General features: G+C 58.2%; 4 protein-coding genes across 6 annotated transcripts; 2 read left to right on the top strand and 2 right to left on the bottom strand.

Annotated features, from left to right (window-relative positions):
• Positions 1–35,941: 35,941 nt before the first annotated feature.
• On the top strand, positions 35,942–43,661 carry ZFAND2A (zinc finger AN1-type containing 2A). 3 transcript variants are annotated; one of them, XR_004956550.1, is made up of 6 exons: positions 35,942–36,099; positions 37,312–37,410; positions 37,758–37,852; positions 39,745–39,873; positions 41,019–41,180; positions 43,341–43,446. XR_004956550.1 is itself a non-coding variant. In XM_036241960.1 (5 exons), the coding sequence occupies exons 2-5, from the start codon at positions 37,356–37,358 to the stop codon at positions 43,494–43,496; spliced, it is 441 nt and encodes a 146-aa protein (XP_036097853.1). In that variant the 5' UTR covers positions 35,959–36,099; positions 37,312–37,355; the 3' UTR covers positions 43,497–43,661. The 3 variants fall into 3 exon arrangements, 2 of the variants coding, with proteins under 2 accessions (XP_036097853.1, XP_036097854.1); XM_036241960.1 differs by lacking the exon at positions 41,019–41,180 and having other exon boundaries at positions 35,959–36,099; positions 39,745–39,879; positions 43,341–43,661; XM_036241961.1 differs by lacking the exon at positions 41,019–41,180 and having other exon boundaries at positions 35,963–36,099; positions 43,341–43,661.
• An 8,056-nt stretch (positions 43,662–51,717) lies between these two features.
• CUNH7orf50 (chromosome unknown C7orf50 homolog) lies at positions 51,718–137,717 on the top strand. Its single transcript, XM_036242079.1, has 5 exons — positions 51,718–51,800; positions 57,251–57,377; positions 133,351–133,532; positions 135,070–135,151; positions 137,131–137,717. The coding sequence occupies exons 1-5, from the start codon at positions 51,718–51,720 to the stop codon at positions 137,317–137,319; spliced, it is 663 nt and encodes a 220-aa protein (XP_036097972.1). The 3' UTR covers positions 137,320–137,717.
• On the bottom strand, positions 82,584–83,672 carry GPER1 (G protein-coupled estrogen receptor 1). Its single transcript, XM_036241957.1, has one exon. The coding sequence runs from the start codon at positions 83,670–83,672 to the stop codon at positions 82,584–82,586; it is 1,089 nt and encodes a 362-aa protein (XP_036097850.1).
• On the bottom strand, positions 107,274–118,117 carry GPR146 (G protein-coupled receptor 146). The gene is made up of 2 exons (XM_036241958.1): positions 118,077–118,117; positions 107,274–109,288 (listed from the first exon to the last, which is right to left on the bottom strand). Exon 2 carries the CDS (start codon positions 109,268–109,270, stop codon positions 108,269–108,271), a length of 1,002 nt encoding a protein of 333 aa, XP_036097851.1. The 5' UTR covers positions 109,271–109,288; positions 118,077–118,117; the 3' UTR covers positions 107,274–108,268.
• Positions 137,718–138,153: the final 436 nt, after the last annotated feature.

The following is a 138,153-nucleotide window of genomic DNA, read 5'->3' as shown; positions in this document are numbered from 1 at the left end:
GTGCAGAACCGATTCGTGATGACCCTCTTCAAATTCAGGGCACACGTCTGAGCAGGCCCAGGTCTGCACACAGCGAACTGGAACCCACAGGCTCCCAAAGACAAAGAGACCACCTTGCAAGCTGTCGCAAGAAGAAACTCGGTGATGTTCAATGACAGTGACAGCCGACTTCTCGATGGCAGAACAGAGCCTGAGACACGATGGAACGACACCTTTAACAGGCGAGCGAGGGCGTGTTCCCAGGCAGCGCTGTCCACACCTCACCGGACCGTCTGCGGCAAAACAAAGACACAGACATGTTCAAACAGGAGCCCCGGCCACTAGCAGGCCTTTGTGAGAGAATTACCAAGGAAATCAGGACATGCCAGGTGTTTTTTAGTTCTCACCTGAGGGTATGTGGTTGTTTTTTGTTGTTTTTTTTTATCCTCACCCAAGGACATTTTTTGATGTTTTGTTCAGATAAAGTGGGAGGGAGAGAGAGAGAAACATCGACGTGAAAGGGACACATCGAGTGGCTGCCACCCACACGACCCAACCAGGGCCGGGGACAAACTGCAACCTGGGTACGTGCCCTTAGCGGGAACCGAACCCGGGTCTCTCCAGACCGCAGGCCGATGCTCTAACCGCCGAGCCAAACCGGCCAGGGCTAAAATTGATTTTTAGAGAGAAGGCGGCAGAGAGAAACACCGATATGTGCCCTGACGGAGAGCAAGCCTGTACCTTTTGGTGTACCAGAGACGTTCCAACCGGCGGAGCCCGCAGCGAGCTGAAGTCAGGACATTTTATAAGGAAGAAGTGACATGCGACAGGCATTAGTGACATTTTTTAAAAAGGGAAACGTGTTTAAACCCGGATGGGCACCGACTCTGCAGCGTGACAACGGAAGGGCTCCCGCGGGGTCAGACACGATGGACGCAGAGCTCTGGGCAACAGCGACCGGCCGGCGGCGGGCGCTGCAGGGGGAGCACCCCCGGGCCCTGTCTCAGTCAGGAGGGGAGAGCCTGGGGGTTCAGACTTTTAAAGTCCAAGCCTGTGAGTTAAAACTCAGGACTCCCGAAAGACGACAAGGCAGGTTTCACGGCGGTGACCTGCGGCTTCGTTTGCAGCGCGCACCTGCGTGGGGAGCTACGGGGTTACAGGCGGCAGGTGCGCAGGTGGCCGGAGGGCGTGGCCGCAGCGGTGGGCGGGGCATGCGGCTGAGGTTTGGACACGTGGCTTCACGTTGGAGAAAGACAGTGAAAATATGTGTTCAAGCATTTGGGATTTTTTTTTTTTTTTTTTAATCCTCAACCGAGGACATTTTTCCATTTTTTGTTCAGATAGAGTGGGAGGGAGAGAGAGGAAGAGAGAGAGAGAAACATCGACGTGAAAGGGACACATCGAGTGGCTGCCACCCGCACGACCAACCAGGGCCGGGGACAAACTGCAACCGAGGTACGTGCCCTTAGCGGGAACCGAACCCGGGTCTCTCTGTACCACAGGCCGACGCTCCAACCGCTGAGCCAGACCGGCCAGGGCGGGATTTTTTTTCTATGCAACCTTGAACCCCAGATCAGTGAATGCTGCAAACACCCCAAATTTTCTTTCAGCCCTGGCCAGTTTTGCTCAGTGGTTAGAGCGTCGGCCCGCGGACCAATGATTCCCGGATTTGATTCCTGTCAAGGGCATGTACCTCAGTTGCGGTTTGTCCCCGGCCCTGGTCGGGGTCGTGCGGGAGGCAACCAGTCGATGTGTCCCTCTCACATCGATGTTTCTCTCTCTCCCTCCCTCCCACTCTATCTGAAGATAAATGGAAAAATATCCTCGGGTGAGGATTAAAAAAAAAGAGAGAATTGCCCTGGCCGGTTTGGCTCAGCGGTTAGAGCGTCGGCCTGCGGTCCAGAGAGACCCGGGTTCGGTTCCCGCTAAGGGCACGTACGTCGGTTGCAGTTTGTCCCCGGCCCTGGTTGGTCGTGCGGGTGGCAGCCACTCGATGTGTCCCTTTCACATCGATGTCTCTCTCTCTCTCTCTCTCTCTCTTCCTCTGTCTCGCTCTCTCTTCCTGTGTCTCCCTCCCACTCTACCTGAACAAAAAAATAAAAAAAATGTCCTCGGGCGAGGATAAAAAAAAAAGAATTTTCTGTCACATATTTATTCAAGTAACCCACCCTCCACGGACCATCTTTACAGTGAGGCTCCTGTTGCGTGTCCTGGAGACCGTCCTGCTTCCGTCAGCCCAGTGCACAGCACGTGTTTCTGCTGGGGCCTCCTCCTACTGAGGCCGCAAACCGTCTCTGTAAATGAGCTCAGGCCACGAGGGCCTGGGACCCGGGCTCCCGCCAGCCCAGCTGAGCTCACAGGACCCAGGGGTCCGTGGGACACAGTGCACTTGAACTTGCTGAGACAGAGACTGAGCTGGTCACGCAGCCCAGAAAACCCTGCGCCCTGACGCCAAGCGGCTGGCCTCTCTCCTGAGTGGACGCAGTGTCCCGACGCGCTTGGCCAGGGGCGTCTCACACACAGCTCGGCAGGGCCCGAGGCTGCAGGCTGGGGTGGACCTGCACACATGTTGTCTGGGTTGTCTGTTCAGCACCCCTGCCCCGAAGCTGGCGAGTCCCCACTCAGGTCGGCATGCCCCTCTGCCCTGGACCTCTGGCCAGCCGATGTCCTTTTTTTCACACTTGTATCCATCATGTGGGCGTGCAGAGCAAATCACTTGATGAGTCTGAATGTGAAAGCGTATCTGTTAGCGTGGGTCCAGCCTAAACCGCACAGGAATTTACCCACCGCTCTCTGCCCTGCAGTCCTCAGAGGAGCCCACGGACGCCCGCCTGGCAGCCGCCCAGGTATCGGCTCTCTGCTGCGGTAACGGCCGGACGCGGCCCCAGGGGTCTACAGAACCCACCTTCCACGCGTGGAGAGGACGGACTGCGCCCTCAGGTCAGACACGATCTGCTTCTTTCTGCACAGACACATGTGATTTATTTATTGACTTATTTTTATCCTCACCTGAGAACCTTTTTGCATTTATCTCCAGATAGAGCGGGAGGGAGAGAGAGAGGAAGAGAGAGAAACATCAATATGAGACACATGGAGTGGCTGCCACCCACACGACCCCAACTGGGGCCGGGGACAAACTGCAACCGAGGCACATGCCCTTAGCGAGAACCGAACCCGGGTCTCTCTGGTCTGCAGGCTGATGCTCTAACCGCTGAGCCACACCGGCCAGGGCGACACGTGTGATTTAAATGCCCAATCGCAGTGGCCATGGAGTCAGCACTCAGGGACCGCAGGCCGCTTCACCCGGACATGGGCACAGCACAGACACCCCATCCCACTGCAGCCTGTCCTTGCCCCGCCACGGCCAGGAGCGAGGACGAGGGGACCCGTTCTGACAGCATCCACACGACGCCACGGGGAACCCTCACACCACCCCGCACGCACGCCTGTGCGGTGGGAGGCCAGCGTGGCTTGATGGCAGCAGGTGGCAAATCCCAGTTGCTGAGAGAGTGTGTGGAGGCCCCGTGCCACGTCGCGTGGACTCCAGGTGGACTAACCCCAGTGACACAGGAACAGGGGAAGGCGGTGCCTAGGGCCTCCCCGCCCTGGCTCCCGGGGCCCGGCGCGCACCACGCGGTTTCCGGGGCTTCAGACGGAGATGCAGCTGTGGCTGTGACCTGTGTGGCCGGAAGGCCACGTGCGGGTGCCTGCCGGTGGCAGTTTCTAATCTTCCTCTCTGCACAGAGGGCTTCTGGTTTTGTCGGCTGAGAGTAAAATCCCACCTTCCAGCCACGACAACTGCCCTGGAGACCGCGCTGTCCCCCGCGGGTCCTGTGTGCGCCTCGCGCCACCAGGTCCGCTGAGTGGCCTCCCTGGGATGGGAGATCGCAGGCCGGGAGCCTGGGGGACGGGCCCACTTCACACCTGCACAGAGCTGCTTCCATGTGCCGGGTGTGTCTGAGCCCTGTGCGCACAGCAGCCCCACCGCAGGCGGGAGGCTGCACATCTTACGGGGGGGTCGCCGGCGAGTGGGAGAGCGGCCCGCGCTCAGCCCCCTGGCCAAGGCCGAGCAGAAGCGGGGGTGCAGTGGGCAGGCGCCCCTCCTCTGCTCACGCCTCTTCCTGAGCGTCACCACCCCGGCTGCTGGGCAGGCACAGGGGTCACCCCTTCGGGGCAGACAACAAGGTATGAGAAGTCAGTGGGAAAAGGGGGTATATCTGTAATACTTTGAACAATAAAGATTAAATAAGAAGTCAGTGGGGGGGAGCATTCTCTGAGATCTTCAAGGCAGACGGTTTTGGTGGGTGAGGAATTTGGAGGAAAATAAGCCTTTTGGCCCAAACTTCACTGCAGAAACATGACTTTGCTCCGGGAAGAACACACACCTTCCGGCGCTCTGTGTTCCTGCCCCTGCAGCAGGTGCCCTGGGCCTGCGTCCGGCCGCAGCAGCTGCTGGTGGGTGGCCCCCACCCTCCCCTGACGAGGACCCCCGTGCTGGCCTCACCGCCCTTTGCGGCGCTGAGTTGGGTTAGAAGCCACGTCCCCGAAGTGCATTTCTTTCTTTTTTTTTTTTTTTTAATCCTCACCCGAGGACATTTCTCCATTTTTTGTTCAGATAGAGTGGGAGGGAGAGAGAGGAAGAGAGAGAGAGAGAAACATCGACGTGAAAGGGACACATCGAGTGGCTGCCACCCGCACGACCAACCAGGGCCGGGGACAAACTGCAACCGAGGTACGTGCCCTTAGCGGGAACTGAACCCGGGTCTCTCCCGACCGCAGGCCGACGCTCTAACCGCTGAGCCAAACCGGCCAGGGCCCGAAGTGCATTTCTACCACAGGCCTGCTCCTTACTCGGTGAGGAACAGGCTGCGGGGGTTTCGCCACAAAGGGCTGCACCCCGGAAACACCTGGCAGAGGGCCGCCAGCCTGGCCCAGCCCCCGGGCTGCCCTGGTGCCCGGTCCAGAGGCGCCCGGGAGCCTTTCTTTGTTGCTGAGGTTTTGTAAGCAAGGCTGGGGTTTCTGACTCCACCCAAAGCGGCGCAGAGCTATGGCTGCGGGGGAAGCCCAGCTGCTTCCCGGCTCACCATCCCCGAGGGGTTCCGGTTCGCGCTCAGACTGGCCACCTCTTCCAGTCGCCAGCGCGGTCGCTGCTGCCGGCGGCGAGGGCTTTCCAACATTTTCCACTGACGGACTTGAAAACCACCCATCGAAGAGTTCACTTGGCAGCTCTCTGTTGGCTAGAGGCAAAGGGCCAGGTTTCCGAACTACCCGAACCGACATTTCAGGGGAGAGACCACGTACACAGTCACGTAAGTAGAAGGAGGATATCAAACAGTCCCCGGTGAAGAACACTAAGAGGGGCGTGGGGGCTGAAGACGGAGAGGTGGCACCCGCAGCCTCCCTGGGGGGTGAACTGAACCCTGAATCCGCCGACGAGCTCCCACTCCTGGCAGAGGGTAAGGTGGGCAGGGGCCAGAGCTCAGGGCTGGACTAGTAGACACGAGAGCGCCGGGAAACTGTCCGTGTCCTCCAGGCCCTGCCCCAGCCTCTGGCGCAGGTGCAGCCTTGGGCGAAGGCGGGTCAGGGAAGCTCAGTCCAAGCCCCTTGGAGCCTGTGGATTCAGAAGGAGACAGGGCTGGCCCGGATCCAGCTGAGAGCTTGGGAGAGGCGGCTTCTGGGGCAGAGAGGGCAGGTGCTGCAGGGCGGGCCCTCTGGTTGGTCAGTGCCCACTGACACGGCTTTGGGGCTCTCACCCCAAGCTCCGCCTCCTCCTGGACAGCCAGGTGGGCAAGTCGCCGGGCTCCCTCACCGTGCGGTCCCAGACCCCGGACGCGCTGTTCTTGGGAAGGCTGGGCGGGTAGGGCGCTTGGAACCCGGCAGGCCAGACAGTGTCTGGATGTTTAACAAAGGGTAGAAATTATGGCTGTTAGAAATCACAGAGTTCTCCCCCCAAACTCATTTCATGTAAAACTACCTATCTAGGCGGAAGACCCCGCTCCGGGAGCTGGTCAACCCCACGATCCACACTCCTGAGCTGGTCCACAGGCTCCCAGGAGACGTGGGGAGCCAGGCCCCCCGCGGCGGGCAGGACGGAGGCGCAGCTGCTTCTCCTCGGGAGCCCGCCCGACGCACTGAGAACAGACTCCGGGAGTCCCGTCTGCTCTGTGGCAGTCGCTGCATCTCCAAAGCACAGGCTACCGAAACCGACTGATGAGACGGGACTTCAGAATGATCTCTTCCACATCCCGTCCAGTTCCTGGAAGAACTTTCTAAATTGTAAGGTCACCCATAACAATGTCATTTTTAAATTTAAAAGTGGCCGGCACACGGGTCACTTGGATCCACCAGCTGGAGGAGGGCTGGCAGCCAGAGCCTGGGAGGCGGAGGCCAACGGCTGGCAAACAGCGCCACCCCATGGCACCAGGTCCACACACTTGACAGTGGGCTCCGCAGAGCCGGCTGCCCTGAGCTGGAGGAAAGAGACTCCAGAGCTTCCGTGGTTCACACAAAAGTGGCCACAGTGCTCGTCAGACACACTGCTCCCAGACACAAGCTGGCTGCCCAGCTTCTAGTTATTTTGTGCCCGCAGCACGGTGCCATGCTGAGACAGGACACGGGCACCTCGGGGACCCCGCAGCACGGTGCCATGCTGAGACAGGACACCGGCACCTCGGGGACCCCGCAGCACGGTGCCATGCTGAGACAGGACACGGGCACCTCGGGGACCCCGCAGCACGGTGCCATGCTGAGACAGGACACCGGGCACCTCGGGGACCCCGCAGCACGGTGCCATGCTGAGACAGGACACCGGCACCTCGGGGACCCCGCAGCACGGTGCCATGCTGAGACAGGACACCGGCACCTCGGGGACCCCGCAGCACGGTGCCATGCTGAGACAGGACACCGGCACCTCGGGGACCCCGCAGCACGGTGCCATGCTGAGACAGGACACCGGCACCTCGGGGACCCCGCAGCACGGTGCCATGCTGAGACAGGACACCGGCACCTCGGGGACCCCGCAGCACGGTGCCATGCTGAGACAGGACACCGGCACCTCGGGGACCCCGCAGCACGGTGCCATGCTGAGACAGGACACCGGCACCTCGGGGACCCCGCAGCACGGTGCCATGCTGAGACAGGACACGGGCACCTCGGGGACCCCGCAGCACGGTGCCATGCTGAGACAGGACACGGGCACCTCGGGGACCCCGCAGCACGGTGCCATGCTGAGACAGGACACCGGCACCTCGGGGACCCCGCAGCACGGTGCCATGCTGAGACAGGACACCGGCACCTCGGGGACCCCGCAGCACGGTGCCATGCTGAGACAGGACACCGGCACCTCGGGGACCCCGCAGCACGGTGCCATGCTGAGACAGGACACCGGCACCTCGGGGGGTTCTCCCATCAACCCTGCGAAGCATCTGTGCACACGGAGGAGGCTGAGGCACAGGTCCAGCCCCACCAGCGCATCCGGAGCAGAACCTGAAGGACTCACCCTCCTCCTCTCTTCTCACTTGGACACTGATCAACTTGAGTGCCCAAGAGGCTGGAGGAGAGTTTTGTTCCTGTTTTTCTAAATTAAACTTGTTATTGTGAGATAATTATGGACACGCTCAATTCTAAGAAATAACACAGAGATCCCATGTGCCCTTTTCTCGGTTTCCCCCAGGAGAAATGCCTTGCCACACACGACCTGGACACTGACGCGTCGACGTGGACAAAATCCACCCTCTTCTGCAGGCTCCCCACTTTACGTCTGCTTGTTTGTGCGTGTGTGCGCGTGTCTGTGGACCTGGGCACGTGGGTCAGGATGCAGAAGACCCAAGACAAGGACCCCTCTGTGTAACCACACCCAGCCTCCCAGCCCTCCAACCCCTCACCCTGGCAACCTCTGTGTCCACTTCCCTGAATTTCCACTTCAAGAACACAATGTAAATAGAATCATATACTATGTAACCTTTTGAGAGTGATTCCCCCCCCATCAGTATAACTGCAGATTCATCCAAGTTGTCACATGTATCTATAGTTTGTTACTTTTTATTGCTAAATAGTGTTTTTTTATTATTAATTTTTGTTACAGATGTTTCTCCTTTTTCCCCCATTGACACCCTCCTCCCTTTCTAAATAGTGTTTTGTTTGGTGAGACTTTAAAAGTTTGTAAATTTTAAAAGATCACTTACAACTTTCCAGATGAAGGGAGATTCACCCTATTGAATTCTGTGGCACTCAAATGAAAAGAAAATTTTGCATATGTCCAGAATCTTAAAAACCCTATGAAATGATACTTGCTCATTGTGCCTTTCTTAAGACATTAACTTAATCTTGATCATGCAAAACTTCCGTGAAACGTATCACCTATTTTACTGCCATTAAATAATCTCTCCCCAAATATACGAAAAGTTACAGAAGGCATCTTTATTATTTCTCTTTAAAGTTATTTACGCACAGAATAGAACCTGCAACTTACTTCCTTTTATTTTCCCCTTCCCTTGGCTGGCGTGCTGTTCATCTGTCTCTTCTGTGGGCTTGTTTTTATTGTGCTACTGCTATAACATAGGGTCTTTGGTTTATTAGTTTATCCTCGTATTAAATCAGATTCATAAAAGGTAAGAAAGACGGCTTTTCCGCTCACTTGGTGGTTTGGCGGCTCACGTGGGAGGCTGGTTCACAAGGAAGAAATGACAGCCTGAAAGGCGGAGGCTCTTTGAGGGTGCCAGCCAGACTCCCCAGGAACACGTGGCCCCACTCGCTCTCTGAGGGTTACAGGCACCTGAAGACGTTGTCGTCGAAGAATGGGGTGAGCTCACGAAGCTCCCCAGGAGGGCTGCCGGTTGTCGGGACCCCCAGGGGGGAGCAGGCCTGGACCCAAGGTCCCTGGGCTCTCTGCATCTCTCTGGGGACTGTGAGCTCCCTCCTGGGGGCCTCTGACACTCTTCCAACGGCCACTCACTCGCCTGCTCTCTCTTTTTTTAATCCTCACCTGAGGATATTTTTCTATTTATCTTCAGACAGAGTGGGAGGGGGAGAGAGAGAGAGAGAAATATCCATGTGAGAGGGATCATCAACCGGTTGTCTCCTGCATGACCCCGACCAGGGCTGGGACAAACTGCAACCGAGGTACGTGCCCTTGACTGGAATTGAGCCAGTGACTCATTGGTCCGCAGCCAATGTTCCAACCACTGAGCCAAACCAGCCAGGACCCGCCCTCCCTCCCTCCCTCCCTCCCTCCCTCCCTCCTTCCCTCCCTCCCTTCCTCTCTTTCTCTTTCATCCTCACCCAAGTTTATGTTCATTGATCTTAGAGAGAGAGAGGCATTGATGTGAAAGAGAAACATTGATTGGCTGCCTCCTGTACGCGCCCCAACTGGGGATCAAACCCAAAACCTTTTGGTGTGCAGGCGACACCCCAACCAACTGAGCCACCAGGCTGGGCTCAGTCTGTTCACTACAGGACTCAGCTTGTCCCTGCCCCACCTCCTGAGGACATGTGTTCAGATTTCGCTCACGGAGAAGTTAATTCCTCTGTCCCTTCCGCGGAGCCCCGGAGATCCGCCCACACGGCCACGAGGCTCCCGCACTCCGCGAAGGGCCCTCCCGTGTGGTGCCCGTCCAGGCCGGCAGCCCTGCCAACACAGTGTCGCCTCGGTTAAGGTCGCCACACTGAGGCGTTTGCAGTGTCCGGGGCAGGTAGGGAGACTGAGGCGGAGGAGTGGGCACAGTGAGGTGACAGCCCGAGGCCGCAGCCTCACCTGCTACTCCAACAACTGCCTGGTGAGTCCCCCAGAGCAGGAAACCCCATTCACACGGGCCCCGAGGGCAGGGACGCGTGGCAGGACAGCGCGGTGAGTGCCGAGCGAGGACGCAGAGGAGCCTGCGCTGGGTCTTGTGCCACAGAGGGAGCGCCCACGTGCCCACGCGCCCACGTGCCCACGTGCCCACGCGCCCACGCGCCCACAGGCAGTGGAAATGAGCAGGTGCGCGTCGGCAGAAGGGTGGCAGGTGGCCTGAGCTGGGCACACGGTGGCCGGGTGGGGTACGCTGGGCCCTGCACCGCCACCTGGATGAACCGAAAGCCCGTGAGAGCAGAAGTCAGGTCACCGCGCGGACCGTCCACTGTGTGAGTCCAGGGCAGGCCGCCTGGACGGGACGGGGGAGCCTTTTGGGGGCTCCAGATGCTGGATAAGATGTGGGTGGAGTACCTGGCTGTACACATGTTAAAATTCACGAAGCTGTCCGTTTGCAATCGGTGTACTTCACCGAAGACGATGTGCACCTGAATCTCAAGTACACGTGGTTCAGGGGCGTCACACCCACAGGCATCCTGGACAGGAGGGGATGCGGGCAGAGTTTTCTTTATCCCACGGAAGGGTCCCGGGTCTCGGAACACCTCCCTCAGGGTTCCGGTGATGGTCTTATTTAAAGGGCCCTGGACAGTTTGCTCAGCGGTTAGAGCGTTGGCCTGCAGACCAAAGGGTCGCAGGTTCGATTCCAGTCAAAGGCACGTGCCTGGGTTGCAGGTTTGATCCCTGGCCCCTGTTGGGGCCGTACAGGAGGCAACCAGCTGATGTGTTTCTCTTACATCGGTGTCTCTCTGACCCTCCTTTCCATTCTATCTAAAAATCAATGGAAAAATATCCTCGGGTGAAGATAAAAAATAAAAGGAAATAAAGAAATAAACAAAAGACCCTGGTGTGTGGGCCTGTATGCAGTGCCCTGCGGGGTCCCCTTCCTCCCCGGCTTGGGGGCAGGCGGTGACCGTGACCTGAGGGTCCTGCAGGGTTCGCCCAGAAGACCGACCCACATCTCCAAGGCCTGCCAGGGTGCAGGGTCTCGGCCACAGAGAGGTGGCTGGGGGCACTGGCCACGCCTGCCGGGCATGTGGTGCCCGGCCCTCCAGAGGAGCATCTCGGGCAAGAGCAGTTTTTAGGCTAAAATCAAAGCAACTGGAAAGCTTCCAAAAAACAGAGCTTTTGGGAGAGTGTGTGAGGCTCCCTCGGGCCACGTGCCTGCGGCAAGCCCCTTGCTGCCCCACCTGTCACGGAAGGTGGTCGCGCTCCCACCTGTCACGAGAAAAGCCACCTGCAGGCGAGACCCAAGGACCCGGATGAGCAGTTTGGTTACATCCGGCTCAGGAGAGACAGGTGGGGTGGCCCTGCTTGCGAATCCTGCCAGCCGACCTTACAGAAGGGTCCGTGTGGGGACTCACCCACGGCCATCCACAGAGGCAGGGTCAGGCACGGCCCGCCCACCACAGAGGGGGCGCTGCCCACTACGCCACCTTGGGTGCCGACACTGCCGCGACAGCGAGGAGCCGGGAAGGTGAGCCCAGTGAGAGGAGCAGGTACAGAGTGCACATGGCATGTGGTTCCATGGACAGGAACACCCAACAGCACGCCCACGGGGTTGCCGTGGCTGCAGAGGGGCAGTGGGAGCGGCTGCTTAACGGGTGCTGGTCTCCTGTTGGGGCGATGGGAGAGTCTGGGTGGTGGGCGCCCGACCTTGTGAAGGTACCAGATGCCTCTGAATTGTTCACTTTGTTTATTTGTTTATTTGAGAGAGAGAAACATCGACTTGCTGTCCCATGGATTCAGGCCGCCTTTGTATTGCGTGTGCCTGACCAGGGACTGAACCCGCAACCTTGGTGTGTCGGGATGATGCTCTAGCCAACTGAACTACCTGGCCGGGGCGCAACTGTTCACTTTATTTATTTACATATTTTTCATCCTCACCCAGGGACATTTTGCATTCACCTTCAGATTGAGTAGGAGGAAGAGAGAGAAACATCAATGTGAGAGAGACACATTGACTGAATGCCACCGACTCGACCCCAACCAGGGCTGGGGACAAACTGCCACCAAGGCACATGCCCTTAGTGGGAACCAAACCCGGGACTCTCTGGTCCGCGGTCCAATGCTCTAACCGCTGCGCCAAACCGGCCAGGGCTCAACTGTTCACTTTAAATGGTGAGTTTTATGTGATGTGAATTTCATCTCAATTGTAAAGATCTTTACAGCAACCATTCCCTCATTCGCTCCTTCACCGAATCCGTTCACTCATTCCCTCCTCATGGTGCGAAGCCGGTGCCAGGAGCAGGCCCTCGGGGCACAGCAACGACTCCCCAGCCCTTACCGCAGGGTCTCCCAGGTGAGCACCTGGTTCTCAGCCCGAGACTTAAAATACAAGGCCTGGGGCCCTGGCTCGTTTGGCTCAGAGGTTAAAGAGTTGGCTTGCAGTCCAGAGAGACCCGGGTTCAATTCCCGCTAAGGGCATGTACCTTGGTTGCAGTTTGTCCCCGGCCCTGGTTGGGTCATGTGGGTGGTAGCCACTTGATGTGTCCCTTTCACGTCGATGTTTCTCTCTCTCTCCTCCCTCCCACTCTATCTGAACAGAATATCGAAAAATGTCCTCATTTTTCAAGGCCTGGGATTCTGATTCAGTCGACTGACATTAGGCCCTGGTGTGAACACTGTGACACGCCAGCCGGGTCTGCACAAGTGGCTGAGACCACCTCTAACCAAGTCCACACAGAGCCTCCTCTGGGCCCTGAAGCGCCCGAGTGCAAGTGTGCACACCGCCCTGCAGGGAAGGTGTTGGGTCACAGCCGCCACCCAGCGGAGGGCAGAGCGGGCATCCTGTGTGAACTGGCGTCATGCCTGCCTCTCACCACTTGGTGGCAGGAGTGAACTGGGTCCGCTTCCAGACCTGTGACAGAAGGGTCTCCCGCCCCAGTGTGTTCCAGGAGCCCGTCTGAAGGGGAAATCCACCCGCGTGCAAGAGAACTAGGGATGCTGGTCCCAGGACGAGCAGGTTAGTCCTTAGGTTCACTGAGGAGTCGGCATTAACAGAGGCAAGAGGTCCCCCTGAGAGAGCCCTGGGGTCCTGCGCAGCCCCCTGGGGGGCAGGGGCTCTCCGCTGGGCAGATCCACACAGAAGGTGGAGTCCGAGCCGAATCTGAGCAAAGGTGCTGCGCAGACCCAAATGGTGAGGAGAAAAGAGTTAAAAAGACAAGCCCTGGCCGGTTTGGCTCAGCGGTTAGAGAGTCAGCCTGTGGTCCGGAGAGACCCGGGTTCGGTTCCCGCTAAGGGCACGTACTTCGGTTGCAGTTTGTCCCCGGCCCTGGTTGGTCGTGCGGGTGGCAGCCACTCGATGTGTCCCTTTCACACTGATGTTTCTCTCTCTCTCTCCCTCCCACTCTATCTGTACAAAAAATGGAAAAATATCCTTGGGTGAGGATAAAAAAAAAAAGACACGACGTACTGATACATAGCACATGAATCAACTTTGAAGCTATTACGCCTGGTAAAAGAAGCCAGTCACACCCAGCCACTGTGGCTCAGTGGTTGAGTATTGACCCAGCGACAACAGGTCGCCGGTTCGATTTCCGGTCAGGGCACCTGCCCAGGTTGTGGGCCAAATCCCCAGTGGGGGGCGTGAGGAGGCAGCCAGTCGATGTTCTCTCTCATCGATGTTTCTCTCTCTCTCTCCCTCTCCCTTCCTCTCTCTCTAAAATCAAAAAGACTACATACCGTATGATTCCATGTATATGGGGAACTAGACAGAAAGCAGGAGGGATGGGAGCGAGGCTAGTGGAAATTGTTTTCCTTCTGAGTTAAGATGTCCTGGCCCAGAGCTGATGGCTGCAGCCTTGTGAATATAACGAAACCCCGGAATTCTGCACCGTGAGTGGGTGGATTGCATGGATGTGGTGTCTCCCAGTGAACTCTTATAAACAAATATTTCCCGGGTCTTTCCCCACGCCAGGGTGCTCAGCAGTCTGGGGACACAGCCATGAACGGACGAACCACACCTTGCCCATTCTGGTGGGACACACACCCTGTACGCCAGGCGGACAAGGGAGGGAGACGGTGTGTTGAATGGTGACAAGTGCTGGAGATAAAAATAAAGGGACACAGAGACCGTGTGAGACGGGGAAGTCTGCACGGGGAGGTCGAGCAAGGGTGGCCTCACTGTGAACACAGGTTTTTAAAATTGTGGTAACATAGCCCGGCCTGTGTGGCTCAGTAGTTGAGCGTCGACCCCTGCACCAAGAGGTCACCAGTTCAATTCCCAGTCAAGGCGCGTGCCCAGGTTGTGGGCTCGATCCCCAGTAGGGGGCGTGCAAGAGGCAGCCGATTGGGTGTTTCTCTCTCTTTCTCCTTCTCCCTTCCTCTCTAAAAATCAATAAAAATATGTATTTAAATAAATAAATAAAAATAAATGGTGGTAAAATACACATGACATAAAACTTCCTGTCTTAACCATCGTAAGTGCCCAGTTTAGTGGTGTTGTGTACATTTAGAACTTCCATCTCCAGAACTCCTTTCGTCTTGTGAAACTGAAACTCTGCCCCCGCGAGGCCACACTCCCCGCCCCCACCCCAGCCCCCGGCAACCATTCCACGTCCGGTCTCCACGGATCTGACTTCTCTAGGTCCTCACATGAGTGGAATCATTCAGTGTGTGTCCTTCATGTCTGGCTCATCTCAGCAAGTCCTCGAGGTCCGTCCACTCTGTAGCCTGCGTCAGAACTTCCTTCCTGTTTAAGGCTGCGTGATATTCCACTGTGTGGGTGGACATTTTGTTTATCCATTCATGGGCACTTGGGTTGCTTGTAAATAGTGCCATTTTTTCCCTTTAATACTGAATATACCATCCTTCTGGCCTCCTGCGCGTCTGACGGGAAGTCGGCCTTTACTCTTAGTGACGACCCTCATGTGTGACGAGTTGCTTCTCTCTTGCTGCTTTCGTGACCCTTCATCATGGGCTTTAAGTTTGGTTATGTGTCTCGGCGTGGGTCTCTTGGAGTTCATCTGACTTGGAGTTCATCGAGCTTCCTGGATGTTTATTTTCATGTATTTCATCAAATTTGGGAAGTTTCCAGCTATTATTCCTTCAAATATTGTCCTTTCTCTTTCTCGTCTCCTCCTGGGACTCCCATAATCATATGCTGGTCTGCTTGCTGGGGTCCCCCACAGGCCCCTCAGGCTCCACCGGGTCTCCAATCTTTTTACTTTCTGATCTTCCATTTTCTTGACTCTTCTGCCTGATTAATCTTGCCTTTGAACTCCTCCAACAAATTTTTCCTTTCAGCTACAGTGCGTTTCCGGTCCAGAAGTTCTGTTTGTTTCTTTTTAGACTTTCTGTCTCTTTATTGATATTTCCATTTTGTTCCTACATCACTTTCTGGACTCTTTCAACATCTTCCTTTAGTTCTTTGAGCATCTTTAACGTTGTTTTAAAGTCTTCGTCTAGTAGATCTTTCACCAGGTCTTTTTTAGGGACAGCTTCTGTTGATTTTTTTTTTTCCTTAGAAGAGACCATATTCCTGTTACTTCATATGTTTTGTGATTTTTTTTGTTGCTGAAAGCTGGACATTTGAATCTAGTAACATGGTAACGCTGGGAATTAGAGTCTCCCCCTTCCCCACTGTTTGCTGTTTTTTGGTTATTGTTTTTATTTTTATTTTTTTAATTGTTGTAGCCTGTCTCTGTGCCAAGGAGAAGCCTGGGGTATAAATTCAAGGTCTTCTCAGGTCTCCCCTGAGCCTGTGCCTTGCCCTGGGCTTGCACAGTCATTTTCTCATTTTCCCCGTATATAAAGTTGCTTTTATTTATTTATTTTTATCATCTTCACCTGAGGACATTTTTCCTTTTTTTGTTTTGTTTTGTTCAGGTAGAGTGGGAGGGAGAGAGAGGAACATCGATGTGAAAGGGACACATCGAGTGGTTGCCACCCGCACGACCAACCAGGGCCGGGGACAAACTGCAACCCAGGTACGTGCCCTTAGCGGGAACTGAACCCTGGTCTCTCCGGACCGCAGGCTGATGCTCTAACCATTGAGCCAAACCGGCCAGGGCTAAAGTTGCTTTTAAATGTCCCAGTCTAGCCTTGGCTGGTTTGGCTCAGCGGTTAGAGCATCAGCCCACAGTCCAGAGAGACCCGGGTTCGGTTCCCGCTAAGGGCACGTACCTCGGTTGCAGTTTGTCCCCGGCCTAGTTGGGGTTGTGTGGGTGGCAGCCGCTTGATGTGTCTCTCTTGCATCGATGTTTCTCTCTTCCTCTTCTTCCCTCTCTCCTTCCCACTCTATCTGAAGATAAATGCAAAAATAAATGTCCTCAGGTGAGGATAAAAAAAAAAAAATGTCCCAGTCTTTAATGCCTGGCTTCCCAACAGGATAAAAAGATAAAAAATTAAGGGGGAGTAAGTATGCCAGCTCTTTAAATCCCCTGGAAGTCATATCAGCTGGGTCAGGAGAGACCGCAGCCCTCCCCCCTGCCCCCTGCACCTCGGGCATCAGAAGCAGCAGCTAGCACTCAGAGGACAGACCTTCGAGGCTCCTGGCTCCCTGAGCTGCATGCGGGCTGATCCAGAAACCCACACACGGGTGCTTGCCACTGAGCTGGGGTGAGGGTGGGGAGCTGCCGCTGTGCGGAGAGCGGAAGCTGAGCAGAATTAACTTCAGGTTCCTGTCTAAGCTGCAAGACTTCAGTAGACTCCACAACAGCCACACCAGACAGATCCTGCCAGGGCAGCGGTTGCCCAGGTGGGGAGACGGGCTCTTGGTGCTTCCTGTGCCTTTGTCCACTGGCTTTTGGGAGAAGAGCTGAAGAACGTGGACAGCTGGGAGAAAAGTCTTGTGGGCAGAGCAGATGCAGAGGCTCCAGGAGGGGCTCCAGATTCACCTGCGTGGTTCACTGTGACCCGTGCTGCGCTTTGAGGTTCACACGTTTGGTACTCGTTGCCGGTCTATAGCAAAGCAGTTAATGCTTGTATATTAACCCTGTGTCCTGCAACCTTGCTATACTCGCGTATCGGTTTTGGAAGTCTTGTTTTGTTTTGTTTTGCTTCTTCGGGATTTCTACAACCCCGTCATCGGCTAATGTAGACAGTTTTATTTCTTCCTTTTAAAACCGTTTGCTGTGTGTTCCTTTCCCTGCCTTGTCACTTCAGCTAGAACTTCCAGTCCGATGCTACGTGGACGTTGCGAAGGGGCCTTCTGGTCTTGTTTCTCATCGTGGCTCACTGGGTGATACTCATTTCTCCCGTGGCTGCCGTCCTGACGGCTGGGGCGTCTGGGTCTGCTCCTGGGCCGCCTGTTTCCCTAACAGGAGCCACAGGTACCGGACTTCAGGTCAGAGCACCGCCTACCACTCCTGTCTCCCTGGCAGCCCCGCCCAGACGCCCTGACGTAGGGACTCCTGACCACCTGCTGAGTGTCCTCCCTCCCGAGAACCCAGGTCCCGAGTGGCCATCCCCCTTTGCCCACAGGACCACAGTCCTGCCTCCTTCCACCAGGGGACACTCACCTCATGTCTCTCCAAAGGACCTGATCCTTGAGCTAAGGCTCCAACAAGGACTTTGAGAAGCTGTTATCCGCCGTGGAAAGAAGTCCTATCTCTTTCCAGTTAAAACGAAGGGTAAGGCCCGGCTGGTGTCGCTCAGCAGTTGAGCGACTACCCTGCACCAAGAGGTCACCGGTTCAATTCCCAGTCAGGGCACACGCCCAGGTTGTGGGGGCCTGCAGGGGGTGGCTAGTCGATGTTCTCTCTCATCGATGTTTCTATCTCTCTCTCCCTCTCCCTGCCTCTAAAATCACAAAAAAAATTTTTTTTAAAAAAGGGAACGGTAAGGGGAGTCATTTTAGCAACATGTCGGGAGTCACTCCTCACTGCACAGACTTCCTGTGTAAGAGGGTATCCGTGAGACAAGAGTCACCCCTCTGCCCAGGCACATTCACAGCCAACAGCAGCCCCTCGGGGCCGGGCTCCTGCCCGGGGGGGCCGGAGGCCATCTGCGGCGCATCCTTCCTTCACGCGTCTCCCCACTCCTACCTGCAGAGCACATCTTACCCGGAGCATTATCAAACCCCGCACAGCTGGAGGCCGCACAAAGCACCCTCAGTGTCTGCCGCGGACAGAGCACCTTCTAGTCTCCCGCTCGGCTCTCAGGCCCACCTCCTCTCCTAAACCCGGGCTGCCCGGCTCAGCAAGATTCCGCGGCCCCAACAATTTCACAGCTAAACCCTCCCACACCATTTGTGACGGTTTCCTCGCGAAGAACGCACAGCTCACTGTGACCCTCTGCTGACTTACAGAGCGTTCGCCACTTTCCGGCTTGCAGAACCCTCATCCCTTTCGAGTGGAGTTCTAAAAATACCCGTTAAGCCGCCAACTAATTTCTAATCCTTGCTTCTATTAATACGGACAGCTGAGCAGTTCATCCCCCAGCCTTTGTCCTTGCTTGACTAAGCAGTTCTAACCCTTTCCCGGCAAAGTGACTGTTGACAATGTGACCGCGTCTGGCTGGAACATCGCGAGGCGGTGTCTGACATCCGGAGGTCCAGAGGCCAGCTCAGCCGTGGAAAGCCCTGCAGGTAACTCCTCTACCCCACCCCCCACCCTCTGCCACAATTCTCTCTTCCAACAAGAAGACAGAATTCCTGTCGCAAGTGCGGGGTTAATATTTTTAAGTACAGGTTAACGTAAACAGCTCTGCGGTCTGCGTGGCTGAAGAAAGGCCTCTGGGTGTTGTTATTAAGCTTAAACAGTCTTCCAGCGGCAAGGTGGCCTGGGCACCCCGGAACCTTGGGCCTCACCTGCGAATGGAGATGAGTGATGTTTTTGCGAAGGGCAGAAGGGCAGTGTAGGGGAGGCCATGGTGCTCTGCCCAGAACCCCAGCTGCGTCCCTCTCCACGGGCACTGCCCTGGGCTGGAGGGGTCCTCCTCACTCAGGGACTTGCTCCTCCTTGAGGAAGCTGCATGGATGACGAGCTGATGAGGCCCCGATGGCCCAGCCCCTTGTCCTCGCTGGGGACACGGTGAGGGGCTCCCAGCTCCAGAACTCCAGAGTGTTCTGCTGCCACCACACGGCGCATCCTCACCTCTGCCCTCCAACGCCCCTCCTGTCCTCACAGCTGCCCTTCTGAGCAGACCCCAACAAGCCCCTGCACAGCTCTCCATCTGAGTGCTTCCCGGAATGGCAGTCGGTATGCAGGGTGACGAGAGTGAATCTAAGGAGTAAACTCTGAAATGGGGCCTCTGAGCTGGTCCCCCACCAGTGGAGGGAGGCAGGGACAGGGGGCCGTCCCTGCAGGCTGGAGGCTGAGCTCTGATTGTCCCTGATGCGTGTTCTCTGATGTGAGGACTCACTATACAGCTACAGAAATCACGCCCAGCCCGTGTGGCTCGCTGGTTGAGTGTGGACCCCTGCACCAGGAGGTCCCAGTTCAATTCCCCGTCAGGGCACATGCTCAGGTTGTGGGCCACATCCCCAGTGGGGGGCGTGCAGGAGGCGGCAGTTGATGCGCTCTCTCATCGATGTTTCTATCACTGTTTCCCTCTCCCTTCCTCTCTCAAATTCAATAAAGAAAAATAAAATAAAAAGTTACAGGATGCCCTGGCCAGTTTGGCTCAGTGGTTAGAGCGTCGGTCTGCGGTCCAGAGAGACCTGGGTTCGATTCCCGCTAAGGGCATGTACCTCAGTTGCAGTTTGTCCCCGGCCCTGGTTGGTAATGAGGATGGCAGCCACTCGATGTGTCCCTTTCACATCGATGTGTCTCTCTCTCTCTCTCTTCCTCCCTTTCCCTCGTACTCTACCAAAAACAGAAAAATGTCCTGGGGTGAGGATTAAAAAAAAAAAAAAAAGCTACAGGAATCACAGAAGCACAGTATTAGCAAAAAAAAAAAAAAGACAAACAGATCAACAGGACAAAAGAGAGAGCCCAGAAATAGACCTATACAGACATAACCAACTGATCTTTGATAAAGGGACAAAGGCAGTTCAGTAGAGGAAGAATAATTTTTCCAACAAACGGTGATGGAGCAACTGGGCAGCCACATGCACACACACACACACACACAAATCTAGATAGACTTTACATCTTTTACAAAAATTAACACAAAATGGATCATGACTTAAATCACTTAACCGTAAAATGCAAAGCATAAAACTTTTAGAGGATAACATAGAAAATCTAAGTGACGTTGGGTTTGGCGATGAATTTTTAAATACGATTCCAAAGCCCTGGCCAGTTTGCTCAATGGTTAGAACGTTGGCCCACAGAGCAAAGGATCATGGGTTTGATTCCCAGTCAAGGCCACATGCCCAGGTTGCAGGTCTGAACCACGGAAGGCAACGAATCGATGTGTCTCTCTCACATCAATATTTCTCTCTCTCTCTCCCCCTCCCTTTCACTCTCTCTAAAAATTAATGGAGACTTCCGGTCAGGATGGCGGGTAGGTAAACGCGGTATCGCGTCCTCCCACAACCACATCAAAGTTACAACTAAACTACAGAACAACCATCATTCAGGACTGCCTGACACCTAGCTGAATGGAAGTCCTACAACTACGGAATTAAAGCAGCAGCCACATCCAGACTGGTAGAAGGGGCGGAGGGGATGGGCTGGTCCCACACCCACGTGTGTCGGATAAAAATCAGGAGGACACCTCTGCTGGGAGGGTCCTCCCTGAGGACTAAGGGGTCCCCGTCTCACAACAGGCACCCTGCTCAGGGTTCCAGTGCCCGAAAGAGAATTCCTATCACTTCTGGCTGTAAAAACAGTGGGAACTGAGGCTCAGGGAGGCTGAGGCAGCTGGAGTCCCAGGCAGCTCCTCTTAAAGGGCCTGCACACGGACTTACTCTCTCCCTCTAAGCTTGGAGGGGAGGCAGCTCGAGGGGCACCAGAGACATACAGGGAAGAACTGAGCTGTTTGGGATTGGAGCGAGGGCTGGAGAGGGGGCTTTCTCTGGGACAGATGTGCTGTCAAAGGCCTTCGTTCCTTTGGTGAGCCCTGCTCTGGGATGGCAGACAGAAGCCATATCTGGGACTCCAGCAACCTGGCTCACACTGGTAGCCCCGCCCTGGTGACTCCCTAAGGCCCCGCCCCAACCAACTTTCAGGCCCACCCGAGCTGTTGCCAGTTGCTTAACCGTAGGATTGGCCTGTCTTGGATCCTGCTTCAGGTTTTCCTAAATCCTTTCAAATAAGCAGCATCTGGTCTCAGCTAGCCCCATACCACTCATTAAGTAATACACAGAAACAAACACAGGGAGGCAGCCAAAATGAGGAGACAAAGAAACAGGTCCCAAATGAAAGAACAGAACAAAACCCCAGGAAAAGAACTAAGCGAAATGGAGATAAGCAACCTAACAGATGCTGACTTCAAAATACTGCTTATAAGGATGCTCAATGGACTTAGTGAGAACCTCAGTGAACTTAGTGAGGGCCTCAAGAGCATAAAAAGGGACCAGTCAGAAATGAAGGAGGCACTAACTGAAATAAAGAATAATTTACACAGATTCAACAGTAGAGTAGGTAAAGCCAAGAAGCAAACCATCGATTTGGAATATAAGGAAGCAAAAAACACCCAATCAGAACAGCAAAAAGAAAAAAAGAATCCAAAAAAGTGAGGATGGTGTAAGCCCCTGGGACAACTTCAAGCGTGCCAACATTCGCATCCTTGGGGTGCCAGAAGGAGAAGAGAGAGAACAAGAAATCAAAAACCTATTTGAAACAATAATGGCAGAAAACTTCCCTAACTTGGTGAAGGAAACAGACATACACGTCCAGGAAGCACAGAGAGTCCCAAACAAGATGAACCCCAAGAGGCCCACACCAAGACACATCATCATCAAAATGCAGAAGGTTCAAGACAAAGAGAGAATCTTAAAAGCTGCAAGAGAAAAGCAGTTAGTTACCTACAAGGGAGTTCCCATCAGACTGTCAGCTGATTTCTCAAAAGAAACTTTGCAGGCCCGAAGGGAGTGGCAAGAAATATTCAGTGATGAAAAGCAAGAACCTACAACCAAGATTACTCTATCCTGCAAAGCCGTCATTTAGAATCGATGGCCATATAAAGTTTCCCAGACAAGGAAAAGCTAAAGGAGTTCATCACCACCAAACCGTTATTATATGAAATGTTGAAGGGTCTTCTTGAAGAAAAAGATAAAATATATGAACAAACAAAGTGGCAATGAATACATATCTATCGGCAATGGAATCTACAAACGAGATGAACAGGCAGAACAGAAACATTCTCATAGATACAGAGAACATTTTGTTGGTTGCCAGATGGGAGGGGGGTTGGAGGAATGGGTGAAAAGGGTGAAGGGATTAACAAGTACAAATTGGTTGCTAGACTAACAAACCTCAAAGAGAAGGGGGTTGGGGGATAGGAAGAAATAAACCAAAGAACTTATATGCATAACCAATGGACACAGACAATAGTGTGGGAAAAGGCAGGAGAGGGCAGAAGCGGGGAGGAGGAGATCAATGGGGGAAAAATGAAGAACATCTGTAATACATTCAACAATAAAGATAAAAAAAATTTAATGGAAAAATATCCTCAGGTGAGGAGTAACAACAACAACAACAAAACAACAACAACATAAATAAATGTTTAAAATAAATAAATAAATAAATAAATAAATAAATATGGTTCCAGAAACATGATGTGTGAAAGAAAACATCGACAGATTTTATTAAAATGAAAAACTGCTGGTGAAGCCACAGAGCGACAGGCGCTCCCTTCCTGGCTGGTGAGAACCGTCTGCGTTTCCCATGGAGCTAAACATACCTGCTCTGCAAGTGTGCCATATGACACATAGCGTGTCATGTACACACAGCGTGCCATGTACACGCAGCGTGCCATGTACGTGCAGCGTGCCATGCACGTGCAGCATGCCATGTACGTGCAGTGTGCCATGTACATGCAATGTGCCACGTACATGCAGTGTGCCACATGACAAGCAGTGTGCCACATGACAAGCAGCGTGCCATGTACACGCAGCGTGCCATGTACATGCAGTGTGCCACATGACAAGCAGTGTGCCACATGACAAGCAGCGTGCCATGTGAACACAGCGTGCCATGTACGTGCAGCATGCCATGTACGTGCAGTGTGCCACGTACATGCAGTGTGCCACGTACATGCAGTGTGCCACATGACAAGCAGTGTGCCACATGACAAGCAGCATGCCATGTGAACACAGTGTGCCATGTACGTGCAGCATGCCATGTACATGCAATGTGCCACGTACATGCAGTGTGCCACATGACAAGCAGCGTGCCATGTACACGCAGCGTGTCATGTGACACGCAGCCACGGTCCAGCAATTGTCCTCCTAGGTATTCACCCAGTGGGACGGAAAGCGTTTGTCCACACCAGAACCTGTACGTGGGTGTTTACACTAACTATTCACAACTGCCAAGACGTGGAAGCACCCCGGCGCCCTTCAGCAGGGGATGGGGAAACAAACAGCGGTCCATCCAGACGGCGGGGCGTTACTGGGCGGTAAAGAGAAATGAGCGACAGGACATGGAGGAACTGTAAACACATACGCCTCAGTGAAAGCAGCCGGTCTGACGAGGCTGCGTGCTGATGATTCCAACTCTGTGACATTCTGGAAAAGGCAAAACTGTGGGGACAGGGACAGACAGACCCGTCGTTTCCTGGGGCTGGGGGCAGGGAGACGGATGACGAGGTGAAGCCTCAGGGGTGTCAGGGCAGTAAAACCACTCTGACATTATACATTTGTCACAAACCATAGAACTGGACAACACAGAGAGAACTTTAATATCAACTGTAGGGAATCATATGTATCAATATCGGTTCATCCGTTGTAACAAATGTATCACAGTACTGCAGGTGGCAGACCGCTGGCAGTTGTGAAAGGAGAGTGGGGACCGGTCTGCAAACCTGAAACTGTTTCAGAAAATGAAACCTGTTGATTGAAAAGAACTCTCACCTGTAAACTGGGATGGGCGCGAATTCATCGAATTCCTCGGCTGCGCCATGCTCCGGGCCTGTGGAGGTGTGGGGCGCTGTCAGCACAGGACACCGGGCTGGGGCAGCTGCCAGCTGCTATTGCTGCACTGGAATAGTGGGGCGAGGCTGAGGTTCACGACCCACTTGTGGGGAAGGGCGAACACCCCTGGGTGTCTCTGGAAGTGCGCAAACAGGCCCCACAGGAAGGACTGAGGTCAGGCTTAGGACTTAGTGAAAAGGACAGCAGAGGAAGTCTGGATACCCAACCCCGGCAAGTCTCGGACACCAAGATCTGGGCCCCAACTAGAAGGAGTGGGACCCCGAAACTCAGGATTGAAACAGCGAGGTTGATGCACTCAAAAGCCTTTGAACCCCAGTCCCTCAGGTGCCTGGACTTGTGGTCCACTCACCCTGCGGGAGGCCAGCTGTCCCACGTTCCCTCCCGGCCTTCGGCTAATCAGTAGAGCTGGGCCTGGCGAGGGGAGGAGGCCGCACCCTGAAACCGCTGCGGGTTAGCCAGGGTGTGCCACCAAGATGCTGGGTAAGGGGCAGGACATCAGGTGGGTGAGGGAGGTTTATCAACATGGACACACGTTCCCAGGACACAGGACTTGACAGTCGGGCAGACAGTGCTAATTGGCTTCCAGGACGGTTCTTGGTGGTCTGGAGAGACTGATGGCCCACACCAGCTGACACGTACGTGTCCAGGTTGACATGAATGCTTGCAGATTAAAGCCTCATTGTGCCCAGTGGGTCATCTGGTCCCAGCCAGTAGTCATTTCCCAAATATGTCATTGGAGGGACGTACCTGGGCCCTGGAAGAACCCTCGTTGGTTCCTTGGCATGTAGGGAGCTGTCCCAGGGGAAGAGGCCTTGTAGAACCTCTGGAACTGGAGCAGCCTTGTGGAGGGCAGACGACTTCAGGGGCGCACCGGTGGCCTGTCGGAGTCACCCCTTTGAGTGCGCAGAAACACACGCACCACTGGCCTGGTCAGGAGAAAATCCAGCCTCTCCACAGTGTGGCAACAATCAGGGTACAGGGTGGGGTGTGTACCGGGGGCACACGGTCAAATCTACTAGCTGACACCAGCTCAGTGCCGCTGGAGCCGGTGCTTCCCAATGAGGGCGACTTGGTCTCCTCGAACACCCCTTTTCTACAGTGCCCTTGGGAGCGGAGTAATGGCCAATTACTATCGTGGGAGGAAGGTAAAGCACCTCAGATGTGTTTTATACCTTTACCCTGAAGGAGAGTATCAGGCACCATGGAGAGGAGCGGCCTGGGAGCAGACACCCCACTTCGGCGCTCTGCCCGCAGGGCACGGGCACCTCCTCCCTTGCCCCGGCTGACGGGTGGGGAAGACTGGCGGCGGCTGAGTCCCCCTGGAGCCCAGTGGGCGCACAGCACTGGCTTCAGGTTTCACCCTCCTCCATCCTCTTGCGGGGCCTGCTGCCTTGGTTCTTTGTGCCCTGTCCTGCTCGGACTAACGGGACTGGATGTCAGTCTCGGCAGTTTGCAGGTGTGCCTGGGCGAGCTACAGTCAGAGACAACAGGTGTGATGCCCACCGAGGGGCCCAAGGCCCCTGGCAGGCTCGCTGTTCTCAGGCAGACGGCGGAAAGCTCCTCGCTCCAGGGCCAGGGCAGACAAGTGCAGGAAGGCCGCTGGGCAGCTGAGGACAGGTGTCACCGTGTGCGCCCAAGGGACCGATCTCCCACTGCCAGCCCGGCACCCACGGCAGGGCTGCAAGCATCATCTCACGCCAGAAAGGATTCGGTGGCGGGGAAACCCTCAGGGGGGCTGCGGGGTGTGTGTGCGGAGGCTGGACCCAGCTCCCTCCGTTCTGCTCCACCTCCATGGCAGCAGTGACTTGGTGCCCTGCCCCTGTCGGGGGACTCAGGAAATTGCATCCCCCTGCTGGCTCTGTGGGCTGTCCAGGTGCACCCCAAAGTGTCAGGGACATGGCAGGTCTCCCACCCAACACTGCCTCACACCCTAAACTCGAGTCCAGGCACAAGCTAGGGGAGGGACTCCTGCTAGGAGCTGGCTCTCAGAACGGCCCGAGTGAATGGGAGGAGCCATGCCCACCGGAACTCTCCTGCTGGGCGGACCCCTTGCCTCCCAGGACTGGGACCGAGCTTGTGGGCAGAGCCAGGTACTTGATCACTGCGATTTGTGTCTGTTTCACAGTTTCATTTGCTGGCAGCAAAGGACACAGGAGGCCTTTCCAGAAGGATCCAGGGGGTTGCTGGTGCGCGGGCCCTGAGGGCTGACAGGGCTGCTGCCTAGGAGGCTCCATCTGCGGCCTCACCCTCCTCATTCACCCCTTCGTGCCTCCTTTCCCTTCAGGCAGAAGTCTAGCTCTGACACAGTGCTGTTGGAAGGCCCGTGGGACGGGGGGACGGCATGGTTCCAGGTCTAAGAGGAACAAGTCTGGATGAATGACTTGGCCAGTGAGTGAAGCCTCGGGGAAGTGTGTGGGTCAGACCCTCCCCGAGCGCCCAGAGCGCACAGGCCAGGGCTCCCGAAGGAGTCCTGCCCAAGAGGAGCAGGTGGGAAAGTGTTTCCCTCTCCATTTCAAAGAGTATCTGTGGGGAAGGAAACAATGTTGCAGTCCTGGCCCTCGCGCCCCGATTAAAGTGATGAACACACCCAGCAGCCTGCCAGCAGGAGCCACTGCACAAACACTGCTGCCACTGGGCTGAATGTTTAATGCAGGGTCTCCAGGGGGTAGCAGAGGGGCCTGGCCGGGAACATCGAGTCACTGGGAAATCAGGATGATTATTTATTCAACACCCACTCCGGAACCCGCTCGGCACTGAACACAAATCGGTGACTGTGCACTGTTGTGATTCCAAACTGAACCGGTCTCACCGCAGCAAGACGGGGACTCCCGGGCAGGGAGTGGTGGTGCTCAGATCAGAAGAGCATTTTAAAATCCACCACCACATTTCTGATGTGGGAATACCGTAAATGACAGACTGAGTACAACCGCTGCTCCTTGAAATGGACACATAGCTCTCTGAGCCAAAGCAAGATGAACGGCCCACCTTGGACAGACAGTGAGTGGCCACATGGGTCCCCAGGTTGATTCAGAGCAACTTTCCTATTTCTCCTGTGAAAGAAAAGGGAGCCCATACTAAACCCGACCAGCTCAGGGGGCCCACACGGCAGGCCTTACAAATGCCGTGACCAAACGTAACCACGCAGGACGGTCTGGTCACAAATTCCCACCTGGGCAGGCAGGCATGGACCCGGCCTGTAGCTCCCTGAGCAGGGCGTCCTGAGCAGGGCGTCCTTCCCTAACTTTGTATTTGCATTTCCCTAAGGAAGCCCTGTCCACTGTCCTTATGCCTCCAGGTGACACACCTTCGACATGTCAGTAGCTTCTGTTCTCGACCCTGGAAGGCACGACCACTGGCACCAGAGTAGAACCCCTCACTGTGACCCCGCTGCCCACACACCTCTGCCCATCAGTGTGAGAGAAGTGTGTCTGCCTCCCGCTTTCCATCCAGCCCTAGAGGGTTTCTCCTGGCCCCTTCATCTGTCACCCCTGCATCTCAGCACCCTCCTTATGGGCTCTACTTTGATTCTAAATACACGAAGAAAAAAAAACCCGGCAGAACTACCGTCTCGGGAACATTTTCTCGATCCCCTGAGACCTTGCTTCCAGGCACGTCCTCCACAATTTGGCTCAAATAAACTCTTACTAAACTTTTCATTGACGCTCCCAATTAGCACAATATGAAGATTTTTTTTTATCCTCACCCGAGGACATTGTTTCTATTTTTTGTTCAAATAGAGTGGGAGGGAGAGAGAGAGAAAGAAACATCGACGTGAAAGGGACACATTGAGTGGCTGCCACCTGCACGACCCAACTAGGGTCGGGGACAAACTGCAACCGAGGCACATGTCCTTAGCAGGAATCGGACCCCGGTCTCTCTGGACCACAGGCCGATGCTCTAACTGCTGAGCCAAACCGGGCCGGGACATGAAGATTTAAATTCGAAACGAAGCGCTCTCCTACCTTCCCGCGTCTGTGCCTCCGTCCGCCTCAGACTGCCTGACGCCGTGAGGGACCGTCTCCTGGATGGCGGGTCCCTTGTGAAGGAAGACGTTCAGCTGTAGCTACAAGAGTTGCTAAATGTTTCCATTCCAGGGTAATGTACCCAGCTCACAAGCTGCCTTGGTGTCTCCGCGGGCCTGAGGGAAGCAGAGCGAGGCTCAGCCTCAGCTCCCGTGGAGGGAAGAGGGCGCCGGGCCGGCTGCCTGCCCCACGCCCAGCGGCTGCGAGCGTCCCACCAGGCCAGCTGCAGAGACACTGCCAACCCCACCTGGCACACCGCGGCAGCTCGCTGCACACTGATATTGCGATCATTTCATATCGACAGAGAGCTGTGTTCAGAGAGCTGTGCTCAGAGGGCCTCGTGTCCCTCCCCCAGCTTCCCCAACCGCTAACCTTTTGAAAGCTAAGAAGCAAGCGTCAGTCAAGTCCGTCTTGCACAGATGCACATTCCCCCAAGCCTGGCCCCACGCCCCTGCTCTTCCACGGCCTCCAGCCCCAGGGACACACGCAGTCCATGTCACAGGCTGCAGGTGGTGGAGCATCTTTTCTCGAAGCTTCCCACTTTGACCGCCCACCAGGCAGAGACTCCTCCCCATGCGAAGGGGAGCTTCTGGGTTTACGTCACGTCAGTGAATGAGCGACACAGGCCAGAACGTGATGCCCACGGTTAGAGGAGTTAAGGCACAGCCTGGTCGCTCAGCGTGACAGAGTTGGGAAAGTCCGAACGAGGGTGAGTGCTCTCAGCACGTTCTCTCACCTGAGGATATTTTTCCATTTTTTGTTCAGGTAGAGTGGGAGGGAGAGAGAGGAAGAGAGAGAGAGAGAGAAACATCGATGTGAAGGGACACATCGAGAGGCTGCCACCCGCATGACCAACCAGGGCCGGGGACAAACTGCAACCGAAGTACGTGCCCTTAGCGGGAACCGAACCCGGGTCTCTCCGGACCGCAGGCCGACGCTCTAACCGCTGAGCCAAACTGGCCAGGGCTCTCAGCACGTTCTCAAAGTGATTTCATCTCCTCCTTTCCTAACTTTTTTTTTTTTTTTATCAGACAGAGCGGGAGGGAGAGCGAGGAAGAGAGAGAGAGAAACATGGATGTGAAAGGGACACATTGAGCGGCTGCCACCCATGCGACCCCAATCGGGGCTGGGGACAAACTGCAACTGACGTACATGCCCTTAGTGGGACCCAAATGCGAGTCTCTCTGGACCGCAGGCTGATACTCTAACTGCTGAGCCAAACCGGCCAGGGCGTCCTTTCCTAACTTTGTATTTGCATTTCCAGTCGTCTGCGAAACTCCGCCCGGACAAATTCCCAAGGAGCAGCACTGAGCAAAGGGCCCTCCAAGGTCGTGCTCTCTGACAACGTTTAGGAGGACACTGAAACACAAGCCCTCGTGCTGGTCTATCATCAAAGGATGGAGTGAGCGAGTCGTGTGCCCCAGACCCTGTGAAGAAAAGGCTCTGCGTGCTCGGTCGTGTCACGTTGCCAGTGAAGAGATGAGCCGAGGAAACGCGAGGCCATGTCTGCCGGGCGCCCGAGGTGGTGTCTCCTTCGCGTCCCGGCTCTGGCTGACTCAAGCGTGTCGTGGGCAGATCCCCGTGCTTCATCTCCCCTCGCTCATCTCAGATCACGTTCCGGGATTAAACTCTGTCCAGCTGACTCGGTGCCTAGGAAATGAACATTCATACTCGCGTCACACGTCCAGGGAACACAAGCTGATCTCCGCAGCAGTTCCTGCTCCAGGTGTCTCGTCCCCGTCTGTGCCTCTCAGTCCACGCCGCCAGCGCCTGCGGCAGACCTGGAGGACCTCACAGGCGAGTGCTCCCACTGCCCTGGGCCAGGCTCGGGTCCCACCCGGCAGCCTCTGTTCCTCTGGGCACCAGTGCTCCCTGCAGGAAACTAGCCTGACAAGTTTATGGCCACGACCTTCGCTATGAGGCTGTAACAGGCAGACGGATGTGTGGCCACTCAGAATTTATTTAAAAAATTTTTTTTCTTTTTTTTTTTTTTACTGACTTTAGAGAGAGAGAGGAAGGGGGAGGAAGAGAGATACAAACATCGATGAGAGAGAACATCAATCCGCCACCTCCTGCACGCCCCCCACTGGGGTTTTGGCCCACAACCCGGGCATGTGCTCTGACCGGAATGGAACTTGTGAGCTCTCGGTGCATGGGTCAACGCTCAACCACTGAGCCACACTGGCTGGGTGACCACTCACAATTTAAAGAGACACACTCCTGCCCTGGCCGGTTTGGCCCAGTGGTTGGAGCGTCGGCCCACGGACCAGAGAGTCCCGGGTTCAGTTTTCGCCAAGGACACGTACCTCAGTTGCAGTTTGTCCCCGGCCCCGATTGGGGTCACGTGGGTGGCAGCCAGTTGATGTGTCTCTCTCTTCCACCTTCTCTCCCTCCCGCTCTATCTGAAGATAAATGCAAAAATGTCCTCGGGTGAGGATAAAAAATAAAATAAAAAATAAAAGAGCCACACTCCTTCCCGGTCAGGCTGCCTGGGACACTTTCCTGGGAGTCCTGTGATCGAGTCCTGACGTCAACTGGGCAACCCTCTCTGGTTCGCCAGCACCGGAGCCCAGTCCACGCGATGAGGTGTGTGGCATCACCCACCCAGGTCTACGGGCAGTCCTCATCCTCGGGGGCTGATGGTCGAACACCAAGGACGATGTCACCACCGCCCGGCATCCTTTTTCCTGTCTGGCCCTCTTTCCGTCCTCTGCCTCCCCGGCGCCTGTGGGGCCGTCCTTCCAGCCCGTGGTTGGCGCAGGCCTGGCAGTGGCCAATGAGCTGTGAGACGCACAGGCAGCACCTTTTTCTTTCTGCCAAAGCGATGGGCAAGGCTTCCAGCGGTGACCGCTGTCATCCCGGTCTCCTGCAGGGGGCGCCCTGGAGTGGAGCGTGTCCGCACCTCCCGATGGGAAGTGTGGGCAAGCAGCAAACCTCTGTGGTTGTCGCTGGGCTGGGCTGGGCTGGGCTGGGCTGGGCTGACGCTGGGCTGTCTGTTACACAGTGTGACCCAGCCCACCCCTGAGTGCTGCACCAGGACATTACTTTCCCAGTCACACTCTCCTCCCAGCCCAACGCCCTGCGGATCGCCAGGGCTCCCCGTCCCCGCACTGCCCCCGCACCCACTCCTACCTCGAGGAACGCTCCTTTTCTGCCCCCTCCTCCTCCCACTGCTTCTGCAGCGGCCCCTCGGACTCCTTCTGGCCGTTTCTTAACTCTCTTTTGGAGCCGTTATCCATTGTCTTGGGTTTAAACAGGATTCCAATTCAAGTTTTGTTGTTTCCTCTGTTCCTACACCGTCTCCAAACTCAACATGACCCCGAACAGACTTATCTTCAAACCCCTTCCCTTGGTAACCTCCTGCCGGTTCTGCTTCCGCAGACTCAAAACTTCGCGAACCTGCTCTCCGTCCTTCGCCCGTTCAGCTAAGACGTTCCACCGACTCCTCTTCCTTCCGACTACTTCCCGAATCTGTTCCTTTCTTCCCACCTCCTCCGCACCAGCACCCTCACCAGCTCAGGACTCTCCTAGCATGATCTCAGCCCCTCTCTGAACCTTCCCCATATACCTGCCTAGACAGCTGTGACAGCCTCCCACCCGCTACCCACTTCTGCTCCTGCCTCTCCGCCCTCTGTCTTCCCCGTCCTGCCGCTGAGCAAATGTCACGGCGTGCGTGGCGGACACCGCCTCAGTGTGCCTCCTGCTCTCTGTAACTAGCCAGCTTCCACCACCCAGATGAGGTTGTGGAGAGGCACTCAGCTGCGCGGGGGAGAGCAGAGGGCCTGCCGAGACCCAAGAAGTCGTTGCTGAGTTTTGAGTGTTAAACCTAAACTTTTCATTGCTCATAGCAAGCCACAGTCTCAAAGCAAAGCTTCAGGAGAGAGCAAGGAGAACCACGAGCCCAAGCTGGGGAGATTCACCCCAGAGCAAGAAACCCAAAATAGGACATGAGAGACATTTCCTGACAAAAGTACTGCCAGGGCTGGGAGGGGCTTGAAGAGCTTTCAAAGGGAAGGCGCCTGGGTTATCATGATGCCTGCATCCCTGAGAAAGGGCCGATGCTCACCCTACAACCCTCAGGTCGGACTTGAGGTGATAAACGCCTCCGATGAGTGCAGGGACGACCTGCAAGCAGAGGGGTCCGCGCCTGGTTTCCTACCTGCACCTCCAGGACAGGTACATGGCTTCTCTGTGCCAACACTGGCAGAGTGCAGACACCTGGGGTGTGCTCAGGTAGGGAGGGACCTGAGGTGGCACCTCCAGAGTCACACTCCCTACACAGAAGCTCTAGGAGCCGACCCCCCCCCCCCAAGGGTCCTGGCATGGAAGGCTGAGAGGGTCACTCACACACGTAACCTGCGTCGGGACAGGCTTGCACTGCGTGCAATGAGCTCACAGTCAGAGGCCATGACGGAAAGCCCGGCACGAGCCCTGGCCGCTTTGGCTTAGCAGTTAGAGCGTAGGCTTGCGGACCAAAGAGTCACAGGCTCGATTCCTGGTCAGGGGCATGTACCTGGCTGCAGGTTCGATTCCTGGCCCCGGTTGGGGTTGTGCGGGAGGCAACCAATCCATGTGTCTCTCTCACATTGATGTTTCTCTCTCTCTTTCTCCCTTCCTCCCTCCCACTCTATCTGGAAAACCGGACATGCGGTGATGGGACAGAGCAAGTTGTCTGCCTGTGGCAGTCTGAGGGCTACAAAGGGAAGCTGAGTTGACGTTTAGAAAATGCAGAAAGTTATCATTTTTTGTACAGCTATGTGGAGTATATCTAGAATATGAATTTTGTTTTCTGCCCACCTTCAAGGTCATGCTTAAAACATTTCAACGTTATCCTTTTGTACTCTATGAAGTCCAAAGTCTTCTCATGACCTTCCAGGTCCTGCGTGATCTGGTCCCTGCCTGCCTCTCCACCTGCACCCCTGGCCAGCAGAGGAAGAGTTAAGAGGGTGGGCGCAGGACCGTGAGTTTGACTATCCTCGTGGGCATGTTTTTTTTTTATCCTCACTTGAGGACATCCTTTCATTTTTTGTTCAGATAGAGTGGGAGGGAGAGAGAGAGAAACATCGATGTGAAAGGGACACATCGAGTGGCTGTCTCCCACACGACCCAACGAGGCCTGGGGACAAACTGCAACCGAGGTATGTGCCCCCAGCGGGAACTGAACCCTGATCTCTCTGGACCACAGGCCGACGCTCTAACCGCTGAGTCGAACCGGCCAGGGCATGGACATGTTCCTTAACACCTATGTGCCTCAGTTTCCTCCTGCATAAAATAAGGATCATAAAAGTGACCTATTATTGAAAAACGCTGTGGTCCCTAGAAAGGGACTCAGAGTGTTACAGACACGCTGTGGCCTCTTCCTTTCAAGTAGACTTCTGGAGGTTTGCCAAGGAAGGCTCTGAGGTCTGCCTCACTTTCCCTGTGGAGTCATGAGTACTACAAGGTCTTTCCTCCCCTGCCAACCCGAGGCAGTTCTCAGAGGACATCCAAGGAAGCCCTTACTCTTGATGTGATAAGAAACTCAAGTGGACGGTGGCCTCCTAACTTATGCTGGGTGGCACCTCTCTGTATGAATGCAGATGTTCAGTGAACGGCAAAAAGTTGCATTTAAGAATTCTAACTTGAGCCCAGCTGCTGTGGCTCACTGGCTGAGCACTGACCCATGCACCAAGAGGTCACCGGTTCGATTCCTGATCAGGAGACATGTCCAGGTTGTGGGCCTGATCCCCAGTGTGGGGCATGCAGGAGGCAGCCAATCAATGTTCTCTCTCATCAATGTTTCTCTCTCTCTCTAAAATCAGTAAAGGAAAAAAAAAAAAAAAGATTTCTAAGTTCCCACAACTTGGTGTGTCCTTGGCCAGATCAGGACCAAGAATAGTAGAGGTGGGCCAAGTGCCCACCTGAGTATATTTTCTATTGATTTTTAGATAGAGTGGGAAGGAAAGAGAAACACTGATTGGCCGCCTCCATAACAACCCCAACCGGGGCGGGGATTGAACATGCAAATGAACTACATGCCCTTGACTGGAATCAATGCTGTGTTGAGCCAAACTGGCCAGGGCGAGATGATGGACGTTTTAAAAAGTAGCATTTAGCAATGAGCAAGTAGTTCAGGCAGAAGTCATTGGCAGAGGTTAGGGAAGTCAGGCAGATGTTGATGAAAAACAAGCAAATGGTGGAATCTCAGAACATCTCCCTACAAAATACTCATCAATTGACGAATGAAAAAATGGAGAAGCCTAGCAGATGTCGATGTGACTGGGACTCAAGATTAGTGTCACCCATGGCAGGACGAGTTGCAATTTTGTGCCCCTGACGAGCACACCATCTCTGTGGTATTCCTACCGAGGAAACAGGACCTGTCCTGTCCTGATGAAACATCGATGGACCCTGAGTGAGTCGTCTTGTGTGTTATGTGCCACTGAGTCCACTCAGACTCCTGGCGACCCTGTGAATGAGTGATGTCCAGTGTCCTATCCTCAACAGCCTTGTTCAGCTCCTGGAGACTCAGCAGGTGGCTTCTTTTATGGAGTCAATCCATCTCCTATTTGGTCTTTCTCTTTCCCTGCTGCTTACCGTTGTTTTCCCCGCATTGTCTTTTCCAAAGAACCCTGCTTTCTTACATGTATGAAAAGTCTCTGTGTGTTTTTTAATGTTTTTACTGATTTTTAGCGAGGAAGAGAGAGAAACATTGATGCAAAGGTGAGCTGCCTCCTGCACACCCCCTACTGGGGATGGAGCCTGCAACCCGGGCATGTGCCCTGATGGGAATGAAACTGGGACCTCTTAGTCCATGGGACAGCGTTCAATGAGTCACACAGCCTGGGCCAAAGCCTGTGGTTTTTCATAAAAGCCGAAAAACGGTCAGGGACAGGAATGACAGAGGACCTGCCCTCGCTTGGAGGGGACTACACATGTGATTGTGGATGGGATGCTGGGGCAGAAAGAGACATCGTGGACACAGCTGTCAAAATCCAAATGGGGTCTGTGGATTGAACCTTAATATTGTTTGTATAGTGGTTTCCTCCGTGGGCGGCTGGAATGCTGTGACGGAGAAGTGTCAGCTTCGGGGAAATACACAGGGCACTACCCGGGCACCGTGTCACGTGTACAGCATGCTTTCACGCGTGTATAAATGCGCGTGAGCACACACACCCCGATCTTCGCTATGTTGGGCTCCGCGTCTGTGCACCTGCCCACTCGCTAAGGTCTGCCGCTCCAGAAGCGATGCTCGCGGGGCTTCGGCGGTCATTCGGCCACGGGCAGGGCGATGGACAGGGTCCGGCTCGGGTCCGGCGTCGGGCTGGCGCATGCTTGTGCCTGGGGCGGCCACTGGCTGTTGCAAAGGGCCGCGAGCTGGCGTCCGGGGCGTCCGGTGTTGCGCCCGAGCAGGCTGCGGCGCGCGGACAGCCGGGGCGGGCGTGGGTGGCGGGGCCGTCGCCGGCTCGGTGTCCCTGAGTCGACCCCCAGCACACGGGCCGGGCGCCGGCCGGGACCCACGCGTGGCCCGCTGCCCGGCCGCGTCCGCGCCCACCGCTCTCCGCACTGCGGCCCCCGCACTGGCGCGAGGCTCTGGGACACAGACACAGGCCTCTCCGGAGCGGCTGCAGTTCCCACGGGAGTCTGCGACCACGCCGCGTCTTCCTGGCAGGAGGGCGGCTTTCCCACCGGCCCTCGCTGGCCCTGCGGCGCGGGTGACGACGCACGCAAGCCGCGGCCCCTCCGCCCGTCCCTCGCGGGGCTCCCGAGGCCGCCCGCCCCGTGACTCAGCTTTCCCGCGCCTCGCGCCTCGCGCCCGGCCCAGTGCGCCTGCGCGGAGCTGCCTCATCGTGACTGCGCTTCCAGAAGCTACCGGGCTGCTGGAGAAGGAAGGCGGGGTCGAGGAGTGGGCGGGGTCGAGGAGTGGGCGGGCTGACGCGGCCGCGGCGGGGCTGGATTGGCTGGCCTGACGGTGACGTTTCGGGGCGCGCCGGGAACGCCGAGCCGCGGCGGGACGGGATTGGCTTGTCCGGCGGTGTCGTCATCGGGGCGCGCGGGGACGCGGAGGTCCCGGCGGGTCTCGGGCGCGTCGGCAGCGAATAAATGGCAGGGACCGCGGGGCGGCGCGGCGCTTCGCTTTCCCCCGGGCTCGGGCGGGCCCCGGTAGCCGGTGGCGCCCAGCTTTCCTCGTTCTTTCGGCCTTGTCCCGCGGAAAGGGCGACCCAGCTTCCCGTCTGCGCCACCTTCGGCTGGCCTTCGCGGTTGCCCGGGCCCCCGACGAGAGCCAGGTGCGGGGCCGGGCGGCGCCACGGGGCCGGGGTCGGGGGCCGGGGTCGAGGGCCGGGCCGGGCACAGCGGCCGCAGCAGGCGTCTGGAGCGCGGCGCCAGGGTCACACGGGGTCGTGAATTGCACAGGCTCGGCTTGTGGGGACGGATACGCGTAATGTCCTGGGAGAGCGACCCCGGGCCCGGGTGTCCAGTTCCTTCCACAAGGGGCCGGAGCACCCACTGGGTGTCGTGCCGGGCGCCCTGCCTCGGCCGAGCCAAGGACGGGTGTGCCGTTGGACACCGGCTGTGCGGGGAAAGGACAGGGTCCTGGAGGAGCGGAGGCTCCGCGGCTTAGGCGCGGCGTGGTGGGGATGGTAGCAAAGGCCCTTTCGAGAAGGGGACCCTGCGCCGAGACCAGGGGACCACGGTGCCTGGGGCCAGAGAATGCCAGGCCTGGGGCAGCCGCGATGCTCCCAGGAGCTCGGGCGCTGATGGGAAGGTCCGGAAAGGCCTTGGGACTTGAATTCTGGGAGGGACAGGTATTCCGAGGTTTGGGGGCCGGTCACCGAGGGGACCTTATGAGGCTGCTATGGACCTCAGTTCACCTGGTGTCTACCTGTTTTCCACGGAGAGTTAACAGCTTACCTTTTCCTGGCCAACTCCAGGTTGTCATTAAGGAGTAAGTTCTAAGTAAAATCAGTGGGTTAGGGAGTTAAAGAGAGCAGCGAGGGACCGAGTTGAATCTCTCCGGGATAGTGTAGTCGACGAGTGTGACTTAGCACCTGGTAACGGAGTTTTGTCTGTGTCAACAAGTGTGTCCGGTAGAAGAAATTGTGTCTTAAACTTTGCCCAGGCTGCAGCGTTCCCTGGCAGCTGTGTAAATTGGAGATGGGAAGTCCTCTCAATATGAGTAAGACTTTGCTTTCGGTGAAAAGCTGAATTGGGGTGAGCTTCAGAAAGCAGGAATTGAAAGGATTGAAAAACAGTGCGTCTCAATGGGGTTGATTGCAAATGAGTTGGCACTTGCGCAAACGGTAACCCCCCCCCCCCCCCCATTTCTCTGCTGAAAGAAAAGAATTTGTGAAGCTTTAGTCCCTGCACGGGCCCGGGATGACTGGGATGTTTGTTGACTGTTCCTACAGAGCATGTTTGTTTACTTTCTTTGGTTGTAAGTTACAAATCCTGGTGACTGAAATCAGCCCTGCTTTCCTCCTAACTGTTCCTTCTTGTAGGTGCTACAGCACTCTGCCCTCTGTGTTTTGGACACTTGCTCACAATGGAGTTCCCTGATTTGGGGAGGCACTGTTCAGAGAAGACTTGCAAGCAGCTAGGTAAGCACCTAGAAGAGAATATTAGTAGAAAATGGATATTTTGTTGGCTATTTTGAGGGGGAGAACTGGTCACCATATTAGTTGCCAGGACCAAGTGGATAGAAGTGTGCTGCTTAAATACTTATACCATGTGGGATGTGACCTCCTTTGAAAAGATTGATTTATAGAGTCGTCAGTGTCTCGCATTGTGAAATTAATGACCTCTGATTTTTTTCTCGTGAGTATACTTCAAGGATGTATATAATAGACATAAAAAACTTAGTGTAGGTAAATACGTGTTTAATATAATCTATAAATTTTTTGTTCTAGCCTTTAAAACACTTTATTGTTTGTGGTTTTTTTTTTAGATTTTCTTCCATTAAAATGTGATGTATGTGAACGAGATTTCTGTAAAGATCATTTTACCTATGCTGCACATAAATGTCCCTTTGCATACAAGAAGGTAACTTATTATACTTTATTCGAGAGATTCTAGTTCTCGCTCTCTAAAGCTGTGCTGTCCAAAATAGACACTACCCTCGTGTAGCTGAGAACTTAATTAAAATGGAACAAAACGTCAACTTCTCAGGGCTGCATTGCAAGTGTCCAGTGACCACGCGGCAGTGCCGCTGGGCTGGCTGTAGGGGGCGGTGCAGACGCGCAGCACCGCCACCATCCGGGAGATCCGGACAGTGCAGCTCTTCATAGATGACAGCTTTTATTTTCAGGGACTCGTCGAGTAAGATTGTGGTATCCAAAATTCAGAGCTTACTCTACATGTTACAGGGCTGAGTTCCTTTCATTCAAGGAAGAACAACGCTGTATCTTTATGGGGGCGCAAGAAAGGGTTTAATACTTGCTGTGGAATCTAACTGGGAAGCTATCAGAATGGTTACTTACCTGGGTAACTTACACCCTGATGTCATATTTAAGTTGTCTGGGTAGTACATGATAGAGACTGGAAGATGACATGAAGAAAACCAACCTGTCTAAGTCCAAAGACTTGCAGGTGCTCCCAGCCTGGATTCACCTTGTTTCAGGGTGGCAGCGAGGTTATGTCGGTGAGCCCTGGATTAGCACTCTGCTGCTTCCTCATCAGGCAGTAAGAAATGTGAATGACTGAGCATTACATGCTTTGATCAGTGCTGGCCAGCGTCTGACCCTCCAGACTGTGGGGGTGGAGAGGGTGACTCACACCTCACTCATGCTTACCAGGGACTGATGACTAGGCCGAACTACTCGGTTTATTTGTTGACTTGATCTCTCCCATCCCTAGGTAGGGAGATCTGCCAACAGATCAGTCACTAATGCTCTGTTTCTGAGTTTGGAAGACTTGCTAACTTAAGGGACACTCCTGGGTGACTTTCCAGCTCAGCCCTTAGACTTTAGGCTCCTGTGATTCTTTTTTTTTTTAATCCACACCCGAGGACATATTTGGATTCATTTTCAGACAGTGAGAGGTAGAGAGGGAGGAAGAGAGAGAGAGAAACATCAATGTGAGAGAGACACATCGACTGGCTGCCACCCACACGACCCCAACCGGGAACGGGGACAAACTGCAACCGAGGTACGTGCCCTTAGCAGGAACTGAACCCAGGTCTCTCTGGACAGTGGGCCAATGCTCTAACCGCCAAACCAGCCAGGGCAGCCCCTGTGATTCTGTGGTTACCCATCACCTCTCCAGACTCCAGTTGTCATCTCTGTTCTCACCGAGCTGTTTCCTCCACTCCTGCCCTGGCTCAGAGGTTGTCTTGACAGTGCTGGGTGTTCAGCTGCATTGTTCCCTCCAGAGCCCCTCCCTCCTTTCCAGTCTTGGGCTTGGCTGATTATAATGTACCTGAGAGCCCAGCCTAGCCGTTTGCTCCCTTGTCCACTGGTGAGTGAGTCCCTGCATGTAGAAGTCACAGAAGGATCAGAAGGCTGTTGGCAGTTGAGGGGAGCTAGAGGACCTACGGGTAGTGTTTTCTCCTGTAGTCTCCACTCTGGAGGGGTTTGAGCAGGCTCACCTCTCACCTAGATGGTGCTGGACATACAGACCTCTGCCCTGAGACCATCAGATCAGTGCCACCAGCTTCCTTCCTTGGCTTCCTGTTACTGACTGACTTAGGGTCATTTCTGCAGGTGGTTAAGAGTCCCTTATGTTTACTTTCGGTTAGATTTCGCATAAGGCAACTTGATTAAGCCCTGGGGAGCCTTGCTGTTAATCCAGGAAGCGAGCAGTACCTTCTTCTCAGGGGTCAGGTGTCAGTGTCTGTACTCTGTCTGCTTTGAGGTGCTCTGCACCATCGTGCCTTTTGCTTGTGTGAGTTCTGATTGTCTGAATCTGGAATGTCACCTTATGTTCATTATTTTTAGGATATTCAGGTCCCAGTATGCCCGCTTTGTAACAGCCCAGTCCCAGTAAGGAAGGGAGAGATACCAGATGTGGTGGTCGGAGAGCACATTGACAGAAATTGTAAATACCGTCCTGAGAAGAAAGAGCAGGTGAGGGTGAGTCTTGCTCTGACTGCTGGTTTCCTAACTGGACGTCAGTCCTGACGGTTCGTGCTCACTGAAGCTCTCGCGTTGTCTGTTTGTGAGTGGCATGGGTTTGTCAGTCACACAGACATGTTCTCTGAGTATTTGGTCTATGCTAGGATTTGCTTGCTTTTTTTTTTTTCTATCCTCACCCGAGGAGATTTTTTCCATTTCTTATTCAGACAGAGTGGGAGGGAGAGAGAGAGAGAGAAACATTGACGTGAAAGGGACACATTGAGTGGCTGCCACCTACACGACCCAACCAGGGCCGGGGACAATCTGAAACTGAGGTACATGCCCTTAGCGGGAACTGAACCCAGGTCTCTCTGGACCGCAGGCTGACGCTCTAACCACTGAGCCAAACCAGCCAGGGCAGGGTTTGCTTTCTTTACGGAAACCTCACACCTGTTCTCCCAAGACGAGTTCATGTGGTTTCCGAGAAGCACTGTGTCAGTGCGCACACTTCCCAGGAACCTCCTGGGGGAGGAGGAAACAGCACGCCAGCCAGAGCCCCTGCTCGGAAGCCTGCTGTTTGACGAGTGGCCTCTGCATGCAGAGTGGGGCCCCTGCGTCTTCCCCACGTGCGCGTGCTGTTGGTCTCGAGTTTGGGCATCGGGTGTTTGCTGCAGTGCAAGCTGAGCATGGCGCTCCTGTCCCCACTGACTCCCACACATTCTCAACCCACGCCCCCACCCTCCCAGCAATGGGGAGTGCACTCTGGGTGAGTGTCCAGGCCTTCACCACCCTGAAGACACAGCCAGAGACTCCCTTTGCATTTTTCTCTTATGGTGGATCCGTTTCCTGTTTCCCTTCAATGGACCCCTGGTCTCCTGAATCCTGTGTTTCTTTCTTGGTTTATTTTCTTATTTTGGTGGAGGCACATTCCCCCACTCTCTCCCTGCAAAGGAGGATGGAAGAGACATTGACCTGGGTTTCCAGGGTCTTTATTCTCTGCTGCTGCTGGAGTGGCTGCCTGGGAGAGCATCCTTGCTCTGAATTCCTTCCTCGGGACCTGCAGGCACGGCTTCGTGTGCTTGCTTAGCCCTTAGAGAATTACCAGGCCGCCAACCAGTTTTCCTCCAGGCAGCCTGAGGGTCTCTTCTTTGTCCCAGAGTTTGGAAGCATACTTGGAACAGTCCTGGTGTGGGTCCACCTTCAGCTGGTGAGCAGGCATGCAGGGGCTTCTTCCAGACTGGGAGCCCCATCTCGGAGTCTTGGATTTCATCTAGACTTGTTGGGTGCTGGGCCTCTGGACAAGTCTTCTGTCTTTCCTTGTAAGTTTTCTTTCCCTGTGTAGTCTGCGTCCAGGTTGTTTTTCCTGTCACAGTAACTGTCCTCACCTGCCTGATCTGTGGCTGACCACTCGGTGGCTCAGTGGGGGCAGTGTGGACTCGCCTTCACCATGGGTCAGTTGCCCTGTCCATTAGGAAAGCCTGGAGGTCTGTGTCGTCTGGTCTTTCTCTTGGGCCAGTCAGCTTCCCCTGCCTGGAGCGCTCACTCCTGGCCTCCAGAGTTCTGGAGCCCAGTGGAGAAAGCCTTCAGCTCTCCCCATGGGGTGTGAGCTCCTCACTGTCCTCCGGGTCCCTGTCCGGTCCTCGTCGTGTTCTCCTGCCCACTGCTGCACTCCCCCCGGCCAGCAAGTCCTGCGGGCGTTGGGCAGGGCTGCCGGGCTGTAAACAGGCTCAGCCGTTTCTCCTGCAGTGGTCCCCCATCACTCTGTTCCTAGGACTGCCATTTTCTGAGCTTTGGGGTTTCATAAACGAGTTTTCTCTTGACTTTCCCGTCCAGCTTATATCTAGCTTTCTTTTATCTACCAAATCCACTAATACTCACCCATGTGCTTTTTTCCCTAAAATTTAAATGCACGGTTGTTTCCTTTTTACTGTTTGCCCTTGTGGATTTATCCCTTTTCAGAAAATCTCTGCTGTCACTTCCGTGATTTTAGGAGTGAGAGCCAGTTCTGTGCCCTTCGTTGGAAGTCCCAGGAGACAGATTGAACTCTGTGTGCTCTCCCTTTGGCCAGTGGGCTTTCAGCTTCTCAGGCCTTCCTAGGCCTCCCCAGGCCTCCTCCCAGGTCAGGTCTGGGCCTGCTCTGCAGCTTGCCTCCCTGGTGGCCCTCCTGCTTCACTGGGGTGGCCCTCACTTCCTGTCCTGCTCTCTGGAACAGGTGCACGGCTTCCAAAGCTCGTCTTCAGGCTTCTGTCTAGCTTAAACCTCAGTTTCTAGTCATGGGTTCTTTTTTGTAGTTATCAGCTTAGTATGTTACATTGACTACATAGCAGTTATGGTTACAGGCAGCAAATGTAAGGTTCGTTACCTTTTGCTGTTTTCAACCTCGAACAGGAGAGAATAGCATCTGCCTCAGCATCGCACAGGACCTTTGTGAGTCATTCTCTCCCACCCCTTTCTAGCCTGCTCTCGCTGCCCTGCTCTCGCTGCGTGCTGCGTGCTGCGCCCTCCCAGCCCTCTGGACAGTCTTTTAAAACCTCTTGCCTCTTGTAAGACTGCAGCTCCACCTGCCGTGCCTCCCCTCCGAATCGGCATGATCCCTTTTTTCTTGGCTCAGCCCAGACCTTCTCCTAAGTTCTTCCCCTCTGCCATCGCCTCACGTGGATGTGCCCTCCGTGTTCTTCTGAAGCACTTGGCTCCGCTGCCTGCAGCAGGCGTCCAGTGTCCTGCGCTGCTCGCACACACTCAGGTCACTTGACGCAGCCCACACCTGCCTGTCCTTGCCAGAGGGCTGGCCCCAGGCTGCTGGACATCTGTCTTCACTGACATGCTCACCTTCACAGTCTCGGAAGTGCCTGGAAATTTATATTACACCCCCCAAACCCAATTAACTGATGGGTGTAGGGACTATAAATAGATCTTCCAGCTCCCTTCCCCTAGTGGGGACACCTCCACTGGCTCCAGAGCTCCTGGGGCCAGCTGCCCCCTGGGACTGTGCGTGATGTCACATGCTCGTCCTCTTCCCGTCCCACGGCACTCCCTCAGGGTTCAGTGTGTTTTCTGAGAGCACCTTCAGTCCCCCTGCAGCAGCGGTTCTCACCTGTGCATCACGACCCCTTTGGTCGCCTAGGACCATCGGAAAACAAAATTACAGTTATGAAGTAGCAATGAAAATAATTTTATAGTTGGGGGTCACCACAACATGAGGAACTGTATTCAAAGGCTGTAGCATCAGGAAGGTTGAGAATCACTGCCCTACAGAATCTCCACCTAAATAGATGCTTTTGTCTTTATTACTTGTTAAAACTTTTGTCTCTAGTTAGTATTCATTGTTTTACAGTAAAATGTCTGAATGAAACCATGACCTCTTCATTCCATGTAGCTAAGAACTGTTTCTAGTTAGATGTTAATGGCTTTATTGTGGGGCTTGTTAAATATTGCTTTTTGAAGTGATTGAAATACTGAAGCAACTCTGGCTTTCTCAGATATTTACGTACCGGTGCTCGAAAAAGGGATGTAAGAAGAGAGAGATGCTGCCGCTGGCTTGTGAGCAGTGCAGTGGCAACTTCTGTATCCAGCACAGACACCCCCTGGACCACAGGTGCACGCGTGGGAGCCTCACCGTCAGCACAGCTGGGTGAGAAGAAGCCTTTGCCGCGATGCTCCGGCCTCACAGTGCTGTAACCCGGGGAACCAGCTCCCACCTCCCTAGGGCAAGAGCAGCCTAGACCATTGTTCTTGGTCAGATGGTGGGTCTAGGCATTTGTGTGAATATGAGCTCCATTAAACTTGGATTCTAAATTAAAGTTGGATTCTGGCTGTGTTTCCTGGGGCTGCTGTAACAGAACCACTGACCAGGTGGAGTGAACAATAGAAAATCCTCGTGTCCATTCTGGAGGCCGAAGTTGAGATCCGGGTGTCTTGGGGCTGGTTCCCCTGGAGGTTCTGAGGGAGAGTCTGTCCCAGGCCTCTCCCCTCGCTGCTGGTGGGTGTTGTCAGTCCTTGGTGTTCTTGGCTTGTAGACATATTACCCTGATCTCTGTCTGTGTGTCCACATAGTGTTCTCCCTGTGTCCAGATGTCCCTTTTATAAAGATACCAGTCCTGTTGAATTATGGCCCCATCCCACCCACTATGAACTCATCTTGACTAATTACACCTGCAACAACCCTACTTCCGAAAGAGGTCACGTTCTCAGGTTCTGGGGTTAGGACTTCAGCCTACTGTTTGGGGACACAGTTGAACCTATTCACTAGTGTTATCAACCAGAAGTACCTTCCTCAAGTCAGTAGAAACATCTCCTAAACTTGCTATTGAGTAAAAATGGAAGCAACTTACTTTTTACATTTGATCGTGTCTGTGGTCTGCGCCTGGACCGGGCTCGGGGTTAACTGCCGCCCCGACCGCCTGGCCTGGAGAGCTGCGCAGGAGCTGGCTGACGTGACCTCTCTGTGTAGGTTCGGCTGCGAGAGCCTGCGAGTCCAGACCGTCGGGCGCTCTGCGCTGCTGTCTTCCTGCTGGCTGGCTTGGCAGCTCAGGTACTAGTCCAGGTGCCCTCGTGGGTACAGTTGCTTTGGTGCCGGGGTGGCAGGCCCTTGCCCAGCAGTGAACGTTGAAAGGCCGCTGTCGCGCAGTTACGAGCTGACCGTTGAAATGCACGCTGCCTCGGTGTGCAGCTCAGTCGCAGGGAGCGCGGGGACGTGGACTTTCTCAAACCCTAGGTTCCAAGTGCAGTTTATTCCCGCTCGGGCGTAATCAGGCAGTGACCTTTTAGAGCGGTTTTGAAGCACCGTGTTTGGCTGACTGTGATCCACCACTCGTAGTTAATCAGGACAAACCTAAGAAGTAAGGTCCTCTTTTGTTCTCTTTCAGGTCAAAAGTAAAGCGATGACATGCCAGTGACCCTTCAAGCTGGCGCGGTAGCTTGTTTCTGTGCGTCCTGGTAGCTCCGCGGGCAGCTCTGTGCTCTGGCGCTTCCGCACTTCTCGTGGCAAAGGCCTGAGACCCAAGCGTTTCCGCTGAGATGTCAGGTCGTTTCCGCAAGGAAACGCGCAGAGGCGCTCACGTTCCAAGGTGGGCTGAGCTGCCCCCGCACCCTGTTGGCACCCTCCCGCACCCTGTTGGCACCCTCCCGCACCCTGTTGGCACCCTCCCGCACCCTGTTGGCACCCTCCCGCACCCTGTTGGCACCCTCCCGCACCCTGTTGGCACCCTCCCGCACCCTGTTGGCACCCTCCCGCACCCTTCCCGGGCGGGATTGTTCTGACCGGTTCTCCGCTTCCGGAAGCATCAGCATCAGTGTCATTCTGGGGGCCTGGGGACCTGGGGACCCTGGGGATTTTCACTTCCAGCAAGTTCCTGGGTGCTGCTGAGGCTGCTGGTCCTTGGCCCACACCGGCACCCACTGCTGGGGGAAGGCCACGTAGCTGCAGCACCAGCTCGGTTTCATTCACTCAAGGTCAGAACTGTTAGCTTGATTCAGTTGTTAGAAAATTTTTAAATCTGTTAGGAACTTGGATATGTGAATCTACTTTTTGAACTGCAAACTGTAAAATCTAAATACTGTCCAAATTGAGAATAAAATGGCTTTGAAGACAGTACCAAAAATTTAAAAGTAAAATATCTCCTTGTTAAAAGTACTTAAGTATTGAACTGATGATATTTTGGATGTAATGGATTAAATAAAATATTAAAGTTTTTTGTTACTGGTCTTCGTTTTGTTTTATGACTAGTTACTAACTAGACATTTTAAAGCCAGGTAGGTGGCTTGTCTTCTGTTTCGGTCAGCGCTGGTTTTTATCCTCAAAACTAAAGGGCAGAGCACCCACATTTTATCAGGAAGAATTGCCCGTTTCTCAGTCTGCTCGTGTTTCTGTCTTCAGGTGGGGCTGGGCCGCGTCCCTGTTGCAGAGCGTTCTGAGGGGCTCCAAGGGCCTCGGGGCTCCCACGTGTGCCGTGGAGGCAGCCAGGCTGCTCACAGGGCTGTAGGATGTAGGAAAGCAGGACTTCCTGCTTGTCACTCTGCAGCACCACGTCGCCGCTCAGTGGTGTTTGCATCCGCAAGTGTTTGTCATTTACAGATGTCGAGGTCCTGGCTACGCCCTCCCGGCCTCCGCTGGGAGTGTCCACTTCAGTGCAAGCTGCCGATGCGTGGCTCCCGACAGCACAGGGTTGTTTGTGGCAGTGTGCCACGGGGTGGGGAAGCCACGGCAAATAGTAAACTTGCATAGAAAGTGCCAATGTTAATATTAGGAAGTTAGGAGAATTCATTTCAGTGTCAAAAGTCTGCAGCATTGTTTAGAGAGGACTTAGCTGTTGGTCTGTGCTCCGTCTCCCTCTGCTCGGTAGGAAGGGGCCCACTTTCCTGGTCTCTTTCTGCCCGGTAGGAAGGGGCCCACTTTCCTGGTCTCTTTCTGCCCGGTAGGAAGGGGCCCACTTTCCTGGTCTCTTTCTGCCCGGTAGGAAGGGGCCCACTTTGCTGAGCAGCTGGGGTGTCTCGTTGGAATGTTTAAGAAGTAGGAGGCGGTATAAGGAGCCTCGGAGCTGCAGATTTGGATTCAAGTCTTATCTGGCTGTTTGATGGGTGAACTTGAGCAGCAATGGAATCTGGTGGCTGTGGGTCAGGTAGCAGCCAGGCTGTACTTGACAGCTGCTGAGGGAGCTGCTGGGTCGTGTTTGCTCTGTTCCTGGCTGTTGAGCATCTCCAGGGTGGGGAAGCCTGGGAGGGTCTCAGATTGAACCCCAGAGCTTCACTGTCCACTCTGTCCCCGCGTCACTGCCCCACCTGTGAATCCCCACTCCCTGCTGGACGGGGAGTGTGAAGTCAGCCTCTGCAGGCAGCACCGTTATCTTCTGAGAGGGACTTTTGGCCCTGGACAGACGTCATCAGCACCACCCCTCCCACTGAGGGTGCTCGTCTGCCTTTCCTGAGCTGGGCCTGGGTGGCACCCGCTGCTGCTTCACACAGAGCCCAGAGCCAGGCTGTTGTTCCCAGTGTCCAGCGTCTGTCTAGTCTACAGCCGGAAAGACGGTGGCTGCTGGCCATGCTGGTGTTCGGGTTGCAGTATCAGAGGTGTTCACAAGGTGGCGCCAGAAGGCCTTCCTGTGACTCGGGAAGGGGACTAGCATGTCAGAGGGTATAGCCCACCCATCAGTGTTGAGTCTGGGTGACAGGCTATTCATGTTAAAAGGGGTTGTGGATTTTTTTTCAAATGTATTTTTAATTAACCTTCCTAATTCTTTGCAATAAGCCTAAGACCAAACTTGAAATAAGCTAAAAAAAAAACACAAAAAACAAACAAAACAAACCCATGCCAACAGGCAGAGCAGCTGGTTAACGTTACTTCTGGAGATTTTTTTTATTCTGAACTAAACTAAAGCTACTTTTGTAGGTACTTTTTTGGCTCAATCTTACAAAGGGGAAAAAAAAGTGCAGTTAAAGGGTTTCAGTGTACCAGCGTTAATGAGCGATTACAAAGGTCACTGTTTCCATAGCAACCAGATGGAAAGCTCATGAGAGCCTAGGCAAAAGGTCAGATTCTGTCTACTAAGCTGCGGTATGAGCGCGTCCATGGTGCTCAGTTGTGAAATCATGTACAGTATTGGGTGATGATTGTCATTTGCCGAGAGGTGACTCACCACCCTTCAGCCCTCCTGGGCAGCCCCTGTGCTGCCCTCCTCTGAACACTAGGGTGCAGTCTGAGTGTTCGTCTGTTGAAGCCGCCTCCTGCTCCCAGCCACCTCCCCCCACCTTCCACACCCCTGTCTAACGCAGGTTGGAGAACCCAGGAGCATTTGTCTAATGCAACCTGTTCAGGTGTCAGGAGCCCAGGCTGTCCTGGTGTTTGTGACGCATGGCGGCACGTGGCTGAGCTGAACGCCGGGATGAGCTCAGAATTCCGGCAAAACCAGGGACTCCTATCCTGGAATTCAGCCCAGAGAAACACACATCCCAGGCTCAGATGACGTGTGCAGGGAGAAAGACAAGTGGAGAAAATGGAGGGTGTGACTTGCGGTTTTGCTGTAAATTGGAAAAGCTGCTCATTGAACTTGAAGGCCAGGTCCTGGGGAGAGGAAGGGCTAGGCAGAGCTGCGCTTGACCCGCAGTGGTTCAGATTCTTATTAAAACAGCAACGTGGCAGGACTGTCACATTTCCTGATGCTAACTTTTTACTTTATTTTTTTAAAAAATCCTTCCCAAGGATATTTTTCTATTTATCTTCAGATAGAGTGGGAGGGAGGAAGGGAGGAAGAGAGAGAGACATCCACTGGTTGCCTCCCGCATGACCTCGGCCAGGGCTGGGGACAGGCTGCAACCAAAGTACATGACCTTGGCTGGAATCGACTCTTTGGTCTACAGGCCGACCCTCTAAACTGCTGAGCCAAACCGGCCAGGGCTGATGTTTACTTATTTAAACTGTAAGCCTAGCCCTGGCCAGTTTGGCTCAGCGGTTAGAGCGTCGGCCTGCGGTCCGGAGAGACCCGGGTTCGGTTCCCGCTAAGGGCACGTACTTCCGTTGCAGTTTGTCCCCGGCCCTGGTTGGTCGTGCGGGTGGCAGCCACTCGATGTGTCCCTTCACATCGATGTTTCTCTCTCTCTCTCCCTTCTTCTCTCTCCCTCCCACTCTATCTGTACAAAAAATGGAAAAATATCCTCCGGTGAGGATAAAAAAAAATAAAATAAAAAATAAACTGTAAGCCTAGAGTAGGATCACTTGTGATTTGATTTTTAATTGATAAACTTTATTTTTAGAGCAGTTTTAGGTTCACAGTGAAATTGAGCAGAAAGTACATCCCCCAGCCCTGGCCGGTCTGGCTCAGCAGTTGGAGCGTCGGCCTGCGGTCCAAAGACCCGGGTTTGGTTCCCGCTAAGGGCATGTACCTCGGTTGCAGTTTGTCCCCAGCCCTGGTTGGGTTGTGTGGGAGGCAGCTACTCATCATGTCCCTTTCACATCAATGTTTCTCTCTCTCTCTTCCTCTCTCTCCCTCCCACTCTATCTGAACAAAAAATCGAAAAATGTACTCAGGTGAGGATAAAAAAAAAAAAGAAAGTACATCCCACATACCTGATCCCCCAACACGCACAACCCCCCCACTGTCGACATGCCAAACTGATCTGATTTGTACAGCTCTTCAAAGACTAGTCAGGTCTGTCTGATTATGTATCTGCTTCCAAAAGTATAAACTCCATCATGGTAAAGAATACCAGAGTGGTCCCATTACATAGAAACCTGCTTCTCTTGTAGTCCAAAGAGCGAGTTAATGAAAATACAAATATAGGGGAAAAAAGTTGCTGTGATCGCCTCTTTGGAACATCAGTTGTTTCTATAAGCGGTATCATTTTATGGTTTGAAGGGACGAGAGCAGGTGTCAGGCTTCCACTTGGCAAGTATGAAGAGTATTTCTGAGCCCTCTGGGTGGTTGCAGAAACCTTGGAAGAACATTAAAATTACAAACATATTACCCTCAAAACAAATCTTACCGTGAACTGATCCATGTTTTACAATGGTCTTTCTGGCTGTTGTGTGAGGTGGGGTGGAATAGAAGGGTAAGCGGAGTGGGGTCAGTTCCAGGCCATTGAAATGACCCCGTGAGGGACGTCAACCAGATGCCTCTCAACCAGATGGCAGGAGAGGGGAGTGGTGCATCCATCGCATATTTTGCTGTTAAATGAACATGTGCGGGATGAGGAGCAGAGAGAAAAAGGACGACACCTAACGTTTCTTGGTGCTATTTGTTAGGACAGGGATGGAAGGATGGGGCATGAGGAGGAAAGGAACAGGTTTGGATGGAAAACCAGGAGTGTGACTTTGAGTCTGTTATGGTTGAAACATATATTAGACTGCTACGTAGGAAAGCCAAGTAGGCAGGTGGATGTGCAAGCCTAGCATTCAGTGGACAGGTCTCAACTAGAAATAGAATAGGAGTCATTAGCATGGACTTGGATGGAAGCCATGGCAACAGATGCAATCACAGAGGCAGGGAGAGGGAGACAGACAGACAGACAGACACAGACAAGAAGAAGGAAATAGTCCTGAGCTTATTAGGACATTTTTTTTTTTATCCTCATCCGAGGACATTTTTCTTTTTTTTTTTTTTTGTTCAGAGTGAGAGGGGGAGAGAGAGAGAAACATTGACATGAAAGGGACACATCGAGTGGCTGCTACCCACATGACCCAACCAGGGCCGGGGACAAACTGCAACTGAGGTACGTGCCCTTAGTAGGAACTGAACCCGGGTCTCTCTGGACTGCAAGCCAACTCTTTAACCTCTGAGCCAAACTGGCCAGCGCTAGGACATTTTTATTATGAGAGACCAGAGGGCTCATGCTGACTATGATCTCTCTGGTAGGGCACAAAGGACTTGCCTTTTCCTAAGGGACATGCTGGTGTGGGGACCTCAGCATAGCTGAGCAGCTCAGTGATGGCTGTCCTCTGTAGGTGGGTGCAGCGGAAGACACTGCCAGGGGCTGAGCTCCCTAGCGTTAGGTGAGGACGTTAGATTTTGGAATAGCATAGGCTGGGGAGTGTGCCTTCCTATCAGAGGCACAGTGGATCATAAGGCTAGGAAAGGCAGAAAGGCCAGAGTGACAGCCCAGGGACACATTCACTCCTACAGTGTGGCCTTGCAGGGTTTCAACTCAAAATGGGACATTTTCAAGAACTCAGCAGACCCAGACCACAAAGCTGTCAAAACCTCTTCACGTTCTCAGCCTGGTAGCTGCTGCTTTCAGAACTGACCGACCCCTGAGCGAAACGTAAGGCTTACTTCTCTGAATTTCCTTTTCTTTCTCTTCCTGTTTATTGTTCCCTTATATAATATTTACCTGTCATACTAATGTCATGAAACAGGATTAAAAAATATTTCAACCAGCTTATCTGTTTTCAACAGGAGGCTAATCTGAATCACCTATCCCTATGTTACCAGAGCCAAAAATAAAAGCAAAAGTAAATAGTGTATCTACTATACATACAATTTACTTTTATATATTATTTACGCTTTCGTGAGGATGAAACTTTTGTTTTCTTTTTCAGTGGAGTCGTGAAGCCTGGTGGGAGCACTTGAATAGCTTTTCCTGTGGTCACTAAGCTGGACATGTGCCTTGCAGAGATTCATGTACACGTACAGGAAAAAAGAAGATGTTTGTTGTAAGTTGTCTGTAGTAGCACACAATTAGGAACAAGCAGTTATCAGTTACCCACAGAGGTGACGGTGGGGAACACTAGCTTGCAGTGATCTCCCACCCAAGCCTCTCACACCTTGGGTGCGATCCCGCCTTGGCAGTGAGCCACATAAGCTATCTTCCTCTCCTCCCATTCTCCAGGTGTCCAGACTGCTCGCTAACTATCTCTAGAAACCAAATGAGGATGTAACTCAGGTATCTGCCCCCCCGATGGTTAATTTTACCGGGTTTGATTCAGACACACCTCCATCCTTTGCCTCCAACCCGAGGTGACCGCTGATCTGAATTTACAACACTCTTGCAGATACGGCTCTAATGCATTCGGGTCATGTTGGTGACATTTAAACAGCGTACACAGTTTAAATTACAGCATTTATAATTTATATGAGTTTATTATGTTTGAGATGAATCCCCGTGAACCACAACGGGCGTCATCCGTTCACTGAAGTCCAAGGGACCCCGCAGCCAGCGTCGTCCAGCCCCAGAGCAGCGGTCGCCAGGCCAGAAACCGTGTTATGGGCCCAGATCCCGACCGCCGCACGTGGGGGTTGCCTGGCAACCGGCGCCTCTCAGCAACTGGCGGCGTCCAGAGATGACGCAACCGGCCCGCGCCTCAGCCCCGCCCATTCGCGATCGCCGCTTGCCATTGGCCAGCTGGGGGATGGAGGCGGGTCTCGGCCAATGGGCGGCACCGCCTCGAAGGGCGGGACGGCGTTCCCTGGGCGCTGCGCCTGCCGGAAGCCGGCGTCGGCGGCCACGCGCAGGTAGGGGAGCTCGGACGAGGCTCGGCGTCGCGGGGCGGCACAGTGTGGGGCGTGGGCCCGGCTGCGGGGCCTGCGGGGCGGCAGGGGCACGCGGAGGGCCTCGGCGGCCTGGGCCCGGGCGGCCGTGCGGCACGCGGGGGCTGAGGCAGCGGCCGTGTCGGGTTTGCAGTCACGGCGCCGCGCGTGGCTCCGGTCGCTGCAGGCCGGGCGACAGCGTGGACGGGCCGGGTGAGCGATGGCCGGCGCAGGGGCTGGAGGCGGCAGAGGCGGCGGTGAGCACCGGGAGAAACAGCGCGCGTCGCGGCCGCAGAGCCCACGTGGTGGGGGGGGCCGGCCGGAGCGCGACGAGGCTGCGCTGAGTGGGCCGGGGCGGGCCCGTGTCGGGTCGCTGCGTGTCAGGCAGCCTTGGATTTCTCAGGTGCGCATTCTTGGGGGGTCAGGGCCGTCGTAAGGATGCGGCCTGAGGTCGACGGAGAGAGGGCGCAGAGGGGCCTGGCCGCGGCCGGGCCAGGAGGGGGCTGGGGGACAACGGAGTTGGTGCGAGTGAGCCGTCCGTGAGGTTTGTGCCAGAGGAGGAAGCGCGTGGAATGAGAGCGTGTGAGATGTGGGACCTTGGGGTGCATTCATGGAGGGGAGAGACCCACCTGCCCGGGAGTGGCTGCGGCGCTGACCTGGAGCCGGGGATGGGAGCCAGCGCCGTTTCCATGGTAACAGGGGGGCAGGCCAGGTCCCTGGCGTGGCCGCTGTGGAAGCTCAGGGGTGAGGAATGAAGGTCTTCTGCTGAGAAGGGAGCAGAGGGGGCGATGTTGGAGGGAGAGGTTAGGAGGCCGAACAGACCGGAGGTCCAGGGAGGGGCTGCAGTTGGGGAGAGTGGTGGAATGGCTCGGCAGCACTCCAGATCCCCTTGGGGCTGGGGAGACCCTTCAGCCTGGTTCTGGGGGTTCCGGCCAGCAGGCGCAGGTGGGAGAGTTGGGGATTTGCCAGAGAAAGAGCTGAGAGTGTGTGTAAGGCGAGATTGTAATGATGGACCATGGGCGTGAAGTTGTGGGAGTGGGGTGAAGGGGGTGGGGTGAATTGCAGGTCTTGGCGAAGTTGAAGAATGACTGGCTCCCACAGTGCCAAGAGGTGGTGAGCTGGAAAGAGCTAGAAAGATGGGAGGTGGGCTTGGTGGATGGCTTGCTGGTTGTTATTGTCCTAACAGGGTTTAGAGTCTGGCTGGGGTGGGTGGTGGGTGGGAGGGGGATAGTAGGGACAGGGAACAGAACAACAGAAGCTGCGGGCCATTCGTCTATGTAGAATAGTCCTGAGTCAGAAAGGACGGGAGCAAAGCCTTAGCCCTGGGCACAGGACCTGGGACTCACACCGGGGCTCCTGGGACTGATCTCCTGGGGCTGTGGATTGTGAGGGCCCAGACCCTCCTTCAGGGGACCTTTGCCCCGTGCGTTGAGAGGCACCCTTCCCTGTGACCTGCCAAGACATGAAAATAAAAGGTGCATTGGGTGAAGGGGGACATCTGGGACCATGGGTGATTATTTTCAGATTTTAAAAAAGATTTTTCTTCGTAGAGGCTGATTTATTTTTTTAAGGTCCTGTGCAGTAGCTTTTCAGCCATGGCTCCCTGGCAGCCTTTTGGCGCTGACTTGTCCTAATCAGTGATTGCAGCCCAGTCCAGCCCAGCTACTGGCAGCTTCTCGAGACTGCCTGGCCTGTGCTATCAGCGTTGTGCTGATGGAATTGCTTTTCCTTCACTGAGCGTATTTGAGCTGGTATCTTAAAAATTCCCCCGCCCTCTTACTGCAGAAATTACAGAAAAGTATAAGGGGAAAAATAAACATTTGTATACATCTACCCCTAAAATGTTAATATTTTAATATATTTCATGGAAGTGTTTTCCTTTGTGCACATTTGTATATAGAATTTTTCTTACAAAATAAGGGTCATATCGTATATAGCCCATCTCCACCTTTCGTTGTGAGCGTTTGCTCATGTGGCTGACTAATGTCCAGCGCATGGAGAGACCGCACTTGTTTATCCACTGTCAATGGATGGACCTCAAGGTTGTTTCCGCCTTTTGGATATTACGACTGATGCTGTTATGGAGATTAGTGTTCAGAGTACTATGAGGATGTGTTTATTTTCCTGAGCATATAACCAGGAGTGGACTTGCTGGGTCACATAACTGTGTTCAACTTCTTGAGGACCTGCCAGACTGTTTCACAAAGCAGCTCAGAGTTTATACCCCCCCAGCCAGGAGTGAGAGCTCAGGCTTCTCTCGTCTCCACCAGTGTGTGTTGTCATCGTCTGTCTTTGATTCCAGCTGTCCTGGTGCTTGTGAACTGGTGTCCTGTGATTTGCACTTCCCTGATGATGAGTGATACTGAGCATCTTTCCATGTGCTTATCGGCCATTTGTGTATCTTTGGAAAAACATATAAAAAGCAAAAACAAAAAAACCTCTTTGCCTTTTTTTTTTAAGTTAATCTTCACCTGAGCATATTTTTTCATTGATTTTTACATAGAGTGGAAGGGAGGGAGAGAGGGAAGGGGAGAGAGAGAGAGAAACATCGATGTAAGAGAGACACATAGGTTGCCTCCTGCACAATCCCAACTGGGGCCAGGGATCAAACCCGCAACCCTTTGGTCTGTAGGCTGCTGCTCTATCCATAGAGCCAAACTGGCCAAGGCTCTTTACCCATTTTTATTTTATTTTTTAAATTTTTTTTCTTTATTGATTTTAGAGAGAAAGGAAAGGAGAGGGAGAGAGCGATAGAAACATCGATGAGAGAGAACATCCATAGGCTGCCTCCTGCAGCCCCCCACTGGGGATCTGGCCCACAGCCTGGGCATGTGCCCTGACTGGGAATCAAACCAGCGACCTCTTGGTGCATGGGTCCACATTCAACCACTGAGCCACACCGGCCTGGCTCTTTGCCCATTTTTAAATGAGGTTATTTGTCTATTTTTTGCTGAGTTGCAAGAGTTCTTACACACTCTGGGTACAAGTCTTGTCAGATATATGATTTCCATGTATTTCCTCCAATCCTGTGTGTAGGTTGCCTTTCTTGCTGGCATCATTTGCAGCACAAACAGTTTTAATTCTGATGAGTCAGATTTACCTATTTTCTTTTGCTGCTTATGTTTTTGGTGTTATGTCTAAGAAATCGTTGTTGATACAAGGCCACGAACAGTTACTGCTGTTTTCAGACTTTCTTCATAGCTTAGCTCTTACTCTTAGTTTTTTTGTTTTTTAATCCTTTTTGAGTTAATTTTTGTGTATGGTGTGAGGTAGGTACCCAACTTCACCCTTTTGCATGTGGATGTCAGTTCGCCAGCTCCGTTGGTTGAGAGGACGCCTCTTTCCCATCACACAGCCTCAGCCATGTCCGTGCTCAGTTAGCTGTAGATGTGAGGACGGCCGTTTTCTGTGCAAGCGTTGTCTCGAGGCGGGGGCACCATCTCTGGAACTGTTCAAAGAGACCTTTTCATAATATGGAAAAGTCTTTACCCTCTTTTTAGCAAACAGGCTTAGTGATTACACTTTTTAATGATAACTTACAGAATAAAAAAGATTTAACTTAACTTTTATGGTGACTGTTATATAAATATTTGCTATACTTTTATTTCTCTAACAAGGTAATTGGCTGGCAGTTTTTTGTTTTTTCAAAGCCCCTGTGTCAACAGTCTCATTCTTTCCAGATTTCTTATCACACTGCTAATTATACTTTTCAAGTATAAAACCTTGAAAAGAGCAAAATAAACTGGAGCTGTAAAAAATAGTTCCTTGTGCCCTGGCCGGTTTGTCTCAGTGGTTAGAGTGTCAGCCTGTGGTCCAGAGAGACCTGGGTTCGGTTCCTGCTAAGGGCATGTACCTCGGTTGAGGTTTGTCCTTGGCCCTGGATGGCAGCCACTCCATGTGTCCCTTTCACGTCGATGTTTCTCTCTCCCTCCCATTCTAGCTGAACAAAAAATGGAAAAATGTTCTCAAGTGAGGATTAAAAAAAAAATAGTTCCTTGTAATCCCACCTCATTAAGTAAAGGTTTTGTTTATATGCTTCAAACGTTTTAATATATATGTGAATATATAAACACAAACGGAGCTTTCTCTGTTGTTGTTTTCAGTATTTTTTTCTTAAAAGCAAAATTGGACAATACTACCCAGAGTGATGTACATTTTTCATCCTATATCTGTAACATGATCTGTTACTGTGATTTTTTAATGGGATTCCATTGCGTTGGTCTATTCTGGCTTATTTATTTATTTGATTCTCTGTTGGCATGTGGTTGAGTTGCCTCTGCTAAGAGCAGCGTCTCGTGTGAAGCAGTGCGCAGTGCGTGTGCTGCCGCGGGTTGTGACGTCCTCTCAGCCCCAGAGGCCCCTTTTCCCCCCGGTGGTGAGTGGCAGCTTCCGGGACTTCCAGAATACTTTTCTGTCTGCAGCTCCTTTTTAGGCTCCACCCAAAGGGGCTAGAAGCAGGTGGGGTGGGGGTGGGGCTTCTTCCTTGCTGCCCCTGTAGCACCCTTTACTACAGCAGCTGGAGTTGGTTCAGTTCCTGCTTCTTCTAAGAATCAGCCTCATCCCAGTCAGACCCCTACCCTCAGAGGTGGAGGGCTCTCCGCCTCGCCCCCTCCGGCGTGCTTTCAGAATCCAGACCTCCTCCAGTTCTCCGGGTTCCCCCATGACACAGTCCCATGAACGCAGTTGTATTAGAATTCATGGGCGTTGCTCTTACACGTGGAGTTCCAGATCCTGCTGTGCTCGGGAAATCAGACATGTCAGCTTCTATCTAGCGCTCAGGTGGTATGTCAACTCTTTATGTGGCCCCAGTCACCGCTGCTTCCTCACTCTAAGAAGGCCACTCAGATGCATCACAGGCTTTACCTGTGGGCGACCCCATGCCCTGGTGCCAGGTGCACCCGGCCACTGGCAGCCTTCCTGGTTGGTGAGGAAGCATGAGTTAGTACATAACAGCAGGAAATAAATAACCCCAAATAGTCAACAACTAGGGAATTGACACATTTCTGTAATTTGTGCTTTTGGAAAATTTTTGATATTATCATTAAATTACATTTCTCTTAATGTTAAAATCTTTGTGCTCATGTTTAGTGAGAAATACAGAAATATACAGAGTGGGGCAAACATAGATTTACAGTTGTGAGTACACAAAACACAGCTTATTCTTGTGTTATTATTTAGCAACTGCATTATTTTCCATACGAACAACTATAAACCTACTTTTGCCAACCCGGTGTGTTAAAACCTCAGAAAAGAAAGTCACCAGATTGTTAAATTTGTTGTCTAAGGTGAAGAAACTGGGGGATTGGGCTCTCTTTTCACTTTTATGTACTCTCCATATTTTCTGAAATACCTCTGTGTTTCTTTCATAATGGGAGAGTATACAAATATTATATGGCCCAAGACCTTCTATTTCCAATTCACTCTCTCTGTTGCAGGATGGCAAAACCGAGGGGGACAGGTGCCCGCGTGCCAGAGAGGAAGGGCAGAGAGCTGGAGAAGGCGTCCGCAGCAGGGGCACTGCTGGCAGCTGCAGCCACGGGCCCCGAGGAAGTGTGCCCCGAGGTAGGTGTGGCGCGGGGGCCTCGCCGGGACAGAGGGCCACGGTACTGGCGTCTGTCTGGGCGGGCAGAGGACGGGGCAGGTTACCTGTGGATACACCCAGTGCCCTCCCAAAGCAGCTGGGACAAATGAGAATTTCAGTCACTTTGAGGTGGGAGCACCGTGACTGACCGTCTCCAGCCACCTGAGCTGTTTTCAAGGCGAGTTTGATGGCTCAGTGGAGGCGCAGGTGGTGACAGCTGGAGAGGGTCTTTGGGCTGTGCCCTAGGGAATGGCGAGGCCTGGCGCACAGAGGGAGCCGGGGAGCCGCTTGGGAGCCTGTGCTTAGGAATTGACATCCAAAAATGTCACATCCAGCATGGCATGAATCCACCACGAGAATAAGTGGTGCGTTTAACTTGTCCGTTGGCACCGAGCTCTGACTGTGAGCATTGTGCCTCAGTGTGGTGCTGTCTGTCATTCCTGGTGTGGGATCACTGCAGCAGACGCAGTGTAAGTGCCTCGACGCAGAGTCCAGTTTGATTAGGCGAACATCACGTGCTGCTGTGGCAGGTGGATGAGCCGTGCTGCCTGCCCTGGCGAGGCGGGGCTCCATGCTGTGCTGTCCCCTAAACAGGTGCCAGGAATGGAGGTTTTCCGCAGCCGTGGGGCTGGATCCCCGAGCTCTGAGGCCGCGTGGTACTTGCACACGTCCTCAGGGCTCTGCCGGGAAACAGTGTGCTTGGGTCTGTCTTTGGTTCTCTCAGAAGGGGGGCCTGGCGGCCGCCAGCTTGACCAAGGACTTGTTGCTGGGCACGTTTGCTCCCTTCACACCAGTGTTTCAGACCCTGCCCCGGCAGTGTGCCTGGTGAGGTGCAGGGTGACGCGGCCTTTGTCCAGTGCTGGCACAGGGCCGGAGAGCAGGCCTCTGGGTGTTTTCTTAGAGCAGACGTCGTGTATGCATCAGGCCGGGGTGGGCTCCCTGAGGCTGCCGTGCTGGCACACCTTGAGAGTCTCGAGGCCCCTGGATCACTCCAGGACTGCATCCAGATAGGCAGCTCTGCTCTCGGGAGGGGCGTGAACTAGTCCATCCGTCTGTCCGGGCAGCAGAGCAGTGCAGGCTGGATGCCAGCACCCAGGACCCCTGAGAACCTGCTAGGTCTGGGGGTGCATGAGAACCTGGGCACCTTTCCTCCTGTTCCCGTGGTCCCTGGATGTGGAACCCTCCTCTCGTGGCTGCCTGCCTTGCTGTGCACGCAGCTGGCCACGAATTCCTGTGCCGGCCGACTGGCTGCTCTCCCCTCCTCCACTTGTCCCGGTCACTAGTTCTGCCCAGGTTCCAGGTGGAAACTGGTTCTTTTTTTAAAATGTTTTTATTGATTTTTTTTTTTAGAGAGAGAGAGATAGAAACATTGATTGACCGCCTCCCGCACGCCCCCCACTGGGGATCGAGCCCACAACCCGGGCATGTGCCCTGACCTGGAATTCAACGGGGACCTCTCAGTCCACGGGACGATGCTCCCTCCACTGAGCCACACTGGCCAGGCTGGAAACTGGTTCTTACCGCCACTCCTCTTGAGCTCCCGTGGTCCAGCCCACCCAATTCCTGTGGAACCTTGATTAAACATGGTTGTTTTAGACCCTTGTTGTTGACATGTTCCTGCTGTCTAGACTCTTCCAGTTCTTTCAGGTGACCTCATACAGTCACCTTAGAGACCCTCGGTTTGGTCATGAAGCCCCCAGCTTCCCTCTTTCATGGTGTCTGCCTGCTGCCCCAGGCCCCTGGCAGGGCCCATGCAGTGTGGCTGTGTGGTGACCACTGGCATGGCTAAGGCTGCCGCGGGGCAGGGCAGCCTGGTGTTCTTTTTGTTAAAGGTGATTGTTTTTCAGCCCTGGCCCCTTTGGCAATTAGAGTGTCGGCCCATAGACCAAAGAGTCGTGGGTTTGATTCTGGTCAAGGGCATGTACCTTGGTTGCAGTTCAATCCCTGGTTGGGGTTGTGGGGGGGAGGCAGCCTGTCGATGTGTCTCTCTCACAGACATGTTTCTCTTCCTCCCTCCCTCCCACTCTATCTGGAGATCAATAGAAAAATATCCTCCAGTGAGATTAAAAAAAAAGTGATTGTTTTTCATTATTAAATTACATGGTGATTAATAGAAATTTTGAAAACAATGGAGAAAAGCCTTTGGGTATGTTTCTCTCCAGTCTCCTGTGGTGCCCAGGTGTGTGCTGGGTTTGACCTCAGTGGACAGGGCCACTGGTCGAGTCCAGTGCCTTCTGTTCAGTGTTGTCCTCGACCTGTCGGGTCCCAGTCGTCCCCACCCCTGTTTCCCCCACTTCCCCATTCCCCTCCTCACCCCTGTCCCCCAGGCAGGAGGTGGCTCTGCAGGGAGGGAGCACTAAGGCCCTGCGCAGCCCCGACTAGCCAGCAGGGGGCGCAGAGGGCAGTCTGGCTTCTCCACAGATGCTGGGAAGCCCAGCAGGTCCGAGACTTGGAGGGTTTCGGGTGGGTCTCCAAGAGTTGGTGCTGAGCTGGGCCTTGTGTCCTCAAGACCCTTCTTGTCTTGTGAGGGCTGGTCTCCTACGGAAACGGAGATGGCTCTCCCCAAACACACCCTGCTCTCTGCTGATGACAGTTTCTCCACTTGCTGTCTGGTGAATACGGAGAAGAGGTGCCAGCGATTTTAAAGGACAGAGTGCTGAGCGCTATACCTAAGTGTATGGAGGGTGGACCAGGGTGGACCGGCTGGGCCTGGGGACTTGTGGGAAACACTGTGCTGTCCCCACCGCCTAGTCCTAGGAGAGCCTCTGGGATCCAGCGGACAAGGGAGGTGCCTCTGTCCCCACGGGGCTGCTGTGTTGTCCTCCGGAAATGTCTGGGGAGGCCTGCAGGTCCCCGTGTGGTCACTTCCCACAGTACCAGTGCCCTGAGCCTGCGCCAGCATGGCTAAAGTAACCCAAGCGGTGACACTCCCCTGGGGGTGTCCCGAGTCAGAGTCCCTGGCCCTGCTTGTCCCCGGGCTCTGCGTCCTCTGCCCTGGTCCAGCTTCCTCCAGGGTTCACGCTGGCGCTGTCTGTGCTGCTCTGGGGCCGGGAGGGTCGTGGTCCCCTTCTCCTGGGTTTGCTCCGCTCACAGCATTGACCTGCGTGGCCCTCGCAGGCTGAACGGTGGAGAAGAGGGTGTGCTGTGGAGTCCTCGGCATCGTCGTCGTGGTGACTGGTCTGGCAGAGGACCCTGTGAGACAGGGCATTCAGGATGGGCCTCCAGGTCTCCTTCACTGAGGGTGATGCCCTTGTCAGGGGGCTCAGAGTGCGCTCTGTCCCCCCTTCTTACAGCTTCTTAGATCTTCCTTGTGAGCCTGTGCTTAGGGGCAGAACCGAGTCGTGTCCTGTCTCCAGGTTCTTCCAGCACCAGTTTCTCTCTGGAAAGAAAGGGTTTGAAGAGTGAGTGTTAGAGAAATGCATATTCAGCTGCTGGCTCTGGTGCATGGGGGCAGTTGGAAGGGCTGGGGTGGGGTGGGCTCTCAGCCTCTGCCCCCCACCCCCGCTCTCTGAGGACACACTCAGAATGTTCTGCGCCGGACACAGCCGCACGAAGGGGGCAGGGTGGGTGCGGTCAGTGGCGACTGCAGTCATACTGGAGCCCGTCGAGCATCTGCGGGCTTTGGAGGGCACTGGCCGAGACGCACCTCTGCTGCTGGAAACACGTGTTGCCTGGATACGGGGTGGGACCGTGGGCAGTGGGCTCTTGGTCCTGGCGGCTCGAGCTCTTTTCTCCTGACTCGTTCATGAGCGTCCCTTGTGGTGGCAGAGCATTTTCCCTGTAGAGAAACACCTCAGTGCTGGGCTGTCGGTGCCCCGAGATGCCAAGGGCCGAGGTGCAGGCGCTGTGCTTCGTGGAGGTCGGCTCCCGAGGCTGGGCCGCCCCACAGACCTGTCTGGCTGCTGATGGGAGAATTTGCCTGCGGAGTACAGCAGGGGAGGGGCCTGCAGGTCGCCTGCCCCGTCCCTCCATGTACGGCTGAGCACTGTTGCTGGGGGGGTGGCTTGACCCTGGTGGTGTCGCCCTGCCAAGCACCACATAAGGAGTGCACCCGGCTCTGGGCATCTGCTCTCACACTGTAGATGGTGGTGTGTTGGCGGGAGAAAGGCCTCAGATGTGTCGGCCAGACTGTCCACACTAGGAATGAGTCTGGAGTGCACAGTCACTTTTGGAAGGATAATAACTCCTTCTTTTTTTGGCTTCTGAGTATAATGGATGCTCTCCGTAGCCAGTTGGCCCCCAAGATCCCTGTGTGGTCTCTGTCCCAAGTGTTTCCATGGGCGTGGCTGAAAGGGACAGTGGGACGGCTGGGCTGAAGGGGGCAGCACTTCGCACTGTGGGCTCTTCAGGTCGCAGGTGATTATGTGGAAGGAAGTAAAGCTCCCTCTCTCCTGCCATCTCTTCTCTGTAGTCTGGAAATCCGACAGGAGCTACATGGATGAAGCCTGCAGCTTTATAAGCAGCCCGTGGGGCCGTGAACTGTGAGCAGAGAACGTGCTCAGAGCCAGGGCCCTTCACACCCGTGGTGTTTGCCTCAAAGCATTGCTGGTCTTGCAGGGGACTTTCTGTCCTTAAATGGAGGGGGTGGGGTTTGAATCTTGCCAAACAGCTCCTTAGGAGCCTGGGTTGTTTTCCTTAGCAGAGTTTCCCTTCTGCATTGATTGTTTTCTGCTCTGTGGCTACTGAGTGCTGGCTGGGTTGCCGGGCCTGGAATTGTAAGGACAGACTTGTGGGGCTGAATGGCAGCAGAGACAAGTAACAGTTACGTACATGAGACGTGAGACCAGAGGGTCTGGTGATTTCCCTGAGGTTCCAGCATTTGTCCCTGGAACCAGGGTCAGTGTGTCATTGTCAACCGTGTCACCATTTCTCTGGGCTGCACACCGAGAGGGGGTGGCAGGGAGGGTCTGCACCGGGGTCTGATACAGGAGGTCCCAGAGGCCCCTCCACCCCCAGTGCCTTTCCTCGTGGGCAGAGCAATGGCCTTCTGGCAGCGGCTCTAGCTGTGCTGACTGGGCAGGGAGGGCAGGGCTGTCGCAGTGAGCACTCATGCTCACCAGTGAGACAGGCCCTCCGCAGTCGTCACTTGTTGTCATCCGTCCTCCTCCCACGCGTCCCCCACTACCTCTTTGTTGAATTGATCACCGTTTTTTTTTTTTTGTTTTTTTTTATCCTTACCCGAGGACATTTTTCCATTTTTTGTACAGACAGAGTGGGAGGGAGAGAGAGGAAGAGAGAGGGGGAAACATCAATGTGAAAGGGACACATCGAGTGGCTGCCACCCGCACGACCAACCAGGGCCGAGGACAAACTGCAACCAAGGTACATGCCGTTAGCGGGAACCGAACCCGGGTCTCTCCGGACCGCAGGCGGGCGCTCTAACCGCTGAGCCAAACCGGCCAGGGCGATCACCGTTTTTTTTTAAAAGGATCTTTCTTGTGTATACTATACATACTTTCTCCCAATTTGTTTCATGTCTTTCGATGGTAGTATTTTCCATAGGAGCTTTTTCTTTTTTTTTTTATCCTCACCTGAGGACACTTTTGCATTTATTTTCAGATAGAGCAAGAGGGAGAGAGGTGGGAAGAGAGAGAGAGAAACATCGATGTGAGAGAGACACATCGAGTGGTTGCCACCCACATGACCCCAACCGGGGCTGGGGACAAACTGCAACCAAGGTACGTGCCCTTAGTGGGAACCGAACCCGGGACTCTGGTCCGCAGGCTGATGCTCTAACTACTGAGCCAAACCGGCCAGGGCTCCATAGGAGCTTTTCACTGGGTGCTGGGACAGAGCGCCGAGCCTGCTGTAGTCTGGGCTCTGGTTCCGGGTGCGTCAGCAGGGGCCTGAGACGCCCCGCGCTTCTGTCACTCTCCAGTGCTCCATGGAAATACTCGGTTTCACGTTTGGTCACTGCCCCTCCCTCCTCATCTGAGAGCGGGTCCCCATCAGTGTTTGGTAAATTTCTTCCATGGGGCCAGCTGGGAGACACCTCGGCCTGGGTGGGCTGTGGTCACTGCCACCGTGCTCAGTGCTGCAGAGGGCACATAAATGAGTGGGCGTAGCTGTGCCCAGATCCAGTTTATTCTCCAAAACTGCTGGAGGCGAGCTGGCCCCGGGGGTGTGTCTGCACTCTCCTGGTCTGAGCGATGGGCCCGCCGGAGCGGAGAGGGCTCGCAGCTGTGACAGGTGGTTTCCAGCCAGTCGGCTCCCGCGTCTGAATGGCCCTGCTGTGGGGCAGCTCTGGCAGCAGACCTCTGCGCCCCTGGTTCCTTCCTCCTGAAAGGAAGCCTGGGTGCCCTTGGAGTAGACAGGGAGGCCCCTTCCTGGGCCCGTGGCCTTCCCGGCGGGCGCTGAGTCTATGGTGGGCGCTAGTGAGGGATGAGCGTCGTCACTGCCGTGAGACAGGTTGCCATGGGCACCACTGCACAGAGGGCTAATTAGGAGGAGCCCCGCATCTGTGAACGGCAGGAGAGCATTTGGTTTGAAATATAAAATTAGTATCTGCATAGATGGGAATTTCCACCACCAGAGATTTGTGCTAATGGCCACTTTTGTGGAGCTTGGACACCTATGTCCTCTCTCGGGACGCGGGCCCTGACAGTTCCGAGCCTGAGTATAGGGCCTTCCATCCGAGTCCCCAGCCTTCAGCTCTTCTGTCTCGTGAGAGGCTATTGGCCGAGCTCCTGGCTACAGCTGCTGGGACAAGCAAGTGCAAACCCGTGGAACACAGAGACCCGGGCTGGAAATCCCAGGAGAGCCTTGTCTCAGGGTTTTAAAGGCTAGTGTGCTGAGGGCACCTTGGCTCTGGGGCTCAGCCTCCAGGTGGGGTCGGCTGCAGCGGAGCTGACCGCAGGGGGGCAGGGGAGCTGTGCGCGCCTCCACACCGCGCTCTTGGGTCAGAACTGGGAGCAGAGAGGAACCCAGGGGGAGGTGCTGGCTTCACCGAAGTGCTGCTTCTCAGTCTGATTCAGTGCAGGAGTGTTTGTCCTGGGAGACGCTTGGCTGGGACGGTGGGTGCCCCAGGGTGCACCGGATGGATTCGGAGGGGTGTGAAGTGAGTGACTTCTGAGGCCCCTCCCAGCACTGCAGACCCTCTCTCCACTGTGGTCCCCTCGGAGCCTGCAGATTCTCGACAGGACAGAAACACCTCCCCAGCTGCTCACCCAGCTCCTGTGTTTGGAAGGGCGGGTGGGGTCAGTTCTGGGCCTTCGAGGGAAGGAGTCCTCCCTGCCTGGAGCCCCTGGGCCAGCGGGTGAGGCGGCTCAGAGCGTTTTAGTAGATAGACAAGCCGCCGTGGCAGCGCTCATGTGGAGGGCTGGGGTGAACTGCGCCTTGGGTGCCCAGTTTTATGTTTTCTTAAAGAAAACTCGCTTTGGAAATTATTGTAGATACATAGTAAGTTGCAAAGCAATTATAGAGAACACACTGTGCCATCAAAACCAGGCAGAGGGCCTCGGTGCCACCCCAGGCCTCATGCGGATCCCCTGGCAGTGCATGCGCATGGGTGTTTCTGTGCAGGCCCATCCCGGGCGCAGGTCCCCACAACCACCTCAGCCAAGGTACAGAAACATCCCGTCACCACAGGGCTCCCTCGTGCCACCCTTTGTAGCAGCCACCCAGTGAGGGAAGCACACGTGTTGTTCCCAGAGCGTTGCTTTTACCAGTGAGAAGCCGCTGTGACCATCATGAGCTTGTTTTCCTTTCTCCGGGGAAACGCCCGGCAGTCTCATTGCCGGGTGACTTGGTTCCTGCACGTGTGGTTTCTTAAGAAACTGCCAGACTTTCCCGAACGGCCGTCCACCATTGGCACAGGAGACTGCCAGCTCCCTGCACCTTCACGGCAGTGGGTGTGTCACTGCTTTGCTTCCAGTCACGGCTCAGGCGCGCACATCTTCACGGGGAGAGCCCGCGCTGTGCCACCTGGGGCTGGCAGGACCGGGACTCTGCTTCTCCGGGCGCTGCGACGTGTGTGGTGGGCCACGCTGGCTCTGGACACTGCGTGTGGGCCGGTGTGGGGAACGCTCCTGGCTTCGTGGCAGGGCTGCCCTGCTGGGTCCACCTGTGCCGTGGCCTCTGCCTGCCCTGCCTGTGTGTCGCACCCTTGTCTTTCTCGGGGAGCTTTGGTGGGCATCACTCAGGGTGCAGGTGGAGGCTGGGCACAGGTACACGGTCTGTCTTCAGGCTGGCCGTGCGTGGTGCCCGCAGACTCCAGGATGGGCTCTCAGCTCACTCGTCAAATCAGAGGAGCTGCAGAGGGGCTGGGAGCCCAGCAGATTCCCCACAGCCGTGGAGAGTCAGCCATCCTCACCCTGCGCCACAGGAAACAGGCCCCACCCCCAGCTGTCTGCACGCTGACGTCTCAGGCTTGAACTGCTCTGCGGTCAGCCCGGGAGATGTTTGTGAGCCTCGCTTCCTTGTGGTCGGCAGAAAATAACTCAGCAGAATAGAATTTTAAGAAGGTAATGCTTATCATTTCTTCTGAGTTACACGTGACCAGTGTTGAGGGGCAGTGAGGGCCTACAGAAGCTCGTGGAAGGAACCCGAAGACTCGTTTGGCCCAGACAGCACTTTGGGCACTCGGAGCGTGTTCTTCTCAGTTCTTACAGTGGCTGTGGTTCCCCTTCCGTCTGGGAGCACCCGCACCCACCCTGGGCCCTGTGCTCGTCATGTTCCCAGCATGACGGGGAGCTGGCTTGTGAGGGCCACCGTGGTGCTCCTTCTCCAGGTCCACGCCGGCCACGCATTTCACGGGCCGTCAGAGCGCACCTCCTCTGTGCCCACTTGCAGACACGCTCTCTGCTCATAGCTCTGTCTTTCTTTATGAATCAGATGTCTTCCCAGTTGAGTTATTTTTGTGTATGGCTTTTGCCCTAAACAAACAGCCCCTCCACTGCTTCCCGGCTGCAGGGCCCTCTGCTCCTCCTGGCTCTGCCTCAAAAGCCCAGAGCCCTTGTCTTCATGTGTGATTTAGAAAATGCTACCACTGGGCAGACATAGCAGGAAGCTGGGGGTAGGGGTGAGTCATGCACACAGAACCCCAGGCTACAGCTGTGTGGGTGCCAGACCCAGGTTCACACCGACCCACCCGGGGAGCCCAGTCAAGAAACTACCCACAGACTTGTTCGGACCAGTGAATTCATGGGCTCTCTAGCAGAGACAAAGGCAAAATCGCCCCACAGGGACGTCCAAGGAGAACATCTCTGCTAAGGAACGTTCCATAGTAGAAAAGCACAGTCATGGGAGGAACAGTGTCCGAGAGTCAGCTGGGAAAGTAGGTGAGGGGTCAATCTGAAGACTTTTGATATGTTTCCAGTATTTGGAGGGGTAAATTCTCCTTTGCTTTCAACACAAGAAACAAACAGGCAGAGTGGAAAAGGAATCCAACTGAAATACTACAGTGAAAGTATGACGTGGAAATGAAGAACTGTACAAGGCAGGTAGCAGGTTAGACGTGGCTGAAGAGCGTTAGAAGTGGGGAGACAGGTGAAATGCCCAGTAATGCTCACGGGAGGTGTGGAGATGACAAACAGGAGAAGCTATGGGATGGAGGGTCCCACTTACATTTACAGGAGGGAGGAGAGAAGAGAGAAGACGGAGGAGAATCTGCAGAAAATCCTGTGCACTGATGACTGCCGCACACATCCAGCCCCAAGCAGAGCAAATAGAAGTGAATTCACACGGCACGGGGCTGAAACCTGAGCACCACAGTTCAGAGAGCTGCAGAGGGCAGGGGCTGCCCAGAGGAAGGGGGGCCACTGCGTCTGAGGACAGCCCTCAGCCCACCTGCCCGGGTGCTGCACCCTGATTCCTGAGCAGAGGCTGTGGGGAGGAGTCTGCTCAGCGTGGGGGCCCGGGGCAGGCAGCGAGTCAGCTCCTGGATGCATTTCTGCAGACGGTGGCGAAGGCGTGGGGTGAGAGCGTGGCTGTGCCACGCGGAGTGGGAGGTGTGTTCAGTGGACAAGCAGCGTCTGATGCTGAGAGTGGTAGCTGAGAGTTTTGAACTAGTGCGGTGTCTTCAGTGTTCTGCGTTTAGTGGGAAATTGAGCTCGGAAAAAGATGAAAAATAAAATTAAGTCTTTGTACCTTTTTTCTGCGGAATTCTGGAAGTGAGGCGATGCTGCAGCAGTCCACGCCTGCGCAGCTCTGAGGAGCAGGTGATGACAGGCTCTGCCCGGGCCCAGGGCCTGCCACACTGCTAGGATCAGGGAAGAACATGTCAGCGAAAATTCACATTCATGCATTTTGGGGAGAGCATTTAAGCTGAGTTTTGTGAACATGTGCAGTTGTGGCCACGGGGCAGGGGGGCAGACAGCAGGAGGTTCCCTCCTGCAGGCACAGGGCCCAGGTCAGTCTTGGTGCCATCCGGCATCTGCATCGCAGGCTCTGGGAAAATAGCCCTCATCTCTGTGTGTGGATGGCCGTGACCGGGAGCCCGGAGCCCCACAGTCCACCCTCTTCTGGGTGCAGGCTCAGGGCAGGCCTCACCCAGGAGTGCATTCCAGGGGCCCACATGCCAGCTGCACTCTGGGAAAATAGCCTCATCTCTGTGTGTGGATCACCGTGACCGGGAGCCCGGAGCCCCACAGTCCACCCTCTTCTGGGCGCAGGCTCGGGGCAGGCCTCACCCAGGAGTGCATTCCAGGGGCCCACATGCCAGCTGCACTCTGGGAAAATAGCCTCATCTCTGTGTGTGGATCGCCGTGACCGGGAGCCCGGAGCCCCACAGTCCACCCTCTTTTGGGCGCAGGCTCGGGGCAGGCCTCACCCAGGAGTGCATTCCAGGGGCCCACATGCCGGCTGCACTCGTCCTGGTTCTCTGTCTGCCCCCTCTCCTTTGATGGTGGGGAGATGGGGACCCCCGAGCCACCTCCTCCGCCTGGTGGCTCCTGGGCGCGAGGAGTGCCGCCACGGCTCGCCTTCCCACACAGGTGTCTTCTCTGGGCCCTTCCCACTTCTCCCCGCCCCCAGTCCAGCCTGCAGCCTCTGCCGAGATGGACCCGGCTCTCCTCACTCTCTTCCCCCTGCTCCTGTGGTGGGCCAGACCCCAAGCTCCTCGTACGGGGGCTGGGGGGGCTCCTCACTGCCAGCAGGACACAGCCCTGACCTGCACCCGCCTCAAGGACAAATGGCCTTACCCTAGCCCCGCATAGGCCTGGACCACAGGGGCACTCAGAACAGTGGCTCCCTTCTGGGGTCTGCGTCCTGGCTGTGCTCTGGATGGGCACCTGGGGGGTCTGTGGGAAGAGCCCACTTGCCAGTCCTTGCTCAGAGAGGTCCCAGTGACATTCCCACAGGACTGGGCTCCCAGTGTGAGGGCGGCAGTGTGGCCAGCATCTAAGAACAAAGGTGAGCAGCGAGAACACAACCCATTTCAAATACAGGTTCCCCGACACAGCCTCACGTGACATGGGAGGTTCAGGAAGAAAGGCCCCAGGTCTGTCTTCCAGCCTCCGCACTCCTCCTCCGGGGCCCTCCCAGCCCCCAGAAGCTCGCGGCTCCCTGACAGGTGAGCCGTGTCCCACGCAGACTCAGGGCGGTGTACCTCTCTGGTGTGGCCTCCGCCTGGCCTCCCGCCCTCTGTGGAGGGGAGCGTGCGCAGTGAGGCTTGCCGCGGGAGCACGCGTGTTGTGTTGTTGTCCTCACCCGAGCGTGTTCCCATTGATTCTTAGATAGAGTGGGAGCAGGAGAGGCCCTGATGTGAGAGACGTCAGTTGGTTCCCTCCCGTATGACCCTGACCAGGGCCCTTTGGTCAGTGTCGTACGGGAGGCAGCCAGGTGGCGTCTTTGCCACCCTTTAGTCCACAGAGCCGATGCTGACTGCTGAGCCACCGGCCAGGGCCTCCTCAGTGTCCTTAAGAGCACGCTGGCTCTCCGCTCTCACGTGTCTCTTTATCACAAGTACTTTTGAGGTAATGAAACTCTGTTATTTTAGTCCTTTTCCCATTTTTGAGATTGAACTGGGTTTAGGTGGCCTGTCCTTCTGCAGCATTCACAGAGGACCAGGGTGAGCACTCCCGTGTCCTGAGACAACCCCGAGAAGCCAGGGGCCGGACTGTTCCTTCTGTCCGAGGTAAGTTCCTCCCATGGCTGATGGTAGAACTGACCAGGAACCCCAGTCTCCTGAATGAATCTGTTTTGTTTCTTGGCTTTAGCAGAAGGAGGTGACGTTGTCCCTGTCTTGAGATTGTTGGTCATGGTCTAGATTGGACATTTCAGAGCTTACAGGAGATTCTGCCCCAGAGGTGCCGAGATCTGGGATGGATACATGTTCCCTCCCGGGTAGTTGTGCCCGGGTCGTCCAGTCCGTCCCCGTCCTGTGACTGCTGAGCATTTCCATGCCGCTAGACAGACAGTGCGGCCAGTCCGCAGGGTTCTGTCGGCCCAGGACTGTCTGTTTCGGTAGGTGAGCCAGTACCGCGTGCACTCAGGAAGCTGTTCCGTTGTGGCGTTCACTCACACTTGTGAGGAACAGTCAGCCTCGTCAGACGGTGGGTGCAAGAACGCTCCAGGTCGGGGTCTGAGGCACCAGGATGGCAGACTAGGCTGAATATTTGTTCAGTCTTTGCAGAATTATTTTTGTGATGGTATGAAAAGATTTCCCAGGATGGAGTCTTCACAGCTGGGAAAACAGTTGCTGCTTTGAAGCGGTTTCCCAGGCCTGGAGCTTGTCTCCTGCTGTTCAAGCATAAACAGTGTCTAGTTTAACTCCTGTGGTCAGTTTCAGTGGCGCAGTGGCTGTTCTCGTCTGCATGGTCCCCTCAGGACGCTCCTCTGCAGTGGGCCCCGGCTGTCCTTTGTGCTCGGTGATGCCCTGAAAAGCTGGCAGTCGCCACGGACACTGCTCTCCGCACCTAGCACAGTGGCCGCCTAAAGCAGGCGTGACCCTCCTCCCCCCCCCGCCAGCGTCAGGGAGTGGGAGACTTGGTTCCGGGCAGGGACCGCACTGTGACTGCGGGACACCAGCCATGACCAGGAACGTAGCGGGCTCCCGCGCACGCAACGCTCGGCACATGTTGGGCGTGAGCCCAAAAGTAGGGCCTGAGGCTGTGGCCCGGTGCCATTTCACAGCCCGAGGGTGGCTGGGCTGGGGCCGCTGCTTGTGGCTGTCTGGGGACCTGGCTGTATGGTCCGAGGAAGCCCTCCTCCTGCCCCCCGCCACGTGTTTTTGTCTGGGGCAGGGGACAGTGCAGGCGGGAGGGGAACAGGCTGGGGGGTCTTTGCCATGGAACCTGACTGCCCACTTTCATGTCCAGAGAAGGGCTGGTGGGTCGGTGCTCAGACAGGACCACGCTCCCCAGGCCGTCAGAGGGGATGATGCCTGGTGTCACGGCAGCGGCCGGGGGGCCGGGAGGCGATGCGATGCGAGTGCGCGGCTGCTGTGCTGCCTCTGGGCCTGAACAGGTGCAGGCAGTGGGCTGAGCGTGCGACTGGCCTGGAAGCGGGGCTGGGTTGCTACGCTTGGTGAGAGCTAGCGACTTTACGAATGAGTCTTTGTTTACATCGCTACTATAAAAACCGGTGGGTTCCTTACAGCGTTCTGGCTGTGTAGTTAGAACCCACAGAAGCCTCCCGCTCCGTTACTAGCCTGTGACCGAGGCAGGGTGGTGCTCAGTGCTCCAGTGTCTGCACTGAAGTGGAGGCGAGCACTGACCCATCGTGGACGCCAGGCAGAGTGCCACACAGAGACGCAGTGCTGGGCAGGGCGGGCAGGCGGGAGGTTCAGTCAGGTCAGTGGAAACGGGCCTGACCCCTGAAGTCTGGAGTTTTATACCAGGAGTCGCACTTCATCATAGTTTCGTCAGCAAATGTCTGACATGGGTCAGCTGAATGGACACAGACACGCTCAGCCACAGGGATTCCCAGATGCCCGCGTGGCAGGAGTCACTCTGAGGAATGTCGCTGTGCGAGTTCTGTCGCCCGTGGCAGAGGGCTGCTTTGCCCAGGTGTGCGCAGCTTTTCTTCTGTGCTCCAACCTGAAGGGAGTCTCAGCCCAGAGGACGGCGCCTACTTTTTGCCACACAGACCAAAACGTCATCACTGCCCTGATGACTGGTTGGCGGTCAGTTTGAGTGTGGAGTCGGCACTGTGGCCTCTGGCGGTCAGCTGTTCTGAGTGCGCCGACCGAGCACCTTCCTGAGAACCAGCGATGGGCTCTGGTTTCTTTTTGGCGGCCATGTGAGCACCTTCCTTTATGTATGCAGGCCTCTGCCACCTCAGACTGAGCAGGCTGGGTTCTCCCCAGGCAGGCTGGGGTCCCGGGTCGGCCAAGACGTGGATGGCATGTGGTGAGTGTGTGTGAGCATGTGAGTATGTGCTTGAATGTGCATGCACATAAGTGAGCATGTGTGAATGCGTATGCATGTGCGCACGTGGACATGATCATGTGTGAATGCGTGTGCACATAAGTGAGCATGTGAGTGCGTATGCATGTGCACATGTGAGTGTGAGCATGTGAGTGTGCTTGAATGTGCATGTGTGCACATAAGTGAGCATGTGTGAGTGCGCATGCATGTGTGAGTGTGCGCATCTGAGTGTGCACATGTACATATGAGCACTGTGTGTGTGAGCATGTGTGTGCACATGTGTGTTTCCATCCCCCCCAGCGGCCTGGCACTTGGCGGCATCCCCAGGCTTGCGTCTGCATGCTGCCCCTCTCACTGAGCGCACCCCCTGCTAGCCTGTGTCCTCATGTCCAGGTCCAGCCTGGCCAGGCTAAGAAGCGGGTGTTGCTGAGCAGCTCTGTGTCCCCAGGTCTGCTGGTGCCAGACGAGGAGCACCAGGCGCGCGCATCCTGTTCTCCCTTGTGACATGGTCGCCGCCAGCATGTCTGAAGAGGGAGTGGGAATTTATGACGAGGGTGGAGGTTGGAGATGTTCCCGTGCATCCAAATTGAGGTCCAGATTGCATTTCTCTGCGGTTGTGTCATGTGGGAGAGAAGCTCAGGCGCACATTTCTTCCTCGCTGCACACACCTCTGTGCTGGAGGCCGGCCTGGTTCTCAGCTGCCCCTGCCTGCTCGCTGCCCTCATGGCCGCCTGGTGCTGGCCCTCAGTGCATGCCGCCCACGCTGGCATCCCTAGCTGCAGCTCCTTCCTGCTCTGCCAGACCTGCAGCCCACGTGAAGCCTGCTCGGCGCCTAGCAGCGGGCTCGGACCTCTTCTCCCAGAGCGTCCGGCCACAGCCCCACGGCTCCCCTGCTGGGCAGAGTCCTGGGCCACTCTTTTCTTGTATTGTCATAAAGTACACCACACCGGTTTAGCCATTTTTAGGTGCACAGTTCCGGGGCACAAGCACACTCACAGCATTGTACAGTCGTCCCCACCATCATCTCCGGAACTGTCCCTCTTCCCAGACTGAGACTCCCCATGAACACTCACTCCCCCCAGCCTGCCCTGCCCCCAGCTTCCTGTCTCTGTGTCTGACCCCTCCACATCCTCGGATTTACTCTCTGCTCCTGTTTCTCTCATGTCCCACGTGCCGTCCATGAGGGTCCTGTGGGCTCCGGACGACACCTGGAATCCGCCCACTGCCCTGTCACCACTGCCCTCTTGGTCCCACTGTCCCGTGTTCCCGAAGCCTCTTCGCTCCTGACTCCCTGGAGTTTATTCTCAGCACCTGGGCACGGTCGCTCCTGTGCTGCACCTGCCTCGGCCTTGGCAGGCAGCCCTGACGTCCCGCTGACTGCAGTGCACATGCAGACCTCTCCCCGCGGTCCCTCCCATGTCTCCCTCCTCCTTCCACACTGCAACTGCTCTTTGTCAGGGTCAGGGAGCTCCTCTCTGGGTGCTGAGAGTTCCTATCATGAGTGCCACTGACTTTTGTCACATCCTTTTTCCACGCCAACTGCTCTGGTTGTGATTTTCCTTCCTTAGCCTATTGACATGCGCCTTACATTGACTGGTGCTGGATGCGGACCAGACTCCCGTGCCCAGGACAAACCCCCGTGTGGTCACTGGCGTGAGCTCTCAGAGGCAGGCCTGTGGCTTCTCTCTTTATTCTGCCTTTGCCTGGCTTTGACCAGGGTATTTACGGCGAACTCTTCTATACATGTTTGGTAGGATTGGCCTGTGAAACCATCTGGGCGTGCAGATTGATTCTTCAGGGGCTCTTAAGCCATGAATTTGATTTGCTTAATAGTTATGATACTGTTCATATCATCTACTCCATGTGAATTGTGTGTTGTGGCGTTGATGCTTTTGGAAGACCTGTGTGTTAAGTTCTTCATAGTTTTATGTCCCACGAAGTGAGCACAGCTGTTTCAGGCTGCGTCATGCTCCGGCGTGGGCGTGACGTCTGTGAGCCTGCCCTGCGCCTGTCACGTCTGCTGCAGCCACTGCTCACCTGGCTGACCGCTGCCTGGTCGCTGCTGGCACCTGCGGGCGTTCCCAGGCCTGGGGGTGCGTCCTCTCCAGAAAGCCTGCATTGGCTCTTGACAGGTGTCGGGGTGCAGCTAACAAGGACCACCTCAACTCTTGCCAGGGCTTAGTTGCTAACTCCCAGCTTGTGGGCACCCATAGCACCCACAGATGGTTTCTTTGTGTTCCCATCACAGGGCAGCCTCTTGTCCTCAGCACCAAGGGTATCTGTTTTCTCGTCTGCTGTAGATATGCACACACGTGTGTGTGTGTGTGTGCATGTACTCAGAGAGTTGGGGTGAAGGTGATCTGGGGGCCCAGGTTACGATATGTCAGGTGGCAGCCCCCAGTGTGGCTGTCGTTGGGCCTGGCCTGAAGGACGTTGGTATGGACAGATGTCCTCAGGACACGGCGGCTGTGGTGCTCACTACTGGCCTGGTGCTGCGCTTTCTCCCCAAGGTCGATCTGGGAGTCCCCCGTTCTTTCAGACTTTCCAGGCTGTTAAGGTGTTGGGTTTGACATACGCTGTCTGACCAGCCCTCCCACCGACGTCAGGGTGAGCTGATTGGAACTCTAAGAACCTCAGTGGACTTTCCGATGGATGTGGGGTGTCCCTGGAGCCAGGCGGCAGCTCGGCACACTCCTAGCTGCTGGGGGAGAGCCTGCCGTGCCTTCAGCGGCGGAGCAGGCAGTGGGCACTGCCTTTGTCTCCTGGACGGAAGAGGGCGAGACCGATGCCTCCTGAGACGGCGGCCTGCGGGGCTCTCTTCATTCCTGGGCGGCTCACAGTTTTGAGTCAGCAAAGAAAAATGCCACACTGTTGGCTAAGGACGGAACGTTCTGAGCAGGGCTGTGTCTCGGGAGCGATGTCCACTCTTTTGTTGGTTGAAGCAGACTTCCCTGGAAGAGCCCGGGTCTCCTAGGAGACCAGACGACTCACCTGTATGCCAGGGACGGCTCAGGGCGAGGCTGAGGTCTGAGCCAGCTGCCAGGTCTACGTAACCGGCTTCCCTAAGAGCCTGTGCAGGGGCCGTGGGAACTAAAGGCAGCCCGTTCTTTCCAAGAGACAACACCCAATGGGAAGCAGACTGGGAGGCAGAAGGGGGTGCGTTCATTCAAAGCTGCACAGGTGGGGGAGGGGAGGGGAGCAGGAACAGGATCTCTGCCTGAGAGCGACCCTTCCACAGCAGTGGGGGTTGCTGTTCCACCTTTTCTAGTGATAACTGGACTCCGTCCAGGCCTCCCCGCAGCTGGTTTTCTGCGATAAGCTCTAGATGGAGTCTGCCCGGGAGAAACCCTTAGACGTACAGTCAGGTTCTTGAGCTTTTGTGTTCCTTTGGCTTTTAAAACCATTGTTCCCGGGCAAGATCCACACCCACTGGACAATGGCAGAAACCAAATCAACTTGGAGAGCTGACATTTTTTTGGGTGTGTGACCTGCCCACTTCTCTGGGACCTCATCCTGCTCTGATGGAAAGGTCACCCCACTTCTCTGGGACCCCATCCTGCTCTGATGGACAGGTCACCCCACTTCTCTGGGACCTCCATCCTGCTGTGATGGACAGGTCACCCCACTTCTCTGGGCCCCCCTCCTGCTGTGATGGACAGGTCACCCCACTTCTCTGGGCCCCCCTCCTGCTGTGATGGACAGGTCTCCCCACTTCTCTGGGCCCCCCTCCTGCTGTGATGGACAGGTCACCCCACTTCTCTGGGCCCCCCTCCTGCTGTGATGGAAAGGTCACCCCACTTCTCTGGGCCCCCCTCCTGCTGTGATGGACAGGTCACCCCACTTCTCTGGGCCCCCTCCTGCTGTGATGGACAGGTCTCCCCACTTCTCTGGGCCCCCCTCCTGCTGTGATGGACAGGTCTCCCCACTTCTCTGGGCCCCCCTCCTGCTGTGATGGACAGGTCACCCCACTTCTCTGGGCCCCCCTCCTGCTGTGATGGACAGGTCTCCCCACTTCTCTGGGCCCCCCTCCTGCTGTGATGGACAGGTCTCCCCACTTCTCTGGGCCCCCCTCCTGCTGTGATGGACAGGCTGTCCCCTGCTCTGGGCCTCGTGTCCCGGCTCGCTGGCGCCTGGACTTGGCACTGGTTCTTGCAGGGCTGCGTGTTGCAGCTGTGACGAGACGGGTCAGCTGCTGGCGTGGGTTTGGACAGGAGGTGTGGTGCCCAGCACCGGGACGAGGCGGGTGCTGGACAGGTGACACCCCCCTCCGTCCCCTCCAGCTTCCGCTGCAGCAGGCCAGCTGACTCCCCCCCTGCGGGAAGCTGGGCAGCAAAGAGCCCGTCAGGGTGCAGACGGGCCGGCACGGCCTCTGGGAAGGTGCTTCGCAGACAATTTCTCACCTGACCAGTCGGTTTGAGAAGCAAAACCTTCCTTCCCTGGTCTCAGTCGATGACCATGGACTAGAAAGTGCTGTTGTGACGTGTTGCCTGACCTGAGTGGAGGCCCGGGGACATCTGTGCACTAATAAAACCTTGTTCTCCAGAGCCCTGCGCAGACGTCCTGGGGGGTGTCCCAGAGAAGGTCAGAGCACACAGGAGTGAGAAGGGGCAGCTTATCCGTGTCCCTTCTGCCGTGTCAGCGGTGCCTGGGAGGCCAGCCAGGTGAACAGTGGCTAACGGCTGCTGGACCTGGTGGGGCACCTGCAGGAGGGGAGTCCTGGTGGGTGATGCTGGCCTTCCGGCTCTGTGCGCATCCCAGGGAAGATTTAGTAAATTCAGCTGTACTTGTCACTGGAGTTCTTTTTTTCAACTTCTAATTTAAAAGCATATTAGAAGACACCCCAGATAATAAGTTTCCGCTGTGAGAAGTGCCGGGTGCCTTCCTCCTGGGCAGCAGCTTTACTGAGATGTCATTGACCGTGAATCCATCCGTTTGCTCATTGATTTTTGTTATTCCTGCCCAAGGATACTTTTCCATTCATCTTTAGATAGAGTGGAACGGAAGGAAGCGGGAGGGGAGAGACAAGGAGAGTGAGAGAGAAACACCAGTGTGAGAGAGACACGGCGACTGGCTGCCTGTCACACGACTCTGACTAGGGCGGTTGAACCTGTGACCCTTCTGTCCTCAGGCCAGTGTTCTAACCACTGACCACGCTGGCCAGGGCCATACATTCATCCTTTTTGAGTGTGTGCTTCAGTGGCCTTTGGTATACTCAAGCTATGTGACCATCTCTGCTTTCTAATCCTAGAAGATTTTCCTACCCCAAAGGAAACCCCGTACCCAGTAGCAGGTGCCTGCGTCCCTTCCCCTGGCCCCTGGGACCAGTCTGCTTGCTGTGTGTGCACGGCCTGCTCTGGGCCTTTCTGCACATGGATCCCTCCAGGTGTGAGCTGCTCGCGTCGGCTCTTGCTCAGCACCGTGTCCTGAAGGCTCGTCCACGGTGCCCGTGCACCTATCACACTTTGCTCCCTCGTGCGGGACAGGAGTCCACGGGTGTGCACACGGGACTCATTTTGCATCCACTGCTGGGCACGCAGTGTACGAGTGTCGGTCTGAACACCTGTCCAGCGCTTTTGGGTCTGTACCTGGGCACAAAGTTGGCCTTCCACGTGTTTTGTCCTATGTGCTCTGACCTGTGTGTGTGTTTACAGCGTTGCCACCCATCTTTCTGCGCATGCCTCAGCCCCATGAATCTGGGAGGTGTGTCTCCCTAGGACAGAGCATTATCTCACGTCTCAGGAAGCTGAGCGTCTGTGGCTGCAGTGCCCCGAGCACCCATGTTGCTGCTATCTCCTAGCTGGACGTCTGCCTGGGCCATAGCCTGTGGTTAGCTGCTGTGTCTCCCCCCTCCCGTGACCTGGACCCCTGCTGCCTTCCTAGTCTTCTCTGACATGGACATTGTGGCTGAATCTCTCCCCTCCCTGTCCCCACTCAGGGATTTCTGTTGCCCCCCTAGTTAGATTCAGCTTCTCTCCCAGATCAGGACATGGGGTCCAGGTCTGGCCTCCCCTGCAGTGGGCCCCGCCCCCTCTGTGTGGCGCTGTCCCTGCATGCAGGCGGTGGAGGGGGGCGCAGGCTCTGCGGGGTCCTGGCCGTGGTGGTGCCCCTGGGTCAGCCTGCACTCAGGTGCCTGCCTGTCCCCGCCCCCCTGGCAGTTGCAGGATGTCAACTCCGCCCCGGTGCCCTCCAGCGGCCAGTGGCACCAACGTCTGTGCGATGGGCCGTCCACACCCTCACTCGTGGGTTCAGGCCCGCACATTCACATCTGTGCACTGCAGTCACTGTTTCCTCTTCCTGGTGGTCTGACACTGCGCTGCCCCGTGTGGCCAGTGGGAGCCTGCGGGTGGTCCCAGGCCTATCCCACGCGGCCTGCTGTGCTCTGGGGCTTCTCTTGCACGGCAGGCCCCGTATCCCAAGGCTTGTCTGGCATCTTCTGCCCCAGCCCGATCAGCTGCTTCTCTCGGGAGCCTGTTTCTGTCCAGGGCAAGGGTGTTAGAGATGAAGGGCTGGGCACTGGGGGCATGGCCGCTCGAGTCTTGCAGTCCTTTGAGCAGACAGAGCTGTGGGCATGCACACTCACTGTGTGTGCACATGCGTACACGCTCGCACCCGGTGTACACACACATGGAGTGTGCACACACATGGTGTACACAAACCTTCCTGCACCTCTTGTAGAGATCCTGCATTGAAACCGATGGCTTCAGTTCCGTCTGCTCCTGCGGCTTCTCCTGGCGCCTCTTCTCGGCGTCTGCAGCTTTGTCCCCACTGTGGGCTCTGGCGTCAGGACCCAGCACACTCACGGTGTGCTCAGTTCGTAAGCCCACATGCTCCCTGCCTCCTCTGGACAGAAGGTCTGTGCACTGAGGAGGCTTCCATGAGCCAGGGGCCCCCCTCCGCACCCAACAGGATGCACTGTGGGGAGGGCTGGGACCTCGTGCCCTCGTGATCAAGGTTGACCTTAAGCATGGAGGACACTGGAATGGCAGCAGAGCTGGCACCAGGGCTCGGTGCTCAGGGCTCTGCACTGAGCGCCGGCAGGGGTCCAAGCATGAGTGCCCGGGAGAGCTGGGTACTGGGAGCAACAAGGCACTCGAGAGCCTTGATCTTATCTTGTGGTGTCCCTGCCACAGCTAAATGAGTCGGCCCCAGCTCTCAGACATGTGTTTCAGAAGGATCTGGGTTGGGCTGGGTTGGGCTGGGCAGGTCTGCGTCCCCGCTGTCTGTCTCCCAGACAGGAGCTCCAGGGTCTCGGGTAGGAGAGACTCAGAGGAGCAGGAGTTCCTTGCCTCAGACTCACCCTGCTAGTGACCCTGCAGACTGGCTGTCTGTCTGGGAGACCCTTGCCGTCCTGCCCCTTCTCACGGCTCAGCAGGGGGCGTGCGGAGCTCAGAGCAGGCGCTGTGTCCAGCCCTGACTGGCCCGTGGCTGGGGGAGCACAGCCGAGTGAGACCTGCACTGAGGCAGTGGGCGTGCGGAGCTCAGAGCAGGCGCTGGGTCCAGCCCTGACTGGCCCGTGGCTGGGGGAGCACAGCCGAGTGAGACCTGCACTGAGGCAGTGGGCGTGCGGAGCTCAGAGCAGGAGCTGGGTCCAGCCCTGACTGGCCCGTGGCTGGGGGAGCACAGCCGAGTGAGACCTGCACTGAGGCAGGGGGCGTGCGGAGCTCAGAGCAGGAGCTGGGTCCAGCCCTGACTGGCCCGTGGCTGGGGGAGCACAGCCGAGTGAGACCTGCACTGAGGCGGCTTCGGGGCAGGAGGCAGCTCACAAAGCAAGAAGGACACGTTTGTCCTGTGCAGTGTCCCAGGGGGTCCCAGGACCCCAGATGGAAACTCCCTGAGCTGTGGCCCAGGGAAGGGCATGAACATCCCGCTGGCCCCTTGGAGGGTGAAGTCCCTGTCCAGAGGTGCCTGGGGGAGGGGAGGCCCGTGGCCTGGCTTGTGACTGGGCTTTAGAGCTGGAGATGGAGCAGCTGCTGGCTCTCACTCTCATTTAGGAGTTCCAGCAGCCACAGACTTACAGCACCAGTGCATTTGTCTGAGTGTTGGGACGGCGTGGACCTGACGGGCTTTTGTACTGGAAGGACAAGAAATGAGGCCTTATTCTCTAATGCCTTGTCTGCTCCCCAACCCTCCCTGTAAGAGCTAAAGGTTAGAAAGGACGATCTCTGATTTCGGGCACCTTCAGAGCACCTCATCACCCCTTTCAGCTGGAATCAGGGTGACGGATGCACTGGGAGAGCTCCTTGTGTGGAGGTAGCTGCCCGATGCTGGAGCCCCAGGCTGTGCTGGCTCAGGGATGGACTCGGCAACCAGCATGCGTCCTGTGAGATGTCTCCACCAGCTTTGCAGGCCACCGTGCTTGGTCACGGCCACCTGTACTCACAGCAGAGTGCCGTTCAGAAGAGCAGGTGACAGAGTGTGAGGGGAGCATCTCAGGAAACTATGCGAATGATCGTGGCCTTTCTGCCATTGGTAGGTCTGCAACCTGCAGGAGGGCGGAGAGGCAGAGGGAGGGACTCTTCCTCCAGCGAGCGTCGGCCCGGCTGGGGGAGGGCTGTTCTGTGCCCTTGGAGCCATCCTGGGAGGGTCCCAAGCACCTGCTCCTGGGCTGGATGTGCGGAGTGGGGTGTGTGGAGCGAGTCAGGAGGCGAGCCCCTGGAGGTGCGCGTCTGCCGTCAGTTGTCACGCAGGCATACACTTGGACAGATTCTTTCTTGGAGATTTATGCTCATAAAGAGCTATTAAAACTAAAAATGGCTCGATCCCAGGACAGGGAGCCCTGCCCATGTGAAGAACCCTTGAGGGCACTTCTGGGGAGGTGGCCCCAAGCGGCATGGGCAGGACAGGAGGGGCAGGAGCCTCCCCCACTTTCAAGGGGGCAGGGAGCTCTCAGCTGGCTGCTCCGAGACCTTTGAGCTGGTGCGGACACCATGGCTCGTACTGACAGCCAGAGCCTCCTAGCAAAGCGAGGGCACGTGGAACATTCGTGCCCAAAGATGGTGCAGCAGGTGTCCAACACCAGAGATGCCAGCTGTGTCCAGGGCCTGCACTGAGATGCTGGCCGCTGAGAGCTCTCCGGTGAGTGAGCGAGCCTCTTGGCACCGGGCTGGTTTTCCTTTGTGAGGCTCCAAGAGCCCTACCCCCCGAGGGAACCGCTTGGAGAACCTGGAAGGGCCAGCACACGTGTTTTATTGATAACTCTGAGCAGTGCCACAACCACAGGCTTTACTTACATTGTAAGAGTGCTGTTTACATGGCTGTCATCGCTGCTTCCACTGTCACCCGAGCTGCAGCATCCACGGTGCCGTCCGGAGCTGCTGCTGACACTCCACTGTCACCCGCCACCCTGAGCTGCAGCGAGCGTCCACGGTGCCGTCCAGAGTTGCTGCTGACACTCCACTGTCACCCGCCACCCCTGAGCTGCAGCGAGCGTCCACGGTGCCGTCCAGAGCTGCTGCTGACACTCCACTGTCACCCGCCACCCCTGAGCTGCAGCATCCACGGTGCCGTCCAGAGCTGCTGCTGACACTCCACTGTCACCCGCCACCCTGAGCTGCAGCGAGCGTCCACGGTGCCGTCCAGAGCTGCTGCTGACACTCCACTGTCACCCGCCACCCTGAGCTGCAGCGAGCGTCCACGGTGCCGTCCAGAGCTGCTGCTGACACTCCACTGTCACCCGCCACCCTGAGCTGCAGCAAGCATCCACGGTGCCGTCCAGAGCTGCTGCTGACACTCCACTGTCACCCGCCACCCTGAGCTGCAGCGAGCGTCCACGGTGCCGTCCAGAGCTGCTGCTGACACTCCACTGTCACCCGCCACCCTGAGCTGCAGCATCCACGGTGCCGTCCAGAGCTGCTGCTGACACTCCACTGTCACCCGCCACCCTGAGCTGCAGCGAGCGTCCACGGTGCCGTCCAGAGCTGCTGCTGACACTCCACTGTCACCCGCCACCCTGAGCTGCAGCGAGTGTCCACGGTGCCGTCCAGAGCTGCTGCTGACACTCCACTGTCACCCGCCACCCTGAGCTGCAGCGAGCGTCCACGGTGCCGTCCAGAGCTGCTGCTGACACTCCACTGTCACCCGCCACCCTGAGCTGCAGCGAGTGTCCACGGTGCCGTCCAAAGCTGCTGCTGGCACTCCACTGTCACCCGCCACCCCTGAGCTGCAGCATCCACGGTGCCGTCCAGAGCTGCTGCTGACACTCCACTGTCACCCGAGCTGCAGCATCCACGGTGCCGTCCAGAGCTGCTGCTGACACTCCACTGTCACCCGCCACCCCTGAGCTGCAGCGAGCATCCCGGAGCTGCTGCTGACAACTCCACTCTGACGTGCTTCAGCGACGGCTGTGAACACATAGAATCTGGATGGGCCTCTTGGAGGGCGGTGGCCATCCTGTCCCTAGAGGAGAGCCGCCTCGACACAGGCAGTCTGAGCACACAGGTGTCACTCACCAGGCATGGGCAAGTTGGCGCCTGGATCTGAGGAAATGGCGTGCATAGCCCGTCACAGACCGAGTGTGGAAGTGGGCCATTGTGTGCTCAGATTAGTCTCAGGTTTCGTTTTCCTCAAGGGCAGATTCACGGCAGGTCTTCCTTGAAACTGAGATATTGCATCCAAAGCATTCTCCTTTGCCTTCATTGGGCAACGTCAGAAATGTCTTCTGCTGCGAGCTTCAGTCTATGCAGAGGACGTGAGGGCCACGCTGGTCCCCAGGCCCCTCTGCCACCCCCTGACCTACAGCTGGGAGCACGGGTAGGCCCAACTCTGCAGGAGCGGGGGCACGGGGCGTCCAGGGAGGGTGCCGGGAGCCCAGGGTGACGGCGCTCTGAGTGGCATTGGTGCCCTTGCCCAGGCAGTGCGGAGCGTGTGGGAGCAGCTCGCTATCTAGGCCACGCTGCTGCACCGCACCTCTGGCTGCTCGGTGCTGTCCGGCATGGCGGCCTTCAGGGCCGCGTGACAGAAGCGGTTCAGGGCCGACACGTTTGTTTTCTGCTCCATGTACAGCCGCAGCTTGTCTCTGAAGGTCTCGCCAAGGAAGCTGTAGATGAGGGGGTTCAGGCAGCTGTTGGAGAAAGCCGCAAGGTTGACAATGTGGCCGGTCAGGGGGTACGCGTGGCGGATGGACTGTTGGCAGGGTGCGGTCCCTGGCTGCGTGCGCTGCAGGAGGTGCACACTGATGAACACGTTCTCGGGCAGCCAGCAGATGAAGAAGACGAGGACCACGGTGAAGATCATCCGGAGCGCCTTCTGCCTCCGGGGGCGCAGTCCCCGGTGCCTGTGTGCCTTGACCAGGGCCCGGACGATGAGCGAGGAGCAGAGGCCGATGATGGCAAAGGGGATGATGAAGCCCAAGGTGACCTCCAGCCACTGGATCTCCTTGACGTCTGCAAAGCAGAAGCACACGTCCCCGGCGTGCTGCAGGTGTGCTGCGGTGAAGGGCACCAGGGTGGCAGAGACCGAGGCCATCCAGATGAGGCCGCAGCTGAGCCTGGCGCGGTGCTTGGTGCGGAACAGGCTGCAGCGCATGGCTTGGGCCAGGGCCAGGTACCGGTCAAAGCTCATCCAGGTGAGGAAGAAGACGCTGCTGTACATGTTGATCTGCAGGAAGAGGGACATGAAGGTGCACAGCACGGCGATGTCGTAGTACTGCTCGTCCAGGTTGAACACCTCGATCAGGGAGTCGGCCACCAGCACCAGGTCTGCCGCCGCCAGGTTGATGAAGTACAGGTCGGGGATGGTCATCTTCTCCCGGAAGCTGATGTTCACCACCAGGATCAGGATGTTCCCCACGAAGCCGATGGGGAAGAGGAAAATGGTGTAGAGGCAGGAGAGGAAGAGCCCGATGGCGTACTGCTGCTGCGCCGAGAGCTCGCCCGTCTGGTTCTCCAGCGCCCTGCCGGCGAGTGCCGCTGGCGTGCCGTTGTAGGCCCCTGGGTTGGTCTCCATGCCGAAGATGGGTGCTCGAGGAGTCATGCCCACACCTCCACCACGTGTGACCTTCAAGACCTGCCACGAGGCTCACAGAAACCTGTTTTAAGCAGCAGATCCCTCTCTAGAAAGAAAGGTGCTGCCCTTCGTCGTGCGCCAGGCATTGTCCGGGCAGAGCCTGTTGGCAGGAGCACTCGCAGCCCGGGGCGAGTCTGCGCCGGCTCCGCTCCCCGCCGGCACCTGGAGGAGCAGAGGAGAGAGTGAGGCTCCGTTCCCTTCCTGCTCAGGGCTGGCGCGGCCAGAGGCCCAGCCAGCTGGCCGCAGGGTCACTGGGCAGCACCTGTATGTGCTGAGAAGGGCCTCACTGGAGATTTATGGTCTTGGAGGGACAGTGGCCACTGAGCTGAGGCAAAAGAATTCAGTGTTTCCTCCCTGAGGGCTCCCAGAGCCGAGGAGCCTGGGCTGCAGACGGGGACAGTGAGTCATCTCGGCCTGGATGCATTCTTCACAGTCCAATAGCTGGCTTGTGGACGTACGTGGACATTGGGTTTGGAAATCTTAGGAAAACTACTGTCTGTCAGGAGAGGAGAGGAAACTCGCTTTGGCAGCCGTGGGAAAGAGGAAGAGCAGGAAGGAAAATCCCAGCGTTTCTGGGAGGCTGTGGGCCAGGACGCCTGGGGGAGCAGGAGCGAGCCTCTCTCGAGCGACACCTGAGCAGACACCAGCTCTTCTGCTAGTCCTGACACTAAATGTTGATGCCGAAAATGAAGCTTTTTCATGATATGGCGTGAGCGACACAATGAGGCATAAGAGTGGTCATTGTGTTAGGGAATGCTATTGAATATTTATTCAGTGTTTTGACAATTACTGTCACACCTAATACATTTTGTAATGTTGTTTGTAACCGAGAAACTTGTACCTAGGAAGCAGGCGAGGAAACCTTGCGGCCAGCTTCCCGGGGCTGGTGTCCACGCTGCTGGCCGACACAGGGTAGCTCTGGCTGGGGCTTCTGGTCTGGTCTGTGTTGAGCCGGGCTCCCCAGAGCTCTCTGGGGGTCAGCCAGGCTGTCACCATGGGGAGGGGTGCCCTTGCTTCAGGAATGTCCTGCAGCACACAGAAGCCCCCCCCCCCCCCCCCCGCCCCGGGAGGATCCGCCTGATGGCGGCTGTGGGGGTGAGAAACGCAGAGGAGCCCACTGTTCACATGAAAATGGATTTGAATTGTTTTTTAGTTGACAGTTTTCATTTTACCCCGTGAGGCCATTAAGAACCTTTTTTTTGGTACGTGCCCCTAGCGGGAACCGAACCCAGGACTCTGGTCCTCAGGCCGATGCTCCAACCACTGAACCCAACTGGCCAGGGCAAGAACCATTTTTGAAGGCCTGCCAAACCAGACTAGACATTCATTGATCTGTTGCTTGAAAATACTACTTTGAAACAAACGAAAGATTAATTAGCCTGTGGTGTCTGTCATTATTTTAACGTGTTCAATACCCTTTGCATAGTGGGATTGGTGGTTTGATTTTAGTGGCATTTTGTTTCGAACCTCGATTTCACTTGTAAAAACTGCTCAGGCTGCCCTGCTCTTTAGGTGGGTGTTCTGGAGTTCTGGTGCCTTAGAGGAGAGCGTGGGGGGGTGCAGGGCCCGTGCATCAGGTCAGCTGTGGGCTCCGACCCGCCGTGTGCTCCTGCCCCCGTAAGTGAGGTCTGAGCTTCGGCAGCAGCTCTTAGTGGTCTAGTGAGAAGGCATAAGGACCTGGGTCGGAGCTGCTGCTGACAGTGTCCTCAGGGAAGTGCACCATGAGTGTGTAAGCATAAAGGTGAGCATCAGACAGTTTGACACTGTTTGGGTTCCAATTTCCACTGCTTGTTCAAATCTAGAGAAGTAAGACCACTTTTTTGTCAGGACCACTAGGCTGTATCTTCGCAAAGGAATTCATCCCCTGTCCTTTCTGGGTGAGGCCAGGGTTTTCACTGAAAGCGGACAGAGGGCTGTGCTACAAGGCAGGGCTGGTGGCCTGACGTCCTGCAGGGCGCCGGGTCCTCGCTAGAAAACAGGGTGGCAATCGGGGTACAGCCCACACGCCAAGCCTCCCCTCTCCAGTCACGCCGACACTGAGCTGAGTTGGGGTTTTCTCACGGGGAGCACAGCTCTGCCTGGAGGTGGGGAGCCTCATGCCCCTGTCCCCAGCTGTGCCCAGTCTGCCCATGTCTGCGTCCAGCTGTTACCCACAGTGGGCTTCAGCACACCGACTTGAAGGCAGAGCGAGGAGCCCAGAACAGACTTACCTGTGCTGCAGCTGGCGCCCCGACCTGGTGTTGTCTCTGAGTGGACCCTCCTGTCCTCCGTGGGCTCCCAGCCTCAGGGAATGTGCTCATGGCAGGCTGGCCTCGTGGGCGGAGAATGGGGCCTCGTGGGAGCAGACCCTGCCTGTCCTTGTCGCAGGCCGCCGAGCAGGTTGCCCGCGGCAGAGCAGCAGCCGCCGCAGCAGCGCCGGGAGCAGCCTTTATGTCTGCAGGCTTCCCAGGGCCGCCCATCCCAGCCGTGCTGGACGCTGGACAGCCTCCTGGAAGGCAGCGGTAACCCTTTGTGTGCTGGCCTGTCCCTCCCGCACTGCGTTAGTGAGCTCAGTCCCACTGGACGTTTTCATGGAAGTTTCCAGTTAAACTGCTCTCCTCACCCACTGACACAGGTTTTTTTCAAGTATGAAGAGATTATAAATAGATTTCGTTTGTCCTTTAGATAATCTATTATCATTTGTTGAAACTTTAAGTATCCTTTCTTGTTTTGGCAGCTGTCTGTATAAAACTAAGCACTAACTGTTCTGTTTGGAGAGTAGAACGTGAATTATACATAGAGACTTTAACCTAGGAATTTCATGGACCTTTGCAGAAAGAATTTAAACCCAAGAAATAGCAGGTATTTCAGCAAGTAACTTAGGAATTGGAGTTGTTTTTCTGCTCTCAGTATTGGCCATGTCTCCGCTCCCCCTTCCCTTTGCTCTGAAGCGGACTGTGCGTTTGTCTTGCCTGTGTTGGTGACAGACCGCAGAGGCCTCTTCCCGCCACGGCCACGGCCCTTCCCTTGTTGCCCAGTGGCTGCCTGAGTGTTCGGGATGAACTTGGTTCCCAGCGCCCACCCCCTGGTGGTCAGCACTGTGCCCAGATGCCCCCAGATGTGCGGGTCAGGGCTGCGGGGACTGCAGGCTGCTTGCCACAAGTTGTGCAGTTTCGTGAACAGAACATTTTGATGGATCTCATACTTTCTTCTTGGTGTCTTTTTTTACCTTTTTAGTTTGTAGAGACCAGGAAGCTGAGCTCTGAGTGATCCGTTACATCACTGAGACCAGGCCGCTGCAGCACCAGCACCCGGAGCTGGGTGTGCACGTCCCAGGGACATGGCCGCTCAGGCCTGAAGCCACGGCTGGAGCGGCCTGGGGCTTGACAGGTGTCATGGTGAGCACTCAAGCCTGCTGTATGCAGGGGGTGGCTGCAGGCGAGCTGGGGGCGTCCTGAGCGCAGCAACCCTCCCATCTCTCAGAGACACAGAGAAGTCTGTATAAATTCTTTATGGAAAAACACTAGTGTCCAGCCCTGGCCTATTAGGCTCAGTGGTAGAGCGTCAGCCCGCAGACCAGTGAGTCGAGGGTTTGGTTCCGGTCGAGGGCACGTACCTCGGTTGTGCTTCGTCCCTGGCCCCAGTTGGGGTCGTGCAGGAGGCAGCCAGTCGATGTGTCCCTCTCATGTCCATGTTTCACTCTCTCTCTCTTTCCCTCCCTCTCTGTCCTCCCCTCCCTCCCTCCCACTCTATCTGAAGATAAGTAGAAAAATGTCCTCAAGTAAGGATTAAAAAAACAAAACACTGGCATCCAGGGCTCCTCCCAGCTGTAAGTCCCATCCACACATGTAGTGCATGAGCTTCCTGAACCCCGAGTGGCGTGGGGAGGGTCCGGCTGCAGGCGGCTCTGGCCAGCTGCAGTGCAGCACCCACGCCGCCAGGGCCGCCATCGTGAAAGAGGTGAGCCACGAGAAAGTCCACTCCCTCTTCACCTAAGGACGTAAATAAAGGGAGGCCCACCCTTGACAGAGCTGCCCAGCACTCTGCCCTGGCTGCCGCTGCTGCCCCGGCCCCAGGGCCACCGCCGCCACTGCACTCGCGCTGGGTGCTCCTGTGCTGGCTCCCCAGTTCTTGAGGTGCCAGGTGTGGGGGGAACACCCCCCCGTCTGGTAGAGCACTGGGTGCCTGAGTAACTTGTCAGCCCCTCACAGAGCTGTGAGGACTGGGCCCCATTTTAGGGATTTTGGCCCACTGGGCCTGGTTAGTTGGCGTGAGTGTGCCCAGGCCACACACCAGGCTCTGCCCCGGGCAGGACCCTCCAGTCCCAGCTGTTCATGGTGGGATGTTCTGGAGTGTCAGGCTGAAGCCTGTGGTCCTCATTCAGCCCCACTGAGGTGACCCCCAAACTGTGTCCTCAGGGCCAAGCTCAGGAGCGCAGGTGTGCACCCTCCACCCTGCCCTGGCAGTTCTGATTTGTCTTCTTTTTTAATCCTCACCCAAGGATATTTTTCCATTTATCTTCAGATAGAGTGGGAGGCAGGGAGGGAGACACACTGATTGGTTCCTCCTGCACGACCCTGACCAGGGCTGGGGATGAACCTGCAACCAAGGTACGTGCCCTTGACCGGAATCAAACCCTCGACTCATTGGTCCGCGGGCCGATGCTCTACCACTGAGCCAAACCAGCCAGGGCTCTGATCTGTCTTTTTATTTATTTATTTTATTTTTTTTTTTTATCCTCACCCGAGGACACTTTTCCATTTTTTGTTCAGATAGAGTTGGGAGGGAGAGAGGGAGAGAGAGAAATATTGATGTGAAAGGGACACATCGAGTGGCTGCCACCCGCACGACCCAACCAGGGCTGGGGACAAACTGCAACCGAGGTACGTGCCCCTCGTGGCCTGATCTGTGTTTTTAAAAGTTAAGTCTTCTGTACTTTGGGACCAAAGGACCGCCCTGCTACAGAGCCCGGTCCCATCTGTGTTCTTAGTTCTCTGGGCTCCACAGCGTTCTCCTGGCTCTGTCCTCAGCAGGCTCCTCTGATTTCCAGTGTGTCCAGTCTGCTGCCTGGTGAGGGGCGCTGGGCACCTCGACCTCCTGGCTGTCACCCCTGCAGCCGTCTGTCTGCTGCAGTCGCAGGGCCGGTGTGTCTCACACGTGGGGCTCAGTTTGCAGAAGGGACCCACTGCCAACAGAAGAGGTCAGACAGCCAACCATTTCATTCTCATGGTTGATCCTAAAGTCATTTCTTTAGCTGAAATGCCTAGAAACTCAGGGTCAGTCTCTAGGCTGGTCGTGTCGTCTGCTGCTTCAGCCCTGCAGTCAGCCCCTTCCCAGCAGCCCTCGTGCCCACCTCCTGTTGCTCTGAATGGCAGGTGTGGCATCTGCTGTTGTGTTTTTTATAAACTAGCTTAGGCCCTGCCCCTACTGGCTACGCATGAGTTATGCGTAGTTTTCCTGCCGAAAACCGTTAAAAATCTGGTAAAACATGGGGGACAACTGTTTCCAGACGTTGGGGTGACAGGCAGTCAGGAGCCCTGTGCCCCAGGCCTCTCCCAGCAGCGCAGGACAACCAGCACACTGTGGGACAGCAGAGGGGAGAGCCTCCTCGAGAAAGAGCTCCTGAGGCCAACAGCAGCCCTGGAGTCCTGGGCCGAGCTGGGGGAGAGGGACCCAGAGCTGCGGGAGGCTGCCACGTCCAGCCCACATCCAGGCCCCAGAACGGAGACCTGACTGTCAAAGTTCATCAACATCCGAGAAGAATTGTGGCGGTCTGCCTGCCACGCACACATCAGTGCCCTTCAGGGAAGATGGTGAAGCTCGGACACCAACAGGAAGTGTGCGTCCAACACCCAGTGAAATGACTGTCATGGCAGGAGCGGCCTTCACAGTCTGCCCTGATGCCCATCGTCGGTGCTGGGCCGTTGCTGGAGGGGGCCCCCTCTGCCTGTGGCCACGCTGCAGACAGACCTTGCGCGTGCACATACCCAGTGGTGGAAGTTCTGTGAAAGTGTGAGCAAGTGAAGGAGAAGGACAAGGGGAGCTTTTGGAAGCATTTAATGTTTCAGTGTATGTTAGAGAAGCTACTTAAGTGAGTAAGACCCAAACCCTGCTTCAAAAGAAGTAATGCAGGTATATAGATGTGGAAAAGGTGAGCTCACAGAGGCATGTTTCCGTCTTTAGTTTTCAGATTAATATTAAAATACACAACCCAGCTGGCGGAATCCTGTGCAGTGCTAACAAGACGACTGTGGCCGTGAAAAGGACATGGGGGCCGCAGAGGCACGTGGTGCAGGAGAAGCCATGGGAGGCCGCACGCTGTGCGTTCCAGCGTGCTACCTGGGAGAGGGAAGGCCAGGGGTGTGGGCTGGGGCAGGCGATGGAGGCCTTCAGGGCAGTGCACCCCCAGTGTGGCCTCAGGACGGCGGACATGCCTGAGCCTGTGCGCACAGGGTGCAGCACCACGCCCTCCCGGGAGCTCTGCGCTGGGGCAGTGGGGCCCCGAGGCAGCACGTGCGCCAGCTGGTGGACACGTCCGGAGTGGGGTCTGTCAGGGCTGCAGGTGCACGGGACTCGCCAACTTCCTCTAGATTTTATTGGGAACCTAAAAATCCTCTGAAAAAGTAAAGTCTTAATAAAAAAAATTGCAGCTCTCAAGGTACAGGTTTTATTGAGCCAGAGAGATGCCTTTATCTTCTCTAGTTAGCCCCAAAAATCTCAAGCGGACGCAGCAGGGACGAGTGTGCCTTTTAGAATAAGCCTGTTGCTGTGTTTGGACTTCTGTGTTTCACGTGCCCGGCCTTTCTGCAGATTCTGTCAAGTCAAGCAGGCAGGGCCTTGGACACAGCTTTCACTGGCAGACCCAGAGCGCCTGCCGGGCACCGAAGCACCGGTTACCTGCCTGCTCGCACCTGTGGGTGACTTTCTCAGACCTGCAATGCTGAGGACAGATGGCAGAACATAAAACAAACCTTTGTTCTCAGCATGACGTAAGTGGCCCAACCTCTAGCAGCCCTGATGACAGGGCTTTGAGGTGGCCACGCCCTGTTTGCATGATGTCTTTGTCAAGATTCTATCCTGTCATTGCTTGGGCCCGGGGCAGAGAAAGATGTCAGCCAGCACAGGTCAGCACATTCCAGCCAGTCACGCCCAGGCCTGGCCAGCTCCCCCGAATGCACTGCCTCCCGGACTTGCAGGGTGTGAGTGTGGGTTTGGGTCAAGATGTCACACTCCTGCACAAATTGGGCTGAATGCCAGGAAGCTAGTTTATAGTAAGTGCCTTCCCAACGGTCCTGGCACCCCCAGTGGTGGTGTGAGTTTCAGCGGAGCCCCTCACTGCCCGGGAGCCCCTCCCAGGCCCCTCGGGCCCTTTCCAGCAGGCAGCACCCAACTTAGCTCCCTACTCGCTGTAAGGAGAAGCCGCTGCTGGCTGCTCCTCTGCTGCATGTCTGGGAGAGCCGCCCGGGGGGGTCTGCAGTGCAAGCCTGCAGGGCTGGTGGAGGAGGAGGGTGGCCAGGGCGTCACACAGCCTCCCCGGCCAGCGCCAGCTCTGCCAGGCTCAGGAGCAGCTCGTCCCGAGGGGGCCGATGTCCGCTGCAGCTTCAGCCGGGCCCGCTGCAGAAGGCCAGGTTGTCGAGGAGTCGGCAGGCGAGTGTGGTCCGGGCAACAGCCAGCACTGCTGGGTGGGCAGAGCCCACGTCCCTGTGGGTCGGAGTGGCCCGCCAGGCCTGCTGGATGACCAGCAGGGTGAAGGACACCAGCTCCAGGATGAGCGCCGGCCCGAAGCCCAGGCTGACCTTCACGATTCATACTCAGGCCAGGCGGTGAGTGGGTCCAGCTGGCACAGGGCGGTCTGTGCAGCTCCCCAGACGTGCCCAGCAGGGCTACCACTCCCAGGGAGCTGCAGAGGGCACAGCCCCTAGGGCAGCCAAGCCCACCGCAGGCCCCTGGGCCCCCTTGGCGGCCGGGCGCAGGCAGGACGAGGGGCCTGCAGCAGGAACACGAAGAGCATCGCCAGCTGCACGTGCTGAGCGCTGAGGTAGCAGAGGTTGGACAGGAAGGCGAGGGCGGCACAGCCAGGCGGGCGGCGGCCAGGCAGTCGGGGCGGCTGGCAGTGTGCGCGAGAGCAGCACGTGCTGAGCGTGAGGTCTGAAAGGAGCACGGCCAGGCCCCCGCCTGGCGCGGCCCCGGGTGAAGGTGGCCAGGTTGGAGAGTCTGGTCACCAGGCTCACTGGGACACACAGAGCCAGGTGGACCTGCACACACCTGCGATGACGCTGAGGCGCAATGACATCCTCCACAGCGGGGAAGACACGGCTGGGGCAGTGGGTCCAGGACATGTTGTGGGAACCATCGGCACGGCTGCTGCAACGAGCACATGGTTCCTGGTCACGGGACGAGGCGCCCTCTGGTGGGGCTCCCTCCCCGGCCTCCACCAGCCTCCCGCCCCCACACCTCATGAACCTGTGGCTTATACCCTGAAGCCTGCCTCAGATAGGGCGCAGAGGCCTGTGCCCCCCACGGCAGGTTTGGTGAGGGATTTGTGGGGAGTGGAGTTGTGGGACCCAGGTTTTGCGCCCTGTTCGTCCATCCTGCCCCTTTCCTTCAGGGCCTCTGCCCTGGGGAGGACCGGCCAGAACTCACATTGCTGGAGGTTGGGCAGAGTCCTCTGTGTGAGGCATCAACTTTCGGACCCAGAGAAATTCTGACCATGGCCGGTATGCAGGACCCTACCCTGCAGGCGGCCCGCAGGCCAAGGAGGCCCCACAACCTCGGATGCCCGAGGGCGGGAGGGCTGTTTTGAAACTGAGCAGGGAGGACCCAGGTCTGGCTTTAAAGAGCAGGCTGACCGAGCTGTCTCTCCTCGGAGAAGTGATCCTGTTTCCATGGAGATGTTCCCTTCTCCTTAAATTTTAACTAAGTAGCAGATGAGGCTGGGAGACCTTGTTGCTGCTTATTCAAAGAAACTGAGGCAGTGAGTGTGGAGACCTAATTTTAAGGGAATGCTCCAAGGGGGCCTGGTTGCACAGCCACTTCGTCTGGTCTGCGGAGCAGCCTGCAGGCCGACAGCCTGTGACGGGCGTGGGCACTCAGGCAGCCAGCTGCAAACACAGCACTCGAAAGTAGCAAAAGCGCATGAATGGCCCTTCTTCCCAACATGCGACAGCTAGAAGGGTTTGGCCACGTGGCCCAGACTTTGTGTTTGGAAGCGTGTTTATCTCACGCACAGGCTGTCTGGTTTCATCGTGGGCACTGTTCACTGTATTGTGGGAAATGACGATTCGGAGCCAGAGCCGCCACCCGGGGACTGCCTCGCCGTCTCGTCCTCGAAGCTTGGACTGGGCCTTGCCGGGCATCTGGAAGCTGTGTGTGCAGAGAGCAGGCCACCAGGTGGGGGGCAGGCCTTCTGTCTGAGACGGGCTGTCTCCTCCCTGCATGGCCACGGCGTGGTTCTGCCTGGTCTGCCCCTGTGTCGCAGCGCTTTGATCCGTGAGACACTCTGCCTCTGACCTGGGCTCTTGTTCTAGGGTGACAGCGTCCTGGGCGCCTTGTGTGCCGGTCACACGTGCCCTGCTCACGGCTGGCAGCCACGTGACACCGAGCACTCGTGTGGGCTAGTGTGGCACGAGCCGCAGTGCCTGCGTGCCGACCCTGCCCTGCCCCCAGGCCTGCGGCAGGGGTGGCCACGCGAGGTGTGGGACTGTGTGATGTTCTCCATCCGCCTGTGAAGGTGGTGAGCGATGGCCCGGACGCTGAGTGACGCGAAATTAAGAATAGTGACTGGGCCAAGAGGAAGTGATTTGCAATGTCTCCTTAATTAAGGCAAATTGGAAAGAAGCTTCTGTGAACATTGACAGCCGGTCAAGAAACAGCATTAGGCTGCCCCGGTGTCCGGTCTCTGCAGCCGGCCAGTGCTGTGGGCTTCCTGGGGCGTCCGTTGTCAGGGGTCACCTGCTTGTGGCAGTCGGCTGGCTCTGCCCTCTGGTGTGTTCAAGCACCAGGCCAACGGGACAGCGGAAGGAGGCACTCGTGTCCTGCTGGGCCTCCAGCCCCCTGCACAGGCTTGGTGACCGCCTCTCACCTTGCTCTGAGCTTTCTGTGGAGGCGAGGGGCCTTCCTGGAGGTGAAGGAGGTCAGCTATACTATGGCATCTCCCCCCACCCCCACCCCACCCGTGGTGACAGCCCTGGCCTCATGTGTTCACAGACAGGACTGGTGGTCTGGAGCTCCTGCTGGCCGTGCGTGGGCCGCTTGGGCACAAGCACCCTGGCCCAGGGTGGGTGCCCTGCACTGCTGCCGACCAGGCTTGGCTCTGCCCTCTCTGCATGCCCGGGCCTGCTGGGCCTCCTGCCCACACCTGGTCTCAGTCAGAACATCCATGCTCCCAGGAGCCAGAGGGACACCGCCACCTCGTCCGCTGCACCAGGCCAGCTCTGCCCGCCACCACTCTGGGCTTTATTTGGGAAGACAATAGAACAATACGTGGAAGATACATCCTCATGACACTGTCCCCAGCCCAGCTCTTTACCCCACCCCAGTCCTGGCTCCTTCATATCCTAGGCTTCTCTTTGGCCTGGACAGGCTTCCCACGAGCCCCAGAGTGAGGCAGCGCAGAGGAGGGGAGATGGGCTTGCAGGGGTCGGGCCTCTGTGTGAGGCTGCGCGCAGACACCGGGCATGAGGCAGCTCCGCCACCCAGCCCGTGGGTACTCGCGCAGGCGCGCAGAAGGCGAGTGGCGGCACCCCAGGGTAAACCCGGACGGTCTGGCAGGAGCACCTGTGCGTTTAGAAACGTACACGCAGGACAGTTTACAGTTCGGGTGTGTCCTACAACGCACCTGCCTGAGCAGGCACACTGCACGCCGGTCCCTGTGGTCGGCCCTGCCCTCCACCCTAAGCCTGGCGCTGCCGCTTTCTGTCCACGTCTGATTTCCCAGAATGCCCGCACACGTGGCCTTGGCATCGGTGTTCTCTCGGCGTCACGCGCGGAGACGCCATGGTGTGCGAGGTCCGAGCCTATTGCCGAGCAGAGTTGGGCCTGGTGGATGCGCCACATCGCATCTGGCCCCTTCTGAGTGACGTGTGAGTGGTTTCCAGGCGTGGGCCGCTGTGATAAAGCTGCTTTGAACATTTGCACACAGGGTTTTACGTGACGTGAGTTCTCCTTTCTCGGGTGAGCATCTAAGAGTTGTGTGTGTCACTTGTACGTAGCCACAGGGTTCGCGTCGTGCCAGACTGGCCTGTGACCTGCACTGCCCACTCCAGCCACAGCAGAGCCCTCCCCACGCTCTGACCCCGGAGACAGGGCCCAGCCTCACGGCAGACCCTGTGGCTCGCCTGGTGCCGATTCCAGGCCAAGATCCAGGGCTTCTGAGGCCTTCCCTGAGCCACACAGCAGGGCTGCCAAGGTCCGGCCCCAGGGGCCCTAGACCTCCCAGGCCAGAACCTTGAGAATGTTGTGTTCTTTACAGCAGCTCCTGGCTGCAGCTCCTTAAATAGTCTTTCAGAATGGTTCTAGGAAGTGTGGGCCCCATGATTGGGATCAGTAGTTCCCGGAGGGCGGGCGGGGTGGGGTGGTGCGTGGGGTGTGCCAGTCTCCTGCGGTGTCGGCACCTCTCCTCCCAGGGTCCCTCCCCAGGCCAGGTGCAGCCTTGCCCCATGGGCCTTCCTGGTGTGGCCGGTGTGGCCTGTGTGGACTGGAGTTCCCCTCGCGCGCTGTGCCCTCCACTTGAGCTCTGGTTGCCCAGCTTTTCCCCTGCTTCTGGCAGTTGTGTCGTCGCCTGGGGGTGAGTGACGACCAGAGCTGGGCGAGGGGCTCCTCACACCCTCGCTGTGGACATTTGTTCCTGAGTTCTTGCCTTCGTGGGTCCGTTCCAATCCTGCACTGGACCCCAGAACGGCTCACAAAGGCGAGTAAGCCTGTGAGGTCAGGATTCTCCCCAGTGACTCTGCCCTTTGCTTGCTGGATGAGGCGCAGGCCCCCAAGACCACTGACGCCCTTCGGTCTTGGACTCGTCTTTCAGGGGTTGTTCTCGGCTGCACCACCCCAACAGCACACGCCACACGGCTGGGGCTCTGGCTGCCTCTCCACCAACTCAGAGCACCATGCAATGTGGGGACCACACAGGACACCTCGCCTCCAGCCAGAGCCGATTACAGGGCAGGACAGGGCCAGCCCCCTGCAGCCAGCCCCTCCCGGGCCCCCTGGCAGGACTCGGCTCTCAGTGCCTCTGGTCTTGGCTCCCTCGGCGTTTCCAGTGCGGTCCCCTTGCTGAGACGGGACTGGCGGTCTGATGAGTCACCTTGTCGGCTGTGCGTGGCTGGGCTATGGAGGGGCACCCCAGTTGGGGTCAAGGTGGCCTCTGGTGTCCTCTCGGTGCCACGCACGGAGACTCGCCGTGATGTGCGTGGTCAGCCTTGTTGCAAGCAGAGTTGGACCGTGCGGATGCACCACCTGTGTGTCTGTCCCCCCTGAGTGACGTGTAGTTGATTCCAGGCTTGGGCTCCCAGCCCTCCCCTGTGGGCCATCCCCACAGCCAGGGAAGAGCCCTCTCTTGTCAGGCCTGTGCCCTAAGAGCGTGTTCCACGTGTGCCCTCCGGCTTTGCCCAAGGATGGGGTCCAGCGAAGGTGACGAGCCTTTTCTCTCTGCATTCGGGAGACAGAGCTGGGCTGCCGCTCACCCTTTCCAAACGAGGAGGCCGCAGGCAGCCTGCTCTGCCGCCTTGGTCCAAACGCTAGAAAAACATGTTTCTTTTTTACTGGGACCAACCTGTAGTGTAGACAGACTGCCGTTTCCAGAGGAGAACCTTGCTCAGCAGGTACATCTCTCAGCAGGTACATCGCGCAGTCTCCCACTGTTCAAACACAACAACCCGGAGGGCAGAGGGCTCAGGGGAGGGACACGAGGACACCTGCCTGTGCACCACGCCCGGCTCCCGCCTGGCCATCCTGCCCAGCCTGCAGTCTCCCAGGCCTGTCTCTCTCCCAGCCTCCCCTCTCCTTCGGCTGCTCTGCTCACGGAAAGCAGGCAGGCGCAGAGACCTACGGCTCTGGAAGGGAAACAGGAACCCAGTCTTAATTCAAACCACACACTGCATTTTAAGCAGAGTATGGTCTGGTCACGTGACCTGGAGACATTCTAGTGGACCTGGTGGGGAGGCAGCCATGCCGCAGACAGAAGGCAGTGTGTGCCCAGCTTCCCACTCACTGGCCTCGCAGACAGCCCCTCCCAGAAACAGACACCGTCTGCACTTAAAATAGCACCCAGACCCCACCCAGAGCACAGGGACGTGCTCACAACCTGTCCCAGACCAGTGCTGGGGCACCCAGACCAGGCCCTCCCTCTGCCCTCAGAAGAGGTGGTGTCAGGTCGCCTCTCCCCTGCGCGCTTGGCAGAGGGAGGGCTTGGTTTCCCCAGGACCGTTGGAGAGCATGTCTCCCTGCTTCTGCATGTCCACCACGCCTGGCAGGAGGCAGGCACTGGGCAGGTAAGAGTTTGGGAAGGAGTGACCAAGGATGGGGTTGGCACAGCCCCAAGCAGCAAGGGAACGGGCATGCAGTTTCTGGAAGAGGGAGGCCCTGCCAGGCGAGCTCAGCTCCTGCAGCTTCTCCCCGTATCCCTGCTCGGAAACCAGAAGTGCGGCTCCTCATTCTGCGCCTCCCCCACTTGGTGGTCGCGTGCTTTTTAGGAAGTGTGCCCCGCGTGAGATGTCCAGTATGGCGGGACTTTCGAAGCATTGCCAAGCCTGTGTGGGGTCCCTGCCGGCATCCACGGCCCGAAGGAGCTCCATATGCTGAGCCCAGGTCCGAGGAACCGCTTGGGAGCAGGGAGGAACCCGCTGGCGTGTGCTGGGGAGCAGGGAGGAACCCGCTGGAGTGTGCTGGGGAGCAGGGAGGAACCGCGCTGGAGTGTGCGTGGGAGCAGGGAGGAACCCGCTGGAGTGTGCTGGGGAGCAGGGAGGAACCGCGCTGGAGTGTGCGTGGGAGCAGGGAGGAACCCGCTGGAGTGTGCGTGGGAGCAGGGAGGAACCCGCTGGAGTGTGCGTGGGAGCAGGGAGGAACCCGCTGGAGTGTGCTGGGGAGCAGGGAGGAACCGCGCTGGAGCGGGAGGAACCCGCTGGCGTGTGCGTGGGAGCAGGGAGGAACCCGCTGGAGTGTGCTGGGGAGCAGGGAGGAACCGCGCTGGAGCGGGAGGAACCCGCTGGAGTGTGCTGGGGAGCAGGGAGGAACCGCGCTGGAGCGGGAGGAACCCGCTGGAGTGTGCTGGGGAGCAGGGAGGAACCCGCTGGAGTGTGCGTGGGAGCAGGGAGGAACCCGCTGGAGTGTGCGTGGGAGCAGGGAGGAACCGCGCTGGAGTGTGCGTGGGAGCAGGGAGGAACCCGCTGGAGTGTGCGTGGGAGCAGGGAGGAACCCGCTGGAGTGTGCGTGGGAGCAGGGAGGAACCACGTGGGAGCGGGAGGAACCCGCTGGAGTGTGCGTGGGAGCAGGGAGGAACCCGCTGGAGTGTGCTGGGGAGCAGGGAGGAACCACGTGGGAGCGGGAGGAACCCGCTGGAGTGTGCGTGGGAGCAGGGAGGAACCCGCTGGAGTGTGCGTGGGAGCAGGGAGGAACCCGCTGGAGTGTGCTGGGGAGCAGGGAGGAACCCGCTGGAGTGTGCGTGGGAGCAGGGAGGAACCCGCTGGAGTGTGCGTGGGAGCAGGGAGGAACCCGCTGGAGTGTGCTGGGGAGCAGGGAGGAACCACGTGGGAGCGGGAGGAACCCGCTGGAGTGTGCGTGGGAGCAGGGAGGAACCCGCTGGAGTGTGCTGGGGAGCAGGGAGGAACCACGTTGGAGCGGGAGGAACCCGCTGGAGTGTGCTGGGGAGCAGGGAGGAACCACGTTGGAGTGTGCTGGGGAGCAGGGAGGAACCCGCTGGAGTGTGCTGGGGAGCAGGGAGGAACCCGCTGGAGCGGGAGGAACCCGCTGGAGTGTGCTGGGGAGCAGGGAGGAACCACGTTGGAGCGGGAGGAACCCGCTGGAGTGTGCTTGGGAGCAGGGAGGAACCGCGCTGGAGCGGGAGGAACCCGCTGGAGTGTGCTGGGGAGCAGGGAGGAACCGCGCTGGAGCGGGAGGAACCCGCTGGAGTGTGCTGGGGAGCAGGGAGGAACCACGTTGGAGCGGGAGGAACCCGCTGGAGTGTGCTGGGGAGCAGGGAGGAACCACGTTGGAGTGTGCTGGGGAGCAGGGAGGAACCACGTGGGAGCGGGAGGAACCCGCTGGAGTGTGCTGGGGAGCAGGGAGGAACCCGCTGGAGTGTGCTGGGGAGCAGGGAGGAACCCGCTGGAGTGTGCTGGGGAGCAGGGAGGAACCCGCTGGAGCGGGAGGAACCCGCTGGAGTGTGCTGGGGAGCAGGGAGGAACCCGCTGGAGTGTGCTGGGGAGCAGGGAGGAACCCGCTGGAGTGTGCTGGGGAGCAGGGAGGAACCCGCTGGAGTGTGCGTGGGAGCAGGGAGGAACCCGCTGGAGTGTGCTGGGGAGCAGGGAGGAACCGCGCTGGAGCGGGAGGAACCCGCTGGAGTGTGCTGGGGAGCAGGGAGGAACCACGTTGGAGCGGGAGGAACCCGCTGGAGTGTGCTGGGGAGCAGGGAGGAACCGCGCTGGAGCGGGAGGAACCCGCTGGAGTGTGCTGGAGCGGGAGGAACCCGCTGGAGTGTGCTGGGGAGAGATTTGAGAACCACTGGGGCTTGTGATCTCCCCGGGGGCTGGGAAGCCTGAGGGTCAGTCCCTCTGTCCTGAGTCCTCCCAGCTTCCACAAGATGACGAGCCTTGTTATTGGGCCCCATGGCCGTCAGCCTCACCCTGTCCTGTGCATCCCCCGCTGATAGTGAAGGGGGCCCTGAGCTACTTCCACAGCTGTCATTCCCTCACCTCCTGGTCTGAGTGGGAGAGCCAGCCTGAGACAGGGCACCCCAGGTCCCAGGCTCCAAGCTGGCCCCTGACTCAGGAGCCCGAGTGGGAGAGGCCTGTGGGAGAGGTTCCGAGCCCCCTGCCCTGCACTTACAAGCTGGCAAGCACAGGCCTTGTTCCTTCTTGCTGCTGCACAGTCACTGCGAGGAGCAGGTGGGAGCAGGTGGGAGGGCACGTGCGGCCAGCTGCTGCCTGGAGTGGGCCCCTCCTGGGGGGCGGGGAGCCAAGAGTCCACTCACCACCCACGTGGAAGGTGCCAGCTCTGCTCACATCTGCTGGTGTCGCGGGCCTTGTCCCTGCGTGTGCGTGACCTCTGGGGGGCTGGGGCAGTGGTCCCCTGCCCTCGGGGCTCCACTAGCTCAGGCTCTGGGCTCCTCGACCTCCCCAGACTTGCAGGGAGCTTCTGGCTGGCCGGCTGGCCTTTCCCCGCCAACCCCGCCCCTGGGAGGCTGCACCCTTGCGGAGGCTCGGTGTGCACTCTGGCTCCTCTTGTCCGCAAGGGTGCAGAATGGGCTCCGCGGGCACTGTAGCTGCTGCGGGCTGACGGACAGTGCAGCCTCCCAGGCCCTGGCCGAGCCAGCTGTGAGCGCCACGCCCGGAGCTTCCACACTCCGCCTCCCACCTCCTGCGCATCCACCCCCCTGGGGCGAGCCGGCCAGCATGTGCAGTGTGACGAGGGGACAGATGCGGCTGCCGAGCCCAGTCTTCTCCAGGGACAAAGCAGCGCGCAGGCGCGAGGACCCCGTGGCCTGCGGGAGACACTCACCCTGCCTTTCACTGCTGGCCAGTATCTCCGCTCCTGTGGGTCCGACTCCCCGCTTGGATCGTCTGCACCCCAGGGCCATCCACTCTGAATCGGGTTGGGTGCCTTGCTCCTGGTCTGCGGAGCCCCCGCCGTGGCCCAGGCCCCTCCTCCCAGTGCAGGACCAGGCAGGGATTTGCCGGTTCCAGCAGGAGGCAGAGGCACCCAGAGGGTCTCTGCATGGTGAGCCTCTGGAAAGAAAGGGGAATGAACAGAGACTGTGGCTTCACCCCCACCCCTGTCCGCCCCAGATGCCCTGGACCCATCCCAGGACGTGGCATGGAGGGAGGGTGGCACCCCAGGTCACCCGCATCTCTGTCGTTCTTCGCTGTGTGGCTTCCTGGAGCAGCCTCTCCCCACGGCGCTGTGCGTGCACATGCGCAGTGCTGCTCTGCGTGGACAGGAGCAGACCTGGTGCACGCCTCGGCCCAGGGGAACCTCGTGAATGTGTCCAGTGAGAGGTTGACACGAAAGCCCTTGTCTGGTTCCACTTGCGTGAATGTCCACGAGGAGCCAATCCAGGGACAGGAAGTAGATGGTGGCTGCAGGCGGGGCACCCCCTTCTGTGCTGATTCCCACAGCACCAGCACCAGGGACACCTGTCTGTCTCCACGGTCACCCCGACGCGTAGAACAACGGCATTGTTTGAGGTGTACTCTACATACCGTGTGATTCTCCTGTTTTTTTTAAGAATACAATTCAGTGATGTCCAGTGAATTCACGGAGCTGTGCGGCCATGACCACACACTCGGAACATGCCACCCTCTCGGAGGCCCACCCTGCCCCACAGCCTCGCCCAGCCCCTCGCTGCTGGGCACAGGCTCGCTGTTCTGACTTCAGTCCTCTCCCTGAATCGGCTCAGCAGAGGAAGGCGCTCAGTCCCAGCTGGCCACCGGGTGGCGCCCCCGGAGGTGCTTGCAGGTCCCCTGCTCACAGGAGTCACATGGGCCCTAGAAAGGGCCCCTGCCCAAGGCCGCCAGGGCTCCTTCCTCAGCATTCGCCTCCTCCTGGCCTCAGGTGGTCTGTGGAACGTCCAGTACGGGGCTCTGTGGACAGACCCATAGCGGGGAACTGCCCGGTGCTCAGGAAGGGGTCTTTTTAGCCGCTAAGGGGACTTGGGTTCTTGGACAGATGTTTTTCTGAGGAGACCATTTTAGGGAGTTTGCGTGATTCCTGCCCCTGCCTCTGACCCTTCCACTTGTCTGTCTGTCCACACAACAGGCTGACAGGCAGTCCCAGCGCCGGAGGCTGGAGCCTCAGGGTCTTCTGCTGCCCTTCCTGAGAGCTCACTTGTCCCTCACTGCTGGGCTCTCCTGCAGCTGCTCTCTGCATCTGTCTGGCGGTAGCGCTCACGGCCCCTGACGTGTGCTGTGCGCCTCAGCTGCCCGGCGGGAGACCGGACACCCCAGTGTGGAGCTGCCGTGTGAACATCGTGCCTCACCCTCACCAAGCAGAAATCATGGCCACATGCCCCTGTCCTCCTGACGCTCAGGGTGTGCAAGCCTGTGACGTGTGTGCATTGTGCGCATGTGCATGACTGTGTGCACTGTGCACATGTGAATGTGTACCATCCATGCATGCAGGACAGTATCAGGTGGACTGAGCGTGTCTTCACTGTGGCTGTGGGTGTGTTTGTAAAAGCAGAATTTGCAGTGACTGAGAGCCGTGTGGATTCTGGGCTAAGTGTCTACAGGGGACAGTTTCTGAAGGACACTGGCTTTCTCCTCCCAGTGGCTTGGGAACAAGTGACAGGTGTTCCTTCTGCTTTCCATCAGCTGGGTGGGGTGACAGCTTCCTGAGGTCACTGTATTATGTCCTGAGGTGTGATCACCGAGTTGGGAAACCTGTTAGCAGCCTCCTGTCATGGCACAGACAGGGTTCCCTCCAACCTGCTCCTCCCCCGGGTGTGGGGGCCTTGGGGGAGCTCTCTCTGCCTCCGGGTCCCACTGGGCTCCTTCGGCCGTGCTCCTCTCCTCCGAGGAAGGTCCCCCGACCGCCACTGGGTGGAGCTCCACGTACTGGCCTGCTCCGGCGGAAGCTGGTGGCCTGGAAGGCGGGTCCTGTCTGACTTGGAGAGGCAGGCTCTCCCCCGCAGTTCCCGTGCAGTGCTCTCCCCTGGCTCCTGCAGACCCAGCCCCCGCCCCGCCCTGGCCCTCCCTGCATACTTAGCAGCGAGAGGTCCGGTCCGTCTCCCGGACAGAAGTCCTCCTCCGGGGCTGCCTGGCCAGGGGAGGGGGAGGGTGCATCTGTGTGCAGCCCATTGTGGAAGCTGGGGCCCTGCAGTGCCAGGGGCCTGGTGGGCGCCCATGTCCCCTCCCTCCCTCAGCGCTGCTCTGACCTCCCCTCAGAGGTGCCTGGAGCCCTGGTGCCCTGTGGGGACGCTTGGTTTTAGAGCACATGCTTCTCCAGGCTGCGTCCTCAGCAGCATGCTCATGACCCTCTCTCTTCCTGTGAGCTGCAACGTTCTCTGGGGCCTGAAATCACTCAGGACGTGTGTTCGTTCCCTCCAGCAGCGTGTGGCACACACCTGCCCGGTGCCCGGTGCCCTCTCTCATGTGGCCCAGCACCTCTGGTGTTGCTTCCGTTCTCCCGGCCCTCGGGGGAAGAATCGCAGAGAGCTGAGCTCACGTTGACAGCCGGTGCCTGCTGTGCTCCGTGCTCTCCAGGGATCTCCACTTGTCAGGAGAGGGGCAGAGAGGAGCACACACGGGTCTGGGTCCTCCCGGGACCTGGTGGACCTGAGGCCTTCAGCTCTGGCCCTGGCATCTGCCTCTTGTGGAAGTCAGGACAGGAAACCGGCCTCCCAGAGTCCCTCCCTGCGCCCTTTCCGGATGCTTCCCGCCCTGTAGCCAACACACAGAATCCCTTCCCGGCACCATGGCCTTGGTAGGGAGTGTGTGCGCCCGCGCGCTGAGGTCTGGACCCTGTGACCGTGTGGACGCGGCGGCTCGCCCCGCCAGCGCTGCTGTCCACGCCATCTCGTGCCCTCAGGGAGGACGGCTGGTTTCCTGGGCCCTTGTCCTTAAGGCTGCAGAGGCCTCGCTGACTGCCCCAGTGTGTGGCTTGTTCTGTGGACAAGGGAGTCGAGGGGAGGACACAGGTCAGGAGCCAGAAGTGAGGGCAGAACGACCTCAGCTCAGTTAAAACACAAAGCGGCTGCCCTGGCCAGTGTGGCTCAGTGGTTGAGCATCGTCCCGTGCACTGAGGGGTTGCCGATCTGGTTGTCGGTCAGGGCACATACCTGGACTCCGGGCTCAGTTCCCAGTGGGGAGCGTGCAGGAGGCGCTGGTCGATGTTCTGCTCTCGCATCCATGTCTCTCTCCCGTTCCTGCTTTCTAAAATCAATGAAAACTATTTGAAAAACCAACCAGCCAGCGGCAGAGCTTTGAACAGGCCGTGCACGGAGGCAGCAGTGAGACGGCCCACAGACCCCGAAGAGGGCCTCGGCCTCGGCCTCGGGGACGCCCTCAGCAGCCCCGCCGAGTGGCAGAAACACGGTCCTCAGTGCTGGGGAGGAGCAAGGTCGAAGGTGCATGCACCCCGTAGCCCAGCACTCCTGCCCTGGAGCCTGCTCCATGGGGTGTGCCCCGGAGAGTGCCGTCCCGTCAGCCTGAGTGCCCCCTGCAGCAGGACAGGTGGACAGGTGTGAGCCAGTCTGCCCGCAGAGCACTGGACGGCAGTGCAGAGTGGCACCCAGTGCAGACCATGACCGTGGCCCCGACACTGCCCCGCTGCCTCCATGGCATCTCCCCGCCCAGCCCGGTCAGGACCCCGTCCCCGGACCCAGTGGCTTTGCTTCTCCTCAGAGTGGGGGAGCGTGTTGGGTTGCATTCGTTTCTGGGCCCTGGCTTCTGGAACCTGACTAGCTCCTGTCCATGAATGACAGCGAAAGGTGGGAGGAGCCAGAGGAGGGGGAGGGAGCCAGTTAGAAGTGGCTCTGGAGCCAGGCTGGTCGAGGGTGCTCCGGGCCCTCCCCATGTAGTGGACTCGCAGGGCGAGTTGGTCTTGGTCTGTCCCTCGTCTGTACAAGGCGATGACGGAGGTCGTATGTGGAGCAGAGAGAGGGTGCCGAGTGCCCTGTGTGTGGGAGGGGCCCACTGGAGGTGCTGTGGGGCACATGCCACAGGTCATCCTGGCCCGTGGCTTCAGAAGGCGAAGGTGACACCCAGGGGCAGTCACAGAGGGGTGGACTCTCTCCAGGAGGGGGACCAGGGGCTGGGGTCAGTGGGGCAGGGCCGGCAGTGCGGGGCTCACTTGTCACCTGTGTGCAGTGGGTGGCCCCTGATGCGAAGGGAACAGAGACCTGGGACTTAGGTCTGGGCCTGGCCTCATTCACCGAAAGCAGAGATGCAGCCTGCAGAGTACCTGCTGCCTGTGATCGCTCAGTCAGATACAGCTAATGAAGTTCTTTCAGCTCATGTTCTTTTTCTTTCTTTTTTATCCTCACCTGAGGGTATTTTCATTGATTTTAGACAGAGAGAGTAACATTGACGTGAGAGAAACTTCCATTGGTTGCTTCTCACATGTGTCTTGACTGGGGATTGAACCCATAACATAGATATGTTCCCTGACCAGGAATTGAACTCACAACCTTTCAGTGTTCAAGATGATGCCCCAACCAACTGAGCCACCGGTCAGGGCTACATATTCTTTATTAGTATACAGTGGGAATATTTGAATTATTTTGTCCCTAGACAATTCGTGTATTCATCCGATTCTCAAACATCCTGAGTGCATGCTGTGTGCAAAGTGGGGGTGGGCACGGGTGACAGCCTCTTGCAGAGGAGGAGGACACGGCCCCACGCTGGCCGGAGGTGCGGCCGAGCGCTGAAGCCCGGTGTGCCCTCAGTACTCTGGCACCGGCGCGGGGTGCGTTCACATTGCACTCAGAGAGCCTCAGGGCCCATCGACTCGCTAGCCCCTGGCCAACTGTCCTGGCCGGTGTCGCTCTGTCTGGGAGGGGCCGCAGCCGCGAGGCGAAGTGTGCGGCTGAGCCCTGTGGGTCGGATGGACAGATTGCAGGAGGGAGGAGCTACAGGGAGTAAAGCAGCTAAAGGGGAGAACATTGTAGGAGAAATGCTAGTTATGGTACTTTTTTACTTGACTTATTTATTTATCCTCATCCGAGGACATTTTTTCGTTTTTTGTTCAGATAGAGTGGGAGGGAGATAGAGAGAGAAACATCAATGTGAAAGGGACACATCGAGTGGCTGCCACCCGCACGACCAACCAGGGCTGGGGACAAACTGCAACCGAGGTACGTGCCCTTAGCGGGAACCAAACCCGGGTCTCTCTGGACCGCAGGCCGACGCTCTAACCGCTGAGCCAAACAGGCCAGGGCTAGTTATAGTACTTTTTGTGCAGCTGTGCAGCCCACTCACATGCATTGCCCTGGAAATGCAAATGTAAAAATTCAGAAATTGGATAGTAAGTATCAAATAATTTAATAGTCTTCAAATGTGTGGGATATTTCTTCAGTAGTTTCTTCTTTCTCGAATATATAGAACTTCAGGCAAACAGTGTGGCCTTTGGGCAGAGGTCACAAATTACAAATGAAAAGCCCCCAGTTCCAGCTGATTTTAAATTCAAGAACTTGACGTTTGATTCAACTTCTAATAATGAAGCATGAAAGGTGCGCGAGTTTTGTGAACAAAAATAAGATAACTCAAAACTGATGAAAGACGTGTGGGTCGCAGAGTCGGTGACCTTGGAGCCTGAAGTGAGAACTCAGTCCGCCCTCTGCACACTCAGGAACAGGATCAGTCCGTTAAGCAGCAGAGTTGAGCTCATACTGTTCTGCTTTATCCCCACCCCATTCTCCGCTGCCCAGCTCGCATCCTCCCCACTTGGGGCAGCGTGTGAGAGCACGGGGACCCCGGACCGGCAGGTGCTCAGTGGGACTGTGGCGCTATCAGCAGAGGCGTCCATGGGGGTGGGGGTGGAGGTTTGCCCCTGGCGCCCAGGTAGACCCCAGAGGCAGCACGAGCAGGGGAGAGGGTCCCCGGGAGAGGTGAGGGTCTGCAGTGGAGCCAGTCTGTGGTCAGCTGTTGCCCCACCATCCAGAGCTGCCCGTGTCCATGGACCCCTCTGTCACCTGTGGAGGTGGGCACTGGGACAGAGCCAGGGGCCCTCCCACACCCCTAGGAGGCCACCAGAAACTAGCCAGTCTGCAGCCAAAGCCACTGAGAAATTGAAAAAGGGAAAACATGAATTTAGGTTCCCTTTTCTATTTGGGGAGGGCCAGGTGGGCTGAGGGTTGATGCTGTGGGCAGAGACCAAGCATTGGGGATCCCTCACCTAGGGGCTCCTTGTGCGGGAGCAGAGGAGAAAGACAAGCAAAGAAAGGGCTTTTCTTTCACACCTGACATCGGTTCCCCGACCCGAACCCGGCTGTGCCTGGGGGACCTTGGCCTGGCTTTGACCTGGGGGGCTGCAGACTGAGCAGCAGCATCAGTGGGTGTGGCGGGAGAGGCCCCCACCGGCGGCCCTGTGCTGGGGACTGGGAGCTGCACTGACAGCCAGCACCAGGGTCCCCAGGTGGAGGGTGACAGACGCCTCGCTCAACCCTGGTGTCCGGTGCTGGGGGCAGGTCTGAGGCTTTCTGATTGGAAGCAGATGGGCTGGGCCCTGGAGTGGAAGCAGCACGCCCAGAGGAAGCAGGACTGGGGCCTGGCGTCGGGGCGTCTCCACGGGCGGGCATCCCCACAGTCGAGTGGCAGCTAGCCTGCACCCGTCCTCAGGCCAGTATCCACACTGCCTGGCCATCAGGAGCAGGTGGGGCTGCCTGTCCTCACACTCTGTCCTCTGGAAGACGCCCGGCCACTCATACCAGGGTTTGCTACTAAGTGAATTTGCTGCAGAGTTGGAAAAATCTTTGTTTATAGGGCTTTTGGGGTTTCAAAATGGACCCGAGGCTCACAGGGCTGTATTTTACAAGGACTCGAGGGGAGGCAGTGGAGGGGAGGGGACACCCTGTGTACTCTTGGAGATGGCTGTGTACAGCCTGCGGGGCTGACGGAGGCAGGACGGCCAGGTGACCACTCAGAAGTGGGCCAGTCTCAGGTCACCCCAGCCTAAGTGGATGCGGACCTGGCGAGTGGTGATGGCGACTTCAGTTGTTGGCTGTGGTCTGTGCTGGGTTGCGAGTCCTCCCAGCATCTTCTTGCCTCGGTTCTGTGCCATCGTGGGGTCTGGCTTAGGACAGGTCTGCAGTGGACGTTACCTGTGAGACGGCAGGGGTCCTGGGCACACCTTGCGGGCAACGGTAGCACCTTGGTGCTGCCTGCCTAAGCCAGCACCCCAAGCCTTCGTTCCTTGGCGATGTACTTTGTCCCGTGTGAGACCGCCCGCCCCGGCACTCTGCCCTTGATGGAGCCCAGGCCAGGCCGCCGTTCCCCCAGCAGGTGCCGCTGTCCTGCTTCCTGCGTGTTAACACTGGGCGGCTTTTTCCCAAACATCTCTTTGTATAAACAAACGTATGAGGGGGAATCAAGTGTTTTAACAATACACACAAAGTATAAATACTGGCTTTGATTTCCATCCCTTCATTTGGAAAGCCCCGTGAGGAGGCTGAGAGCAGCGGCCTGCAGGGGTGCCCTGGGGAGCTGCACAGGCTGCCAGGAGCCAGGAGCCCTGATGGGCGTGGCCGCCTCCGCACAGGCCTCGCATGTGGTGCGCTCTCACCTTGGCCATCTCCTGGCCAGAGCGCAGCAGGATGTGCGGGCGACAAAGTGCTGTGCATGTGGCTGAGGACGTCCCCGCGTCTGCCGGGGCTCGGGACCAGGGTGAGTGCACTGGGCGTGGTGGGCGCCGCTGGGCTGACCCCTCCAGCTGGATGCCTATGCCAGCACCTGCTGGACCCCTGCCTGGTCCTCAGAGCAGCCCTGGCGCCCACAGGGCATTTTCTTTACCAGCCGCCGAAGCTTGCTTGGGAAGCTCCCGCTGATGTAGCGGTACAGCAGCGGGGTCACGGAGCTGCTGGAGAAGGCCAGGCACCGCGACACGTCCTTGGCAAAGAGCAGTATCGCCAGGTGCTGCCCGTCCACAGGCTCCCCCCGCAAGGCCAGGGACGTGTGCCCCAGCAGGGTCAGGTAGTGTGGCGTCCAGAGCCCAAACTGCGTGCACACGGTGGCCACCAGGAGCCTGTGCACCGAGGAGTCCAGCCTCCCCGAGTCCTGGTCGAGGGGCGTGTCCTCCTTGTGGACCCGTGAGATGAGCACGAGGGCATAGAGCACGGCCACACCCGGCACCAGGTACCCGATGAGCACCATGATGGCGTCGGCGGCCTCCGTGTGCTGCATCTTGGCACACTCGACAACCCTCGCCGCCACGTGGGCGCAGATGTAGAAGAGCAAGGAGGAGAAGCTGGTGAGCAGGGCCCCGCCCCAGACGAAGCCGCACACGTGCCGGCTGTTGTACACACTGGACATATATGTGCGCGGCAGCGCGCGCTCGATGTAGTAGTCCAGGCTGAGCAGGGCCGTGGAGTACATGGTCACCAGCGAGCAGACATCGAACAGCACCAGCAGTGTGATGTGGGCCTCGTTGCTGAAGCCCCACAGGGCCCACCCGGAGGAGCTGGGGCCCAGCAGGTGTGCAGGCGCCAGGGTGCTGAGCACCAGGCCCGCCACGGCCATGTTCACGAAGTAGACGTCCGGCATGGTCATGCTGCTCTGGTCCTGCAGGTTGACCAGGACCAGCAGGGCATTATAGCCCAGGCCCACTGGGACGCCGACAACCAGGTAGAGCAGGGAGAAGGTGGACAGGACCAGGTGGAAGTGCGGGCAGAGGGGCTGGTCCTCGCCCCTGCCCGTGCCATTCAGCGGGCTGCAGCTCCACATGGTGCTGGCTCAGCTGGGCTGTGGGGAGACAGCAGAAGGGTCCTTGTTACCTGGAGCTAGAACCCCAGCCTGCAGGTCCCTGGACGAGCTCAGGAACAGCCAGAAACTACGGGCCCTTTTCAAAAGGAAGTTCTGTCCCCAGAGTTCCCCGCAAAAGCCGAGCTGCCACAGCAGGGTGCCTGTATCGGGCAGTGAGCGGGGCCAGCACCAGGGATGGCATGTGCTGCAATGATCTTGGTGGCCGTGGCCAGGCTCCCTGACCCTGTTTCTGAGAGCAATCTGAGCAGTGGGTCATCTGTCCAGGCTGCTCCTGGGCAGGCTGTGTCCCGGCCAAGGTGGATGCCCCCACCCGCCCTGGCTGGCAGAGTCCAGCAGCTTCTCTCCACCAGGAGGGGATGCTCTGCAGCGCCCCTGCCAACCTGGGCTGGGAGCCCTGTGCAGGGTGGGGCCACGCCTGGACTCAGACCTGGGCTCATTCTCCTGGCACCCATGCCGCCCTCCCCAGCTGTCACAGGAAAGGATCAGCCAGGCACCCGGGGGAGAACGCTGCCGCAGGCCTTTCTCCGTGACAGGGTGACTCTGCCTCCTCAGCCCTCCGAGTCCCCCTGGACGCAGCCCTGCTTCCTGGCATCAACCTGGCCCCTCCCCAGTGAGCATGGGACTCACCAGCCCCTCTGCCGCCTGTCTCCTGGTGCCCAGGCAGCACAGGACGCAGCACACGCAGCTGTGGGTGGGCGACAGAGCACTGGCGTGCCGGGCCCACGGTGTGCCTGAGCTGCGCCGGGACAGCAGGTAGCCTGTCCTGGGAGATGCCAGGTGCGTGGGGCTGGGGACCTGGGGGTGCCCAGTGGGTGGGGCCTGTGCCGCGCACCCTGGTCTTCACGGGCTCAGAGGGAAGGCGTGTGCACGAACGCCTCCGTGGGCCTGGCTTCCCAGGGTGGGCGAGTGCTGTGGCGGGCAGTGGACGGGCTGCAGGGCACCAACAGCCTGAGAGCAGGCAGAACAGAGCTGTCGCCTTCAGTAGCGATCACCTTACAATCAAGATGTAGTTTGGGCCCGGCCAGTGTGGCTCCGTGGATTGAGCACCGCCCCATGGACTGAGAGGTCCTGGTTTGATTCCCGGTTGGGCTGTGCTAGAGGCAGCCCGTCGACGTCTCTCACATCAGTGTTTCTAGCTCGCCCCCCCCCCCCGTAAAAAAGTCAGTAAAAACGTATTTTTGAAAAATGTAGTTTGGCCCAAGCGTATGTGGTCGCAGACCTAGAAGAGGTCCTCTTAGCGAACCATCCGGGGCTGACGTTTCCCAGGCCGAGGCCACAGGGACAGCCAGCCCAGCTGGCTCCACCCCAAGCTGACATGGACCAAGGGTTCTGCAGCCCATGGACAGCCTGGCCGGTCATGTCATCCCTCCTACAAACCTTGACCACTGTCTGCCACGTCCCACCACCATCCCGGGCGCTGAGGCCTCAGCAGTGAGCCAGCGTGGAGGGGACGTGTGCAGCACTGGTGCGCCCCCGGCCTCCACACCACAGGGCGTGCGGGAGGGACACAGTTTGTGGCAGTGTCTTTTTCAAAGATTTGTTAAATTGATATTTAGAGAGAGACATCAATATGAAAGCGTAACGTTGCCTGGCTGCCTCCTGCATGCCCCTTCCTGGGGGTTGAGCCTGGAACCCCATGGTCAGTGTGCGCCCTGATCAGGAATCAAACCTGCAGCCTTTCTGAACCAGCAAGCTTTTAGTGCCTGGGACAACTCCCAGCCAACTGGGCTGCAGCGGCCAGGGCTGTGCCAATGTCTTGCAACCATGGTGAGCACCACCCAGCAGCCCAAGACAGTGGGTGTCCAGTAACAAAGGTGCTGGGTGACAGGCTGGCCCGGCTCCGCCCACACATGCTGCTTACACCACTGTCAGAAGTGTTCACTCATCGGTCCTTAAATCTGGACAGTGCTCCTTGGCCTGTGGGGCTGGATTCCAGGGGAGAAGGTGTGCCAGGCAGGGAGGCACACCCACAACCTGCGGGCCTCCGTGGGCCCTCCTGGGCACGGCCTTGGCTCCTGCTGGAAGCTCTGGTTGTTCACAGAGCTGAGGGAGGAGCCCATGTTTGGCATCCTTCAGCTGACCCCTTGGCGACTTCCTTTCTCGTGTCTCCTTCCTGAATGTGCCCAGGGGCGGCGCAGAGTTTACACGCTGTCTCCTGTCCCTGTGTGCATGGTCCCCGCGTCTCAAGGCTCCTGCCTGCGGAGCTGCGGCAGCGCAAGGCTGTGGGTTTATCTGCCAGGCCTCCTTGGCCTTGTGTCCCCAGCACACCCTGCATCCCTGTGGCCGCCCCAGAGTCCTGGCCTTGCCAGGACGTTCCCGCCTACTCTCTGCTGCCATCGGGACAGCTGTCCCCTTGTCGGGGTGTGACAGGTAAGGCACAGGCTCTGCACCGCTGCTAGGGACTGAGCCCAGAAAGATGCGCTCTGGGTCCCACAGATCTGGAGCTCAGGCCCGCCTGCCAGCGTCCCTCCACTTCACCACTGCGCCCCGCCATGAAGGTGCCCAGCCCCGGGTCTCCTCAGACACTAGCTGCCCCCACAGCCCCAACTTCACCCAGCCACCACCCCTCACCTTTATTCTGAAGCCCACACGTCCTTATGCGCCCCTGAGCCTGTGGCGGTGCCCGTGGAGAAGCACCTGTTCTCTAGTAAACCACTCAGAGTTTCTGCCTCCTTGGCAGGTGCCTGGCCCCTCCCTATCTCTGTTCACAGCCTGGACGGGCCGGTGGCTCAGGCTGCTCCTGCCCGTCCGCTCCTGTCCCCACTGTGGTGTCGACCCTGCACACCCCAAGTCCATGTGTGGGCACATTCAGTTAGGAGCTACTTTTTTCATGTAAGGCAATAAACCCAGCATACATTTGTGGGCGGAAACTGACACAGAGTTGGACCCTCTGAGACTCACACTGGACCTCAGAAAGGTCCAATGCTTTCGCTGGGGTGGGGGGTGCAGAGTGCTCTGAAGTGGCCACAGAGGAGGGGGGCATCCAGGGGGACCTGGGAAGACAAGAGCAGAGCAGCCGGAAGAGCTCCACCTGCAGGCCGCTGCCCAGCTCCTGTCCCCAAGGGGCTCCTGGCTGCTGGGCCCAAGGACTGTGCTCTGAGAGCTAATGGCGCCTGGCAGGGCGCAGGAGGGTGGCCAGCAGCGCCTGGCCTGGGCTCAGGCTGGCTCGCTCGGGAAGTCGCACGTGCGGGCCGGGCTGTTGAGAGTTTCCTTGAAGCGCTCCCGCGCCCTGTGGCTGTGGCAGATGGGGCGGTGCCTCCCCGAGCTGGGCTGGTGATCAGCAATGCCCAAGTGTCTGTCTGCGGGCTGCTTATCGGCAGGACTGAGGAGCATGTTCCAGGCAGGCAGTGGCATCTGTGTGCAGTGTTCTGCCGTCAGTCTCAGGTGCAGACGTGGGCGTCCGTTCACTCTCAGTCTAAGGCGGACAGACATTCTGGGTGTCCAGCATTGGGCAGCCGGGGGAGGCACCTCGCCTGCAGGTGTGAGGTCTCAGGGCAAACAGCTGTCAGAGTCGCCTCGTTACAGGTGCAGGTATCTGGCATTTCTAGGGGGGCCACTCACTCTCAGCCCTGTGAGTCACAGGGTGCTGGGGCGGGAAGGCAGTGAGTTGCCCCCCAGCCCCCAAGCACAGGCAGAGGCAGGGCTGCTGGACTCGGCCTCGCTCCTGGCCCCCTTTCCCTGCGGTCACCCCCCCCCTTCCCTCGTGCTCTGGTTTCGAGTCCCGGAAAGGAAGCTGTCAGGGAAGAGGGAGGGCCCGACAACAATGCTGGGGCTCCTGCCCGCCCTCCCCTCTGGCACAGGCCTGGGCGGCAGGGTTCCAGGCATGGAGCCTGTTCCTTCCTGAGAAAGGAGCTGGGAGCTCCTGTGCAGACCCCGGTTCCAGGAGGCCTCTCTGCTTTCCCCAAACAGCACAGGGGAGGCCAGGTCACTCCATGCGGCCTGGGGCTCTCTCCAGGGGCCTCAGGGCCTGTGTCCCTGGCACCTGCTGGTCCTCCGCTGAAGGGGTCCTCTCCTCCAGCCTGGCCCATCATCTCGCCCACCCTGCCTCCCACCTCTGCCCGCTGGCTTCCCAGCCTGCCCTCTTGCCCCACTCCCTGCACCCGACCAGACCAGGCCTGGCGGCTGTCTCTGCCGGGCTAGCTCCAGATGCACTGGCCGGTGGCACCTTCTTTCCCTTCTTACCACTGCCTCGCCCACGCCACGAAACCCTCCCCCCAATTCTTCAGCACTGCCTAGGGGGCCTGGGGGCCGTGGGACCCTTAAAGGGAAAGAGCTGCGGTCATTTCTGCGTAGGCCGGAGGGGCTGCCTGTCAGACCCCAGCAGCTTACATTTAGAGAAAGGCCCGTGGAGGTTCGTGAGGCCAGGTTCTGTGGTCAGAGAAGCCGGAACCTGTCTGTGTTATCCGGGCCTCTGCTGGCTTGTGCGGAGGCCTCGGCCAGCTAGCCACAAGGCATGGCCAGATCTCAGGCAGGACACACAGGTGGTGGCTGGTCTGAGTGTCACTAGAGGTCCTGTTTCCCACCCCGTGTCTGAGGACCTCGCTGTCTGCAGAGCTTCTCTCCTCCCGGGTCCGCTGCTGGGGCCTGTGCATCAGCCAGAGGACAGTCACTGTACAAAGTGTGGGTTCCTCTCAGGGCCCTGCTAAGTGACACATGGGAAGAGGAAACCAGGAGAGGGAGGGATGAGGACGGGAGCCGCTGTCTCACGGGAGAGGCCCTGGGGTAGGCGTGCGGTGGGCCCTGCTGGGTCAGGGCTCAGGGCTCAGGCCGCCACACAGCAGCACCTTCCTGGCCTTGCCTGGTCCTGAGCCCTTGGTGCTCTCGTGCTGTCACAGGGGTGGGGTGGGGAGAGGCCGTGCTCGGGTTCGGAACTGGGACAGTGTCTGGGTGCTGCCCTTCTCTGCACCGCTGCGGCAGGGACCAGTGGCCTGGCCTGGCACCTCCTGGGCCTCTCAGAGCCTGACTCGGCGAAGCCACCTGCTGCAAGCCCACCTCCGTGAGCAACTAAGATGAACTCTGCTAGAATCCAGGACTGGCATCAGTCATGAACTCCACAGAAACAGGATGCAGGCGTGGCCAGAGCAGCAGCCTGGAGGAGTGACTGGGCTGAGGGGACGGGGAGCAGGGGCCCACCCCCAGGAATTGTGTGTACGTGAGTACACGCCAGGTCGGCAGAAATGGGAAACCAGCAGAGAGCCATCCTGCTCTGTGGCGCTGACGGGGCGGCACCAACCTCACCTTCCACCCCCTTGCCTCTGAGGCAGAACTCTGTCCTTCGCCCAGGGCCCGGCACAGCAGGGCCTGCTGCTGCTGCCACTGGGGCTGGGGCTGGGGGCCTGCTGCTTCTGGAGCTGGGGCTGGGGCTGGGGGCCTGCTGCCGCCGGGGCTGCGGCTGGGGGCCTGCTGCTGCCGGGGCTGGGGCTGGGGCTGGGGGCCTGCTGCCTCACCGCTCCTTTCCCTGCTGTCCACACACACAGACCGCTGGCTTTCCTCGCTTCCCCTCAGTCACTCAGCCAACGCGAACTCGCCCTTGAAGTCCTACTCGGGCGTCAGTACCCGTTCTCCCTGCCTGCGCTCCACACCTGGCCAGCCGTGCTGTGTCTCCTTCCACCCACCAGAGCTCTGAAGGGGGCCTTTCTTAGTTTGTGGCCCGCAGCCTGGCTGGCTGTCTGGGAAGAGATGCTTTAGGTGACGTGGAACACCTTCCCCACGTGAGCCACAGACACGCTTAGAAGGTGGTCTCAAGGGTGGTGCCCTTTGACACTCCCGAGACCTGGGTGTGGGCACAGGAGGCCGGGCCGGGCGGCGCGTCCTGAGTAGGCAGACATCTGGGCTGAGCTGCCAGCCCTGTCGACCTCACGCGGATGTTCTGGAATAATCAAAATGCTTTGAAAGTGACTTTTATCCTTTGTACTAATGGGCAGAGGTGTTGGCGACAGCGAACATCCAGCTGGTAGGAGACGCTCCCGGATAGGCTGCTGTTCATGAGTCCCTCACTGGACCACTTACACAGTCTCCTGTCACAAACCCGGTTCTCCTCGGGTGTGATAAGAAATGGCTCATTTTATATATGGGTGGTTTTGATTTTGTAAACTTTTGCTTTCTTTACGGTTCTAAACTGCAGAGCAGGAGCGAGCCAGGCCACCCTGCTCAGATGCAGAGGCAGAGCTGCCTCTTCTCCGTGCAGAATGGGCCTGCTGCTGGCCTGGCAAGGCTGTGGGAGCGGGCCGGGCAGCTGTCCTGGCTAGCGGGCCAGCGGGTGCCCGCGCCAGGACTCGGGCTCCCCGCTTGGAGAAGATGGGACGCGCATTCTTGTTTATGGAGCACTGGTTACTTGGGCTTTTTGTTACCTGAGTAACCTGGTTTGAGGCTCATGCTCCCCCAGTTACACCAGACCAAGGGAAACAGGAACAAAGAGGGGCCCGCTCAGAAATCCAAGGGCCAGACGAGACAGCGCCAGTCTCCCTTTCAGACTCAGGCTCCCTGTCTCCCCGCTTTTAACTAGGTGTGCTCGTACCTGGGGAGTGCTCAGCCCCAGATCCTATCGCTGTGGTTCTTTCCGAGGTGGGAGCCCGCCAGTTATCTCCCTTGTAGCAGTTGCTTCCTCCGTGTGCTGGGCTTTAATCAAAACCCAGAAGCTATGAGGCATGCTCTACTGAGGTGTGGGAGGAAAGGGACCCAGGGTGGGCCTCCTGGGGATGCTCAGGACACCCGCCCATTTCACCCTGCCCTCTGCCACTCATAGGTGTTCTGTTTGCACATGGACTCCCAGCAGCGTCGCCTGTTGGCCCCTCAGATTAGAAGACTCACTCTGCACCTGCTAGACTGAGTCCCCTCTGCTCTCTGATGCCTGGGCAGTGTTTCGGGGGCCTGGGCCTGGGAGACCTGTGGGCCTGTGGCTGCTCAGTCCTGCAGTGGTTCCAGCCTTAGGAGCTCAGGGGCCAGCAGCCAGCAAGGGGAAACCATGGGAACCACTGTTCAATGATGAGGACGGGACTGTGTCACGTGCACTCATATAGCAGCCCAGGTGTCGAGGTGACGCCTCCCACCTCCAAAGACGTGGCCAGGTGGCAGTTGTTGTTTTTTTTTAATCCTCACCCGAGGACATTTTTCCATTTTTTGTTCAGATAAAGTGGGAAGGAGAGAGAAGAAGAGACAGAGAGAAACATCGACGTGAAAGGGACGCATCGAGTGGCTGCCACCCGCACAACCCAACCAGGGCCGGGGACAAACTGCAACTGAGGCACGTGCCCTTAGCAGGAACCGAACCCGGGTCTCTCTGGACTGCAGGCCAACGCTCTAACCTCTGAGCCAAACTGGCCAGCGTAAGGTGGCAGTTATTTTGTCAGGATTCCCCATAACACTCTAGGGGCTGGAAGGTGGAAGCAGCTTCCCCAGAGAACAGCAGGTCCCTCTTCCTGTCAGTCAAGTGAGGTATTTCCCAAGTGTTCTTTGCAAGTTTATCACTTTTTCATTGTATCACAGATACATTGTAACCTAAACCCCACATGCATCCTACTTAGGTGGGTGTACTTGGCCTTTCTCTCATCACTAGCCTACCAGGGGCTTTGAGTTACAGGAACAGCAGGTCTCCCCAGAGCTGTGTCCCTCTGTCCCCAGGGCATCTCCTTCTCCCTAGAGCGCCAACAACAGTGGTTGGAGCCGGGCCAGATGCCCCCAGCCGTGTGCAGCCTGAGGCTGGGCTTGGCCGCTGCAGCGCCTGCCTGGGACCCCACAGCTTTGGAGAGCAGCCCTGGAGGGAGGGTTAGCATGGTACCTCTCTTCACTCTCAGGGTACCCTGCTTGGGACCCAGGAGCAGCCTGGGGACATGGTCAGGACTACTTCCTGTGTACACTGTGTGCGCAGAGGCTGGGGAGCAGCCGCCCTGAAAGGGAACGCGGGCCTCGGCCAGATGCCAGAGATAGGGGAAGGAGGTGGCAGGCGCCCGGCAGAGAGAGCTGCCCTGCCGAGGCGGAAGGAGCAGCCCAGGTGAGGGGTGGACAGGACAGCCGCGCCGCAGACACGGGGACATCGCTCCGCAGGAAGAACGGAGCCTCACGGAGGGCTCAGTGGCCTGGCTCCGTTCGGGAGGGCAAGCACCGTGTGATCTCACTCACAGGTGGATCCGAAACCGAAGAAAGCTGCCTGGGGATCCGAAATGAGGAGTCTCCGTGGGGAGGGGAGTCAGAGAGATGGGTGCTGTCCGGGTGTCGAGTAAGTCACGCTCAGGTCTGCCCACGCGCCCGCGAGCCCGTGAGAGGGCCGCCTGGAGGGGTCGTGGGGTCCCGGCGAGGTCCCAGGGGAGCAGAGGGGCAGCCGGGGCACGGCTCCCGCCGACTGCTGAAGGAGCCTGCAGGCCCAGGGGCTGCGTGCTATGGAGTCGCCAGGAGAGTCAGGCCGGACGGAATCTCCGTGCGGACGGGGTTCGGGACCCGCCGAAACTGCTGTCACCGTGAAGGGGACACAAGCGGTGACCGCGGTGACCCGGAGGCCCCGTCAGGCCCACAACACGTGAAGCGCGGGCAGGTTCATGACCGCAGGGCGGCTGCCCGGCCCTGGCTGCCTCCCAGCTCGGGCTGCGCGCGGCCACAGCGCCCCCGCCCCGGGGGACAGCGCCCCCGCCCCGGGGCACAGTGCAGGGCCGGCCCTGGACCCGCGCGTCCGAGCCGAGCGCCCGGCCGGACGGGGCCGCCGCAGCCCGGGGCTCGCTCCCCGCGCGGGCCGCACCGGACCCCGGCCGACCCGACCCCCCCGGCGCCCACTCACCGGCAGGCTGGGCCGCGCAGTCGCCGCGGCGGGCAGCTCGGCTCCGGAGGCGGCGGGGCTCTCGGCGCGCACGCCGCGCGGGGCCTGTGTACACACGTGACCGCCGCCGGCCCGCCCCCGGCGTGGCCCCGCCCCTGCGCGCTGCTGGCGGGGCGGCGCCCTCCTGACGCGGTCGGGCTGTGCCGGCGCAGGCCCAGTGGGCCGCCGGTGCTGAGTCAGGCGCTGCTTCCCGAGCACCTGCTGCTTCCCCGAAGGGGCCGGCGCTCCCTCCCGCTCCCTCCGGCCGGTTTCTTGTAAACGGAACTGGCCTGGGAAACGCTTAAAGAGACAGCGCCCTGCTGGCAGCCGGCCGCTTTGTGGTGGTTGCCACCGAGTGGGGGGAGCTTGGAGGGGGATCAGGTGGCTGCGCTCCGGTTCTCCGGCTCCCTGTGTGGCCGGGGCTGCAGAGGGGCTGGGGTCTGCCGAGGGCGGGGCACCGGCTCCCTTGTTAGTACCCGAGACACCTCCGCTTGTCCCTCAGCCCGCACAGGCCACGTTCGCCCCAAGAGCGGGGCCAGTCACCGCGGGCCTGCTGCCCCTGCTGCCCGGCGGCGGGGAGGCCGCCTCTGCGCCAGGCCCCGGGACGAGTCTGCGAGGCTCGCTCTCCCACCGCTCGGCCAGCTGCGCCACCGCTGTGCGGGCTGCCAGCAGACAAGTCGCCCGTTAGGTTCTGACACTGTCAGTTTAACCAGCACCCCGATTTCAGAGATGTTGACCTGAGAGACAAAACGTGTTAGCTTCCACGAAACACAGAGTTCCCATTTTCGATTATCTCGGGCCTCAGAAACTTGAAGCAGCTGCCCAAGGTCACAGAGCAGAGAGTGGAGTGGGCTCTGGACAGGGTGGCCTTGGCGTTCTCCTGCGATGTGCCTGAAGAAGAGTGCCGCCACCTCCGTCTGAACGGCTTCAGACCCTGCCCACAGGGTGCCCGAGGAGAGCCGGCTGTCGCGCCTCCAGCCGGGCAGCCCTCGGGTGGCCTCTGATCTGCAGAGAGCTCGGCCGGGAGGAAGTGGGGTCAGCGAGAATGGCCGGGCCTGTTGTGTCCGGAGGTCTCCGCAGTCAGCCCACCCTGTGGCTGGGCCGAGACCACATTTACAGCCAGGACTGTGAGTCTGCCCCAGAGGACTGCAGTGTGAACCTTGCTGCTGGCTGCCCACCCGCTCACGCAGCTCCTGTGTGAGGCCACGTAGCTTCCGGACAGCTGCACCGCCCGGGCACACACACACCGGGCTCTGGACGGCATGTGTCGCGAACCCAGTTCGCTGGGGTTCACAGCGGCATCATGGTCTGGTATCCCCCGCCTTGCTGGTGGCTGAGTGGGTGCCACACTCTGCTGAGGTGACAGAGGTGCCGCTCTGTGGGTCATGAAAGCGTCAGTCACAGTGCTTACCACGGCCTTGAGACTTGGCATCGTCCTGTTTGCTCTGGATGGCAGTGGGTGCCGCATTCCACACCGGGGACTCTGGACTGTGGCCGGGGACCTGCGTGTAGCTGCCAGCCAGAGTCTGTTTGCACGTGGCCTTTCTCTTGGGGGCTGGGAGGGTGACCTGGGGGTACAGCACCCTAGCTGAAAAGGCAGGCTGGCTGTCCTGAAGGCACATCTCTCAGTCATTACGTGCTTACAGGTGGATGGGGTCCCACATGGCACGTGGATCAGGAGGCAGGAATGTGTGAAGTTGATTTACCAATTCTTGTGAGTGTGGTTGATAATAAGGTCATATTTTGACTTCTGTGTGGCCCCAGTAAGGTGTGAACCTTGATAAGAAACTGTGGAGGGAGAGCTTGGCACGAGACGGAGGCCCGCCCTACAGAGGGGGATGTGTGGGCATGTCCAGCCGTGGTTCCTGCGTGGTCACGACAGGCCAGCACTTTGTGAGGGCAGCCGCCTCACTGCCTCCCTCTGCACAGACCCTCACTCCTTCCCAGAGGCGCCAACCTGGCTTCTGCCGGCACCTCCGTCCTCTGGGGAAGCAGGAGCAGATCATCCGTTAGTAACGTGGAAAGGACCAGGGATGGGTTTGACTGTGTACTGAGCATTCTGGCCCCAAAGTAATACCTGGTGGCATCTTCCCAGCTGGCGGCTGTGAACATGCCCTCAGTGTGCAGAGGGGCTGGCAGCACCTGTTTGCCTGCTCAGTGTCCCCTCCTCGGTCCTGCTCACGCCACACCTTCGGTGGTGCAGGTGAGCTGAGAGTGTTCAACCCAGTGGCTGTGTCTTGAGCCTCCGTTCTGACCCGGTTCCAGCCTCCAGGACTGCCAGGCCAGGGGCAGGCAGGCAGGTGAGCAGGTGCTCTGGTCCTTGGGGGCAGCACAGAGCCCGGAATGAGCATGAGCTGTGTGGGTGGGGGTGTGCTAGGCTGTGGACCTGCCCAGAGGAGGGCCACCAGAAAGACCACAGCAAATCCCAAGACACGGCTTCAGTGATGCTCAGAGCGTGGTCCTGAAGGCCTCTCCCAGTGCCCTTTCGAACCTGAGGTTGCTGGCGTTCCACACTCCCAGCATCCCTGGCATGGCCCATGGTGGTGCTCATGGGTCTGGGAAGTCTGGCTCACAGGTAGCCACACACTGGGCCTGCCCTCCCCCACCCATGACCATCTTCTCGTTCCTGGTCTGTGTGTGCCCCTCTCGAGGACCCTGTCGAAGAGAGATTGGCGAGCTCTGCCCAGTGACCACGTCAAGAGGCTGCAGCAGGTGTGCACTCTCTGTGGCCTGCTCTGGGGTCGGGGTCAGCTCTCCACTGGCCCGGGGCCCTCTAGATCCAAGTGCTCTGCACTCCCAGGCACAGCTCTTACCCAAACCCCACGGAGCCCACCTTTACCACCTGCCTGGCTCTCCCCACAGCCAGGAGTCAGGAAGAGAGGGGCAGGCAGCACATGGCTTGTGGGAACGCTGGGGTGCGAGTGCGAACACGCCAGGGCCCGGAGCAGGTCGTCTGCACACGTGTGTACCAGGACAGGAGCCTGGGGCCTCGGCAGGCCGGATGCTGGTGTAGGTGGAAAGGGCTTCTTGGAAACCTGCTCCTGTGGGCTTGTCAGCAGGTGTGGGCATGTGGGTGTGCGTGCCTTCCGTCCCCAGACTGCTGCACGGTGCCGCTGCTGGCCGGTGCGCTGGACTGGCTGGGTCCGCGCGGGGACAGGGCCCGATGCCTCGCTGCCGGTCTTGGGAGAGGCAGGGCTCGCAGGTGCCCTCTGTCAAGTTTGGGGGGCTCCCCCTCTTTTCTTAGTTTTCTGAGAATTTACACCATGAATGGACGTTGAGTTTTGTCAAATGCCCCTGTGTCCACAGATGAGGCCACGTGATGTCGCTTCAGCCTGTCGGCTGGGGGTACGTGTGTTCTTCCTTGGAGGTCGGACCCGCCTTGTACCTTAGAGTGAACACTGTTCGATTATGGCGCGCCATTCTTTTCATGTAGCTGAGTAGGATTTTTGCATTTACATTCTTAGGGATTTGGGTCGGTACCGGGTCTGGTCACACAGAACAAATGCATGGGGCCGTGATCCCCCCCCCCTTCCCGCCGCCCTCTGGAGGCTGTGCAGAGGTGGTGGCTCTCCCTTGCATGTCTCCTGGGTTCCCATGGAACCACTGGCATGGCGTGAGGTTCTGGAGTCGCAGTTGTCGGCCCACCCTCCCCAGGCCCACCACCACGTGGACCAAAAGGCGCCCACGCCAGTGAGAGGGAGGGGCCCAGTGGGCGGGGACGAGGCCTACTGCTGGACAGGCTGCCTCGCTGGGCCTGGAGCCGTCTGCTTTGCTCCTGCTTGCTTTTGGCTGGCAGCAGACCCTGCGACCTGGGCCCCGCCGGCACTGGTGGCGGTACTGGGGTGGGAAGGGGTGTGCAGGAGCTGCAGGCCGCGACCAGGTGTCTGTGTCCAGGTGGGGAGCCGCAGGCTGCGACCAGGTGTCTGTGTCCAGGTGGGGAGCTGCAGGCTGCGACCAGGTGACTGTGTACAGGTGGGGAGCCGCAGGCTGCGACCAGGTGTCTGTGTCCAGGTGGGGAGCCGCAGGCTGCGACCAGGTGTCTGTGTCCAGGTGGTACTGTGGCGGCACTTTTTGCGATTCCAGTGACTGCTTGCGGGAATCGAGCAGGCTGACTGCAGCCCCACACGCTGGTCCACACGTGTACGTCGGACCTTTATTCTTTCCTCAGTGACTCTGAATACTCCACGGGACTGCCGGGTGCCTGGCACCTGCTGTGACAAGCTCATTCTTACTGCATCTGGGAGAAGGTTCAGTTGCAACTTGGTGCTTCCAGGATGCCAGGCTGGCAGGGTGGCTCCACACTCACTCGTCCCCAGCCACCCTGCCTTCTCCTGCACCTCGCAGGGGCCCCCGCACTCCTCCCTAGGACATGGGTGGTAGCTGTCCCCTCTGCCTGGACCACTTCCCTCCAAAATAGTTGGGCTGTGCCCATCCCTCCAGGTGTCTATTCAGGTGTCAACTTCCTGGCACCCCTCTCTGTGACCTCCATCCTCCCACAACCACTTTACATTACAAAATGTAAATAAACCTACTCTCTGTGCCACCGACCTGATGTTCTCCTCCCCGTTAAAGCCTTCTAAGGTAATCTCGCTGCAGGCAGGTGTCTGCGTCTTGATTTATGAGCGACAGACATTTATTCCCCCCGGTTCTGGAGGCTGGGTGCAGACCGAGGTGCCAGCAGGCCCCGTGCCTGCCAAGGGCCACTCCCTGGCCGTGTTCTCGCTGTGTCCTCCCATAGTGGAGGCGCCTTTTCTTATGACGCACTAATCCCGTTCATGAGGCCCCACCCTGGGGCCTAATCACCCCACGGCCCTGCCAGCCTGTGACAGCAGCATCTTTTTATATATATATGTTTTTTTTTCTTTATTGATTTTAGAGAGAGAGGAAGGGAGAGGGAGAGAAAGATAGAAACATCGATGAGAGAGAACATCGATTGGCCGCCTTCTGCATGCCCCTTGCAGAGGATTTGGCCCACAACCTGGGCATGTGCCCTGACTGGGAATCAACCAATGACCTCTTGGTGCAGGGTCAATGCTCAACCACTGAGCACACCGGCCAGGTATATGTATATATATGTTATTTTAAATCTTCACCCAAGGATACTTTTCTTTCCATTTTTATCTTCAGATAGAGTGGGAAGGAGGGAGGGAGGGAGGGAGGGAGGGAGGGAGAGAGAGAGAGAGAGAGAGAGAGAGAGAGAGAGAGAGAGAATGTGAAAGACACATCGATTGCCTCCTGCACGACACCAACCAGGGCTGGGGACGAACCGCAACCAAGGTACATGCCCTTAGTGGGAACCGAACCTGTGACTCTTTGGTCCGAGGGCCAGCGCGCTACCTGAGCCAAACTGGCCAGGGCTGACAGCAGCATCTTTGTCTTGTCCCCACAGCATACTGGCACTTAGACAACGTAGCGGGAAGAGGGTGCATGACACACATGTGCAGTGCTTGCAGGGCCCTGTCATGGGCCTGCTCTTCCTGACCAGGAGCTGCTGAGGTCACTCAGAGTGTGTGGGCACCAGGGTCTCTCAGCTCCCTCCGGTGGACCCAGCCTCTGCTTCCAGGTTCCCATGGTAGGTAGGCCTCTTGGTCAAGCCCTCCCACTCCACCTGTTGGCCCTGTCCCTTAAGGCCCTCGGGGCACCGAGGTGCCATTCCTCTTGGGGCCCTGTGCTGAAAACCCCAGGGGTGCAGGGAATGGCCAGTGCCTTGGTGTGTGGCCTGGAGGGCAGAGCGTGACCTGCAGGCTGGTCCCGGCTCAGAAGGGCTAGGAGAGAACTCTGGATCCCACTCTGAGCCTCAGTTTCCTCCTCAGTCAAGCATGGGTGACAGGGCGGCCAAGAGCATGAATGAACCCCGCTCTGAGATGAGTGTCCTGTCACCTGGCATCTTTAGCTATCACCTCTGCCTGTCCACCCTGAGCCAGGCCAGCGGTCCCTCTCCTGTTCTCCCAGGCAGCCCATCGAGCCCCAGAACACAAGGCGTGGCCCTCGGCCTGAGGACTGACCGCAGAGGCGCCAGAAAGTCGCATGCGGACCCTCTGGCACTCCAGAGACCCGGCATCGGGTTCATTCCATGAAACAGCGTCTTGGAGACTTGAAAACATTTCCGCATTTCAGCCTTATCTGTGAAGTGGACACACTGGTGCCAGCATCCCAGCGATCAACAAGAGCTCAGGGAGGCCTAGTCTGGAGGCCGCTGTCCTGGGCAGGTGCCCGCCCCTCCCTTCCTCACACCCACCCAGCTTCAGTGGAGGCCTGGGCAGTGCCGGCTGCCCCACTGCCAGGACCAAGCAAGCCTCCGTGGGGATCTCTGGGTAGCAGGGGAGTGGCCAAGGGGAAAAACACAAAAAGACTTGTCTTGGCTCCAGACCCTGGAGATCCTTATCAGGCTGGGAAGCTGGGACACCCACACCCAAGTCGGGAACCATGCCTGCTCTCCAGGGGAGAAAGGGGTTCCAGAGCACCCCTCAGCAGCTGGAGTGCAAGGTGTCCTGCGGCCCCCGGCATCTGACCTTCGTGAGGGCGGTGGGTAAGACGCCCCCCCCCCCCACCAGCCCAGCCTCCAGAGCCTCCTTCAGGCCCTGGCATGGGTTTGGCAGCCTCCAGGCTGCTGGAGTGTGGTTTCCCTTGGGTCATAACACTGATCTACGTCTTGCCTTAGGGGAGGGAGCACATGCTCTAGAAGAGGCTCCAGCTGTTCCCATGGTGAGGAAACAGCAGTGTGACTCCTTCGCCCGGCCCATGAGCCTTGACTGAGCTGCTTTTTGTTGGGCAATGTGGGTGCAATGGTGAGCAGCTCCCTCCGAGAGGGTTATGTCGCTGCTCTGGGGAGTGTTGGGGACCATGGGGTGGGTAGGCTGCTCAGTAGGTGAAGCAGAGAAGGTGTCCCTGAAGCTGAGGATGGATGACTGGGATCTTAGTGAGGAAGACCAGTGAGTTGTGAGAGCTGCAGGCAGCGGGAAGAGCCTGTGCAAAGGCCCTGGGGAGGAAACAGCAGGCCAGGTTCCAAGAACCTAGGACCCTTGTGCAGGTGGTGGAGATGTGGGAGTGGGCACAGCAGTGGACCCACATCTGACTTGAGCCCGTGTTTTGTGCCGAGAAATGGGGAGCGGCTGGGGCAGGGTGGCCTGCAGCAGTTGAGGTCCTGCCTCCCGTAGTTGGGAGTGGCCTGGCACGGGGGACCCCAGGCAGGCGGGCGAGGCTCTGTGCTTGCCGCTCTGAAGCTGAGCTGGGGACCAAGAAGCCGCCCCCAGGCCCCGTCGGTCTCTGAGCCACCTCGTTAAATGGGCACCCGGCAGGGTAGGTGTTAGCCGGGCCGGTTCGCTGGGTGGGTCTCGGGGTCCGTGCCCACGTGCGGGGACCTGGCACCGCCCACCGCCGGAGCCCCGCCCGCACGCCGAGCGCCTGCGCACTTGCGTCAGCGTCCAGCCGGCTGGATCTGGTTCCAGCCGCGCCGGGCCGGCCTGACATGCGCAGTACACGGGGCTGAGGGTGCAGGGCGGGGGGCGCGGGCCGGGCAGACCCGACGGCCCGGGACGCGGAGGTCAGTGCGCTGAGCCCGGGGGGCGCGGGGGTCCGTCCTGCACGTGCGCTCGTGGGGCGCGGGGCAGCTCCCGGAGGGGTTTCGGGGGTCCCGGCCGGGGGGGGGGGCGCCCTGGAGATCCCGGACCCTGGCGAGATTCCCCGGGTCCCTTGAGGGCGTGGCGCCCCTCCCCCACGGCTGAGCTGGGGTGGGGGCCCCACCGACGTCCAGGAGCCGACCGGCGCCCCGCCTGTCCCCAGCCCCCGGCCCCAGGGCGCTGCACCGGGAGGACCTCGGGTGCCCACGCACCGTCGGGCTGCCCCAAGGCCAGTGCCCTGGACTCCGGCCCCTCGTCTGAGCCGGGTCTGAGCCCGGACCGCCGGTCAGGCCCCTTTCCCGGGAGGACGGCGCGGCCGTCGTGACCCACCTGCAGGGCCCGCGGGGCGCGCCCACCCCTGCTCCGCAGCGGGACGGGGTTGGCGGTTCTGCTCGTGAAGTCACTGGGCTGTGAGTAACTTGCCATTCAGCACTGTGACCGGTTTTTGAAATTTTTATTGTGTACGCTTAGGAATTGTTGCAAAGTGAGGAAAACCTAACCCGTAGTGTGCAGATGTGATGAAGCGATTCTGAAAATTACGTCCAGCAGTTAATGAGGTTGACATGATGACGCACTTTGTAGTCACTCAACGAGACATTTGTTTTGATTTTGCTGTTCCTGTGTCTTGGAGCCAATAGCGTGCTCTGGTTTGGCTTTCCCCCGAGGCGCAGACCGTTGGCAGACCCTAAACCTCGGCCAGGAGGGCGGCAGAACCCCATCATGCCTGCGGTTGGGGGGAGCCTGAGGTGAGCGTTTTGTTGCTGCGTGTGCCTGCTGAGCTGTGGCTTTTTTCTCTCCTGACGACACAGGGCACAGGCGCTGCTGAGGAAGAGTACGCCCAGGGACTGCGAGACGGAAACGTGTTTGAGCCTCTGTGCAGACGTGTTTGCCTTGGAGGGCGCAGCGGCTGCAGGAGGGCCTGCCCTGGAGCCCAGGCCCGCCTCGCTGAGGGGCAGAGAGGTGTCTCAGGGTCTGGGGAGTCAGGTTGTCATTGGAGTGAGCAGTGACACTCAACTTGAGAGTCAAGAAGTGTGTTTGACATCTGTTGTGATTTGCAGATGCGTTTACGACTCGGGTGGTGCTCAGTACCAGTCAGCTTGTCGCGTGCTGGCCGGCCACCACCCTGCCTGACTGCGTTTGTAGATTTGTGGCAAATGCAGCCGTGGTCCCCGTTGATCACCGGTTTCCGTTGAAGGGAGGGGGGACTTGAAGCCCTGCAGGGCACAGCAGCCCACACGGAAGCACGGCCTGTGTGGCCTCCACTTCCAGGACAGAGCGCCACTGACATTCCCCTTCAGGCTGCGGGTCCTGCAGAATTCAGAGGGCTGCACGCCTGCCCTTGGGCTGCCGGTCATGACAGAAACGGAGCACTGTAGACCACCAGGCAGTGTCCGTTTGCCTGAAATCAAAGGGGGCCCCGCCAGGGGCCTGTGTGTTTGTCTGCCATGTGGGTGATGTTAGCCCAAGGGCTTAGCCGAGACCCTGGGGGATGGTGAGGGCTGGCAGTCCTTGGGACCTTGGGCCATGAGACTCGGCTCAGGTCCCTGCTGCTGCTGAGCAGTTCACCATTTCCCTCCGGTGGCCTGGGCCTCCTGGCCCGGGGCAGTGACCTGGGTGCATGTCCTGTGCCTGGGCTGTGGGAGGGGACTTCCGGGGACTCCTCCTGGTCCCAGAGGTGAAGGAGCAGGTTTCCGCTCAGACTCGCAAAGGAAAGCAGTTCTTGCACAGATCCCTCGTAAAAAGAGACCATCAGCTCGTGGGAAAGCAGGAAGGGGTCTCTGGAGGTGGAGCCGCCACTGGGTGCTCAGTAGATCACGAGGCCCTTACACTTCCTTGGTGGCCTGGAGGCCCTCCCGAGGTAGCCAGTGTATCTCCCCATCCTCCCGCCCCTGCTGTTCTGTGATCTTAGCTGAGGCCCTGAAGAATGTCTGCAGGGCAGGGAGCGGGCAGCCAGTACATGGGTGCACTCATACACCTGCAGGGCCCCACCGTGTACGTCTGGGCAGTGTCCTCTGTGCCACGCGAAGCCATGCTCCTCGTTCCCCAGCACGTCCCTGACCCACATCCCTCCGCTGCCAGAGTCCCCGGCAGCACCCCTTCTCGCACAGGTTCGAGAGGAGAGCCTTCGGTCACAGCTCAGTGTGCCCACATGTGCCTCCATCCCCCCTGTGTCTGTCCCTTAGGCACCAGCCTCAGCTTGGTGCTGGGCCAGGGTCCCACGGGGCGGTGCTCTAGGGGAGGCACCAGGACTGCCCGGGTTCCACGTTGGACCGAAACTGTTTCCAGGCCCTGTGCCCTTTAGTGGTGATGCTGGTGTACCTGGGGCGGGGGGGGGGGGGGGGGCTTGGAATTTCTGCCCCTCAGGACTGGGTTGTGGCAGAGAAGGGGCTGGCTGCTGACTGATTCCCTCTGGCTGACAAGGTAAACGGGGAGGTGATTTGTTTTGCATTGTCATTGACACCTACCATTTGGTCCTGGTCAGTCACAGGTCCCTGCCGAGGTCCCGTGGGACCCCTGCCCCCAAAGCCCTGGTGCACATCTGCTTGGGGTGTGGCTCGCCTAGGACAGGCCTGGGCGCGCTGTGACTGAGAGATGTGTGCTCGCGGGAAATCACGCCTGCGGCGCAGGAGAAAGTGGTCACAGCCGTGGGAGCTGTGGGTCCAGACGGGCGTCCCAGGCCGACGCTCGGGGCACGTGGGGCTAGTCCTGCCTGGCTTTGGTGCTCGAGCTGTGCCTCCGTGTGCCATTGGGCTTTTCCAGTGCATGTTGGCATCGAACAGACTTAGTGAATTCTTGGGCTAAAGGACAAGAATAAAGTTAAAATTTTCAGTGTTCCTTCTGAAATGCAGGCCGGTTGCCAAAGGGGTCCTGTGGCTGCCTGTGTCTAACAGCCTGGGTGTCCAGCTCACGGGTGTGTGTTGCTGGCAGCCTGCTGGGTGCAGAACTGTGCTTTGCCCCTGGGAGGGGCTCTGGTCCCTCGTGTGGCCTTGTCCTGAAGCAGTCTGTCCCTCATCCCCAGGGACTGGCGAGTCCATTCTGAACTCCCTCCAGCCAGGATACACGGGGAGGCAGGGCCCACTGTCAGCCAGCATGGGCAGTGTGAAAGGCCCTCCCGGAGCACTGGACTGGCCTTTGAGGACCGGTGTCCTGGCCTGCCACTTGTGCAGTGACCGTGGGCAAGATCTTACCTCTCAGGCCTTGTCGCCAACTAAACAGGAAGGAGCTCGGCTCCCTCGGGCCCTGGAGTCTGAGCCCTCTGGCGCTGTGCCGTGTGTGCTGCTGGGAAGAGGGCCCTCCAAGGCCCAGGTGCAGTGAGGCCAGGCAGGTGGGTTTGGGTGGGAAAGGGGGTTGTGGAGGGGCGTCCCAGGGGGAGCTGGCTTTTTTCCAGGACGTCATGTGGTGTCAGAGCTGAGGGCTTGGGGGGTCTGGGTTCTGGCTGGAGTTCTGTTCTTAGCCTCGTCTCACAAATACGGGGAGTTTGAACCCGGAGAAGGAAAAAATGAGTGGGTGGTTTTCCCGCCCCAGCTGCAGTTGAGCATCCCCTTACACTGAGTGTTGCCGCAGGTCGGAGGCCGTGGGACCTGTGAAGTTGTGTTCGATGGGCACGTCCCTGTCACCAGCACAGCTCTGCCTGCAGGTCCGGGTTGTCAGGTGGTCGTGACGCACAGGTGCTCTCCTGCTCTGGCGCCCTTCCATGTGTGCCCCGAGCATTGTTTCATGCCCTTAAAACCTGAGCAGGGTCCGTCCGAGGCCCCACCACACTGCGCAGGAGTCCCATCGAGAAACCGAGCTCCGCCAGGGGCGTCCCGCCCGCCCAGCTGTGGACGGGGCAGCCGCTCTCCCTGTCCTCCAGGAGCTCACTTACATCCGGCGTGAGCTCCTTGGGGCCAGAGCCCGCGTCTGCCTCAGCGCCAGCAGCACCAGGACCCTCGGAGAGCAACGGGCCCCACACAGCTCGCCACGTGCAGCGCCCACGGACACTCCACGGAGTCTCCCAGCTCGGGGACTTGGCTGTGTTTTCCCCACTCTTATGACTCATCAAAGCAGCAGCTTCCTGAACAGCTGATTTGCAAGTTCTCTGAAGTAACTTCTGTTCCGATCAGGATATTGCAAACCAAATGAAAGGGAATGTTGACCATTGTTCTTTTCCGTAACAGCGGAAAGGTGACAGTGTCACTCACCTTGAGCTTAGTCAGATGTTTGGGCAGAGGGGGGAGATTGGGGGAATTGGCCTTTAAGGAATGTAACATCATCCCTGCATACTTTGTCCTCAGCTGCGTCATCTGCCCAGCCTGTGCTGGTGGCTCTGATCCTGAGCAGGCGGGGTGAGCCTGGCGGCCTGGGCCTGGCTCTGCAGGTGTTGGCTCTGGGTGCAGGGTGCATGGGGTGCGTCTGGTTCTTTCAAAGTAAAAGATTTCTTTAAAATTTGTGGGAAAGACTCCCTGTCGTTCACTTTGTTGTCAGAAAGGGAAAACGTACTTTGCTGCCGTGAGTTACCCTGTTGAATTTTAACAATTGGGGAAATAAGTCTGGTTGAAGTTGAGTCCCTGGCCGGGCACAGGTGGGGACATGGGCTTCCTGCCTGGGGAGGCGCCTTTCTGGGGCCAGCTTCTCTGCTCTGGACCCCAGCCTCCAGCCTCGGGTCAGACAGCCAGAGGCAGGGTGTGAACAGATAGCTGGGTAAGGCTCTCTGCCTGCGGGCTCTGGGGCGGGATCCAGCCAGCTCAGGCCCTGAGCTGCCCTTAGGGACTGTGAGCTGTGAACAGGCCAAACCAGCAACTGCCTCTCTGCAGCACCCTCCCCGCCTCGACCACTCCTGACCCCAGCCCTCCCTGTCCGTGTGCCTCACAGCACACGTTCTGGTCATTGTCAGTGCTCGTGTCTGACCCACGGCTGCTCTAGGGGTGTCGGCTGGCAGGGTTTGCCTGGGTGGAGGGAGGTGGTGGATGGAGGTGCTCCCCTGTTGAAACTCAGGCCTAGAACAGACCACATGAGGGTGTGTACGCATTTGTGTGTGCCCGCGCACACACGGGGCACCAGTCTGGAAGACCAGAGGGTCTGGGCTGGGGGCCTTGGGGACAGCCCCATAAGCAAGAGTTGGAGTGTTATTTAAATTGGGACCTAGCCCTCGCTGCTGCAGCGCAGTGGTTAGAGCACCAGCATGCGGACCAGAGAGACAGGTTCAGTTCTGGTCAAGGGCACGCACCTCGGTTGTGATTCGGTCCTTGGTCCTGGTTGGGGTTGTGCAGGAGGCAACCAATTACTGTGTCCCTCTCACATCGACGTTTCCGCCTCTCTGAAAATAGATGGAAAAATATCCCTGTGTGAGGATTTGAAAAAAATAATAAATTGGGACCAAGTTCTAGGTCTCTCTCCTGTTGACGTTTTTCTTTATACCACATTTTGGAAAGTAAAATGTGCCCAACATGCAGGGCGGTGTGCTCAGCAGGGGGGCAGGTGAGTGAGTGAGTGCCCTGTGCGCCCTGGCGCTGGGTCCCAGGCGGCCCCAGGGCCTGGCTGGGGCGTGAGGGGGAGAAGCCCCACCCATCCAGGTGTGGGCTCCTACGCACCTCACCAAGGACAACGTTCCCCTCGCCTTGAAAACCCTTGTGAGTGTGGGGCCCAGTCGCTCCTGCCCCCGGTGGGAGGTCGCAGAGGCCCAGAGGTTTGTCCCCTCTGCTGCTGGAGGCGGGGCCAGCGCGGCCTCCAGGCCCATGAGGAGCGTCCACCACCCTGTCGGCCAGGCCTGCCTCTCCCCGTCTCTGGCTGCAGCAGGCGGGCACAGCCTCCGCCCAGGGCCAGGGCCAGGGCCAGGGCCAGGGCGGGCAGCGCCTCCCGCAGCTCCTGGTGAAGGCGAGGCTTAGTGGTCACCAGGAGCTCCGGCAGAGACAACGGGCCTTTCTCTGGGACACAGCCGCCTGAGCTGGGGCCGGGCGTGGCTGCTGCTGTGGCTGCTGCTGTGGCTGGGGGTGTGGGGGCCGCCGTGCATGGAGCCTGCCCTCCAGCCCTGAGTGCAGGTTGCCAACGGTTCCGCCAGGCACCCAACACGCTGTGAAGGGTGCGGTCCAGCGGGAAGGCACAGGGTGGCGAGCAGACCGTGTCTGTGTCTGTGTGTGTGTGTGAGAGAGAGAGAGAGAGAGAGAGAGAGAGAGACAGACTGCAGTGGGGCGGGGTGCACCCCGCCCAGAGTGCACATGTATGACATCACAGGCAAAGAGCCCAAACTGGACAGTCCCGGGCTGCAGGGCACGTTCAGGTCCCAGGGGAAGCTGGGGCCCTTCGGGCGTGCCTGGTGCTGGGGGCGGCCCTCGGTGCCATCCCTGCTTGGCCTGAGCAGGTGCCTGGGCCTAGTCACAGCCCCCCAGAGCGCAGAGCTGGTGCACCTCGCAGGGTGGGCACAGCAGGGCCCCCCCCGCCCCTCAGCCACGCTGCACTTCACCATGGGTGCTGACTCGGCCCACCCGTGTGCTGTGTGTGCCCGAGGCAGGCAGGCCGGCTGCCCTGTGCAGAGAGGGTTCCACACTGGGTGACCCCACAGGCTGGCTGGCAGGAGAGCCTGGGTGGGAGAAGCTGCCCTCCCCGCCCTGTGGGTCTGCTCCTTCCCACGGCCTTTCCGGGGCTCCTCTGGATCCGGGCCTGACCTGTGGGGTCTGACGGTGAACACGGCAGTGTCCTGGGCCAGCGCGCTCACCCTTCTCGCCCTGTGGGTCTGCTCCTTCCCACGGCCTTTCCGGAGCCCCTCTGGATCCGGGCCTGACCTGTGGGGTCTGATGGTGAACACGGCAGTGTCCTGGGCCAGCGCGCTCACCCCTTCTTGCCCCTGTGGCTTTCTCAAAGCCCCTCCTCCCATCCTTCCCACCTCTGCCTCCAGCCTCCCTCCTGTGCCCCTCTGGACTGTCACTGGGCCCGCAGGGCACACGGGAGTTCTCGGGGAGCAGGGCAGGGCTCCCTTCTCTCTCGTGACCCGGCCCCTTCGGCCTCGTAACAGCAGCCAGCACCCTGCGGGGTCACAGGGCCCATGGCAGGGCCCTGTCCTGGGCCAGCTGGAGTCGTGGGGAGGTGCTTCCCCCTCCTCTCCCCTCCCTGAGCTCCCAACCTGCCCACCTCGGGAAGTGCTGGCAGCCCTGACCTGCTCCTGCCCCGGACCTCTGCACACCCCTCGAGCACCGCCACCTCCTCGCTGCCTCCCCAGGCCGGACGCCTCAGCTCCTCCGGTTGGTTTTCCAGGGGGAGGGAGGAGCTGGCAGAGCTGGTTTTGTTTTGTTTTCTAGGCGCCTCCAGGAGGAGCAGGGTGCTGAGTGGGAACGGAGGTTGCCGAGGGACTGGCATTTCCTGAGGGACCTGCTGAGGTGTAGGAGGAGGGAGGGGAGGAGGGCAGTGGGCATGTGCCTCCCTGGAAGACCTGGGGCCAGGCTCCTGGCGCCCGCCCCTGCAGGCACCTGCCCGAACCAGGGCAAACACGGGTGTCTGTCTCCCCTGAAAGAGGGTGTAGCGCACCCCCAGAGTGCAGGAGTCCCAGCGGCCCCTTCCTGCTTTACCACTGACCTCACCTAGGGGTCCTGGGTTGAGGGCAGCGGCCAGGGCACAGACATGCAGCTTCCTGAGACCCTAACAGGCGGGTTCCCCTTGCCCTGCAGGGAGGAGGCGCGTGCTTGGACCCGGAGCTGTCCCCGGAGGAGAAGAGAGTCCTGGAGAGGAAGCTGAAGAAGGAACGGAGGAAGAAGGAACGGAAGCGCCTCCGGGAGGCGGGCGTGGCCCCGGCCCAGCAGCTGCCAGCCAAGCGCTCCAGTGCCCAGCTGGCCCTGGACTACCTCTGTGGGTACGCGGCTGGGGGTGCTGTCCTGGCAGCGCCAGGGTCCCCGGAGCCCGGAGAGGGGTGCAGGCCGCGGGACCAGGCTGAAGCCAGCTCTCCTGGGACGGCATTGCTTCCTGGCGTCACCTCAGGGTCTCGGTGGCTTGAGATCCACAGACTCAGGACCCGGGCTGTGGGGGCCGCAGGAGGGCAGGGCAGAGAGGACGTAGCAGCTGTGAAGGGGGCGGGAAGGGTATCCTGGCTGTGGGCCTGGCACCCGGGGAGCAGGGCTGCCCTCCCACGCTTACCCACGGGTCCCCCTGGGACGGGCGCTGGCGCAGCTGCGGAGCTGACCGCCTGCTGGGCATGGCACTGCCTGTGCTCGGGTCAGACCCACTTCTGGGCAGAGCAGGCTGGTCCTTGGGCCCAGCCCAGTCACCAGGGAGCACCGGCCTTCTGTCCGTCAGTGAGCGACCTGTCCCTCAGTGGGACAGATGGACAGCACTGTTGTGTCCTCCACTGCCCGAAGGGGACGGGGGTCAGCAGCCAGGCCCTGCTCTCGAGGTGATGGAAAGTAGGAGCCCACTGAGGGCTGGGAGGGCCCTGAGGACACTGGGGGGCGGGGCAGAGCCCGAGACACCGGGTTTAAGAGGGTGAGTCGCCCAAGGCCACCCTGATACATGCAGAACCCAGATGGGAATTCCGGCCGGGCCCTGGTGTCTGGTCTGCTGGGAGGACGGTGGTGGCCTCTGGCCGGGCCTCTCTCTGACTGCTGCGAAGTGCCTGGTCCCAGCGGAGGGGTGTGTGCTCCCGCCCAGCCCCGGCAGCTGGGCAGCAGGCGGAGCTGCCGTGAGGCAGGGGACCCGCAGGCGCGTCCCCAGGGGTCGAATGGAAGCAAGAGCCTGCTGAGAAAAGCCCTCCTGGGCTGGCGGTACACCGAGTCCCCTCGGGGGTCTGTCTCCTGTGCGGGCCTCACCTCGGACAGCCCAGCCTGCTGGCCAGAGCACCACCCCCGACGTTTCCTCTGCCGACTGACCCCTTACCCGCCTCCTCCCCTTGGCTCCTGCAGCGCGGCGCCCCCGTGGGCTGGGCTAGTGCGGCCGGCGCTGTCCTGGCTTGGGCTGCTGCGGCCAAGGCTGGTCTCTGGCACCGTCCTCTGCGCAGCCTGACCACGGGCCGCTCCTCCCAGCATGCTCACGGTCTGCAGGTTGACCCTGCTGCAGCGGGCAGACGGGTGTCTGCCGTGGAGCACAGCACACAGCTCGGGGTGTTCACACGAAATCGTGGAGTTGTTGAGCGGACAGGAAGTGGGTGGCCCTGGGCCTCTGGCCCTCCCGACCTGGCTTGGCCAAGGCCCGCAGTGGACATATGGAGAGACGCCCTCCCCCTGGGCCCTGAACCTCTCTGCTCCACGTCCGCGCCCTCGGGCTAGGAGGGGCCCCTGGAGCCCCCTCAGGCTCCCATGAGCTGGAACAGGCCCCAGCCAGGAAGAGGCCCCCAGGCCGGGCAGCAGACATCTCCTTGCTCTTCTGGGGCCTGAAATGCCCTGTACTTGCTTTCCCAGCTGGGCCCAGCAGCACGGGAGCTGGAGGTTTCAGAAGACACGGCAGACCTGGCTCCTGCTGCACATGTACGACAGCCACCAGGTGCGTGCGGGAAGGCGGGGGCTCCAGGCCCCGCCTGCACCTGCTGGGGGGAGGCTCCCGGCCTCACCTGCACCTGCTGGGGGTGTCTTTCGACCTCACCTGCACCTGCTGGGGGGGGCTCCCAGCCTCACCTGCACCTGGTGGGGGGTGTCTTTCGGCCTCACCTGCACCTGCTGGGGGGGGGGGCTCCCAGCCTGACCTGCACCTGCTGGGGGGGGGCTCCCAGCCTCACCTGCACCTGCTGGGGGTGTCTTTCGGCCTCACCTGCACCTGCTGTGGGGGGGCTCCCAGCCTCACCTGCACTGCCCCCTCTAGTCTCCCTGCCCCTGGACCCTGCAGACAGTCTTGCCTCCTTTCTGCCCTGGGAGCCCAGTTAACAGAACCGGGGGGTCTGGCTCAGCAGATAAACTCTCCATGCCCCCTCCCCTGGCTCTGCCCAGCCGCCCACCCGACTCCCGGCAGCTCCGTCTCCTTTCTGGGGCCCAGTTGACCAGCTGACCCTGGAGGCTGGGTCCTCACCCCTGGCGCTCCGCTCCTGACGAGGTGAAACGGGCTGCCCTGCGCCGGGCTAAGTTCTGCTTTGACAAAGTCCAGTCTCCCTGGGTCCTCAGATCGCTCCTGCCTCTGGTCTGAGCAATCGCTGCCCGATCCAAGCTCACAGAGACTGTGCATTCTGAGAAGTGTGTAGTTTTAGCTCTTACATGAGCTTGTTTTGCTTTTTTTTATCCTCACCCGAGGACATTTTTTCGATATTTTGTTCAGATAGAGTGGGAGGGAGAGAGAGGAACAGGGAGAGAGAGAAACATCAACGTGAAAGGGACACATCGAGTGGCTGCCACCCACACGACCAACCAGGGCCGGAGACAAACTGCCACCGAGGTACGTGCCCTTAGCGGGAACCGAACCCGGGTCTCTCTGGACCGCAGGCCGACGCTCCAACCTCTGAGCCAAACCGGCCAGGGCCGTGAGGTGGGGTCCCGCTTCCTGCATTTCCTGTGGGCACCCAGTTGCTAGGGTCTCTCCCCAAGGACCGGCCTGCGGGGACCCTCTGCTCTGTTCCGTGGTCTGTCTGTGTCCGTCGGCCTTGTGCACGCGCCACAGGCCTTCACTGCTGTAACCTGTGGCGGACAAGACCACCAGGCCCTGTCCACTGACCTCGACACGACCACACGGCCACCTGGGCCAGGGGACGGCTGGGGAGCGCGGGCCCACGGTCGTTATCAGTTGCCTGCATCTTCAGCTCCCTCAGCTCTCGGCCTAGCACTTCAGTCTCCTTCAAACACCTGCTCGCCCTGGCCAGTGGTACAGTGGTCAGTGCGCCGGCCTGCACACTGAAGGTTCGATCTGCAGAGGCAGCTGATCGATGTCTCTCCCCCCCCCCCTCTCTAAAGTCAATGGAGCCTGGCCAGTGTGCTCAGTGGAGGGAGCGTTGTCCCGTGGACTGAGAGGTCCCGGTTCGATTCCTGGTCAGGACACATGCCCAGGTTGTGGGCTTATCCCCAGTGGGGGGGCGTGCAGGAGGCAGCCAATCCATGTTTCTCTCTCACATCGATGTTTCTATCTCTCCCTTCCTCTCTCTAAAAAAGTCAATGAAAACATACTAAAAATAAATAAGTAAAATAAATGGCAAGAACATCCTCGGGTGAGGATTGACAAAACCACCACCACCCACCTAGCGATTCGCTAGCATTTCGGGGGCAGAGGGTGGCTGCCATTGTGTGGAGCCCAAGCTGGGCCACGGCCCGCCCTCCCGAGCCTGTCCCCAGCAATGGGACAGTGGAGCCCGTGTGGCCTGGGCCCCTTTGCAGATGCCGCCTGGCCGTCCAGGCTTTAGTCCCTGGCATGAGGACGCTGTGGGCACCGCGGTGGGCCTGAGACTCCGGCTGCGGGGCCAGGACCCTGGGGCCCTCCCTCGGGCTCCACAGCTGCGTGCACACCCACACGCCCTGCCGCGCTGACCAGGCCTTCCCGCTGTGCAGGTTCCCGACGAGCACTTCTGCACCCTGCTGGCCTACCTGGCGGGGCTGAAAGGCCAGGCGCGTGAGCTGACCGTGCAGAAGGCCGAAGCCCTGATGCGGGAGCTGGACAAGGCGGGCGCCGGCAGCCCAGACCGCCCCCTGCTGGAGAAGACACGGCGCGTCCGGCAGGTGCTGCAGCTGCTCTCCTAGGTGCCGGCCACCGGGGCCCCTCCAGCCAGGGCAGGCCGGGGGCTGCCAGGCACTGGGTCCCTTCTTCCTGGCATCGCCCCTAGAAGGGCCACCGTGCCCTCTCGACCCCACTGCAGCAGGACGGGTCCCTGAGTACCTGCAGACGCCAATCCTGGCCCCAGCTTCCCTCGGGCCCCGCGAGCTGCTTGGGGGAGATGCCACTTTTCCTCAGGGCGTCAGCAGTTTGCCAGAGCCGATTCCCGCCAGCGGGGGCACCCCAGGTTTGGGCCCCGCATGTCGGTCTGGTGGCCACTAGCCTGCCCACTGAGCCCGGGCTGTGCTGTCCACCTCACACCGCCCTGCCCAGCGACCAGAAACTGGCTGCATCTTTAATAAAGCGGCCACACGGCCATGGCTCTTGCCCTGTGTGGTTCGTCTGCATGGCTTGTAGGGTGGGGAGGGGAGTGTGGAGACCGAGAGGCTGGCTGTGCCCTGCTTCCCGGACTTGCCAGGCGGGCTGTCTGCTGCCCCCTGCAGGCCGACCACTTGCAGGCCCTCCCACAGCCACCCAGCCAGGACACCTGCTGTCTGCCTGCACGGACAGCTCACGGCCCTGCTCTGGGCTCCAGAAGCTGCATTTGGGGCCTGGGGGAGAAGCTGTGGGCTGCTGGGGCCTGGGCCACCTCCACGGAGCAGGCCCTTCGGGACCCTGAGGATCGGGGTGGTGGGGACGTGGTCCTCTCAGCACTTGCCCAGCAGGTCTTTGAGGCCCCTCCCATGAGCAAGGGCTTGTGGTGCTCAGGTGGCTGTAGCCCAGCCTTCAGCCCAGCGATACCAAGCAAGGCAGAGGTGGGC

Source organism: Molossus molossus, unplaced genomic scaffold (assembly GCF_014108415.1).
Source record: "Molossus molossus isolate mMolMol1 unplaced genomic scaffold, mMolMol1.p scaffold_m16_p_4, whole genome shotgun sequence".
NCBI lineage: Eukaryota > Metazoa > Chordata > Mammalia > Chiroptera > Molossidae > Molossus > Molossus molossus.
This window is presented reverse-complemented; position numbering and strand designations above follow the sequence as displayed.

Excerpts from the sequence above, each read along its gene's own strand:
- ZFAND2A (XM_036241960.1), top strand. The coding sequence starts at position 37,356 with ATGGAGTTCCCTGATTTGGGGAGGCACTGTTCAGAGAAGACTTGCAAG. Across the intron at positions 37,853-39,744 it reads GTCCCTTTGCATACAAGAAG|GATATTCAGGTCCCAGTATG; the intron begins GTAACTTATTAT and ends CATTATTTTTAG. Across the intron at positions 39,880-43,340 it reads AGAAGAAAGAGCAGGTGAGG|ATATTTACGTACCGGTGCTC; the intron begins GTGAGTCTTGCT and ends TGGCTTTCTCAG.
- GPR146 (XM_036241958.1), bottom strand. The coding sequence starts at position 109,270 with ATGTGGAGCTGCAGCCCGCTGAATGGCACGGGCAGGGGCGAGGACCAG.
- GPER1 (XM_036241957.1), bottom strand. The coding sequence starts at position 83,672 with ATGACTCCTCGAGCACCCATCTTCGGCATGGAGACCAACCCAGGGGCC.
- CUNH7orf50 (XM_036242079.1), top strand. The coding sequence starts at position 51,718 with ATGGGCGGCACCGCCTCGAAGGGCGGGACGGCGTTCCCTGGGCGCTGC. Across the intron at positions 133,533-135,069 it reads GCCCTGGACTACCTCTGTGG|CTGGGCCCAGCAGCACGGGA; the intron begins GTACGCGGCTGG and ends TTGCTTTCCCAG. Across the intron at positions 135,152-137,130 it reads ACATGTACGACAGCCACCAG|GTTCCCGACGAGCACTTCTG; the intron begins GTGCGTGCGGGA and ends CCCGCTGTGCAG.